General features: G+C 55.7%; 13 protein-coding genes and 2 long non-coding RNA genes across 30 annotated transcripts; 6 read left to right on the top strand and 9 right to left on the bottom strand.

Annotated features, from left to right (window-relative positions):
• Nucleotides 1-481: 481 nt before the first annotated feature.
• Nucleotides 482-14,445, bottom strand: SETDB1 (SET domain bifurcated histone lysine methyltransferase 1). Its single transcript, XM_066337943.1, has 22 exons — nucleotides 14,397-14,445; nucleotides 13,891-14,104; nucleotides 13,498-13,667; nucleotides 13,139-13,176; nucleotides 12,923-13,022; nucleotides 12,434-12,604; nucleotides 11,949-12,150; nucleotides 10,981-11,054; nucleotides 10,516-10,706; nucleotides 9,998-10,175; nucleotides 9,418-9,544; nucleotides 7,109-7,267; nucleotides 6,163-6,753; nucleotides 5,667-5,783; nucleotides 5,210-5,379; nucleotides 3,635-4,254; nucleotides 3,120-3,148; nucleotides 2,886-3,018; nucleotides 2,214-2,370; nucleotides 1,651-1,865; nucleotides 1,207-1,295; nucleotides 482-735 (listed from the first exon to the last, which is right to left on the bottom strand). Exons 2-22 carry the CDS (start codon nucleotides 14,100-14,102, stop codon nucleotides 618-620), a joined length of 3,861 nt encoding a protein of 1,286 aa, XP_066194040.1. The 5' UTR covers nucleotides 14,103-14,104; nucleotides 14,397-14,445; the 3' UTR covers nucleotides 482-617.
• Nucleotides 14,446-14,968: 523 nt separating this feature from the next.
• On the bottom strand, nucleotides 14,969-15,330 carry CTXND2 (cortexin domain containing 2). The gene has a single exon (XM_066337826.1). It carries the CDS (start codon nucleotides 15,140-15,142, stop codon nucleotides 14,969-14,971), a length of 174 nt encoding a protein of 57 aa, XP_066193923.1. The 5' UTR covers nucleotides 15,143-15,330.
• Nucleotides 15,331-16,307: 977 nt separating this feature from the next.
• ARNT (aryl hydrocarbon receptor nuclear translocator) lies at nucleotides 16,308-35,373 on the top strand. 8 transcript variants are annotated; one of them, XM_066337820.1, is made up of 23 exons: nucleotides 16,308-16,444; nucleotides 20,824-20,935; nucleotides 22,074-22,118; nucleotides 22,899-22,943; nucleotides 23,836-23,880; nucleotides 26,224-26,437; nucleotides 26,655-26,868; nucleotides 26,952-27,017; nucleotides 27,134-27,233; nucleotides 27,576-27,641; nucleotides 27,749-27,834; nucleotides 28,234-28,310; nucleotides 28,471-28,605; nucleotides 29,038-29,112; nucleotides 29,899-30,050; nucleotides 30,919-31,029; nucleotides 31,217-31,292; nucleotides 31,684-31,807; nucleotides 32,098-32,188; nucleotides 32,574-32,673; nucleotides 32,934-33,093; nucleotides 33,521-33,675; nucleotides 34,246-35,373. In XM_066337820.1, exons 1-23 carry the CDS (start codon nucleotides 16,420-16,422, stop codon nucleotides 34,333-34,335), a joined length of 2,364 nt encoding a protein of 787 aa, XP_066193917.1. In that variant the 5' UTR covers nucleotides 16,308-16,419; the 3' UTR covers nucleotides 34,336-35,373. The 8 variants fall into 8 exon arrangements, with proteins under 8 accessions (XP_066193917.1, XP_066193915.1, XP_066193914.1 ...); XM_066337818.1 differs by having other exon boundaries at nucleotides 32,574-32,724; nucleotides 33,524-33,675; XM_066337817.1 differs by having other exon boundaries at nucleotides 32,574-32,724.
• Nucleotides 18,709-19,696, top strand: LOC136372889 (uncharacterized). Its single transcript, XR_010745539.1, has 2 exons — nucleotides 18,709-18,929; nucleotides 19,578-19,696. It is a non-coding gene; the product is annotated as an uncharacterized lncRNA (long non-coding RNA).
• A 1,520-nt stretch (nucleotides 35,374-36,893) lies between the features above and the next one.
• On the top strand, nucleotides 36,894-40,224 carry CTSK (cathepsin K). Its single transcript, XM_066337825.1, has 8 exons — nucleotides 36,894-37,675; nucleotides 38,248-38,392; nucleotides 38,517-38,639; nucleotides 38,728-38,883; nucleotides 38,955-39,173; nucleotides 39,257-39,422; nucleotides 39,506-39,611; nucleotides 39,695-40,224. The coding sequence occupies exons 1-8, from the start codon at nucleotides 37,182-37,184 to the stop codon at nucleotides 39,792-39,794; spliced, it is 1,509 nt and encodes a 502-aa protein (XP_066193922.1). The 5' UTR covers nucleotides 36,894-37,181; the 3' UTR covers nucleotides 39,795-40,224.
• A 626-nt stretch (nucleotides 40,225-40,850) lies between these two features.
• ECM1 (extracellular matrix protein 1) lies at nucleotides 40,851-44,257 on the bottom strand. The gene is made up of 7 exons (XM_066337947.1): nucleotides 44,006-44,257; nucleotides 43,387-43,451; nucleotides 42,742-43,040; nucleotides 42,136-42,495; nucleotides 41,467-41,687; nucleotides 41,152-41,239; nucleotides 40,851-41,075 (listed from the first exon to the last, which is right to left on the bottom strand). Exons 1-7 carry the CDS (start codon nucleotides 44,050-44,052, stop codon nucleotides 40,902-40,904), a joined length of 1,254 nt encoding a protein of 417 aa, XP_066194044.1. The 5' UTR covers nucleotides 44,053-44,257; the 3' UTR covers nucleotides 40,851-40,901.
• Nucleotides 44,258-44,973: 716 nt separating this feature from the next.
• Nucleotides 44,974-50,096, bottom strand: TARS2 (threonyl-tRNA synthetase 2, mitochondrial). Of its 3 annotated transcripts, XM_066337863.1 has the most exons (18): nucleotides 50,004-50,095; nucleotides 49,644-49,858; nucleotides 49,243-49,366; nucleotides 49,021-49,142; nucleotides 48,827-48,944; nucleotides 48,527-48,588; nucleotides 48,377-48,455; nucleotides 48,155-48,298; nucleotides 47,982-48,080; nucleotides 47,553-47,719; nucleotides 47,315-47,477; nucleotides 47,106-47,243; nucleotides 46,954-47,031; nucleotides 46,770-46,870; nucleotides 46,348-46,449; nucleotides 45,939-46,011; nucleotides 45,678-45,792; nucleotides 44,974-45,186 (listed from the first exon to the last, which is right to left on the bottom strand). In XM_066337863.1, the coding sequence occupies exons 1-18, from the start codon at nucleotides 50,058-50,060 to the stop codon at nucleotides 45,038-45,040; spliced, it is 2,106 nt and encodes a 701-aa protein (XP_066193960.1). In that variant the 5' UTR covers nucleotides 50,061-50,095; the 3' UTR covers nucleotides 44,974-45,037. The 3 variants fall into 3 exon arrangements, with proteins under 3 accessions (XP_066193960.1, XP_066193961.1, XP_066193959.1); XM_066337864.1 differs by lacking the exon at nucleotides 50,004-50,095 and having other exon boundaries at nucleotides 48,527-48,670; nucleotides 49,644-49,772; XM_066337862.1 differs by having other exon boundaries at nucleotides 48,527-48,670; nucleotides 48,827-49,366; nucleotides 50,004-50,096.
• Nucleotides 50,097-50,108: 12 nt separating this feature from the next.
• LOC136372962 (uncharacterized) lies at nucleotides 50,109-50,988 on the top strand. Its single transcript, XR_010745553.1, has 2 exons — nucleotides 50,109-50,385; nucleotides 50,791-50,988. It is a non-coding gene; the product is annotated as an uncharacterized lncRNA (long non-coding RNA).
• On the bottom strand, nucleotides 50,333-64,818 carry RPRD2 (regulation of nuclear pre-mRNA domain containing 2). Of its 2 annotated transcripts, XM_066337860.1 has the most exons (11): nucleotides 64,246-64,818; nucleotides 60,299-60,428; nucleotides 59,931-60,031; nucleotides 58,797-58,871; nucleotides 57,508-57,560; nucleotides 56,895-57,021; nucleotides 56,375-56,550; nucleotides 55,451-55,736; nucleotides 54,919-55,188; nucleotides 54,475-54,678; nucleotides 50,333-53,847 (listed from the first exon to the last, which is right to left on the bottom strand). In XM_066337860.1, exons 1-11 carry the CDS (start codon nucleotides 64,466-64,468, stop codon nucleotides 51,200-51,202), a joined length of 4,293 nt encoding a protein of 1,430 aa, XP_066193957.1. In that variant the 5' UTR covers nucleotides 64,469-64,818; the 3' UTR covers nucleotides 50,333-51,199. The 2 variants fall into 2 exon arrangements, with proteins under 2 accessions (XP_066193957.1, XP_066193958.1); XM_066337861.1 differs by lacking the exon at nucleotides 58,797-58,871.
• Nucleotides 64,819-65,288: 470 nt separating this feature from the next.
• On the bottom strand, nucleotides 65,289-74,490 carry PRPF3 (pre-mRNA processing factor 3). Of its 4 annotated transcripts, none has more exons than XM_066337874.1 (16): nucleotides 74,368-74,486; nucleotides 72,857-73,037; nucleotides 72,270-72,400; nucleotides 69,704-69,850; nucleotides 69,505-69,588; nucleotides 69,164-69,384; nucleotides 68,574-68,880; nucleotides 67,830-67,996; nucleotides 67,306-67,388; nucleotides 67,017-67,160; nucleotides 66,705-66,804; nucleotides 66,486-66,599; nucleotides 66,224-66,342; nucleotides 65,870-65,953; nucleotides 65,715-65,776; nucleotides 65,289-65,532 (listed from the first exon to the last, which is right to left on the bottom strand). In XM_066337874.1, the coding sequence occupies exons 2-16, from the start codon at nucleotides 72,999-73,001 to the stop codon at nucleotides 65,386-65,388; spliced, it is 2,055 nt and encodes a 684-aa protein (XP_066193971.1). In that variant the 5' UTR covers nucleotides 73,002-73,037; nucleotides 74,368-74,486; the 3' UTR covers nucleotides 65,289-65,385. The 4 variants fall into 4 exon arrangements, with proteins under 4 accessions (XP_066193971.1, XP_066193972.1, XP_066193974.1 ...); XM_066337875.1 differs by lacking the exon at nucleotides 74,368-74,486 and adding an exon at nucleotides 74,050-74,073; XM_066337877.1 differs by lacking the exons at nucleotides 72,857-73,037; nucleotides 74,368-74,486 and adding an exon at nucleotides 70,636-70,729 and having other exon boundaries at nucleotides 72,270-72,397.
• A 148-nt stretch (nucleotides 74,491-74,638) lies between these two features.
• MRPS21 (mitochondrial ribosomal protein S21) lies at nucleotides 74,639-75,832 on the bottom strand. Of its 2 annotated transcripts, XM_066337882.1 has the most exons (3): nucleotides 75,786-75,832; nucleotides 75,380-75,472; nucleotides 74,639-74,855 (listed from the first exon to the last, which is right to left on the bottom strand). In XM_066337882.1, exons 2-3 carry the CDS (start codon nucleotides 75,460-75,462, stop codon nucleotides 74,675-74,677), a joined length of 264 nt encoding a protein of 87 aa, XP_066193979.1. In that variant the 5' UTR covers nucleotides 75,463-75,472; nucleotides 75,786-75,832; the 3' UTR covers nucleotides 74,639-74,674. The 2 variants fall into 2 exon arrangements, with proteins under 2 accessions (XP_066193979.1, XP_066193978.1); XM_066337881.1 differs by lacking the exon at nucleotides 75,786-75,832 and having other exon boundaries at nucleotides 75,380-75,513.
• CA14 (carbonic anhydrase 14) lies at nucleotides 75,461-82,304 on the top strand. The gene is made up of 10 exons (XM_066337878.1): nucleotides 75,461-75,566; nucleotides 80,262-80,441; nucleotides 80,508-80,650; nucleotides 81,095-81,190; nucleotides 81,270-81,336; nucleotides 81,403-81,560; nucleotides 81,635-81,764; nucleotides 81,867-81,887; nucleotides 81,963-82,047; nucleotides 82,142-82,304. The coding sequence occupies exons 1-10, from the start codon at nucleotides 75,461-75,463 to the stop codon at nucleotides 82,221-82,223; spliced, it is 1,068 nt and encodes a 355-aa protein (XP_066193975.1). The 3' UTR covers nucleotides 82,224-82,304.
• CIART (circadian associated repressor of transcription) lies at nucleotides 76,122-78,279 on the bottom strand. The gene is given in 6 exon segments (XM_066337880.1): nucleotides 76,122-76,805; nucleotides 76,901-76,979; nucleotides 77,065-77,140; nucleotides 77,388-77,498; nucleotides 77,500-77,693; nucleotides 78,183-78,279. Coding segments are annotated over 5 exon segments (675 nt in total). The 5' UTR covers nucleotides 77,623-77,693; nucleotides 78,183-78,279; the 3' UTR covers nucleotides 76,122-76,519.
• Nucleotides 82,305-82,482: 178 nt separating the features above from the next.
• APH1A (aph-1 homolog A, gamma-secretase subunit) lies at nucleotides 82,483-84,812 on the bottom strand. Its single transcript, XM_066337879.1, has 7 exons — nucleotides 84,700-84,812; nucleotides 84,248-84,406; nucleotides 83,949-84,022; nucleotides 83,711-83,833; nucleotides 83,513-83,640; nucleotides 83,127-83,250; nucleotides 82,483-83,001 (listed from the first exon to the last, which is right to left on the bottom strand). The coding sequence occupies exons 1-7, from the start codon at nucleotides 84,810-84,812 to the stop codon at nucleotides 82,937-82,939; spliced, it is 786 nt and encodes a 261-aa protein (XP_066193976.1). The 3' UTR covers nucleotides 82,483-82,936.
• A 9,633-nt stretch (nucleotides 84,813-94,445) lies between these two features.
• Nucleotides 94,446-103,190, top strand: ANP32E (acidic nuclear phosphoprotein 32 family member E). 2 transcript variants are annotated; one of them, XM_066337888.1, is made up of 7 exons: nucleotides 94,446-94,708; nucleotides 96,226-96,375; nucleotides 96,891-97,013; nucleotides 97,689-97,851; nucleotides 98,605-98,759; nucleotides 99,613-99,664; nucleotides 100,529-103,190. In XM_066337888.1, the coding sequence occupies exons 1-7, from the start codon at nucleotides 94,655-94,657 to the stop codon at nucleotides 100,594-100,596; spliced, it is 765 nt and encodes a 254-aa protein (XP_066193985.1). In that variant the 5' UTR covers nucleotides 94,446-94,654; the 3' UTR covers nucleotides 100,597-103,190. The 2 variants fall into 2 exon arrangements, with proteins under 2 accessions (XP_066193985.1, XP_066193984.1); XM_066337887.1 differs by having other exon boundaries at nucleotides 94,513-94,708; nucleotides 100,532-103,190.
• Nucleotides 103,191-104,980: the final 1,790 nt, after the last annotated feature.

Below are 104,980 nucleotides of genomic sequence, written 5' to 3'. Positions count from 1 at the left end.
CAAATCCCACAGACACAAGGATAATGGCAGTGGTTCAACCCTCCTTTTTCAGGGTTCTTTGCTGTGTCTCAAGATCAGGGTAGGTTGTTTTTAATAGAAAAAACGCACTTTTATTGCTTTTTAGCCACTAAAAGATTCTTTACAACAGCTCACAGATGAAGATAGATACTTACTTTTTGTCTTTTTTCACTTGAGTTCTATAAATCCTGATTGGTCCAGTCTTCCACAGATTGTTTCCACCATCCTCCCTCCCACTTTCAAGGCCTCAGTCTCAACTGGGAAGCACTTCCTGGGAATACTGAGGAAGTGCCTGCTGCTGGAAAAACAAGGCTTGTGCCTTAAATTTGGTGGAAAGCTGGAAGAGAGCAGGAAAAGTTCTTTCCTTTGAGGGAGCCTGTTGCCTTGTGGGATAACTGGAACTTCTGGAAGGTGGGAGAAGCCCAGGGGCTGGGAATCACCCGCCAGCACAGCCCGAGTCTGTTTCTGCTCCATGTCCATCTGTGATTTTCCAGGTGAATAACAGAACTGAGAACGTCTTGAGAAGAAACTTTACCCTCACTGAGGGAAAGTGAGCACCAGGCATCTGGAGGAGGGGGATCTGCTGGGAGCAGGGGGGCTCAGAGCAGCCGGCCCCTGCAGTCGATGGCCCCGCAGCAGCACAGCAGCTCCTTGCCCTCCACACTGCCAACCTCGTAGTTGTAATCCCAGGTCAGCTCCGTGCCAGCTCGGATCCTCCTGGGAAGGGAAAAAACCACACGGGATAGGTGAGGAGACTATTCCAGAAAAGAGGAGAAACTGGATGATAGAAGGAAGCTGCACTTCCATGGGAGTGCTCCAGGATGAGACTGAAGCAGCCAGGGAGAAAGGGACAAAGTTCCCTGAGGAATCATTCCCATGAGGATTCCTGGAGGAGCAGAGGCAACATGGCAGGGATTCACACCTCAAAGACTTGGGACTAAAACAAGAAGGGAAATCGGCTGCTCCATGCCTCACTCTGCCCTTTGGGAAGGTCTAAAACTGGTGAAAATCACACCAGGATCTCCAGCACAAGAGGATTTCACCTGACACCAAGGTTTTCTCTGCACGGGAATGACGGGAAGCTGGGAATGGGGTTTCCAGGAGCAGGGAACACCCAGCCCTGGCCATGGAGCCAGGTCCCACCAAAGCCCAGGAACCCTCATCCCCTCCCAGTGCCCCAGGACTCACTTGCTGGCAAAGAAGGCGACCCAGGGGAACCGAAGGTCGTGGGTGTCCACAAAGACGTTCTGCACGAAGAGGTTTGGGGTGCAGCTGTGCTGTAATCACAACAGGGAAGAGCCTGAGCTGCTGCCCAGGCAGGGAGGCCGAGCTGCCAGCACTGAGCACAGCCTTTATAAACAAGCAGCATTCCTGGTTTGCCCGCCGCATCCAGCGGAATCCTGCTGGAACAGGCTGCACGCCCGGGGTGAGTCATAAGATCCACACTCTAAGGTAACGGGCTCTGGAAGGACTGACAGGGCCCTTCCTGCTCCCACCAGGCCGGAGCAGCTGCTGTTCCACTCAGGAAAAGTCCATCCTCCTCCCAAACCCGCTCTTTCCCCGTTTTCAGCCGGTCCTGAGGAGGAACAGCCCCAGCGAGCAGCCGGCTCACCCCCGAGGTGCCCCACTCACGTTGAGGTAGCGGCCCAGGTTCCCCTCGAGCTTGGCGTCGATGATGTAGCAGTTCTCCTCGCCGTCGTAGAACTGCCGCGTGCTGCGGCGCACGGGCCCCGCGCTCTCGCCCTTGTCGGCCGCCGCCAGCGGCGTGGACTTGATGGCGATGCCGTGAGTGGACTTGAGGGCGAAGCCCCGAGTGGATTTCACAGCCACCTGCCTCTTCACGGGACCTGCCGTGAGATGGAGCCTTCCAGCAGAGGAGCCCGGGGCGGTGCTGTCCCCGAGCCTGCTGTCCCCACGCTGAGGTGACGAACCCCTCAGAGCCAAAACGCCGCTCCAGGATGGCTCCTGGCATCGACCCAGCCCAGCCTGCAGACCTCACTGTTGCTCTTTCTTACAATTCCCAAAAATAGCTGGTTTTGAGGGGCGTATTTTGTGGTTTTGTCTTGCCAAACACATGGGGAAGGTTCCAACCTCAGCTGTGGGACACAGCAGGAGCAGCTGCTATGGCCTCACGAGCCCTTCCTGGTGCTTTCCAACCAGAACTTCTCACCCTCAGCCTGCGTCTTCCCCCTCACCTGACCCAGATGACTGATTTTTCTTGTCCTCCCCTTCCTCCTCCTCGGATCCTGAGGAAATGGTCTGGATGTCGTCGCTGTCGTTGGCGGTGCCTGGGGCTTGCCCTGCCCTGTGCTCCCCATCGCTGTCGGTGCTGCTCGACAGTGTCAGCACATCCTGGGGACAGGAACAGCTCCTGGAGTGCATCCAAGCCTCCCTTTTCCTCAGGAACGTGGTGCTCTCCTCCAGCTCACCCCCTCTGCTCCAGGAAACCCTTTGGAAGGGGATCCCCCCTCTGGACACCACATCTCACAGGTCAATGTTTGAAATACCTGTGGGATTTCGGGGGGCTTCTGAGTTCTGCTTGAGATCCTGGAGCATTAGGCGCTCAAAAGGAAGGGAGAGGACCCCAAAGAACAAGGATTGTTCCCCCAGATGGCTCTGCCAAACAATGGGTCTCAGGTGTGCAAACCAAGGAGCCAAATCCAACCCAAATTCCACACTCTTTTCTTGGTTGTTCAGATCCACGAAAGACCCCCCAAAACCCAAAAGAAATCAGCTGCCCTCCAGGAAATCACAGCTACGACCACAAACCCTGCGCTCAGCTGAGAACCAAAAGCAGAGAATAACCCAAAATAAGGCTGAAGGAAGTGGTTTGGGGGAGGCCCCTCCCAGCCCGGGGTCCCACTCACCTCCAGGGGCGGCGGCAGGGGCAGGGAGCGCCGGCGGCTCTGCAGCAGCGCCGTGCCGCTGACGGGTCTGCGGATCCCATCCAGCTTCGGGGGACAGGGGTTGTAGCCATACCTCCTCCCCAGGCCGCTCAGCCTGTGGGGTTGGGATAAGCACAGGTCACACCTGGATTCCCCGGGAAATTGTCCACAGGCCAGGCACCACGGGACGGGAAAACACGATTTAAGGAATCTTACCCAGAAACTGTGGTTGGTTCTTCAGGTTCCTGCAGAGAGGAGAAGCACGGAAGATTGGAATCTCTCTCTTCTCGAGCACCCTCCAGCCCTTCTATGGAATTGCTCCCCAAAATACCAGCTCGGGAGTGAGATGCTGCCTGTCCCCATGGTAAGTGTGACACCCAGCACGGAGATGTCCCTCCCTGGGAGACTCCCAAGTGCCCTCCCTGGAGCAGGGGGTGGACAGGGACCACCTCCATGTCCCTGCTCTCCCCAGCCGTGTCCCTCAGGTCCCCAGGTAGGGGGATGTACAGCTCTGCTTGCATCAAGTGACTTCTGTAGCCTCTTGTGCCACAAACTCCCTCCCTGGCAAGGGAAAAGCTTCTCCCTGTCCCACCAGAGAAGCCAGGGGAGCTGAGCACAGGGGCAATCCAAGAGTCCCACAGTCCCCCTGGATGTGCTGTATAGGGGGAAAAGCCACTGAGCAGTAGCACATCCCTGCCTTTAAGTCTTCCCTTCCCTCATCTCTCCCTCACCTCATTTTTGGTTGGCTTTGCCTCTCCGTTGAGATCTCCTGGCGTGGGAGCAGAACCCTTCTCCCTCTCCGCAGGGATCACCATTTTCACAGCTTTGGCTTCTCCCCCTTCGCCTGTCCTTAAGGACGAGGCGCTGTCACTGTCCTGGAAGCTCTCGGCTATGCTGTTGGAGCTCAGCCACGAGGCCACTTTGTTCTTGGAGGTCTCCTCGGACACGGGCAGCTTGCAGGGAGGGGCCGTGGTGGGCTCGTCGTGGCCGAGGGGCCGCGCCAGCCCCGAGTCCTTGGAGGCCGTCTCCAGGAGGCCGTGGTCGCGCTGGCCGCGCGTCTGCCGGCGCGTTGCGTAGCTGCGCAGCACCGAGCTCGTGCTGAAGTTCTCGTCCTTGCAGAAGTTGTCGTCGGAGCTGTCCTCGTTGGATTCCTCCAGCTCCTCCGTGCCCGTGTTCTCGTTGTCGTCGTCGTCCTTGAGGTCCACGCCGCTGTTGTCCGAGGAGCACTTGGCGTCGCTCTCGTAGCCCTCCTTGAAGTTCTCCACGCTCTCGATGTGGTCCAGGTTGGCAAAGTACTCGTCACCCATCTCCAGCCCCTCTTTGTCAGCAAAGTCATCCGTGAGGATTTTCCCTGGGGGTGGGGAAGAAAACCAAGGGTGAGTTTTCTGGGATGACATTCAATTTTATCCTCTCCAGAGGTCACTGACGACAAAACAGGGGTGACACCACTTTATTCCAAAGCTGGGCTGGGAAAAGGACAACCTAACCTAACCCTGCCTCTTGATGTAACAAAACCCTGAAGCTTGTGGTTGAGCTAAAATCAAGATTTTCAGCCCAGAAATCTCTCCAGAGCAGCTCAAGCAGAGCCTTGGAAGGGCTGGAAGAGCACAGAGGCAGCAGCTCTGGCTGTGCCTGGGGGCGGCTCCGTTCCAGAGCCAACGCAACCCCAGTGCAACTTCTGCATCTCGTGGGCTGTGCCAGTTTGCTGAGCAGAGGAAGCAGGGCTGGGGGTGGGGTGACCTCAAGGACAGCCTGGGGGACGTCTTGTGACACTGGCACTGCCACCATGAGGGTTCTGCAGCGTCCTGTGCCAGCGTTGGGCAAGTTCATCGGTTCAGCTTTCACCCTCCAGTCCTCAGAACAGTCACAGCAAGAGCCTCACACCCCTTCTGCTGCACTTTGGAGTCATGGAATCATTGAGGTTGGAAGAGTTTCTGAGTCCAAGTGTTCGCCCCAGCACTGCCAAGGCCACCACTGAGCCATGTCGCCAAGTGCCACCCCCACATGCTTTTGAGCACTTTCAGTGACAGTGACTCTACCACCTCCCTGGGCAGCCTGTGCCAGCACCTGACCACCCTTCCCAGGAAGAAATTTTCCTGAATGTCCAACTTAAACCTCTCCAGGACATTGGAGAAAGCCAAAAGGTCCTCCCTGAGCCTCCTTTTCTCCAGGATGAGCCCCTCCAGCTTCCTAAGGAGTTCTCCAGACCCTTCTCCCCGTGTTCCAACCCCTTCCCCAGCTCCATTCCCATCTCTGGCTCCCTCCTTTCCACAGAAGAGGTTTCTACGTGCCAGGTGAGCTCCCACCTGCGTAGATGCAGACAAAGGACCCCTTGGCAATGTCGTCGAGGCAGCGAATGCCCCAGCCTTTGTTCTGGGTCTTGAAGAGCTGCAGCCGCACCTGGAGGCCGTGCTGCACCAGGCGGTTGGTGCACATGTTCACGTTGCACTTGCACCTCTTGTTGCATTCATAAACGCTGCAAGAAAGGAGAAGGGTGACAACTTCCAGGATAAAGAGACATCCCAAAGGCTGTGGCTGTTGGCAGTGCTGGGGTTTTGCACAGAGAGCCCAGAGGACCAGGCTTGGAGCAGCCCTGTCTCATGGATGGTGCCTCTGCTCATGCTCTGGACGATCCTCAAGGCCCCATCCAAACCAAACCATTCCAAAAAGACCAGAGGTAGGTGGTCATATCTGCACTGGGTTACCCAGAATCAATTCCCTCTCCATGGATCTGGGGCTGGTGCTTGTGAGGGCTCTGCTCACCCTGTTGGGAGACATTCCTCCAGCCGCTTGTGCTGGTAGCCTGAGTTGGGGTTGATTTGCCCTCCAGGAGTGCAGCCACTGGCCTGGATGGTCAGCTGGTGACAGGCACACTTGGATCTGCAGAAAGACACAGGAAAACCCACGAGTTACACTTCTCACATCAGTCTGGAGACAAGAAAAAAAATCACATGTTTACACAGAGATGAGCACAAAGGGTTTGACTCGGAATCAAATCAAGAGAAGCTGTGGATTTCTCATCCCTAGATGTGTCCAAGGCCAGGCTGGACGGGGCTTGGAGAAACCTGGGATCATAGAAGGTGTCCCTGCCCATGTCAGGAGTTGGAACTGGGTGATTTTTAATGTCCCTTCCAACCCCAACCATGAAACAGACTGAGATGCCAGGGGTTTAAATCCCAGAGCAGATCCACCTTGGGGCATTCCCTGGGCACCTCACACAGCCCCAGCACCGTCCCCTCACTCAGGAGCGGTCACCTACTTGTCTCTGCAGCCGTCCTTGCAGTCACAGCCCACGAGGAACTCCCAGCTGGTGTTGATGTAGACCCCTTTCCCGGGGATCCTCTCCTTGCTGTAGGCCACCTGCGGCGGCGGCGTGTTGTCGATCTCGTTGACGCACGACAGGGGCACGTCCTCCTTGCCCTTGGTGATGTCGGCGATGTAGTAGTACGGCTTGTAGGGCTGGAACTTGCGATCCACCAGCACGTAGGGGTCCAGGCAGAACATCTCCAGGAAGAGGAAGTCGCAGTCCGTCTCGAAGAGGTAGCGCTCGATCTCGTGCATGGAGCGCAGGCACAGCCCGCAGGGCGTCTTGTAGAGCACGTGGAAGCCCATCTTGCGGTTGACGCGGCGCCGCGCCGTCATGCGGCGGAAGTCGTAGAGCAGCGGGATGAGCAGCGGGTTGCGGCTGCGGTACTGGTCGCTGCGCACGGGCCGCACCCGCGACAGGCAGGTGTAGCTGCACACGTGGGGCAGGTAGAAGAGTTTCTCCAGAGGGGCGCGGTAGGACGGCTCGTTGGGAACGCGGTCCATCATGCCGTGGAAGGGCTGGGAGGGGCTGCTGCTGGGGACGCTGCAGGGAGAGGAGATGGGGTTCAGGAAGAGCTGTGCAGGTGGGCAACAGCACCTGGCTTAGGTGTGAGCAGTGTGACCAGCAGGATGTGGGTGGTTCAGGCATTGGAAGGCGGTGAAGTCGCCATCCCTCTAAGTGCTCAAAACACAAGTGGATGTGGCACTTGGGGACATGGCTCAGTGGTGGCCTTGGCAGTGCTGGAGGTGGCTCCATGAACTCAAGCTTTTCCAGACTCATTGATTCTACCACTCCGTGATTTGAGCTGCTGAGTGCCCACCAGAAACCCACCAGCACACACACAGGTCCCAAATGTGTCCCAACATCAGGAATGTGTCCCAACCAGAGCTCTGCTCACCGGTGCTGCGGGGCTGGAAGGGCCCTCCCTGCTGCCGGGGTGTCCCCGAGGACAGGGGAGGATGGGGACGAGTGCCCGGAGCCCACGGAGCCAGGGCGGAAGGAAGTGCTTTTCTTGGCCACCTGCTTTCTGCCCTGGGCCAGCTGCGTGTCGGAGGATCTGCAGGAGGGAAGAAGAAGCTGATTTGTAACATGGAAAAGCAACTGGTGGGAATCAAAGTAACGCTGCCCCATGGAATTCAGACACCCAGAAGAATCCCAGCAGTGGCTTTTTTTCTAATCAGTGTGAAAATCAGCCCATTTCTGGTTAATTCTGCTACAGCAATCCCACAACTACTCTGAATTTCAGAACTCAGCTGCAGCTCCAAGTGAGATTTTCTGATTTTGAAACGAGGCAAGTGTAACAAGGATGCCCAAGGCCTTAATCCCAGAAAGCTGGACAAACCAGGCCATGAAGAAACCCCTGGATTAGCAGAAACCAGAGTTTCCAGAGGCTCAACCATGCCTGAGTGGGAGGAACAAGTCCAGAGCATTCTCCTGCAAGGACTAAGAAACAAGGTAAGATTGTGCAAGGGAATGTAACAACATCCCTGATGAAAGAGTTAGTAGGGGTTCCAAAAGCACAGGTTCTCAACCCATTTCAAGAGTTTTCAATCAACTGCAGGCTTCCAAACTATTCCAGGAGGTTTTCAACCCATTTACATCAATAAAACAGAAAATCATCCCAAACCAGCTGCTGAAGAGGAAAAACAGTGAAGTTACTGGGGAGAAAGGGAGAGGACAAAGAGAGCAGGAAGAGATGAAGGTTTCTGCCAACAGCTTCCTGAAAGCAAAGTGTTCAAATGCATCTCAAAAAGAGCAAGAGGAGAAATGGGCTTAAATCAATCAGAAGTGGTGACAACACCGAGAAGAACTTGAAAGAGGGGGAAGAGACCCAGGCTTTCCTCAGAGGAAACAAAACACCAGAGTGAGGAGACTGTTCTTAGTTTTAATAATCTAAAATCCAAGTGTTTGAACTCCGCAGAATCCCTATGACACGGGAGGCCTGCACTGCCTCCTGCCCCTGTTCAGGGGCTGCTTGGATTTCAGGGCAGGGAAGCAGCTGCACAAAAACTACATCCTAAAGCCAAGCCCTCTGTGAGGAGAGGGAAAAATCTCCTTGTGAGCACTGCAAGGCCTGTACAAAAAAGGATTCAGTGAGGACAGATGGGGCGGCAGGTCCAGCTTGGTTGTCTTTGTGTTGTGACACTGCCCATGGTCCTGGGCTGTCCCAGTCCCAGCCCAGCTTTTCCCTGCACGTGGGGGACCTGCAGTGGGGAGCCCAGCTGTGCATTCCAGGACCTCCTTCAGCATCCAGGATCTCTCTGGCATTATGGAAAAGGTAATGTTCTTGTGGCTTCCACTCCCAAATCCTGGTCAGACCAGCACAGAGGGAGAAAGGGTTTCCCGGGGTAAATTGGGTTATATTGCACTGCTGCTTGGAGAGGAGCCCCCAAGACCCCTGGCTTGTGGGGCAGGTGGGGTTTGAGCTGCTGCCACTCCTGGAGAGCCTGTGGGGAGTAAAGATTGGCCTCCTGCACAGGCTGCTCACACTTGGGACAGATCCTGCCTCCCTTGTGCCCCACCAGCAGGGCATAGTCACAGCAGAAGACGTGCTGGCACGGGGCCAGGCAGCCATAAATCCAGGTTGGAAATCCACAGTGCTGGCCAAAATGAACTGGGAGAGAGCCTCTCCCTCCCCTAAAGAGTCACTGAGCACATTCCCAGGTTCCCCTGGTGTCCTCCAACACGCTCCCTTCATCACCAAGCCGAGTTCCTCCTTCCTCCAGGCCTCCTTCAGCCTGCAGCTCCGGGAGTGTCCCCCTTGGGCCCCTGGCAGTGGCTTGGCCGTGGATTGCTCCGTGCCCACCAGGACCGACCACTGATCCCGAATTCCCAGCGAGGACAGCGAGCAGGTCAGTCCAAGTGGAGGGACACAAGGCAGCCGGGGGCCAGTGCCTGGATCGTGACACGAGGGAGCAATTCAGATTTTGGGAACAGAGGGAGCAAAGGTCTCATTTGGAAAGGTAAGTGCGAAGCTTTAGCCCTGAGGAGGAATGTTTGGCTCCGGGAGTGTTGGCTCTCAGCTCCCGCCCCCAGTTATTCATCCAGCAGCTTTAGGTAAGAGTATTCCCCCAAAATTGTGACTAAAGCCACGGAGGAAACCTGCACCTGAGGATTCCTCTGCACAGAAAAGGTGGTGCCTGAGAGAGCTGAGAGCTGGAGAGAAGCAAAGAGGTGGAAGGTGCTGGAAGAGGCTCTGGTACTTACTCCATCTCTGCAGGCTGAGGAGATGCAGGACGTGCAGCTGGCTGCTGCTCTGGAGTCTTGTACTGGGGACCAGCTCCTGCTAAATCCTGGGTGTACTGCACCACAGGGCCCTTGCTCCTCACAGCACCTGGTGGGGAAGGTGGAAAACCAAAGAGTCAACAGAAGAAATCCCTAATGTTATCCCAAATCGGCTGTAAGGGCCTGGAAAGACTGACTTGTGCCTGGAAGGAACCAAAACAGAGGGATTTGGGATTAATGGTGGGTCATTGCTGAGCTCAGAGCACAGCATCTCGCTCAGGAATTCTGGTCACTTCACCCAAGTGCAGTTTGGTTTTGTGGCATGATTCCAGGAGAAAAGTCCCACTGGATATCTAAATCTCCTATGCCAGAGGAGAAAAACCCTGGAAATCTAAATCTTCTGTGCCAGGTGAAGAGACTCGCTGGCAATCTAAAATCTCCTGTCAGAAGAAAGAAAAAACCCAAAACCTGGAAACTTGAAATCTCCAAGAGTTCTGCTAAAAACCCCCACCAAACCCAGTTAAATCCCAGGATCTTAATGAAACCAAAAGATGCCACCAACCAACGTTGGGACGAGTCCTGGTCTGCCCACTTTGCTTCTTTTCCTGAGTGGAAGCTGTGGAAGTTTTCATGCTGAACATGGGCTCGAGGCGTGTGGAACCTCGATAAATCCACTCACAACGTTTGTCCTCTTGTGGGTACGAGAAGGAAACACTCACAGTTCCCATGGGAAGAGCTTCCTGGAGTGAAACACAGAGAGAGCACAAGGAGACAACAGTGAGTATTGACAAACAGCAGAACCAGGCAATTATTTATGTTGAAATCTCTAATCGAGTATTAGGGAACATTTCTTCCTGGAAAGGGTGTTCATGCCCTGACAGGCTGACCAGGGCAGTCACTATCCCTGGAACTGTCCAAAATCCCTGTGGATGTGGCACTTTGGCACATGGTGCAGGGCTTCAGCCTCCAAGATCTCAGAAGTTCTTCCAACCTCAATCTTTTCATGATTAGCAAGGAAAACAGAGCTGATCAGATCCCCAGCCTCAAATTTAATCCTAACAGGATAAGGGAAATTCCTACCAGGAAAAGGATTTTCACCAGACTTCCATCCACTTCCTCCACTCTGGATTTCCACCAGGTCCCTTCCCACTCTGTTTTGATCAGCTGCCCACTCTTCAGCAGCACCATGGGCCGGTTGGGGTAGGCAGTAATGTATTCCTCAATGAAATCCCGACAGGAAACATCCTCAATGTCTTCCCAGGCTTTTTTCACTGTTTGGAAAGGAACACGTGGCGGAAGAGACAAAACAGAGAGAACATTTAAATCCTTGTTTTTTAGGATACCCCGGGTGTATTTTTAGTAAGGTCAATCAAGGGGTGATCCCCAGGGCTGGAATGTTGGTGGTGAGGCATCCTGGCCCTGCCCTGGCAATAAACCGAGATTTTGGATGTCTTCAGCCTCAGCACCAAAAGGGACACACCCCATTTTTGGACCCAGGCTCTCCCAAAGACCCAAAAGCTCTGCAGGCCAGGAGGGATCACTCACGTGGCCGGCACACTGGGTACAGCTCCCACTCCTTCACGTAGGACGCGTAGCCATCGTCGAAGAAGATCAGGAACCTGGAGAACAAACGGGAATTAGGAATGGGAGCTGAGGAGGACACTATGGAATGGAAGTGGAGAACCCCTCCTGCTCCTCCTGGAGTCATCCCAATCCTGGATGAGGACAGAATAAAGAGTTCCAAATGCTCCCTGCGCTCCCCGTGGCTGCTCAGACAGCACAATTCCCAGCCAGGCCCTTTCCCTCCAGCCCCAGGAAATGGAGATAAAGGAAGAGAAAATGATTAATTGCTCCTGGTTTCTGCAGGGAAGATGGATAAGGAACCCACTTAGTGCTGCTGAGTAATGACTCCAGGCCCTGGAGCTGTACAAAAGCTGCAGGATTTGGGATCAGCATCACAACCAGGAGAAAAGTTGAATTTGAGTATCAAATTGAGCTCATTTTCAGTTCTTAAACACGGATCAATTAAACTCCAACACAATTTACATCAGATCCAGTGGGATTAAATCCTTTATCAATCTCTTCAGGAAGACCAAAAGCCTCTATTTTAATAGATCAGAGCAACCCTGCCCCATCTTTATTCCCTAAAAAGCTGCTCCAAAGCTGCTTTCTCCTCCTGAAAAGCTTTGGCAACATCATTGCTGCTCTACCCTCCAAGGGCTCCTGTTTTCTCCCACTGTTTCACGCCTCAAGGAGTCCAGACTCAACATCTGGGTAATAATTTGAATAAATTAGCAGATCTAATTCCTGACTCAGTGCCATGAGCAAGAGTGGAAGATCCACCCCGAGCTTCAGAGATAAGAAAGATGAAGAAAGTCAGAACCACATTCCTGGGAAGTGCTCAATTCAGCACCTGAAGGGTATTCAAATGAGCCTTTTTTTTTTTTTTTTCAGCCTAAAACCAAAAAAAAACCCAGATATGGGGGCACCTGACCACGGGAAAAAAGGAATACCTGTCTTTATTCTTGAGGTTGGGGGTCTCAGCTACGATCCCAGCATAGAGCCACATCTGGTTGCCATCCTTGTACCTGGCCACCACCCTCCTGCCCACGTGGTGCCTCTCAGCAGACGGGTGGTAATCGTAGGCAATGTGGTTGCCCGAGAGCAAACTCTTTCCTTTGTTATCAAACTTCACTTTGTATTTCTTGCCAGCACCTGGAAAAACATTTTAAGGCAAACAGAAGATAAATAAAGGAGAAGATAAACAAAAGCCGCGTGATTTCACACCAGAATTCCAACGCTCTGGGTCGCGCTGAGATCGTTTGTTCAGGATTAACTCAGAATTCATTTAAAAGCCTTTCAGGATTTAATTTGGAAGACGAAGCAGTGGAGGTGTCTTACTCCCAGGATCCCTTCCAGGTGACATCAGGTGCTCTGACACCTTTTACTCCAGGTTTCCCACCCAAATTCCCGGGAAAACCCCATGCACGGCACATACCGACCGTCTGGATGGCAATCAATGTCCCCTTGTGCCACGTCTTGGTTCTTTTTTTCCCCAAAATCCTCATGCCCACTTTGAGGTCCCCATCAGTGTTGAGATCATCGCCAGGGACTGCAGGGACAGTGACAGGCTGGGCAGTGTCAGGAGATTCCTGAGGGGGTTGTGCATCTACCAAGGAATATCAGCAGAAAGTCAGTTCTAAATCACCCAGAGCTCCCTTCTTGGCACACAGCTGGAAGCACAATTCTGGAAGAAAAATTCCTGCTTTCTTTCCCCTCAGCCAGCCCAAGTACCTCCTTTTTACTGAATGGAAACATTTTGAAAAAAAAAAAAAAAGCAGGAATTCAATATACCCTAAATTAAAATATCAGTTTGGGAGCAATAAAATTAATAGAGATTTCCAGCAGGGAAAGCGCATCATTGTTCTCCCATTTTGGGAAGCAAAGGCCCAGGCCCAGGGCACAGAGCCCCTGGAAGCTCCCACACCTTTCTGTGCTTCCTGCAAGTTCGTTTTCTTGTTTACAGCATCCATGAATTTCGCAACATCCCGGGCAGATTTCCTCATGGCAGCCATTGCTTCCCGCAGCTGGAGGAAAGAGAAGGGAAACATGGAGAAACTTTTGGTTTCTTGCACCTAACACAACACTGTCTCAGGAAAACCCCACAGGAGGAAACACCTCTAGCCAGAGGCTCCCCACTCACCAGACTCTGATCCCTGGAGATTCTGGGACTGCCGCTGCCTGTGAGTGAAGAGAAAACAATGGTTTAAAACCCTTCTTGTGGAAAAAATCCATCCTAATTAAATCACAGAAGGAGGAAGAGACCAGGAAAAAGTGCCCATCCCAAATCCCTGCCAGGAAATCCACCCAAACAAGGCTCGTCCTCAGCCACCTTCCCTTATGTGGGATCATTTGATGGGGACAACAGCGAGGCAGGTGGGAAAAGGGTGAAATCCCAGTCAGGGACTCCATGAACGGAACACAAACAGGGCCTGGCAGATGCTCCCCGTGAGCTAAGAGCATTCCCTCATCCCTCCCCTGGCACTGCTGGGGACACTGAACTGTGCTTCCAGCCCGAGTCCACGCTCATGACGTCGTCGTCCTCCTCCTCGTCCGCGATCTCGATCACTTCCGCGGCCGCCGGCGCCTCGTCCTCCGAGCTGCTGTCCCGGTACTGCCGGCCCATCATGGAGTACAGCTCCTTGGCCTGTGCCTCGCACTTGTTGACGGCCCTGGGGGAGGGAAACCAGCTGTGCCTCACCAATTCCACAGGGATAACTCCTGTGGGATAGCCCTGGCCACAGGCAGCTGAGGGAAGTGTCCACAGGAAGGGTCCGAAGCCTTGGGGGAAAAGTTGACAATGTCCCTCATGAAGCACCCCCACGAGGGTTTTGCCCTGAAGGGAATGGGAACGTGCCCCTCCTCACAATTCCAGCTCACTCCAGGCCCACGCACCTCATGACTTCGTCAATGAGCTGGTCAACGTGGGCCACCTCCTCCTCCTTGTGCCTAATGCACTGCTTCAGCTCCTCCAGCTGCTGCTTCCGCTGCTTCACCCACTCGGAATTCTCCACTTCTTTTTCGATGATTTCCTGGAGCTCCTCCATGGAGATTCCCAGCTCCTCCATCACCTCCTGCTGCAGCTCTTTGATGTCCGGGGAATCCATCTCTGCCGCACCTGAGGGTACAACAGGTGAGAGGAGGCAGGGGATGAAGGGACGCTGCTGAGGGAAGGGAGGAAGGGCATGAGTGTTCCTTCACCCTTTCCCACTTTCCCCTCATCGTGCCCCAGTGTCCCCTCACAGCCCCCAACGATCCCCTCAGAGCCCGCCATGTCCCCGCAGTACCTTACACCGGCTCCCCCTCATCCTCTCCCAGCCCGGTCCGTCCCGCCCCCCGCTCACAGACCCTCAGAGCCCTCTCCTTCCCCTTCCCCTTCCCCTTCCCCTCAGATCACTCACCGCCGCCGGTGCCGGGGAACCGGAGCGGAACCGGAGCAGCACCGGCTCACAACGGCAGCCGAACCTATCGCGCCCTCCCGGAAGCTGCGTGACGTCACTTCCTGCGCGCGCCGCCCGCGCTGCTGCCCCCTGGCGGAGGGGAGGAATCCCCGAAATTCGGGAATAAATTCCTCTGGGATCGGGAACCGGGAACTGACCGCTGGCCCCGGGCGCAGGCGGGAGGCTGCCCCCGCTGTGCACTCCCTACCCCGGAGGGAGCGCGTCGTTACGAAGCAGGGATGCAGAGAGCGGTAGAGCCGCGGTTTGTGCCCGGGGCGGCCTCGGGGCCCCGGACGGTTCGGGGCCGATGGAGCCGTAACGGGGCCCGCAGCTCCCGCCCCAGAACCATCCCTTAACCGCCCCTCGGAGGGTTTGCAGCACGGGGGGCGATGGGGGAAATGGGGGTCCCGGGGGAAGGGGGCCCCGCGGAGGATGGAGGGCGCTGGGGCTGCCCGCAGCTCTGAGGTAACGAGGCCTGGGTGGTTTGGGGGGTTCCGCTGGGGTTTGAGGGTACCGGGGGGGTTTTTGGGGGGTCAGTTGATGGGTTCCTCCTCCCAGGTGGAGGTGGGAATGGCGCTGTAGGGATCCACCACGAGGCGGGCGCAGCGCACGGTCATGGCCAGGAGGAAGAGCCCCAGCAGCACCACGAAGGCCGTGGCCACGGCTTTGTCCACGTCCAGGGCGGGCAGCACTGTGGGGGTCTCCATACAGGACCCTCAGGTGTCTCTTCTGCAGCTGCAGAGGCCCCTCAGGTGGGTGTCTCTCGGATCCTGACACCACTCAAGTGTCTCTTTCCCAGCTCCAGCAAACACTCAGGTGTCTCTTCCTGCCTCCAGGGATCTTCCAGTGTCCCTCAGCACTCTACTCCCAGTGAGATCCCTGAGGGCCAGAACCGAGGGGAATTAATGGATTTCAGGGGTCAGAAACACCCCAAAAAAGGGAAAATGTGGCTTTGAGTCCCCTCTGCTTCTTTCTTACCTGCCTGCAGCCAGCGCTGGGTCTCTGTCCCGGCCCTGCCGGCTCCAGGCCTTCATGAATTCTGCAGGAATGTACCAGTATCACCTTTCAGACACTACCCAGAGGATTAAATTCCCACCCCGCACCCCCCTCTCCCATCAGGAGAAGGCTCTGGGTCCCTTCATGCGTCTTCCTGGTGGCTTGGGGTGATTTGGGAACTGTTAAGGAAGATTCATGCCCAAAATCCAAAAACCTTGCTTGTGAGAGGATTTCCAGGGAGTTCTTTGTTTATATTGGAATAGACTTGGAAAATACATTGAACTGAGCTGCCCATTTGGATCTTGCAAGACAGCTTCAGGAAAACCCCAGAACACCCAAAATATGCAAAAAGTCTCCTTCAAGTTTCTTTATTTTTCCCCTCAGAGAGAAAAAAAAGGATCACTTTGGGAACACAGTGAAACTTTGACACCCCATGAGTTGGACTGTAGGGGTTTTCCAGAGATTTTTTAGCAAAGGATGAGTTTTGGGGTCCTGTTGGTGGTCCCAAATCCCAGTCCTGACTCAAAGACCTGTTCCAATCCCAGTTCCAGCCCAAATCACATGGATGATATGGATCCGACTCTTCATTCCCTGGATTTTAGAGCCCCAACCTCACCCCAGTCCCGAAACCAATCCCGATCCCAATCCCAGTCCCACTATTACGTGACGTCATTAGCACCACCCACTATAGCCACACCCTTCAAAAAGCCCCGCCTCCTCCCCGGTGTGGGCGGGGCTCTGCGGTGTTCGCCCCGCCCCCTGGCCGTGCCCTCCGGTTGTCCCGCCCCCAGCCCTCCGTTTGGGCCAATAGTAGTGCTGCGTTTCCCCGTGTCCCTCCCGCCACCCCCCGGTTGAACCAATAGGAGCCCGGCGTGGCGCTGGCCCCGCCCCCGTACCGGCGGGGCTGTGAGGCCGGCGGAGGTTTTCCTGCGCCGCCATCTTGGATCAGCGGAGCGGAGACAGGAGGGGGCGGCCCGGGACCCCCGCCATGGCCGCCACCGCCGCCAGCGCGGGTGAGCCCCGGCGCGGCGGCACAAACGGGGCTGGGGAGCGGGCTGAGGGGTCAGCGGGAGCTCGGGGAGGGCTGCGGGGGGCTCTGCGGGGTGAGGGTGGGCTGAGGGAGGCCTGAGGGGGCCCCGGAAGGCTGAGGGCGACGCTCAGGGGCGGGGGCCGTCATGTGTGGCTCTGGGAGGGACCCTCAGGGGTCCCTGAAGGGCCGAAGGGGCCCTGGAGGGGCTGACAGCGGCGTGAGGGGCCCTGACAGGGGCGTGAGGAGCCGCTGAGGGGCTGAGGGACAGCCCTGTGGGGATTGTAGCGGCGGGAAGCGGGATAATGGAATGGGAGCAGCCTGGAGGAGTCAGGGCTGTGTTCCCTGGCTTTGGGGCGCTCGGGGCCGCGTGTCTGTGGACAGCCGGTGCTTCGGGGAGACACTCGAGGTGAGGGTCCGTGGGTTTGGGGTCCCTGGGCTGAGTTCCCATCATCACTCGTCTGCGTTTCTTTTCCTTGACGGCTTCTGTCGGTTTTAGCCCGTTTTTCAGCTGTGTTTCACTGAGGTTTTCTTAATTCTTAACAAAATCTGCTGCCCGGGTTTGAAGATTTTGCAGGAATCTGTGTCTGAGCTCTGTGAAGGCGGGGGGAGCCCGGAGCACAATGTTCCCTCAGGTTGGTCCCCAGAGCCCACAGCTAACTCCCTGTGCACAGGAAACTGGGAGCTGCTGATCCCTGATTCCTGCCAAAAAAAGCCCCAAGTATGTGATTTTATCAATTTTCTGGCTAAACTGCTCTGAAGTGAGCTTGTATCCAGGGTAGTTCAGCATCTGTGAAGTCGTAATGGATTTACAACGTAGTGGCTGAGGTCAGAATTCGAGCTTGTTTGTGTTTGGGGTGGGTTTTTTGGGGTGTTTTTTTTTGGCGTTAGCTTGTGCTTTGTGGCTCCTCGTGTGGCTTGAGGGTCGTGTGACACGCTCAGGTTTACCCAGGAGTGTTCACTGACACCGCTGAAGGATTCTGGGGTTTTATTTTAACATTTTAGGAAGGTTTTGTGGCTTTTAATGGGGGACGTTAGGGACTCAGACATCCAGTTTAGGAGGAAGGAAGATACTCATGGGTTTAAACTGTGCTTCCAAGCATTTGTGGAATTGGGGTCTTCAGGGTTCCATGTTTTTTAAGAAAGCTTTAAATTCTGAAGGAAAAGAGAAAGAATTTTCACCATCTGTGTTTAATATTTATAATCATGGGCAGGGTGACCAATATTCACTCAATGCTTTTACACACAGGGAGGGAAATACACAAACAGTAAACGTGGAGATTATTAGGAGAATAAATTCTGAAGAATTCTTCCAAATAGTGTGGGTCTTCTTTTCCTTGATGTTAAAAAACAGACTTCGGGGCTCCAGTGAATGCTGGGTAATGCCCCAAAATACACAGAATGTTTTCATTTCAACCTCTTAGCAATGGAAGAAACATTCTTTTCTTAATTTCTATATTTCTTCTTGGAGAAAGTTCTCGTGGGGATGAAAGTGCTGAGCTGGCATTGCATGGGAAACTCAAACAAGCTAAAAACCCCTGCTTCAAAAAATGAATTTAATGTACCCCAGACACAGAAATTGAGATGTTTTGTAAATAAAAAGCCTTAAAAGCAGAAATATCAAAGCACTATAGTTATGAGTGAAATGTAAAGCAGTTTTAAGGCTGGTTTATCTGCTCCCAAAACTGCTTCAAACTTTTTTGGGGGGGCTCACAAATGGGTAAATCTAAAGCAAATATTGTGAGATTTGATTTCCAAATGTGAGCTTGGCAAAGCTTTAGCACAGCCTTGCTAAAACTTCTTCAGCAAAAAGCACCAGTTTTGTACAATAAAAATATAATTTTTAGCTGCAGCATAAACCTCTCATAAATCACAGCTGGGAATATTTGCTGTAATTTTATTTTGGAGCCTTTTTTCCCCGTTGGGATGCCAGTGGTTGCAGCAGAGCCTTTCCCAGGAGAGCTGGGCTGGGAGCCTGGAGCAGTGGGGAGGGTTGGGAGTTACAATCCTTACAAACGTTTCTCTTCTGGCCTTAATTAGCTCCAGCACATGGTGTAGGGAAGCAGGGATGGGTTCTGGGAGGGGCTGGGACACAGATCCAGCCAGGAGGCTGGAAACCCACCTGGGACTTCTTGGAAGTGTTGAGTGGACGCCTCCAGGAGTGGTGAGTGCAGCAGTGCCCAGGAATTCGTGTGCTTCAGGAATTCGCCTCAGCGTGGACGTGCTCGTGTTTGGACTGGGGAGGAGACAGAATTTGGGAGGGAATCTTTGTGTTCCTGTTTCCCAGGAATCCCAAAGGGTGAAGAAGCCCTTCCTGTGCCATCTCCCTGCCCGTGTTGTCCCTGTTTTTGGGAGGTGTGGCAGAGCAGGGCCAGGTCCTGGTGCCCAACCTCGGGGCCTGTCCTGGGCTTACACTGGAGCCACGGGAGGGAAATGTTTCTCAGTGGGAAGCTGAACCTGGAGTGAAGCAGGTTAATCATGGGATGCTGATCCCTGTGTTGGGCTCCTGGGAAATCTTGGAGGCTTGAAAAGCCATTCCCTCTGTCCCCCTCAGCCCTGTGTGGAGCAGAGAACAGCACAGTATCACTTCCTTCCCCTGCCCAGAGCGGAAATTCCTTCCCCTCAAGAAAGGGATTCTCCTCTGTGCTCCAGAAACTTCATTTCTGTTCCCACTGTGTTCAGATGCAGCTGGGGAAAAGGAGGAACCCTCCTGACCTGCTTTGTTCCCACTTGAAACTTCATTTTGTTAAACAAAATCCTTCTGTGTCACCTTGGGACTTCTCTTGGGCGTAAGGCGTGGGGCACAGTGGCATCTGAGTGATCCAAAATCAGTCAGAAAAGAGATGGGAAAGAGTTTCCACCTCTGGTTTTTTTTTGTTCTCCAGATGTTGGATGGGCTGTGCTCGCTCCTGCTGTTGGTTGGGATTGTTGTTGTTGGCTCCTTCAGCTGCCAAGCCTTGAGCTGGATGCTTATTCCATACTGTAGTCACCCCTGGGAAATACTATGGATTGGCAGGGAAAAAGCTTCCTCAGCAACGCCAGCTGCTTGGAGGAAAACAAACCAGGCAGGCAGAGAGGCTGGGAACACTGATGTGGTAAAATATGTTTGATTTTGGCAGAAATACCAAAAATTTGGGAGCGTGTTTGCTGTGAGGTCCAGGCACACCGTGAAGGTGATCATACAGCTCCACTTTTAGCTCTAAATAAACCAATATCCGACTCTGGAAGTGAAATTAAACTATTGTTGGACTGAAATCTGGCTTTGGGGAATGGAGAAGAACTTGGTAACACCAGCTAAAGCCCATTTTTTTCCCCAATTCATTAAACCTGACCTGAGTTCTTCACTTTGTCCCCCCAGTTGTGGCTGTTTCCTGCCTGAGCTGTTCTCGGTGCTGCTGGGGGTGGTTTGGGAAGCCCAATGATGGGTTTTGGGGGGTTTCTGGGTGGCTTTGGGGTCCTTCTGCTTTGATAAAGCAGAAGTGGTTTGGGGGCTGCATCAGGCTCATTTTGCAAAGGTTGTGGTGGAGATTTTCGGGCTGGAGTGACTCTTTTGGGGCAGTTTTCCAGCACATTTACAAACCCACAACTGTTAAAATAAGCACAGAGCTATTTATTTCAGTAATAGGAAAAAAAATTGTGTATAATGGATTTAAAAACTAATTTTCTGATGTGGAACAAACTGAATGTAGAGGAACATTGGCTGGGCTCTGATGGTGATGCTGAGATGTAGATTCAGCATAAGCTATACTGAGTGAGCTCTAAACAACTGCAGGCCCCGTTACCCGTGCTCCTGAACAATCAGGATTAGGGGAAAACACGGGAAAACGGAATGCTGGAGTCCCAGCAGACTGGTTTGGGGTGGAAGGGACCGTAGAGGTCACCTGAGACACCTCACACTCATCCAGGGTGCTCCAGGCACTTGTGGAAGAGCACAGGCAGGCCAGTCACGGTGCCCGGGGTGCCCACTGCTCTGTCCTGGTGAAGACCAGAGGTGATCAGCTGAACAATGATGGGTTTTGAGGTGCTTTACCAGCGTTTGGGTTCGTCCTTTGTCTCAGATTAGGAAATGAACCCTCTGCGGATTGGTGTCATCAGGGAAACTCGCAGCTCTGCTCCTCCTCCCTCCTTCACCGTGCAGCCTCAGCCCCTTCCCTGCTCCCACCAGGCTCCTCCTCTCTTCAAAGGAGAGACCACATCTTTGAATTTGGCAGGCTCAGCTCTCCAGCTGAGGGAGCAGCAGATGAAAGGACACACATCGCCCCAGATGCTGACACACAACTGCTCCTACTGGGGAGTGTTCCTCTGAACCGGAGGGGCTTGGGCATAATCCTGGTTGATTTCCCTGATTTTTCCACTCCTGTTTAGAGATGGCCTCCGATGTTTCCTCGCTGGGTGCAGCCGTGGGCTCCGGGAGCTCGGGGTCGGGAGCTCAGGCTGGAGGAGCCGCTGCTCAGAGGCCCAGCAAGAGACGGCCCGGGTGAGTGAGTGAGTGAGTGACTGAGTGAGTGAGGGCTGGGGCTGTGCTCTCCGGGGAGGGCTGTGGGAAAAGGGCCTTTTTGAGGAAGTTTTGTTCTCCAGAAAGAGCCCTCAGCCTCCTCTGCGGCTGCTTCGAGAAGTTTCCTGGTTCCTTCAGGTGGGCTCTGTCCAGTCCTTTCCCTCTGTGGTCGTGTCTTTGTGCCAGCTACACCCCTTGAAGAGGGGGTTAAGTGACACGTTCAGAGGGGATTCAAAGTTTTGCACCTCACAGAAGGAGCAAATGCTCACCAAGGATTGAGAGCAAGACAGGAGCTGCTGCAAGATCTGGGGGAACAGAGAATCTGGGGTTTGGGGCCTTGCTCCAACCTTTGCAGCTGTGCTGTCCCTGGGAGGGGTAGGGGGAAGCCACAATGTGCTTGTGGGAGGCTTTTTGTTTCCTAAAAATGCCTTTGCAAATTCAAAGGGAGTTGAGTGGCTGTTCCCAGATTTCTGGCAAGGGAAATTGCCTCGTAATTTTCGAGCCAACTGAAATCTGTCTCTGCGCCCCTCCCAGTCACTCAAACCCTTTCCTTCAGCCCCATTTGCTGATTCTCCCACTCCCCTGCAGCTCCTCCCGTGCTGCCTACTCTGCTGCATCCACAGTTTTCCATCCCAGAAGGAAAGGTGAAACATCTTCTGTCCTCCCACATGAGCTGGTCAGAAGTGGGATTTCACCCTGTGTGAGCAAACACTGCACAAGCAGAACTTTAACTCCAGCCATATTTTACCCTCCTCTCTCTTTTTAATTTATATGCACCCAATCCAGGCTTTTGAGCTGAGAATGCTCCATCTGTAGGCTGTTGAGGGTGCCTGATTCTCCTAGGAGATCCAGGCCTTTGGAATAGAAGGTTTGGATGCAGTGAATGCTCCAAGTGGGTTTTCTTCCTTTGGAACTGTTTTTCCTTGCTCTGTTCCTGATAGACACCTAAGAGATGCCCCTTTCCAAACTTTATTGGTTGTTTCACATTAGGATCACTAAGTTGCATTGGGATTACTGAATTTTTCTTTCCAGGAATCATCTGCATTCATGGGAACAGACAGAAGAGTAATTTAAAGGGGAAGCCACTTGGTTGACAGTTATCTTTTTTTCTGTTTTTCAGGCTCGATTTTGATGACGATGGAGAAGGGAACAGTAAATTCCTCAGGTGAGGGAGAACATGGCATCCAAGAGTTTCTGTCCCATGGTCTAGCTGTGTCTGTGTTTTTCCTGGAGCAAGATCTTTCTGCTCCTGTGACTTTTCCTCTCTGGATGCAGTGGGAATTGCTCCAGTTCCTCAAACTCTTCCCTTTCTCCCAGTCAGCAATATTCCTCCATCTCTGTGACTTTTGTTACTGCCTCAGACGTGGTTAATTGAGCCTCATCTGTTGTAAGGATGCTTCAGTTGCAGAGACATCCTTATTCCTGAGGAGTTGGCAAGGCTGCAGGGATCTCCTGGTGATCCATATGGAACACAGAAGAGTTGGAATATCTTGTGTCATTTGTTTGTAGCCTCACTACACAGTTTAGGGTTGAGTAACTGCAGTGATACTGAAATTCCCTGCATTCCCATGCTTTAAGGATGGCTATGGAATGGTTTCAGGATGAGGAATGTAGGATTTACCAAGAGAAACACTTGGATGGGGTGTCAGATTTGGGCCACCTTTGTCTTCCAAGTGCATTTTAATCTGTTTATTGGTGCGGGATTAAACTGAGTGTGATCCCACCATCCTTGATTGGAATGTGGAGTGGAAAACCCCGTGGAGGTGATTCCAGTAGTTCACCCACAGTGTTTGGAGTGATCAGTGACTTGTCCTGCCCACCCACAGCCACCTTGGCCTTTTTAACCCTAGGCATTTTTTTGTGGAAGTTCTTGAACCATGTTTTCTCAGTGGTTTTTTTGGGAAAGAAGGAAGTGTAAACACTTTAACCTCTCCCCTTTTCCTAGATGTGATGATGACCCAATGCCAAACGATAAAGAGAGATTTGCCAGGTAAGAATTTAATTATTTTAAAGCTTTTTGTGCCAAAAAACCTTAACATTAGAGGGATCATGCAGCACCCTTCTCACAATCGTCTCTCTTTGAAGGTGTTTCACAGGATCCACAGATACTCCTTGATTTTTTGGGGCCAGTTAATTGAGTGTGACAATGACATTGCTCTTTTTCACCATTCCTTTCAGCTCTGGCCTTGGACCCTCATTCTTTTCTCCTGCTCAAGAAACTTGCAGAGATTCAAGTTTCCTGCTTAGTACAAGTTTTCCTTGGACAGGGTTTCCTGGCACACGTTGTGATTTGTGTGTTTTGTGGGGAATTGCACATGAGGCATTGTCTGGAGATTGTAGGCAATACTGTGATCAGTTTTTGGTGTCTGACAGTATCTCTGAGTGTTGGGATTGAGCCCAACATTGGCATTTTTACAGCTGTTTGGATCTCTGTTCCCTTCTCTGGACATGGTCCAGCCCATCCATGTCCCTCTTGCCAGGAGGGGCCCAAAACTGCACCCAGGATTTGGGGGTCACTGTCCTGCTGCTACCTGCCAAAGGACTACAGGGAATTCCAAGCTGGGATTCTCCAGCTTTTTAAGTGGTTTGAGTCCTTCTGAAGTCAAGCAAATCAAAAATACGTTAGAAACATCAGAATACTTCTAATATTGGAAATAAGCAAATTAGGTAATAGCCTCAGAAAATGTTTTAAAACTCCAACACATCAGGCACCAATTTAATGTGGAATGTTGCAAACTAGTGACTGTTTTATTTTATGGCATTGCTCCTCTGCAAAACAGACCTGTCCCTAGGCTGGGTTTCCTAGTCCATCTTTCCATTTTTTTTCCATTTCTTTCAACTTTTTTTCCATTTTTAGCTTAGCTGGCTGATTTTATTTTTAGGTCTGATGATGAGCAGAGCTCAGCGGATAAGGAGAGACTTGCCAGGTAGGAGAATGGAGATTTCAAGCATGGACAAGCAGAGTTTTTCCTTTCCTTAATGTTTCTCTAGGCATCCCTTCTTTTTTTTTTTTTTTTTTTTTTTTTTTTTTTTTTTTTTTTTTTCCCTTCCTTCCCTCATCTGCTGCAGAGGATTATCAGACTCCTGGAAATGGCTGTGGAATTGGGATTAGGAGGGGAAAGGCATTGAGGAAAGGCACACCTTATCCTTGGAAGAACATTTTTAGGGAATACATGAAAGGATTTATTTAGCAAAGGCCACAGGGTTGGGCTCCTGCTTTCTCCTGTAGCTTTGCTAACCTGTGCTAAATACAGTTCCTCTTGTCCTGGGTCGAGGTGCCAAGTTATCCATCTGGGAATGGTGTTGGACTCTCAGAAGAGGCAGGAAAAGGTGTGTTAGCTCAGGTGTTTTCCTTCCAAGAAAGGTGGTGTCACTGGAAACAGGACTTTCATTTTTCCATAAGTTTCTATTAATTTTTAGTAATTAATGAGAGACTGCCTGAAACCACCAGAATAGTCCCCTGGAATGCTGCACCAGGAATCCAGGAATGGGCCCTGAGGACACCTGTGCCCTTCATTTTCCACCTTGCAGACTTGAGCCAGTTTTGTCTCTAAACCAAAACCTGCCCCCCAAAGTGCCTTTGCTGGCTGCACTGAGCTGTGCTGAGATATTTGAGATCAGGGAGGCAGAGAGGTGAGGCCTGGGAATACAGGGACCAGCAAAGCCTTCCAAGGGTTTGTTCCCAGGAGCCTGTAGTAAGGAGCATTTCAGAGAACCATGGAGTGGTTTGGGTTGGAAGGGACCTTAGAGCTCATCTCTTTCATGGCAGGGCCACATTCCCAGTCTGCTGTTCCTCTATCCCAGGCTGCTCCAAGCCCCGTCCCGTCCAGCCTCGGACACTTCCAGGGATGGGGCACCCACAGCTTCTCTGGGCAGCCCGTGCCAGGGCCTCCCCACCCTCACAGGGAAAAATTCCTTCCTAGAATCCCATCTAGCCCTGCCCTGTGTCAGTGGAAAGCCATTCCCCCTTGTTCTGTCCCTCCAGGCCTTGTCCCAAGTCCCCCTCCAGCTCTCTTGGAGCCCCTTTAGGCACTGGGCAGGCTCCAAGGTTTCCTTGGAGTCTTCTCGTCCCCCAGGATGGACAATCCCAGTTCTCCCATCCTTTCCTCATGGCAGAGTGACAGTGGGCAAGTAAAATGTAAACGTCTGGTGATTCTCCAGTATCTTTTGCAGTTGAAGGATCTTTGTTTTTCACACCTGAGCTTGTGAGTTTAGAAAAGCTGCCTGACTCAAGGGCGAGGTCACTAAATATCTGCACACACCCTCCTAGTGATAAGTGCTCCATTTTTGTATTTATCCTGTTTACTCACCTGCCTGTCCTTGCTCCTTCCAACACTTCCATCTCATTTCACTTCCCACCATGTGCTTCCTTGCACCTGATCCATCCTTTTGTATAGGAAACCTGGCTTTTAAGCTCTGTTTTGGAAAACCCACCTTAGGAACCCAGTTAAATTATGTATCAATGAGCAAAAAGAACCAAGCTCTGGTCTGTGGAACTGGTGGGAACTGTGCCAAAGGGGTGCCAGGAGCCTCTTTAGGTGGCAGCAATGGTTGCAGTGCCTCTTTAGAGTTCAGTGCCACCACCCAGGTGTTGCCTGGTCCTGGTCTGCCCAGGTTGGTTGGCCTTAATCGTCTCTGCAGAAATGAGGTGTAACCTGCTTGGAACCTTTCCCTGCTGTGATAGTGAAAGGGCTCTTGGTGTCACTGAGAAGTGGCTTCCCAAAGCACTGTGAGGTGAGACCCAGCTAATTCAGGTCACTCAGAGTCCTGAGGTGGCTGGGGTTGGAAGGAGCCTTAGAGCTTGTTCTGTCCACACCTCCCTCTAGCCCAGGTTGCCCAGAAGAGCAGGAACCCAAGTTTCAGCTGCAGACCTGGTGGATCTGATGGTGTAGGTGGTCTCATCCACTCTTGGATGGACAGGGCTGAGGTCACCTGCAGTGAGGTGACTGCACTTTGGGATCAGAGGAGCAGTTCCTTTGGCTTCCTGCAGCGCTGTGTGGTGGATGGGGCAGGTTAGCCCAGCTCTCGTGTCCCCAGGCTCCGGGGAGCTGCTGTGACTTTGAGGAAGGTCCAGGTGTATCCTCTCCTCCTCGCCCCTGTCTCCACGTCCCCTGTGCACGCCCAGCATGTGAGGCTTGACTCCTAATCCTGACGGCCCCGATGCATCTCTGTGTGTCACACCCCTGCCAGCACTGACGTGGGGACATGTCTGAGCCTCCCACCCCTGGTAACTCGACCTTCCTCCTCTTCTCCTCCTCGCCTTGTCGCAGGGAGAACCACAGCGAGATCGAGCGCAGGAGGAGGAACAAGATGACCGCCTACATCACGGAGCTGTCGGACATGGTGCCCACGTGCAGCGCCCTGGCCCGCAAGCCGGACAAGCTGACCATCCTGCGCATGGCCGTGTCCCACATGAAATCCCTGCGTGGCACTGGCAACACCTCCACAGATGGCACCTACAAACCCTCCTTCCTCACCGACCAGGTCTCTGCCCCTATAAAAAAATCCCTCTTTTTATTAAGACTCTTTAAGGTTCTGGAAGGCCGCAGTGAGGTCACCGTGAAGCCTTCTGATCTTAGCCTGATGCTGCTTTGTGGGAATTACAGCAGAAGGGAAAACGAAACGATGGCTAGGGAGGAAAAAGTCCAAACTCAGGGTTGTGTTTTGGCTGTGGAGCTGAGAGGTGTCTGTGTGTCTGCAGGAGCTCAAACACCTGATCCTGGAGGCAGCTGATGGCTTCCTGTTCATCGTGTCGTGCGAGACGGGCCGCGTGGTCTACGTGTCGGACTCGGTGACGCCGGTGCTGAACCAGCCCCAGTCCGAGTGGTTTGGCAGCACCTTGTACGAGCAGGTGCACCCCGACGACGTGGGCAAGCTGAGGGAGCAGCTCTCCACCTCTGAGAACGCCCTCACAGGTACGGCAGCCCGGGCAGGGCGGTGGGGGGCTGGCAGGTGGGACAGCCTGCAGAGGACTTGGATTAAACCCTTCCCTTTGTAGAGGGAACCAAGCCCTGGTGCCTTTCTACCAAGGATGCTGCAGCCCCCCCCGAGAATGCATCTAAAGGTACCACCAGTGACACTCGTGTCCTGCCAGTTCCCAGTACGTTACCTGGTGCCACACCTGTCTTGGTGGGAGGACTCCCAGTGCAGCAGCATCTCTTTTCTCTTCCTGTTTCGTAGGTCGTATTCTCGATTTGAAGACGGGGACTGTGAAGAAGGAAGGGCAGCAGTCCATGAGGATGTGCATGGGCTCCCGGAGATCTTTCATCTGCCGAATGAGGTAGGAAGGAATTCCCTGAGGAAATCTCTGAGCCTAAAGCGGAACTTGCTCCCTAACCCTGGCCCTTCCATGCTTTTGTTTCAGCTTTTTTTGGGCTCATTTTGATGTAGGCATGATAGAACACAGCTGAGCTTTCCCTACAGTCAAGTTCTTGAGATATTTGTTTGCCCTCTTGTTGTAGAGGATCAATTTAAAGTAACAATTCGTTTTAGCCCCAAAGTGTCACTCCCTTGAGTTCTGCAGAACGAGGGGTTTGCGTGATGGAAATTCCTCTTATTCAGGATATCCAAATTATGTTCACGTTGATCGAGAAAGATTAAATCCTTTCTAACCCTGGCGCAGGTGTGGCAACAGCTCTGTGGATCCAGTTGCTGTCAATCGTCTCAGCTTCATGAGGAATCGCTGCAGGTAAATGATACATAAATAGCATATATACACACAACACAGAAATAACACTGCTAAACACCTTGCCTCACCTTCCCCCACTGCAGCACGACCTGTTTCTCTCTCCCAAGGAATGGTTTAGGTGCAGCCAAGGATGGAGAACCTCACTACGTCGTTGTACACTGCACGGGCTACATCAAAGCCTGGCCCCCAGCAGGTAATGATTCACCTGTGTTCAGGTGGGCTGGATTTAAGAGCACATGGTCTAAAGTTGCCATTCCAGGAGCTGAATGTGCCAGGAAGTGCTTTGCAAACGTATCTATGGCTTTTATTTTAAGATTGACCTAATTTTTACAGGTGAAACAGCAGAGATCTCTCTCAGTAGAGGATGAAAATAATATTGAACTGTCTGATGTGCAGCTTTTGCTGAAATTCAGAGATTTTCATTACTTCTGGTGAAAAAAGGAGGGAGGAGCACCTTAATTTACAAAATCCCTTCATGGGGAAGGGTATTGAGTTACAAACCAGGGCAGAGAGGTGTCTTGGAGTCCGTTTATCTGAAATGAGCCACTTTTCTATACTAACCCCACTGGAATTTTTGGCCCTCCCCTCCTAGGTGTTTCCTTGCCTGACGATGACCCCGACGCTGGCCAGGGCAGCAAGTTCTGCCTCGTGGCCATTGGCAGGCTCCAGGTGAGTGCCCTATTTCCCTTTTCCAACACTGCCTTGTCCTGGGAGCCCCCAGATTTAAAATGCTCTGTCTGAAAACATTCCCCGGTCACCGCAAATCCCAGTGCAGGGCTGGCAGCTCAGGGACAGCGAGAGTTGATGGCTGTCCCTGTGTTCCTGACAGGTGACCAGCTCCCCCAACTGCACAGACATGAACAATGTGTGCCAGCCCACAGAGTTCATCTCCCGACACAACACCGAAGGAATTTTCACCTTCATCGACCACCGGTGCGTGGCCACCGTGGGTTACCAGCCCCAGGTGAGGACCTGTAGGAGCTTTTTAAGAAAAAAAGTGCTCTTTGAACTTACTTTTCCTTCTACATCATGGCTCTGCTTGTCCAACAGAGCTGATAAACCATGCCCAGGGCTTAACCCAGACATGTGTTTCTTCTCCACTGGTTGCTTTTCCATGTGTTTTTCCGAGTCCTTTGATCGTGGGAAGGCTGGGTGTCTCTGGATTATGTCAAGTGTCAATTAAAGCAGCTTTTGCTTCAAATTGAGTTAAAGATCAAACATTAATCAAGAGCTGTTGTGCTTTTCTTCTTAAAAACAGCACAGCAGCTCTTGTGCTTGGGTTTTGTAACAGGGATTTGGGGGGAAGGAGCAGGAACTACCTGTCCAAAGAGGATTAATTATGGAATCTGCCTGCCAGATGAACTGACTCAATCTCTCACAATTCCTTGAAAAATAGGAACTTTTGGGGAAAGACATTGTGGATTTCTGCCATCCAGAAGACCAGCAGCTTTTACGGGACAGTTTTCAGCAGGTAAAGCATTGTAGCTGCCCTTTGCATGCAGGGTGCCATTCAAATCGGAGTTCATTCCAAGACTGGAACGTCTTGGTGCTTGCGAAGCAACGAAATTGACTGGAAAACCAAGAAGGAAAACAAAGCTTAGATAATCCTCCTGTGCAAACAGTTGCAGATTTAGTCATATCATTAAATGCAAAATAAAACAGAAGTATCTGATGTCTTAACTCCTGAATCCAGCCTTAACTCCAGCTCTGGCTGCTGGTCCAGTTGGCGTTTAGGGCCAGGGATGTGGCTCCCAAGTGCGTGCTTGACTTGGCTGAAACCCTGGTTCATCTCTAGGGCCCAGCCCAGTGCTGCAGAACCCGCAGTGGAGGTGGTTTTCTTGCCCTGTTGTCGTTACTGTTATTTCTGAGGGCCTTGGACTGGTGGCAGGGCAGGTAAGGCTGCCCCTGTGCTTTCATGACTCCAAAAACCAGCTGCTCATATCCATTGCTCCAAACCGTTGGAATGGGAAGCGACAGCATGTGTTTCATTTCTTGGAGGCTTTTTCATACATCTCACCAGTGCAAAGAGATAAGAGAAGTGAAGCCAAAAAGGGGATTTTAGATTCCCCTCCTGTATCCTTTAGAGGAATCAAGCTATCCCAAGGGAATAATGCCATTTAGTTTGGGAAGACTGAGATGTAGTGGTCCAGGTGTGAGGCAAAGGGCCATTGCAGGGGTCTGTGGGGGGAACTCGTGCTCAGGTTGCTCTTCCCCACCCTTGATCAGGTGCTACTGATGTAATTCCATTTTTTTTTAGGTGGTGAAGTTAAAAGGTCAGGTTCTGTCAGTCATGTTCCGCTTCCGATCCAAAAACCGGGAATGGCTGTGGATGAGAACCAGCTCCTTCACCTTCCAGAACCCCTACTCGGATGAGATCGAATACATCATCTGCACCAACACCAACGTCAAGTGAGTTCCTGCAGAAGGGCTCTCAGGCCAGAACAGCCCAGAGCTGGGGAGCATCAGCCTCTCCCCCTTACAGGCTTCCCATCAGTTTCCACAACTCTGGAGCAGATCCTGAGTCCCTCCAGCTCCCATTCTCTGCTGAGCTGGGCCAGGCACTGGAGGACTACAAAGTGCAGAAATTGTAATGCCTTTGGCTGTTGTGTGGCTTAACAAGCTGCCAAAATTCAGCTCCAGCAGTGCCTGAAATTAGTGAAATCTGCCTTAGAATGCTTTTGGATCCCGGTGACAGCCCAGAGGGTCCCAGCTTTGGGAATGGTCAGAGCTGCTCTCTCTTTCCATGAGGGAGCTCCACACCTCTTGCAAGGACCAAGAACTTGTGTGTGATCTAGAGCTGCAGGCTTGGCAAGGGCAGCTCCAGCAGGCAAACAGAAGGCTGGATTGCCTGGGAAAAGGATTTTTTTTGCCATGAGGCAAAGGAGCACTGCTTCCCTGCAGGGCTGAAATCTGCTGCAGGCCTCGCTTCCTGCCCCATGTCAGAGCTCTCTCTTTGAACTTCTTCATTCCAGACACAGCCATTCCCACATCCAGAATCCCGAAATCCCTGTGGAAGTTCAGAGCAGAGCAGCAGTGTCTGTGTGTTTGTGTTTGAGGTGTGCAGGGACTGAGTATGGAGGAGGGAGGCGCAGCCTGGAACATCCTATTCCATGGCACCATGTTTCAAGGAAACCAAGTGGAAACTCACTCAAAAACCCCTTGACTCAAACAGGGTTTTGCATCTTTGTCCCAGACAGCCACGCGCTGCTACACACAGGACCCAGCTTTGCTACCTGTTGGGACTTTTAAAACTCTTTTTTCTGTATTTGCTTTGAAGGAACTCGAGCCAAGAGTCCCGGCCTGCCCTGGCAAACTCCATGCCAAGGCCTCAGCTGGGGCAGAGCGTCAGCCTTCCCCTGGACATGGGCACGGCCCCACTGCCCTCAAGGTCAGGAGGAGCTCAGCTCCTTTTCCCATTTCCGCCTTGCTCTCACACACCTTTGATTCCCAAATTCCCCTCTCTGCAGCCAGGAGCTCGAGGCTGACAAATCCCTGGTGTAAGCACCCAGAGCTGTTCCCTTGGGAATTATCTTTAGCAGCCTGTGTTCCCTTATTACAGACACTTTCTATTTTAGGCAGCAGCAACCACCCCAGGCAGAGCTGGAAGTGGGCCCAGGAAGGGAGAGCTTGGCTGGCTACGAGCACTCACAGGTGAGTACAGAGGGATTTGGGCACTCCCTGTTTGTTGTGTTGCACTGTTTAAGTCACTCTTTTGCTGGGGGTTTAAAGGTGCTGGCCCCAGGTTGAGGTGGGGTTTTAGGGGAGGGTGTTTCTGCCTTGGTGTTGCTCAATTCCAGTATTTATCATGTGGAATCAGAATAATTTGGGTTGAAAGGAACCTTAAAGCCCTTCCACTTCCACCCCCTGCCATTGGCAGGAACACCTTCCACTAGACCAGGTTGCTCCAAGCCCTGTCCAGCCTGGCCTTGAAGACTTCCAGGGATGTGACTGGGCATCCCACTATCCCAAAAAAGCACATCAGGGAGCTGTGCTCACCTCCCCTGTGCCGAGGTGAGAGCAGCTGCGCCGTGTCCCTCTGCAGGTGCCCGTCCAGCCCGTGAGCGCTGCCGGCCCCGAGCACAGCAAGCCCCTGGAGAAGGCTGAGAGCCTCTTCAGCCAGGAGCGGGACCCACGCTTCGGGGACATCTTCCCTGGCATCAGCACAGGTGGGTCAGCACACGGCTCTGCTCCTCCTGCCCGCTCTGGTCACATCCTTCCTGCTTGTCCCTGTGGAGCGTTGCTCCCTGCTCCCAGTCTGCGGCGGATGCTCTGACCCCAGAGAACCTCCATGGGAGTTTAGTAGAAAATGGAGAGGGAATCAGATTAAACGGGATTTAACAAAATCATCTGGAGTCTGTGTCTGGAGAAGGAACAAAGGAGTCTTCTTTCACACAGACGCATGTTTTTCAACTGATTCTCTGTCCCAGCCCAAAAATCACTAATGCTCTCTCCACAGACCAGAGCAAAGCCAGCACCATGCCAGCCAACCCTCCCCTCTTCGCCCAGGGAAACACCTTCACTGCTGCACGGCCCACTGAGAACTTCAGGTGAGGCTCCACCTGCCCAGCTCCTGCTCCCATTCTGTTTTCTCTGCTGTGCCTTGGACATGCTCAGAATGTAGGTGCCCACAACCCCAGCAGCTCCTCTTAGTTGTTTCCCAGTATAGAATCACGGAATCATTTAGATTGGAAAGGCCCTCTGAGATTGTCAAGTCTGACTGTAAACCCGTGTTTACCACTAACCCCTGTCCCCAGGTGCCACAGGGACATTGTTGGGACACTTCAGGGATGACCACTCCACCCTTCCCAGATGGGCAGAGTTACCCCAATGGTTGGGCTCGTTTCCCTCCACCAATAACTTAAGCAGAAGGGTTTGGTGCCTCTTCCTCCTGTAAGTGCTGTTCCGTGGCCTCAGACTCCTCTTCTGTTCCAGGAGCAGCAGCATGGTCCCTCCAGTGAACATCATCCAGCAGCAGTCCTCCCCCGCCGGCCGGATCTTATCCCAGATTTCCCGGCACTCCACGCCAGCTCAGGTCAGCGGGACCACCTGGGCTCCAGGGACACGGCCGGTGTTCACACCCCAGGTAGCACAGCCCAAACCCTCAGGTGTAGGCCCTGGGTCCCCGCTGCCTTCCAGACCCTGCTCTCCATGGGGAACCATCCTGCTTCCACTCTCCGGCGCTGTGTGTCCGTGTGCTTCCTCCTTTGGGACTAACCTGGCAACTCCTGCCTGAGCTGAGGGTTGGGGTGAATCCGTGCCTCCTCTTCCTCTCATGTTTTTCCTCTCTTACAGCAAGTGGCATCGCAGACAGTGAAGACCCGGCCGCCTTCCTTCGGCATGGGGACATTCCAGGGCACGCCGTCCTCCTTCAGCTCCATGGCAGCGCCGGGATCCACGGCTTCTCCCACCACGGTGCCGTACCCGGCCCTGGCCAGCCGTGGCACAGGCTTCAGTGAGTGCAGCCTGGGGGGCAGAAAAACCCTGGGAGCATCCAGCTGTGGTGGGATGTGCTCTCCATCATTTTTCGTGGGTTTTGAGAGTGCCTAAATGTGGGGAGCAGAGTTGAATCTGTGCTGGCGCTGATCCCCTTCAGTCATCCTCCAACCACAGAGTTGGACTTGGTGGTCCTTGTGGACCCCTTCCAGCTGGGGATAATCTGGGATCATCCCAGCAGATGAATTTTGAACCATTTTAAGTCTGACTGGGAGGAAACAAACCCCTCTGAGAGTCCTTCTGTTCTATCCCATGGCAAACACCTGCGGCAGGAATTCCTGGAGGGCAACCCTGTCCTGTCAGCAGCCTTTCCCCATCCCACGAGAGCGCTGGGGAAAGCACATTCCCAAAGGAGGAGTGGTTCAGTGCCTGTGTTCTCTGTCCAGCAGCCGCGGAGGCAGCGCAGACCCCGGCCCCGTTCCAGCCCCGCGCCGCCGACGCCGTGGGGATGTGGCCACAGTGGCAGGGACAGCACCACGGGCCAGGATCCGGGGAGCAGCACGTGCAGCAGCCCCAGCCCAGCCAGCCTGAGGTCTTCCCAGTAAGATGGGGCTTTGTAACCTCCCGATCTCATGGGATCCACTGGTCTCGAAGTACCCAGAGCTTTTCCTGCTGGTTTACATCAGCCAGAGATGTCCCAAACTCCTGGATAACCTGATGGAGCTGAGTGGGGAGGGCAGGACTGGCTTTGTGTCTTGGTCTGTTGCAGGATCAGTGTGAAATTCCAGTTGGATTAACCCTTCTAATTAATTAAAAAAAAAAAAAGCTACAGTCCAATGAAATTAGGATAATTCCTGAGAATTCATAATCATCTCACCCCAGCTTTCCCAGCAGTTGGTGATTATAGCTTAAATTTGCTGCTGTCCTTATATTTTCCTTGGACAAAGACCCTGTGTTCCTTTGGGAAAGGGACCAGTTTGGACCAGTTTGGTCCATTCCAGCAAACCCATGGCTAAATTGAAACCATGGAATTGTTGAGGTTGGAAAAGCCTCTGAGATGGAGTCCAACTGTTCCCCCTGATTTCCATCTAAACCACCCTGGCACAATTTGAGATTGTTGAACACATGATATTCCAGTTTGGATCCTGACTCTCTGCTTGTATCCCCACAGGACATGCTGACCATGTTGGGGGACCAAGGGCCCAACTACAACAATGAAGAATTCCCAGAGTTGAATATATTCCCTTCTTTCTCCGAATAAAACAAGCCTTAGTGGAAACAACATAAAGCTCTCTACACTATCCACATGTAAAGGAAAACAGACAAGTCTTTTTTCTCAAGGAACTGTCTAAACACTTCCCACCTTCTGGAAGCGGAGCTCCAAGGAGGGATGGCCGTGGAGGAGGAGGTGGTTTGGACACCTCCTCCATGTGGGATTGTTCTGGAAGCTTCAGGACTTGAGTGCCACGAGGCCGAAGGCCCCGTGTTCCCAGAGCCGCTCCCAAGTGGATTTCTTCGGGAGGGATTCCTGTCTGCATCACAGACAGCCCTTCCAAACTTTTAAGGTGGCTTTGACTGTTTTTATTTCATTCTCTGCCGTGACTTTTTCTATAAAACACAAACTATTGGAATTTTTAAATACTGGAAGAAACTCTTCCAAGTGTTATCCCTGTAAACACAATCCTGGAGGATGCTTGAGTAAGAATCCGTGTCCTGAGCCAGTGTTTTCCTCCTTTTTGGAGGGATTTTGGCTGTTTTTGGAGGGTTGTTACGGCGTCTCCAGTCCAGGGTGCTCGATGTGGAGATTCCTGTGTTTGTTTGGAATCTTCTCTCTCCTGTGAACTGTGCAATGAAATCAGTGTGCCCCATGACCCCCTGTTACCCTGGGATAATTAACAAGCCATAAAAATATTACCCATGTAGCTTTCTTCTGGATGAATCAATTTTCCAGCTGATGGTTTCTGTGCTGCCACAAATTGATGTTTTAACAGGTTTTTTGGGATAAAACCTGCTCCACGCTGTCCATGGAATTTTATCACATGTAGATGAGTTCCTTGTCCTCGTTTTGGAGCTGGATGTAGGAGAATCCCTGGATTTCATCAAGGTATTGCCAAGGAACTGTGTATTTTCACTACATTTGCTCACTCACCATCTCCTTAAAGAAGAATTCCTGCCATGGGATGATCCTGTTGCCAAATAACAAACTGTAAGAGGAGAGCTGGAAAAGTAGGGAACAGAATGAATTTTTTTATATATATATATATCTATATATATAAAATTTTTAATTTTTAAACATTGAGTTGGAATCTTCTGGCTTTTTCCATGAGAAAAAAAACCAACTTGTGGCCATCCCTGCTCTCCTCAGGGGCTGGAAGAACCATTTGATTCCCTCTTGCTTCAATTCCAACAGGAAGATGAATTGCAGAGTTGGACTTGGAAGGAAACTTGGCACAACGGCAGCTGGGGAAGAATCCCAAGTTTTTCTGGAAGCCTGGTTTTGTTTTGAGTGGAATGTGGGTGCTCCCCCCTTTCCCCTGCATGTTGGGAGGGCTCTGAGACCCCCAGACTGGTTGTGAGTGTTCTCTCTGCTGGTTGAGGCCAAAGAATGGGGAGACCCTCCCTTTCCAAGAGCTGATTCCAGAGCTGTCATTCCTGAGTAATACCTACGTAGGAAGCTTTGAAACCTTTGTGTCACCAGCCCAGAGAGATTCCTCTTGTAAGTGGAGCAGGAAGCTTTATTTTCCTCTCTGGAAAATTAATACTTGAAGGTTTTGGTTTAGTTGTTTTTTTGGTTTTTTCTTTTGTGGGTAATTTTTGGAGGGTTGGTTTTTGTTTGTTGTTTTTTGTTTGGGGTTTTTTTATTCCAAATTTCTTTGTGGATAAGTGGGAACATCCCATTTGGAGACATCCTGTGATCCACCCTCTCCCGTTATCCAGGGAGTCCTTTCCCAGTTAATGGCCTCCTCACCAGCATCCTATCACATCCTGGGCCCTTCCCCTTCAGCTCCTAAAGGAGGAGGAAAACTCCCATTTCCCCGAGCCCTTGCAGGTCCCATGGTTCTAATCCCCCCCTGCCCCAAATTTTCCAGATCCTGGGAGAACGAATCCAGCTGGAGCAGCCAAATCTCCTGGGAAGGAGGGTGGGGAGTGGCTGACAGGGTTCCCAGGGGCTGCTGCATGGGGACAGGGACAGGCTGGGCCCTTCTCCCCTCTTTGGGAGCTCCACTGTTTTTCCTGGGGGGAATTTTATCCTCCACTCTCTGGGGGGCCAGGAGCTGAACCCCCCTCGGGTGTGTCCCAGCCCCAGGGCCCTCGGCCCAGGGAATTCTGGTCAGCAGAGATTTTCCAACAAGAGATCTTCCCTTTTTCAAATCTTTGTCTCATTTCTGCATCTCTCTGTCCCCGTCTTGGATGAATGTCCCCAAATCCCCAACCCCAGACTCCTGTTCCCTCCCTGTTTTGTCCCTCAGATCCCCTGACCCCCAGTTTGACCCCCAAGCCCCCATCCCACTGTTTCCCCCCTCCATAAGCTTCCTCCTCCCATTTTGCCCCCCAAAACCCTCGTTCTCCCCCATTTCCCCCTGCTGGTCCCCTCAGTTCCTGGTCACTCTCTGCCACGTCAGGGCCTCGTGCTCCAGGCGATGATTCTGCCCTGGAGCCCCAGGGTGACTCAGCCCCCCATCCCTACAGAGGAGCCTCAGGTCACAGGGGGGGTGACCCCTCTCTTGGGGACCCCCGTGGGGAAGGGGTGACAGGGATGGACCCCCACTTCGGTGCTGCTCCATTCCCCTCGCCCCTCTCCCCTCCTTGAGGGGTGATCCATCCTTGTTCCCACGGCTGGAGGATGACGGTGATGGTGTGTGATGATGATGTTGATGTCCCCAGTGTGGCATGTCTGGGACAGGGCACTGGTGCCACCGCGACGTTCCGCCTTGTCCCGGCGGGAGCCGCGTGACGAGGTGACAGTCACTGCAGAAAGCCCCGTCCGGCCCCGCTCCCCCCGGCCGGGCACCGGCCTGGGACCCCCAAACCGGGAACGGGAGGGGCAGCCCTGGGCTGGGACACTGGGGACAGAGGTAGGCTCCTGTTCTCCGTTCCCGCTGGCACATGGTGTCCCCGTGTCCTGGTGTCCTGCGGCTCCTGAAGGAACTCTGTGCCCAGCCCCATCCATTTCGGCCACGGGGAGGACTTGGGGACAAGGTGGGTGTTCCCCGGGGCAGCAGGATGTCCCCAGGGCGGGATATCAGGTCAAGAAAGTGTCCCTGGGGCCGGGATCCTTGGGACAGGAGGGTGTCCGCAGGGCAGGATGCTGGGGTGGGAGGACATCCCAGGGACAAGAGAAGGTCCCAGGGACGGGAGGATGTCCCGGACCGGACCCGCGCCGGGGCTGACTCAGCTCGTCCCGCAGCACCACGTGAAGTCGGGGGCAGCCCCCGCGTCCCCCCTCCTTGTCCCCTCCTTCCCTCCAGCCTATCCAAACCCGATGCCTGCCAAAATTTTCCGGCTGCCTCCAAACTTCCTCAATCCAGCAGCATAAAAGCGCAGCGGCCGAGGCTCCCGCAGGCCCCGTCCCGGCGCTCCCACCGACGGCTCCGTGCTCGGTAAGCGGCGGGGAGGGTTCCCCGCGGGGCGGTGGGTGCCTTTTTCCCCAGGGAAATGGATCCCAGTGGGGATGGGAGGGAACCGGATTCCGTGTGGGACCCTCGGAGGCACGGAAAGGGAAACTGAGGCACTGAACGTCGAGCTGGCCTGGGGGCCCCGACTCGGGGAAGGGTCCCCGTTCCTGCTCCGCTACGAGGGGCTGGGGGCCGCTGGGTGAAGCCAGGGAGGGGCAGGACGGCTGGGACCTTCCCCCGCCTGCACCGTCCGCATCCCGAATCTCCCCCCGGCTCCGGGCTGCGGAACAACGCCGGAGCGGTAACGGGAACCAGCTGTCCCGGCTCATGTGATGCCGGCGCCTGGCCAGCGCTGCCCGCGGGGGTGTCCTGGCCCAAAATCGGGGCAGGAAAGGATCCCAGACCCCAGCCAGGCTTGGCAGGGGGTCCCAGCCCCAAATCAGGGTGTGCAGGGAGTCCCGGCCCCGAGGCAGGGGAGGGTCCTAGTCCTACAGCAGGATGGGCACAGGGTCCTGCCCCCGCCGGGCCCTCTGGCTCAGTCTCTGCCCCATCCCCAGTGTTCAGCTGGTCCCCAGGATGTGGTGGCCCGTGCTGCTGGCCCTGCTGCTCCCTGCTGTGCTGGCCCAATTGCACCCGGAGCGGGAACTGGACACGCAGTGGGAGCTGTGGAAAAAGACCCACCGCAAGCAGTACAATGGGCAGGTACGGGGGGCCGCTGCTTGAGACCCCCAGTGACGTCCCCAGGGTGGGCTGCTGGGGCACAAGGATGTCCCGAGGGCGGGGGGCACAGGCAGGAGCCCTGTCCCAGCACTATGTCACCCCACAGGCAGACGAGGTGACACGGAGGCTGATCTGGGAGAAGAACCTCAAATACATCAACACCCACAATCTGGAGCACGCCCTGGGTGTCCACACCTTCGAGCTGGCCATGAACCACCTAGGTGACATGGTGGGTGTCCCTGGGAGGGGAGAGAGTGGGGCTGAGCACCTGTGGGTGCTCCCACCCACCTGCTCACCCACCACGGCTCCTTCCCCAGACCAGTGAGGAGGTGGTGAGGACAATGACGGGGCTGAAGGTGCCCCGTGGTCACCAACGCCACAACGAGACACTCTTTGTCCCCGACTGGACCGAGAGAGCCCCGGCTGCCATGGACTGGCGCAAGAAGGGTTACGTGACCCCTGTCAAGAATCAGGTAAGATGGGCGTGCCTGGAGCAGGGTGTCACCCCAGTGTCACTCTGGTGTCACCCATTGTGTCCCCACAGGGCCAGTGTGGCTCGTGCTGGGCTTTCAGCTCAGTGGGTGCCCTGGAGGGGCAGCTGAAGAGGAAAACAGGGAAACTGCTGTCCCTCAGCCCCCAAAACCTGGTGGACTGTGTGGCCAACAACGACGGCTGCGGGGGCGGGTACATGACCAACGCCTTCGAGTACGTCCGGCAGAACCGTGGCATCGACTCCGAGGACTCCTATCCCTACATCGGCCAGGTGTGAGGGGGGAACAGCCCCAAATCCCCCTCCAGCCCTGCCATCCCCATCTCACCTCCACCTTCCTGGCCTTCCTTACGCAGGATGAGAGCTGCATGTACAGCCCCACTGGGAAGGCGGCCAAGTGCCGCGGCTACCGCGAGATTCCCGAAGGGAATGAGAAGGCTTTGAAGAGGGCGGTGGCCCGGATTGGCCCCATCTCGGTGGGCATCGACGCCAGCCTGCCCTCCTTCCAGTTCTACAGCCGGGGTGAGGAGCTGGGGGGACATGGGGGGCTGTGGGGCTGCTCAGGGGCCTGAGGCACGCCCGGTGACACCGGCTGTGTCCCCAAGGCGTGTACTATGACGAGAACTGCAACGCCGAGAACATCAACCACGCCGTGCTGGCCGTGGGCTATGGGGCACAGAAGGGCACCAAACACTGGATCATCAAGAACAGGTACAGTGGCATCGGGATGGCTTGGGAATTGCAGGTGGCTGGGGCTCTTCCAGAGGCTCAGGCTCTGCTTTTCCACTTTCCAGCTGGGGCGAGGAATGGGGCAACAAGGGCTATGTCCTCCTAGCCCGCAACATGAACAACGCCTGTGGTGTGGCCAACCTGGCCAGCTTCCCCAAGATGTGACGAGCCCGCCCAGCCCTTCCCTACCCACTGCCCTGCCCTCCAGCTTGGCCTCTTCCCTCCCAAAGCTGATGGTGCTCCCAGGGGGAATTCTTTGTCTCCGTAAGGAATTTTCCCTGGGAAGGGGAGAGACACCCCCTCTTCCGCCTGCAGGGAATGGGGGATGAGCCCCCCTCAACTCTGTTTTCCACATTGTGTCATACTGGCTTCTGCCTTCCCATGGCCTGTGCTTGGCCAGATCCCTGAAGGCCAATGCACCCAGACATGCTTCAGGAAACAGGTTCCACACCAGCCGCTGCCTCAGGCACACTGGGGTAGAGGTGGGATATTCCCAGTGAAGAACACAGACCCCTCTCCCTCCACCTGTATCCCAGTGGAGGCTGCTGAGAATGATGTGACTGTCTTACAACTAAAATTGGGAATAAGGCTTGGACTGGTTTGCTTTGTGCTGGGAAAGGGCCACAGGGATGGGAAAAATTCTTTTTCCTGAAGCGGTGAGGAACCCCGTGTGAGGCAGAACAGGGAGAGGAAGAAGCTACTAGGGAATTTTGGGACGGATGGATGGAGTATTTGGGGAGTAGGGGGTTCTAGGAAGGACAGAGGGAAGGACGGATGGATGGATGGATCCATAGGATGCCTCCAGCCCCATCAGAGTCCCCCAAACTTTCCCCAGGGACCAGTAACTCTTCCCAAGGACTGTCAGCCACGGCTGGGGGGTGCACCATGGGGGATACAGGGATTTGGGGACCTCCTGGGATTGTGGCCATGGTGGGGCACACAAGTGGCAGTGACACTGTGAGGCCACAAGAATTCAGGGAAGAGGTGCACAGAGACCCCTGGGGGGCACGAGGCCCTGAGTGCCCTGGTGTAGGTGAGCATGGTGACCACAGCACACCCCGAAACCAAACACAGGTATCACAGCAGGCCTGGCACACCCCAACAGTGCAAACACCCCACCATCCACCCACACCCCGGCACACCCTGCAATGGGGGCCCCCGGAAACAATGGAGACAGCGAGGCGTAAGGAAGTCCCCCCCAAAGGAAAAAACAGGGAACACTCAGAGGTGACACCGCAGCATCTTTATTGTTCCCTCATGCTGTGGGGGGGTTCACTCCTCGTGGCCGAGGGGCGGGGGGGGCACGGCCGCCCCCAGGGTCACCTGGCTCAGGTAGGCGTTGTCGAAGCAGCGGCGCCGCTCGGGCTCCTCCCACGAGCAGCAGTCCTGGGGGTCCCGCCAGGCGTCCTGGGGGCTGGCACAGAGCGTGGCGATGCCCTGGGACAGCTGTGGGCAATGGGGACAGGGGGGTCAGGGTGGCTGTGGGGGTCCCCCAGCACCCGAGACCCCCTCGATCACTCACCTGTTCCTGGGCACAGACACCACGTTCCTGGGGGGGCAGCGGGCAGCACGCCGCCGTCATGGCCCCCAGCAGCTCCGGCACCGGCCGCCTGCAGACACGGACACGGACACGGACACGGGTGTGAACGCGGCACTCACCTCCAAGGGGGGTCTAAGGCCGGGGGTGAGCACTGCCGCGTCCCCTCCCTGAACGGGGCTCCTGAGCAATAGGGAGTCCCAGACCCCCCGGGATGGGGAAGGGGAATCCTGCAAAGCTGGGTCCCTCCTACAGGAGGGCCTGTGGTGTGCCCCCGGGGCCGTTCTGGGGGTCACCCACCTCTGTGTGAGGAGCCGTGTGGGGCCGCAGAGGGAGCGCAGCAGGGCCGGGCCGGGCCGGGCCAGGCTCACGTTGTGCAGCTCCCGGTCGTATTCAGGGTGCGGGGCGGCGGCGGCGAAGCAGCGGCCCCGGTCCTGGGGACCCCTGTGCTGGCAGCACCGGTGCTGCCCCGTCTTCACCTGTGACTCCTCCCGGCAGAACCGATTCAGCCCTTTCAGCCACTGCGGTGGAGAAACTGGGCTTAGGGGGGCGCCCGGACACGACCCCCCCTAACCCCTGAACACCTGGCTCACCCCTGGGACACTTCCGTCCCCTCCCCGGATGCCGGGGTCCCTCCCTGACACGTTCGTCACCTTCCCGGATACCTGGGAGCCTTCCCGGCCTCTGAGTGTCTGGGTCACGCTCCGGGCACATGGGGTCATTCCAGGGACACCGCGGCCCCTCCCCGGATGCCCGGGGCGCTCCCAAACACGTGGATCGCCTCCCCGGATACCAACCCAAACACCTTGGCAGTGCCAGCCCAAACACCTCGGTCCCTTTCCCGGATCCCTGCGCCCTCCCAGCCCTTCGACACCTGAAACCCTCCCAAACGCCCGGGGGTCCCCCGAGTCCTTCAGCACTGGGACCCTCCCTGCCCGCCTCGTGTCCCCGGCCCGTGTCCGCACTCACGGCGCCGTGGGCGCAGCTCAGGCTCTCGTTGCGGCAGCAGCGGCCGTACTCCCGCTCCAGGCGGACGCGCAGCCCGACGCGGGGCCCGGAGCGGGCGCCGGGGGGCCCGAGGCGCAGCGTCCGCAGCCCGCAGATGTTGCCCAGGTTTGAGGCCGTGGGCTCGCCGGGGGGAAAGGGGGGCTCGGTGACCAGGTCCCAGGCGACGTCGGGGTGCCAGGCGGGGGCGGGTTCCCAGGTGGGGGCCGGGGTCTCCCGGGTGAAGCAGTGGCGCCGCGCGGCCCCGTGCTGGCGGCAGCAGTGGAACTGCCGCGTCTTCACCCCGAACTCATCGGTGCAGAACCCGTCCAGCACGTCCTTCCACTGCGGGGCGGCGGGGACAGAGCCCCCTCGGTGTCACCCCGTGTCCTTCCCTGCACGGGGTCCCCCCGTTCCCCCTCCCGGTGTTGTCTCCCGCCCCACCCCGCGTTGTCCCCACCTTACACCCGCCCCAGTGTTTCCGTGTCTGCCCTCGCGGCAGTGTCCCCGTGTCCCTCACGGTGTCTCCCCGTGTCCCCACAGCCCCTCCCTTCGATGTCCCCTCGATGTCCCCGCGGTGTCCCCACTCACGGCGCGGCGGGCGCAGGGCAGGGGGCTGTGGTGGCGGCAGCAGGCGTTCATCCGGGGCCGCAGCGCGGCCAGCGCGGCCGCCTGACGGCGCAGGTGGGCGAAGGCGGTCGGGGGCAGCAGCAGCGGCGGCGGCAGCGTTGGGGGGTCGCGGCAGTGCCGGGTGACGGCGTCGCGCACGGGCCAGGCCGGGGGGAACCCGTCCAGGGCGCTGCCCCAGAGCGGGGGGCTGCGCGGAGGGCCCATGGCCCCCCCAACCAGGATGTCGGGGGGCACCTCCAGGTTCTCCTCCTGCTGCAGCACTGAAAAGGGGAGGGGGTGGGTGTCCCCCCTGCGCTGGTCCCCCTGCGCTTGTCCCTATGTGACCTCCTCTCCCCATTTGGTCCTTGTGTCCTTGTCCCACATTGGGGTGTCCCACTCCGGTGCCCAACCCTCGCTGTCTGTCCCCATGTCACTCCCACCCGGTGTCCCCACCATCCACGCCCCCCTTCTCCTGCATCACCATGTCCCCGTGTCCCTCCCTCCCCGAACCTGAGCCCCCGTGTCGCCTCCATCCATCCCCCCACCCACCAGCATCTCCCTGTCCCCAGTCCTGGGTGTCCCCCTCTGTCCCCCCACCCCCGGGGGTGTCCCCATCTCTCCCCTCACCTTGTTTGATGTTGGGGGGCGGCAGGTCCAGACTCTCCTGCTGCAGAGGCCACCGCTGGCCACCGCTGGCCACCGAGGCCACCGCTGTCACCGGAGGACACAGGGGGTCAGCAGGGTCACCCCCTCCATCCCCCCACCCATGGAACAGCAAACAGGGACCCCCCAGACCTGTGGGCTTGGAGCCCCAATAACGGGGAGGGAGCCCAGACGACCAGGAGGGGCCCCAGGTGCTTGTGGACACAGGCACCCACGAGTGGATGCAGGTGTTTGGGACAGGGACCTCCAGGCATTTGGGAGGGATCCAGGTGTGTGGGCAGTGGCCCGACATCCGGGGTGCGGAGCCCTGACAGGCGGGTGGGGCCCCAGGTGTCCGTGGAGATGTCCCGGGTCCCTGGGCAGGAGCCCAGGTGTCCCAGGTGGGACCCAGGAGCTCGGGAAGCAGATCCGAGTGGCTGGGGAAGGTACCCAGGAGCTCTGGCAGGGACCCTAAGCCTCTGTGGGGATCTCAGGTGTTTAGGAAGGGGATCCAGGTGTCCGGGGAGGGGACCCAGGAGTTCGGGAAGGGGCCCCAGGCTTTCGGGGGACCCCCGGCCGTGCAGGGGGCCCTGGGTGGGGCCACGGGGACTCACCGGCGGCGCTGAGGAGGAAGAGGCCGAAGGCCGCCATGGCGTCGGGAGCTGTAGGGTCACCGCCGGCTCCGCCGCCTTATGAAGGGCCGGGTCGGGCGTGGGGCCACATCCCGCGGGGCTGAGTCACGGCCTGACGTCGCGGCAGAGCCGGGAGGGGGACCCCGGGGGGACGGGGGCTGTGCCGCATTCTGCACCCCCAAACGGGGGCGGGCTGGTAACCCGGACCCCAGCCGGGCTGGGGACACCGCGGCGCCCCTTGTCCCCATCCTGGTAATCCTGTCCCCACCCTGGTGGCCCCAGATCCCCCTCTGGCGCCCCCCCACCACCAGCCCGGCCCCTACGTCACGGCAGGGGGAAGCGGTCAGACCACATTTTTGTGGGTTTTGCCCCGTTTTGGGGCCCCCGCCCACTGAGTCACCCCCGGTGCTGGGGGGGCTGGAGGGCCACCAAGAGAGGGACCCCCGGAGAGGGGGGATCACTCGGTTCATGTCCCCAGGGGTCACGGCCTTGGTCACCTATGGACAGGGGGATCCCGGGGCGGGGGGGCTCCTGTCCTATCCCGGGATAATCCAATCCCGCCCGGGGCTGAGCGCACACGCCCGGGCAGGTGTTTGGGGGGGGCGGGTGGAAACAGCCCCGGTGCCCCCCCGCCGATTGCCCAACGGAGTCTGCGGCTCCCTGACTCGGTGTTTGCTCAACCCCCCCACTTTCCCCCACGCGTGGGCGGGGGGAAATCCCGGCGGGAAGGACCCAGAAGTGCCGCAGGGAATTCGAGAATGGGAACGTGGGAACGGAAACCTGGGAATGAGAGCCCGGGAATCGGAACCCGGGAATGCCAAGCCGTGTGGTGCGTGTATACAGGTGTTTTGGGGGGTCCCCAGGGTCCTGCCCCCCCCCAGCACCGAGAGCTCCGTGAGGTGCCCCGAGCTGCCCCAGTCTCAGCTCCCACAACCTCCAGCACGTTTCCCAGCAGTTTATTGAGTTGGGGGGCTCCGGGCCCCCTGGGAAGGTGCAAAGGGTGGTCAGAAGCGCTGCTCGGCGTCGGGGACGCGGCTGTCCCTCAGCTCTCGCAGCCGCTGCAGCACCCGGGGCAGCTCCAGCTCCCCGAGCTGCCGGTTCTCCCGGGTCCGGACGCTGACGGTGCCGTGCTCCCGCTCCCGCCGCCCCACCACTGCGGGGACACGGCTGTCGGGGTGGGGCACGGGGTCCCCGGCCCGCACAGAAACCCCCCAAACACGGCACCCCCGGCTCTGAGCAGCGCCCACTGCCCCGGGGGGTCCAGGACAGGGATCCAGGAGTGTCTCGGGTGGGTCTCAGGACAGTCCCGGGGAGGTCCCAAAGGGGGTCTCAGAGTGGCCCTGGGTGGGGAGGTCCCTAAAACCCTCCTGGGGAGTTCCTGAGTGGATCTCAGGTGGGTCTCGAGTGGGGTGCTGGTGAATTCCCATGGGGAGACTGAGCTCCTGGAATTCCAGGGCGTGTCTCAGGAGGGGCTTCAGCAGATTATTCCTGAGGGGATCTCCTAGGGGTCCTGGGGGGCTCCCAGGGGATGGTCTCAGCTTTTCTCCCCAGTTGCACCCAGGATGGGGATGGGGGTGTCCATCCAGTCCCAGGGGGGTCCTGGGGGGGGGTCCTGGTGGTCTGTGGGCCACGCCCCACCCTTACCCAGCTGAAAGTTGTAGTGGGCGAGTTGGGCCCGGCGGATCTTCCGTCCCAGGGTGGTCCCGGGGTCCCCGTCCAGGTCGGCCAGGAGGCCCCCCCTCCTCAGCACTGCCTGCACCTGTACCCCCAAGTGTCAGTGGGGCACTAGGGGGCACAGGGGCAGGGGGACATGGAGGTATGGTGTGAGGGGTTTGGGGGGGGTCACAGGGGATGGGAGTACATGATGGGGGTCCTGGGGGAGCACAGGGGGGGTCACATACTCACCTCCCGGGCGTAGTCCTCGACCTCAGTGGTCTGTGGGATGACCATGGCCTGCAGTGGGGACAGCCAGAACGGCCTGGGGGGCACCAGGGGTCACTGGGGGTCACTGGGGAGCATGGGGAGCACAGGGGGGAACACACAAGGAGGGGGTGCCCCAAGGGCTGCAGGGGTGACCCTAGGATGGAGGTGCCCCAAAGATGGAGGTATCTCAGGCATCCAGAGTATCCTGGGGATTGAGTGTCCCCAAAACTGGGGAGTGGCTGTCCCAAGATGTGGCACCCTGGGACAGAGGTGACACGGGGGATGAGGGGGGCCCAGACAACTGGGGGTGTTTCTGAGAACTGGGGGCGTCCCTGGGGGCTGTCTGAAGGACTGGGGGTGAGGTGTGGGGTGATTTGGGGACTGCCCTCACCATCGGCCGCCGCAGCTCTCGGCCAGCACAGCCACCATGCGCTCCACGGAGCCCAGCACGGCGCGATGGACCAGCACCGGCCGCGCCGGGCCCCCGCTCGGGCTGGGGGGAAACGGGGGTCAGGGGACCCTTGCCCCAGTCCCAACACCCCCCAGATTCCCAATTCCGCCTTCCCCATCCCAGTCCGGACACTCCTCAGTCCCATGTCTGCCCCCCCAAATCCTGACCCCTCCAAGCGCCATTTCTGTCCCTCCCCCCAATCCTGAGCCCCCTCCCAACCCCCAGTTCTACCCTCCCAATCCTGACATTCCTCAATCCTAATCCTGCTCCCTCAGCCCCAATCCTGATTCCTCCACAAGAATCCTGAGCTCCAGCCCAATCCTGGCCCCCACAAATCCCCAGTCCTGCCCCCCTCCCAACACCTGGCATATTCCAGCTCGAATCTCTCAGGCATCTGGAAATCCAGCTGGATGGTGCCGCACTGATGGTGCCGCCCCAAAGCATCCTGGATCTGGATATCGATCTGTTGGGAATAAACGGGAGGGGAGGCTCCAGAAGGGTCCTGGTTTGCCCCTTCAGGGATCCCCCCTCCCCAAAATGTCTCACCTTGGGCCCATAAAAAGCGCCGTCGCCCGGACTCAGCTCCCAGGGCTGCCCAAAATTCCGCAGGCTCTGCTCCAACTGCTGCAGGGGCAGGTTGGGAGGGTCAGGGGGGGCACAGTGAAGGTAGGACAAGGACACAGGGGGCATGATCCAACCTGCTCAGCACGATCCCAAGTTTTGGGGTCCCCCAGGAATCCATCGGGCCGGGTGGCCAGGGCCAGGCGGAAGGAAAAGCCCAGGACAGCATAAACAGTCCGGATGAAATCCAGGGAGGAATCAATCTCGCTCTCCAGCTGGGAAAGGGGTGTCAGGGGTGCCAGTGATAGACTCTAGGGGCACAGGGAGGGGTCAGGGGGACAGACACCTGCTCCAGGGTGCAGAAAATGTGGGCATCATCCTGCTGGAAGCGCCGGACCCGCGTCAGCCCTGTCAGGGTCCCGGGGGGCTCGTTACGGTGCAGGACCCCAAAATCTGCCAGGCGCAGGGGCAGCTCCCGCCAGGAACGCGGCCGATGGGCGAACATCAGGCTGAGAACAGACAGACAGACAGACAGACAGCGTCCCCAGGAGCACCCCCAGGCACCCCAGGGCCACCGGACTCACCAGTGGGCCGGGCAGTTCATGGGTTTGAGGGAGAGGTTCTCAGGGGTGGCAGGGACGGAGAAGATGTTGGGGCTGTAGTGCTGCCAGTGCCCCGAGAGCTCCCAGAGCTGGGGGCTGAACAGGTTGGGGGTCACCACCTCGCTGAAGCCTCTTGCCCGGTACTCGCTCTGCAGGGACAGGGACAGGGACAGGGACAGGGACAGGGACAGGGACAGGGCAGGACATCAGCTCAGCCCTACAGCATTGGCCATGGGGGGCTGGAAGGGGAGAGAGCTGTGGCTATCAGGGCATGGCAGGAACTGGGGGGGCAACTGTGTGCAAGGGATGGGGTGCAGAGAAGGGAGAGGGGTCCGGGTGTGAGGGGATGGGGTGCAGTGGGGACTGGGGCATGTGGTGACAGGGACATGATGGGGTCAGGGAATGCCGCACCCGGATAAACTCCACGAGGGTGTTGTAGACGTGAGCGCCACGGGGCAGGAAGAAGCAGCTGCCAGGGCTGAACTTGTGGAAGAAGAAGAGCTCCTGATCCTGCAGCAGGGAAAGCGTTGCTGGGGGGATCCCCATGGCTGTGAGGGACCCCCCCAGCCCCTGCCAGGCCTCACCTTCCCGATGCGGCGGTGGTCCCGCTGAGCCGCCTCGTCCTGTGCCCGCTCCCACTGCTCCAGGTCCTGGGGGCTTGGGAAAGCCACAGCGGCCACACGCTGCAGTGACTGACCCCCAGCCCCGCCCCACAGCGCGGCCGAGCTCTGTGGGCACAGGGGGACATCAGTGGGGCCAGACACCGGGGGCCACACCCGGCACCGGGGGCCACACCCGACACCCACCGTGAGCACACGCAGGGCTCCAATCAGCCCCGTGTGCCGGAGCAGGGGCCCGCGGCAGAGCTGCAGCAGGGGGCCGCACCTGGAGGATGAACAGACAGATGTGGGGACAGCTGTGGTGACCCACGGCACCCCCGTGTCCCCTGTGCTCACCTATAGACCGTGGCCATAGGGGAGGTCACCTCCTCGAGCTGCTGCAGCTGGAAGGTGTTGTGCTGAGGAGGGACAACAGTGAGGTGGGTGGTGGTGGGCTCGGTGACATTAGAGGGGTGACACCGAGGGGGAAGTGACGCTGTGCTGGGGTGAAGGACCAAGGCGGTGACAGCGGTACAGGTTACACTAAGGGGGGGTGACACTGGTCCCGATGAGCATCACCCTGGCTGATGATCCCAACCAGTAGGGTCCCAGTGTCCCCAGGCTGGCGATGGGGACACTCTGGGGACAGGGTCGCACCTGGAGCAGCTCAGCCAGCTGCTGGCGGGTGGCCTCCAGGCGCTCGAAGCGGTGCCGGGCACGGGCAAATGTGGCACAGGCCTCCTCCAGCGCCGGCAGCTCCGCACTCTGCACCGTCCTGGGGGCACGGGACGTGCTGGGGACACCCAGGGGACACCCCGGGCACCCCGTGGCACACGTGTGCCTCGCCCTACCTGCTGCCCATGTGCACGTCGCAGAAAAATCCGTCCTCGGTGGCCCGAGTGCTGCAAAGCGTCGCCCCGAAAAACTCCTCTGCCACCGCCCCCAGGACGCAGGCGCTGGAGCGCCAGAAAGCCTGGAGGGACACGGGGACACAGAGGACACAGGGGACACAGGGGACGGGGGCTGTGAGAGGAGCAGGGCATGGGATCGGCAGCCCAGGGCCCCGGGCTCACCTCCCGCCCCTCAGGCGTGGAGAAGTCGAGCAGCTCCAAGTCAGTGTCACATTCCAGTGGCCGGTCCAAGTCCTGGAGAGTCCCATTCACCCGGGCCACCAGCGCCGCCTCGGCCAGGCCAGCCCTGCAGGGACACCAGGGACCCGTGGAGATACTGCGGGGACCCCATAAACCCTGTGGGAAGCTTCTGGGGACCATGGGGACACAGCAGGGGCCCCAGGAAACTTGTGAGAATCATAGGGACATTGTGGCGACGCCCTAAACCTCGTGGGGACTCTGTGGGGATCACGGGGGCACCATGCGGACATTGCAGACCTTGTGGGGACACCCTGAGGGGCCCGGAACCTTGACAGGACACTGCGGGGACCCTGGGGACACCCCGGGAACCCCTTGGGCCGTACCCGAGCTCCGTGGCCACCTGGAAGGGGGTGGTTTGCAGGGCCCGGCCGGGCAGGCGGCGCCCGCCGGGCAGCGCGATGCGGATCGGAGTCCCCGGAGGGAGGCGGCCGCCGCCGGCCCCATCCCCGGGCCCGTCCCCGGGCCCGTCCCGCTGCTCCGCCGCCGCCGCCCGCAGCCGCTGGAAGAGCCGGAGGCGCTCGGGGTCCGGCCCGGACACCTGGGGACGGGGACCAGCAGGGAGTCACCGGGTCGCCCTCGGTGCCACGCGGCCAGCGGCGCTTAGGGACCGGAGGGAGGGGACAGGGGCGGCGCGGGGGTCCCCCCGGGGCGGTGGATGGGGGTCCCGGGGGTCCCGAGCGCACCCGGTGTCGCCGCGGGGCTCCCGCCAGCAGCAGCCGCCAAGCGGCACGCGCGGACATGGCCGAGGCTCCGCCCCTTCCGCCGCCGCCGCCGGAAGCGGGGACACGAGCGGGGCGGGGTCACCCCGCGCTCCTCCAGCCCCGCCTCCCCCGGCCGAGGCCGCGTTGGACTCGCCCGCCCGGGCGGAGCGCCGCAGCCCGGACGGAACCATGGAGGGGGTGGGGGGGAGGAAGCCGCAGGGAGCAAGGGCTCGGCCCGGGGGTCGTGGCTGGGGCTCCCCCCAGACCAGGGGTGTCCGGAGCGCACGCGAGAAAGAACGGACCCGCCAACGGCTGGTTTGGTACTTTTTATGCAGATCCTGAAGCCCACACCGGTATCAAACAGGTACGATGGAGGCAACTAAAAACCAACAAAAAATAATTAAAATAAATCAAGTTAAAATCCCAACTTCATATAAAAGCCGCGGGGCGGCCCTGGGTGTGGCGGGGGACCGTTCTGAGCCCCCCGCCGGGCTCCGGCTGCGTGTGGTGAACGATCCCAGAGGGAATTAAAAAGTGATTGCTATATACACACACGTAGAAAGTCAACAGTGATCCCGGGGGAAAAACAAAACAAAACAAAAAATCAAAAGATCCCCAAATTAACCCAAACCCAACCGACAGTCTTCTCAAGCAGGGGGAACAGGCTTGGGCCTTCTTGCTGCCAGAGTCCCCTGTCCCATGGAGCTCCAAGGTGGGTTCGGGTGGGTTCCTTGACCCTTTTTTTGCCTTGTTTTGGTGCTTTTGGCAGACAGGAGGAAGAAGGGGGTCTCCCCCTCCCTGCAGCAGCAATTTGGGGATCGGCTGGAAACCAACACCCCAACACCACTCAGCGCTCCTCTCGAAGCTTTCAGAGTTTTTCCTTTTTTTTAATTTTTTTTTCTTTAACTTTTTCAACTACTACTGAAGGTTTTATTTAACAGCAACGTGGCTTCTTCTCGTTAAAACATTGGTTTGTGTCTGTTTTCTTGTCTCACCCAATGCTGGGGGTAGAACCAACCAAAAAGTACAGAACATTTAATTTAGGAGAAGGTTACAGGGGTCTCGAGGGGAAAAGAAAAAAAAAATGAAAAAGAAAAAAAAAAGAAAAAAAATTAAAGAAAACAGAAGGAAAAAAAAAAAAAAAAAAAATGGGCAGCCCCGGGAGCTCGGCAGCCGCTTCAGTACCGGGGAGGAAAGAAGGGGCGCTTAGGGGTGAAGAAGGGGGCCCCTCCCCTGCCGAAGGGTGGCCGCGGCCGCTTCAGGCTCTGGAAGGGGTCTCTGCCGCCGAAGGGCTCCCGCGGGCGGAACTCGGCGCGGGGCGTGCGGAGCAGCACGGAGCCGCGGCCGCCGGGGTCCCGGTGTCCCGGGGGGCCCAGCCCACGTGCGGCCCCCAGCTGCTCCCGGGGCAGGGGCCCGGGCCCCGCGGGGTCTCGCGAGCGGGGCAGGGGGTCCCGCGGCTGCGCCCCCCCGAAGTGCTCCTTCAGTGTCCCTTGCATCGTACCGTGCTCCTTGGGGAAGGCGCCGGCGCCGTGCTCCAGGGGCGGTGGCGCGGGGAAGGGGACCCCGCCGTGCTCCCCGGCCGGCGGTGGCTGCGCTGGAAAGGGGACCCCGGCGTGCTCCCCGGGCACCGGGGGCGGCGGGGGCGTGGGGAACGGGACCCCCGCGTGCTCCACCGAGGGGGGCGGGGGGACGCCGTGGGGCAGCGGCAGAGGCGCAGGCGTTTCCTTGGAGAAGGGGTTGGCGTGATCCACCGACGGCATGCGGGGAGGGACCGAGTGATCCCTCGGGAAGAGGCTGCCGTGGTCCTTGGTGGGCGCGGGCGGGGGCACGGCGGGTGGCCCCACCGTATCCCGCGGGAAGGGGTTCCCGTGCTCCAGGGGAGGCGGTGCGATGGGCGGCGGCGGCAGGTGGTGCTCGAAGGCGGAGCTGAAGTTGTTCGTTCGGAAGTTGTTGACGCTCTCCGGGAAGGGTGGCACGTGCTCCTTGTAGGGTGTCGAGAAGCCGCCCAGGCCGGGCAGCTCCGAGGAGCCCGAGGGCCCGTTGTCAAAGGCGCTCCCGCCGCTGCTCAGCTCGAACCAGCCCGCCCGGCTCCCCTCGCGCCCGTGGCCCCGGCTGCCCTTGCCCAGCACCCGGATGGACTCCACAGTCTGGATCGGCTCCCCCGACATGCCCCGGCTCGAGGCGTTGTGGTAGCCCAGCGTCTCTATGGGGGCCCCCTTCTCTTCGGTGCTGTCGGGCAGGTCCAGGCAGGAGGAGGAGACGCGGGTCTCGATGCGGTAGTGCTCCTCTGGCGGTTGCGGCTCACCCTTCACAGCCCCGGACAAGCTCCCCACCTCACCGGAGCTGCTTTTGGGAATCTGCCCAAAATGCTTCTCCTCAGAGGGCTTCCGGGAAGCATTTTTGAGCATGTTCTTGAACTCGATGGTGGAGGTGGCAGAGATGGAGGAACCCAGAGGTTTGTCCCCGCCCGCCGCGGGTGCTCGGCTGGCGGGGCTGGGGAGGGCGTTTTGGGGAGAGAAGATCGAGCGATGGGGAAGAGCATGGGGCGAGTCCGAGTATTGCTTCTGCGGGAGGCCGGGTTTGGGCAGGGTGCTGTGGTTGGAGTCCGGCGTGAAGAACACATCGTTCTTGCTGGGCGACGGGGACCCGTCCGAGGCAGAGTCCTTCCCCCTGCGGCCGTAGCTCCCAAACATCCCTGGGGATGAGGCCAGCGGGTCGCAGCTGTCGCTCTGATCCAGGATAGACCTCATGGCCGGGGGGAAGGATGGCTTCACGCCAAACTCCTGCGACCGCTGCCCGTAGCTGGACAGCACCGGCTGGTACTCAGCAGAATCTGGGAGTTTACTCGATTTCAGGATAGACTTGACTGGCTTCTTCTCCAGGTTCAGCATGGCCGAGGGCGGTGGCCCGGAGTAGTCAAAGTCACGGTAATCCTCATCTTCTTGGAAAGATGTATCTGGGTAAAACTTCTCCTGGGAGGAGTCCATCAAGGAGGAGGGCATCTCCCTGCTGTCTGCAGGCGGCTTGTACAGGCTGGCTGGGGACTCTCTGCCAAGGCTGAAGGGCCGGTAGCCGTGAACAGAACTGGGAAGTTCTTGGGAATATCCATCATCCCGGCCCTGCAGAGGCGACCTGGTACTGCTGGGAGTTGAAGAACCGGGGCTCATGATTTTCGACAGCAGGGAGATCGTGTCAACGCTGCTCGACGTTGGCTTGTCCATCATCTCATCCTGGGTGGGAGTTCCACTGCGCTCGTCACGCACTGGTGTCCCGTCCACATTGTCCATGGAAGTGCTGGTGGGACCACGCTGGAAGTCAGAGGTGTGACTCTCTGTTGCCATGCTGGACCCCAAGCTGCTGAGAATGGGAATATTCAAGTTCAGGCCACTGAAGCCAGGATTTCCCTTCAGGAAATTGTGTATCTTCATTTCCAAGCTGGGAGAAGGGGGTTCTGACTCCAGCTTGGCTTTTGAAATTTCGGAGGACTGACCCAGTGAGGTTTCTGTTGGCAAAAGGGAGGAAGGACTGGTAGGGTGAGAACTGGAAAATCCCAGGGAATTAGTTGGTGGCTTAAAACCAGAGCTTGACAGTGCTGGGGTATGTCCAACGGGAGCCTTATTGACTGATGTGGAGGAAACCTCTGCCGTGGTTGAGTTTGGAGAATAACCAAAACTTTTGGCTATAAAAGACTGTGGATTGGAAGGAACACTCCTCCCCTTCATGCACGGCACAGTCGTGTTGGCTGGCGACGCTGAGGTGCTCTGTGAGGCAGGTTCTCCCGACTGAACTGTGTTTCCAGCCACGCTCTGCAGCAAGGACGACAGCCCTGGAAAACAGAACTGCAGCATCAGCTACTGAGGGCAGAGGCAAATCACCCCAAGCCACTGCCATGGGAAAGGCTCCTATATTTGCACTGCAGACACTGTTCCTTTACACCCCTCAGTCTCCACAAAGAGGACTGGATTTTGCTACACTGACATTAGCACCCAGTGAGGTGCAACCTTCCGTCTGAGGCTTGGATTGATCTACAAATGTAAATTACACCATTGAGTCAGTTGGGTAAGAACTCATCCTGGTCTGCAGCCAGGACTGAGAAACCCTGCCCTGCTGGCCAGGTAACCCTGGCAAGCTGCCAGAGTGGGAGCAGAACCTCTGGGCAGCTTTCTGCACACAGGAAACAGAGACCTCTTGGTCTCCTGTCCTGTTCAGGGGATGTTTCAGATACGTGCACTTGGGCCACAGCACAAGCAGGAAGTACAGGGAGTGACAGATCTCACTGGTCCGTGACACCTGTGCTACCTGAGAAAGAACATCCACACGTGCCAGAGACGTAAAACATTCCAATGAAGTTTTTCTTCCTCTGTTCTCACTTTAGGACAAGCAGAGCAGCACGTTTCAGCACGGCCACTGCCCTGAGACACTGCCAGCCCTCCTCCAACACCCACCCCAGTACCTTGCAGCGCTGGCGCCGTCTGAGTCTGGGTTTTGGAGAGAGCTGACAAAATGCTTTCCGGAGTTATCTCAACTTTGGAGAGAATATTTGCTAATGGATTCGAAGGAGCAGAGGTGGTTCCCAGGACAGGAGTCTTCAGGCCACTGGTGAGAGCTGTGGGGCTGGTCGGCGTCCCTGGCGAAGGTCTCGAAGCAGGACTCACACCTGGGGCAGGAGCAGACACCACTCACCTGCGCTGCTCTGGCAACGCATGTGCTTTTGACTCAGCTTTCCCACAGCCACAATGAAGCACGAGCAAGGAGAGGCTCAGGAACTGACACCATGTGCCAGAGACTGAACCAGACCTCTGAGAGCAGTAACTCACTCACGTTTGAGAAATTAAAAGCTTTAAAAGATCACCCAGCTCCATTAGTCCTGGTACCCACAGCCCGGCTCAGCACCCACCTGTGCTCTTCATCACCGATGTCAAACTGCTCAGGATGGAGCTGATCTTGGCCAGGTCCACGTTGGCCAGGTTGGGTAAGGCGAGTGTCGGTGCCAGGGGGATGGGAGCTGTGCTCACCACCTTCGGAGCCGGGGGCGTTGGAGGGGCTGGGGCTGGCGTCGCCACTGTCCCCGAGGCTGTGGCAGCTGCAGCAGCTGATGGCACCACTTTGGGGACACTCTCGGTCTTGGTGGGGGCTGGAGCAGCCTGTTTGTCCTTCCTCTCCTCCACTGCAATGGAGAGGGGGGAACAAGAGCAGAAAGGTCACTCAATCCCCCCAAACAGTCTCAGGGAACATCAGTTCTGATTCCCACAGATGTAAAAACACCTTGGATAAAGTGTCTTGGGAGATGGAAATCATGACAGTGGGACTGGGACTTCCCTGCCAGGAGATTCAAACCCAACAGCCATAGGCTTTGTGCCTCCTCCACATCCCAAATGAGGCTGGAAATGACTGGTTTGTCCTATAATTCCCACAGGACAATTGCCTACCAATGATTTTAGACGTATCGTCCTCCACATCAGAGAGCTCCATGTCTTCCACATCCCGATTATCTGTGGCAGGCTCTGGAGAAACCATCTTACGGCCTCCAGCTGCTGGAGACCGGGTGCTGTTCTCCTCCCCCATCCCCTGGAAAGGGGACTCGGAGCCTGTTGGAGATGGAGCATCCATGCTGGGAGAAGGGACAGGAGACTCCTCGGGATCAGGAAGAGTTGCTTTCAGCTGGTCCAGCTTTTTCTTCAGATTGCTCACTCGGTTAGCAAATGTTTTATAGGCCTAAGGAAGGAAGGACACTGGACTGGGGATATTTCATGCCTCAGTCACTTCCTTAAGGAAGCAACACAGTCTGAGAAAACCAATTCCAAATCCCTGGATCCTGCTGTGCTAAGAACCTGACTTCTCCATGGGACTCACAGGGCAACAGCCACTAAAAGTGGAGAGGATAAAACCTTTATCCACTTGTTTCATCCACTGACTTGGAACAATTTTCATAACCTCCCCTTAATTTTAAGAAATGCATTCTGCCCATTTGAGGCTTTTGGTAGGGTCTGGAGGGTGTTGGTTGTTTTTATTATACTTTACTACCGTCCTTTCTTTGCTCATCTAGCTCTTACATAAATCCCAAGTTTCCAGAATTTAGGATTTGTAACACTAACTGTAATTTTGCCCTGTTTAAGAATCCAGAGGGGATCCAACATTCCAGCAACACACACAAACTGAGCTTCCAACTGCTGGATTTTGAGAGCATATCCTTGTCTTGCCATTCTGCTCTCTTTGAAAACCACCCTTACACCAATCCCACAAACTTTTTAATTCGGAAATAGAGAGATGAGGCATTTTCCAGCCTGGAGGTGTCCAGTGAACACAGGCAGATGCTGTTCCACCTGTGGAGGATCCAGAAAAGGCACACTTACATTTGCCACCACCTTGACTTCTTTGTACTGTGCCTCGTAGAATATCCCAGCGTTTTCCAGGGCCTCGGTGAGCGACGGCCCGTTCTTCACTTGCTTGTCCAAGCCATTGACAAATTCCTCCAGCTTTGAACTTGCTTCTTCAAACTCCTTGGAGAACTTCTTCCCTCCTGTTTTATCTGCAGGGAGATGAACACCATGGAAATGAGCTGCCACGTGCCAAAGCACAGAAGTGTGGCCTCAATGGCAGCACCCAGGATACAGGGACAGTAGAGCTGCACACTCCCAGACCACCCAGGTCATCCACTTGGATCTGGCAAGAAGGAGGCCTGGTTGCTGGCAGAGTGTTGGTTTTCAGACAGTCATTTGCTTGATCTGAGATCTGCACCTGATAGTTTCCATAGAAATTCAAACTAACCAAGATTTTTGGCTCCTGACTGCTGGTTCTTAACCCCACTCTGAAATTCTGGCATTTCCCATTTTGACAGCTCCCACACCACCTTTGGTGCCCTCGGGGCTTTACCTTTCAAGCACTTGAGTGTCTCAGTGCTGCAGACATCCACCCTCATAGTGGAAAGCTGCTTCTCCTTCAGCTCTATCTGATCTTCCGAGCGCTTGTACAACAGCAATTCATCAATGAGGGATTGGGGCTGGAAAAAGGCAAACAGGAAAAGCCTCCTTATCACATTCCAGGGCAGAGAAGCCCTGCCTCCTCTCTGTTTCAGACTGCTCCCAAGCAAGAGCTAACCCAGGAACCATGTGGATCCCAGGATTTCTAATCTCAAATCTCACAATGAGCAAACCTGGGCTCAGGCAGGAGCTGCAATTTCACAAATCTCTCGGTTAAGAACAGGGACAAGTCTTTTTTATTTACTCCCCATTTCACTCTACAGGTGCCTGTGCATTTCATGAACGTCCCACTCTGTCAGGGGACTGAATTTAGACCAATTTCTTGCCACCAACTCTTCAGCCACCCCAAACTCCTCTTCACAAGGATGTCCTGAGCCTGCCCAGACCCCACCCCATGGGTGCCACAACCTCCACGTCACAGGTGGCTCTTGGGCCTAGGGTCACCCCACATGCAAACCCCCAATGTGGGGGTCAGTGCCATAGGTCACTTCCATGCACAGACTTACTCGGAATTCGGCAACAATCTTGGACTTCAGAGCAGCTTTTGGGTTGGTGGAGGCTGTGGGGAAAAAGGAAAATTGTGAAGAAATTAAGGAACCGTATCCTGATGGAAAGTCAGTCACAAAAGGCAGCCGAATAAAAGATATTTTTAGATAACTTTATGTGTTACCCATCACATCCTCCCCTCCATGCATGTGTCCCTCAGTGCTCCGGGCTCCTGGCAGCTCATGGGGACATGGACACACACAGCTGGACTGGAACCGAGCTCAACAAGTGACACTGCTGCTTTTTAACACGCTCTGAGCATTTCCTGGGCACACCTCTTCCTCAGGAAGACAAGTCTCTGCAATGGTTCATCTAAGAGCCTTCTCCAAGGAGTCACACCTCTCTACGAGGAAGGGAATGTTATTCCCAAAGTGCCAGACCTGGAGCTGACATGGAGCCCAGGTTTCCTGTGGGCAGGGTCTCCCTTGGGCACTTCCTAGGTCTGACCATGCTCAGAGCTTGAACAACTGTCACACCTGGTTACAGGGTGGGGGAATGAGTCCTGCTGGCAAGAGACTGAATCCATCAGATTCTGGAGTAAACAGGAGAAAAAGGAAAGAAGAAACGAGCTGATGAGAAGCAAAGCACTAAACCCTCCATCCATGCTGGACACAGCCCAGTTCTGTCTGGAAAAACAGCTTCTGGTATTAAGCCCAGTAATAAACACTCCCCAACGCTTTTAACCTGATGTCACCCTGTGCCACTCATACACCTGATGTCCCATGGTCATACCTGATGTCCCACACGTCACACCTGACATCTCACCACCTCTGTGGAGACCACTCAGGGTGTTGGTGCAAAATGAGATCGTTAAGGTCACTCTGTTATAACACATTCTCTCCTGCTGGTCTGGGTTCTGGACTGTTGGACTGTCACATCCTGTCCCTGAACTCCCAGCTCCAGGTTCCTCCTCCCAGCCCAGCCTGCTGGGGGCAGGAGTGTTCCTGAGCATGAAAGGAATGTCCATCTCCTGCTCCTCTCTGTCTTCTCTCCATCTCTGACCAGTCTAGGAGCAGTTTCCAAGAGGTTCCACCAGCTCTTTCCTCTCCTGTCCACAGCCTCTGCTCTCATATCCTATTTGTGCCTCACTACTTTTCTTTACAAAATTGTTTTCTATCAACATCTCCTTGGTGTGCACATCTTGGGGCCCTTCTGAGCCTGCAGGCTCAGCCCATGCTGGGCTCAGCCCTTCTGCTCCTCGAGCAGCCAATTTCTGCATTAGTGCACAGAGTTCACAGTGGTTCCTTACTTTGTGATTTCTTCCACGGCTTATTCGGTTTGTTCAGAGACTCTTTCAGCTGCTTCTGAGTTTTGAAAGTGGTACCTGGAAAACATTTCATTTTTGGCAGTCTGGCATTATGGGATTCCTGTCAAAATCTGGTTTTTGGTGCCATACAGTTGCACGGTGAAAGAGTGAACAGAAATTTGTTTTAAAATACCTCGACCAACTTCCTTAGAGGAGCTGCTGGATGCCCAAGAGAACCTCAGTTTACTCAGGAATGCAGCAACCTGGGGGTGGTCTGCCATTTTTAAATCAAGTTTCTGTTTGCCCTTACACTAAGGCAGTTCAAAAATTACAGTAAAAAGGGAAAACACAAAGAAATCTAAAAATGAAACTCTTTAGGGAGGCTGTAATGGAATCAGCATTGAACAGACAAGTGCTGCCCATTGGGAAAGCAGCCACAATACCTGATTTACCTGAAACCTCACAGACCTGTTTTCAAGGTACAGAATTCAGTGATTTCAGAGGAAAAGCACAAATGTCACTTCTCAGCATGCAACACCCAGCTCAAGCCTGTCCTTGTGCCACAGCCCGACCCGAGACACCACGTTCCCCCTGCTGTGATGGCCACCAACCATCAGACCACACCTGAGGGCTTCCTGAGCACCTTCAGCTCTTCAATGTGTGAGTAAAGCCAAAACCTGGACTGATTTCCTTCAAGTACTGCACTGCTAATTCCTGGTTTTAACCAACTTTGCGTGTTTCTTCTCTAAGGACTTGAGGACTCTTCACCCTCCAGCTTTGCTTGTGCTTCTTCCTACCCCACAAATATGAGCAACCTATCACTGAAGAGGACTTGGAGGTAGAGCCAGAGCACCCTGGTCAGGACGTGTAGGACCATTTCAGCCTCGTGTTCTGTTTGCTCTCAGCTGGAGCAGTTCCAGCTCACGTGAAAGAATTCACAGCTGCCTTAAGAAAGGTACAAAAGAGGTGAAGCAGGAGAATCCAGCGCTGCTCACGTCCCCACACCTGGCTACGTTACAGCCTGTGCCAGGTGCAAATGCCCCTCATTCCCCTCAGTGACCCCAGACTATTTCTACAACTTCAGTGAGCTCACGTGGCAGTTTGTAAGGTGAGAAATGCAAAGGGTAAGTAACTTACTCAGTGCTTCTTTCAGTGCCAAAATGGTTTCCTCAGGGTACACATTTCTGTCCTCCCAGATTTTGAAGATTCTTTCGATGGATTTGGAAACGGATGGATCCCTGGAAGAGAAGAGTTCTTCACCCTGACTGCAGGACATTGGTGCGAGGCTTCCTTGGCTCCACAGGATAATTTGACCCAAACCACCCCCCTGCACAAATTAAAACCCAGCTCATGCCTGCTCTGGCCCACTCTGCAAACACACGGCTGTTCCAACAGAATCCTTTAAGTTCTGCTGATTATTCTAGAGAATTTGAGATGTCAGAAGAAAAAAAATCCCCCTTTTTGAGACACTCAGCCTCCCAACAGCCCATTAGTTCATTACTCACTTCACTAACGAAGCAGCCTCAGGAAGCACCTCTGCAAAGGTGTCCCGAAAGACAATGGCATTTTTCCTCTTGCAGTTCTGTATGACATCATTGGCCAAGTAAAAAAGGTTCAGCCGATGAGGAAAAGCAGCTGAGGACAAAAGAAAATTTAGAGTCAGCATCACACAGAAGCACCACAACAGCCACACCTTGACCCCAATACTTCAGTGCTGCTTTCAGCAAAGTTTCAGAGTTTCCAAGGTCCAGCAGGCAAACCCTGGGGACTAGAGAGGACATCTTCCATTTACAAATGACTTTCAGACTCCCCCAGCTGTGCTTGCTCCTCTGACCCTGCTCATGTTCAAAAGCTCCAAACTGAGTTACTTCATCAAACCCCTTCCTTGGAGGGGTAAACTTGGGAAGCTCATCCACATGCTAATGAACCTAATGAGCTCCTTCACTTCACTAAAGGGCATTCCCAAGGATTAAACTAGAGGAGCAGTGCCAAGAGATGGTGTTACTCCACATGCCCCTGTGTTGTCACCTCTCACCTGCCTGTGTCACCCCCGGCTGCAGCCAGAATCAGATTTTATCTATAGATTCTTCAGTTCTCTATCCTGCTTCATTTTCCAGTTGTCCCTCCATTGGTAGAGCCACTTCCCACAGCATGGCTGCACCTTGTAGCTCTCCTGGTCTCCAGTATTCCTCTCAGGAAGCTCAACATCCTTCCTGGTCCAGAGCCCTGGGTGAGAGCTCACCCCTCACTCACAACCTGAAGAAGCTCCCAGCAGAAACATTTCACCCATGCTGCCCTCCCAGCATCAGGGCGAGTTCACAACTGAACACAGGCTCAAAAGGAAGATCCTGCACAGAAGATCCTCCTCTGAGTGGAAGCAGAGCTGAGGACACAAGAAAAGGCTTAGCTCAGATGGGTCCTCAAATCCCCATGGGTCGATGTGCTTAAGCCTCCCTGAGCCCCTGCCAGCAGCACCAGTTCTCCTGGCACTGCGCCCTTGAGCATCACCCCAGACTCAAGCAAGAGAAGGGCACAGGGACAGAACCCTCGGGAAGTTCCTGCTCCTGAAGCCCTGTCCTGACACTGTCCCTGCTCCAGGACACACAGCAAAGGCCTGAGAGCCAAGCCAGGAGTCACTGCCAGCAGCTGCTCACCCCCACCCTGCATGGAGCCCCAGCTCCCACATCCCAGGACAAGCTTTTATCCCTAACCCTGCTCCTCTGGCCACTGCCACCTCTCAGAGCCCCAGCTCCCACATCCCAGGACAAGCTTTTCCAGCACAGACTCAGTGAGCCAAGGACTTATGACCAGAACCTGTTGCTCACAACCTGTGCCCTGAACATGCTGACAGGGCAAGCTGAGGTGGGTTTTCTGGAGCACAGAGTGCACTGCTGTGCCCAGAGGGCTGGGAATTCAACTGCAGCCAGCTTTCCTCAAAACACCAGCCTCGATAATCTCTCAGATCATCATCCCATTGGAATGGGGCTTCTGTGATTTAGTAAAACCCAGTGCTCAAAGTGCCAATTCTCCTGCTGCTCGCCGGATGTTCCCTCCATCCCAGAGACATTTCACCAGCAGAGAGCAGTGATTCCAGATCTTAATAACGTAAAATAGGTTTCAAAGAACTATAAAGCTTTGACTGAAACGATCCAGCATCTCCACAGCAGAAAGAAATCCGGAGCGGGGCTCCAGCCTGATGCTGGTGACACAAAGCACCACTCACCCAGAGCAAAGTCAGAGCCACAGGTTATAAACCAAGATACACCATACAGGAGGGAAGATCCATAATGGGTCCATAGGAAGGCTATGATCCTCAAAGAAAACCAAATGTCTCTGGATCCAAGATGCAACAGGCTGTATCCAATGGGTGAATGGCTCCTCTCAGCTTAAACCAGCGAGGAAATGTGGGCAAACAAGAAACTTCCGAGCTGAGCCCACCCAAGCCCTGCCACCTGCTCCAAACCAGGCACAATGGCACCAACAAAAATGGCATTTCAGAGCCTACAGATAGCTCAAGTTTAACTCACACCTAAACACTGACCAAACCCTCCTGCAGGGACACTCAGATTCCCACCAGGAGCTTCCCAAAGGTGAAGATACAGAAGAATGTCCTTGCAGGAACATTCCTGGCTGTGACCAGCGTGGCTTGGAAGCAAGACACCAAACCAACAACACGTCAAATACCAGCACCCCTGTTTTTTCCTGAAAGGATGCAATTCTGTGCCCCAGGAGGGCCAGCCCCACCACATTCCCCCTTGCCAAGAGCTCCCTGGGAAGAGCAGGTTTGATGTGTTCATAGGAGCTTTGGAGTTAAAACATTTAAACATTCAGAAAGGAACCCAGAGCCACCTGCACTTGCTATGGGACCACCACTGAGCTCCTCTGGCTGGGACAGGGACTTCCCACAGCATGACAACTGTGAGGTCCTTGGGGAGAGGATGAAGTGTACAACGAAGGTAAAAGCAGGGGGGAAAAAAATGGAAGCAGGGAGTAACCAAAACACCAGTGGTCAGGGCACGGCAGCTGTTGTCAGGGATTGGTTGAGTAGGATAAGATGGTTAAGGAGGGACCTGGATAAAAGGAGAGGTGTGGAGGAGAGATCCTCACAAGGGCTGTGAAGGGAAACCTTGAAAGAATCCCACAAAATCCAACAAGAATTCCAGGCTGGTGCCAAGGGCTCAGGGCAGGAGCCAACAGCCAGCTGCAGACGGGTGCTGGGGCAGAAACAGGGCATCAAGGACCTGCAGGTGGGAACAGTTCAATGGCTTTTGATGAGCTTGGGAAGGGTGAAGGAGTGATGGAAGAACACTGAGGGTCTCGATAACAGCCAGGACACTGTGAGACAGCCACATCCAGAGGAGCTGGCACATCCCAAGGAAAGATGGGCTGGATTTTCTTCAGGGGGCATGTGCTTGGAGCAGAAGGGGAAGAGCCCCAAGGATGATGCCACAGTGCCAAGGGGTGTCCAAGGGAGGAGGATGTCCAAAAGAGGTGGCAGTGACAGCAAGGCAGGACCTAGGCTACTTCCTCCAAGGTTCACACCTTCCTCAAGGAATTCCATGGAGTACAAACAAAACAGATCAAACTTAGGGGAAAGAAGATCTTCTGCATTCTGCAGTAGTGCCTTGATAGAGAAACCAAACTCTCCCAAATTTTCCAAAAGGTTCAGCACACAACAGATCAACACTTTGGGGTGGGAATGTTATGTCCACGTTCCTCCCAAGCAAAGCTTCCTTGAACTCTTACAAGAAGAGTCAAACCTTCCCACAGCAGCAGAGACAACACTGCTGTGCTGAGCATCCTGCCAACACCAACCTTCTCCCTCCAGGTCAGGGACACATCCTGATGAGCACTGCAAATCCCAGCACTGGCACCCAGACTGTCTGTGCCCACCCCCAGCTGCTCTGGCCAGGCAGGGCACAGAAACAGACCCTGGTCCTTGAGCCCCCAAAGAGCTGCTTTGGGACATCATGGATTCTGGAGGACAAAGGTGCCACCACCGAGGTGCAGGCAAGCACGCTGTGTTCCTCCAAGCATGACAAGGTGATGCACACGGAACAAGAGGGAACGTTTTCTAAGTAAAAGGGACAGATTTAGATTAGGTGTCAGGAAGGAATTCTTCCCTGTTAGGGTGTTAAGGCCCTGGCACAGGTAGCCCAGAGCAACAGTGGCTTCCCTACCTCTGGAAGTGTCCAAGGCCGGGCTCGGAACAACCTGGTCTAGTGGAAGGTGTCCGTGCCCATGGCAGGGGTTGGGACTGGAAGCTTTAAAGTGCTTTCCAACTCAAGCCTGTCTACGAGGATAACCCGACCCTGCGTGGCGGCCGCCTACACCGGCCGGTTCCCGAGCGCTCGGTGCGGGCTCGCCCCCGGCGGCGAGGCCGAAGCCTCCGGCGCGGCCGCGCTCGCTGCGCCCCGTTCTGCCCCCGGCCGCCCCCCGGGCCCGCACTCACAGCGGCGCAGCCACTTCATCCAGTGGTACACGATGGTGCTGTGGTGCCGCTTGTTCTCCAGGCACCACGAGGAGAGGCCCTGGATCGACTCCATCGTGTTGGTCACCGCCTGCAGCTTCCTGTCGAGCGAGGCCTCGAGCGCGCCGGCCGCGGACGAGGCGGCGGCGGCCGAGGAAGAGGAGGACGAGGAGGCCCGGCCGCCGCCTCCGCCGCCCGCCGCCATCTTCCCGCGCTGCTCGCGGCCGGGCCGCGCGGGGGGCGGCGGGGCGGCGCCTCACGGGGCGGCGGGGCCCGGGAGCGGGGCCGGGCGGCGGGCACGGCCCGGGGGATCGAGGGGGCGCGGGGGGTGCTCGGGCGGTGCCAGAGGCGGCGGGAGGCGGTCCCCGCCGGGGAGAATCGCTCGGCCCGGGCGGTGCCAAAGGCGGTCCCGGCCCGGAGGGATCACGGGGGCCCCGGGAGCGCCCGGGTGGTGCCGGAGGCGGCGCCGGCCCGAGGCGGTGCCGGTACCGGAGGCGGTCACGGCCCGGCCCCCCCCGCGCGCGCCGCCCGCCCCCCCGCCGCCATTTTGTGACTCCCGCACACGGGCGGGACGCGCACGCGCACGCCCCGCCCCCGCCGCGCCTGCGCGCGCGCCCGCCCCGCCCGCAAGATGGCGGCGCCCCCCAACTGTTTGCTCCCCCCCCGTTCCCGGCCGTGAGGGAGGCGGAGAGCGCGGGCACGGCGCGGGCATGAAAACGGTGTTTATGCCGCGAATCCCGGAATCACTGAGGTTGGAAAAGACTTCTGAGTCCAACCTGTGACCTTGTCCCAGAGCACTGTGTGCCACTTCCAGTCGTTCTTGGACAGAGCCAGGGATGGGGATTCGAAGAAAACCCCCCGAAATCAAACCTGGACCTCCCCCAGCACAGTTGGGGCCCCGTCCTTAGAAAAGAGGTAGTGGCGTCTGACCCCCAGCCCCCTCACAGGTCACTGGTCCCTTCCCTCAATAAAGTCAAGCACTGTTTTCCTTTGCCCTCTTTACCCAAAAACACACTACAGCGATGTGTTTTAAAAAATATGTCTTTAATGGGGGTGCTGAGGAGAGTGAAGGGAGCTGTCTGGCTCAGGGGCTGTGGGGCAGGAGCGGGGCCGTGGCCGGGCTCAGTCTGTGGACTCGAGCACGGACTCGCTGAGCGCCAGGTCCCAGTAGTGCTCGGCGCTGTGCTTCTTGAAGTGCTCCCGCGCCATGTTCTCCGTGGGGCACTGCTTGAACTTCATCTCGCCAAAGCTGCGATCCTTCGCCGTGCCCTGGAGGGAGACGAGCGGTGACACCCCAATTCCCACCCTCTGCGCAGAAAATGCAGCTCCAGGGGATGTGGGGAACACGGCAATATTCCACGTTTTTTCAGGCTACAGCTCAAGGAATGTGATAGAGAGTTGGATCCCACCTCAGAGCCACATCCTGGTATGGAACCACCACCATGACTCACCTCCCAAACCAGAGAGCATTTGTTTGTTTTCTTAACGGACTCCTCATCAGACTCATCATCATCTGGAAAAACCCCACCAATAAAAGCCCATTTAGTCCCGGAGGTAGAGCAGGAGCAGGACTCCCCACCTCTCACACCAGCACAGCATTGCTCACCCTCTCCCTTTGTGTTTGATGTCTGCTCATCCCACTTTATTCGATGGAGCATAAGACGTTTGAATTTCTTCTGTGCTTTCGGGCCTGTGGAAGAATCAAAACATTTTCAGAAAATCTCTTAACCTGCAGCTGGCAGAGACTCCCTTCCTCATAGAATGATCCAGGTTTTCTGACTGGATTACTGCACTCTGCAGTCATTGCTAACCCCATTAATGATGTAATTAAGGGAGTTTGTAATTGCCTCCTTACTTCCTTGTCCTTCCCTATCCCTGTCACCAATTTCCATAGCAATTCCTGCTGGAGGCAAGCTCTGGAATGCTCTGTGGTGACCCAAGCCTGCCTAGAGGGCCTCACCTCCTTCTACCACCACCACGTTGACATCTTTGTGCAGGACCACCACACCCGTGAGGTACAGCTGCCCAGCATTTGCTTCAATTTTGAATTTTTTTGCTGGATTGCTCAAGTTTCGGACCCTAAGGATAAGATGAAAAAAATAATCAAGTATTTGTGGAAAACCAGAACTGTTATCCCAGCCCTCAGAGGTCCCTCTGTCCCAACCAGGCCCAGCAACAGAGCTCACCTGCGAGCTCTCTCTGAACTCCTGGAGCTCACTCACCTGTACACAGCTATGTGAACTCCCTGTGAAACATCTTCCTTGAGCTTTTTCACCTTCTTGGCTTTCCTCTGCTCTGCTGTGAGCTTCCTTGCTGCATTTGCTTCCTCGTGAGCCCTGGAAACAAACAGGTACCACTGAAAAGACTGCCCCTAAACAAAACACCAGAACTAAACCTAGCCAAAAGTGTCCCAAAATGTCACAGTACAAGGTGCCACCTACTTCTGTCTCTTGGCCATCTGCGCTCGGACGTGAGCTTCCACCTTGGTTGGGTCCTGGACAGCTTCCGTGCCCAGCACCCGCATCAGGTTGGAAATCCTCACTGCAAAGGAATGAAAGAGGTGCTGGGAGGGCTCCTGTTGGACATGGCAATGGGAGAGGCTCCCACTGGAGCCTTTTTCCACCAGAGCACTTGCACACACATAAAAACCCACTGTCTGTGTGGATTTCAGATCCGTGCAATCCCACCAAGGCTGTGCTGCTGTCAGCATTCCCAACACATCCCTGTCTGGCCAGGGCCTAGCTGTCACTCACCTTTGGGTTCTGGTGGTGGCATCAGGCCCAGCCTGACCTTCTCCTGCAGCTCCTTCTGGGCTTCTCGCCGTGTCTGGCGCCGTAATTTCTTCTGCTCTTTCTTTGTTAAATACACACCGAGGGTCACCGGCGTGTCACTGTCCACTGGCAAGGAAATGAGACCATCAGGAATGTGCCCTGGAGGATCCAGGGGACACAGGGCTCCACCAGGACCAGAAGAACACTGGCAGTGCTCCGTGGAAGGGTTGGGGCTGCCTGAACAGCCAAAGCCCCCAAGCCAGGACCATACCTGGGGGGCTGAGCTGGGCCGGGTGCTCCACCAGGTTCGTGATCCCAAAGTACTCGTCTTTCTTTGAGGTCGCCCCGCCTTTTCTAGAAAGGAAAGAGTTGGAATTCATGGCAGAATTCCCAGCACAAATACGAGCACAAATCCCAACCCAGAGCTCGATGGGATCAAGGAGACCCCCAGAGCCATGGTGTTAATGTACAGGTGTCCTCCTCCATTTTGGGGTTCAGAGGCAAGGCCTCACATCCATCATGAACACAACTTGTGTGGAATGCTCCAGCTTGGAAACAAAAGCAAACCTCCCCAAGTCTGGGCTAAAATATCCTCCCAACTCCACAACAGCTGCCTATTACAACCCCCAGAGAAACTTTGGGAGCAAACCCAGTGCCTGTATCTTGAAGGTGAGAGATGGAATTTGATGCTCAAGCACAAACATCTGGCATGATTTCCCCATGTGCTTCCCAGACACACCATGCAGCTCCTGAATTCCTGCAGTGGCAGACCCATCGGTACCCGGAAATACTCACAAATCCAGGCCATTGGGGATGATGTAGGAGTCCCACCACTCAATCTCGGGGATCTCCCCCTCCTTCAGCTCCTTCTTAGGGGTGATCAGAGCCAATTTGGTGGAAGTGTGAATCCCAGTTTTCCTGGCAGCCTGGGAAATCTCTGCCTGCAGCTTTTCTAGCTGAGCCTGAGAAGAAAAATGGAACAGAAAGGTCATTCCAAAACAACAGAACCCCTGTGAAGACCTGATTTATCTGGGTTCTTAAACAATCTGAAGCAGACTGCAAGAGAAACTACACAGCACATGATGGTGAGGGGAAGCTCCCAAGCCTGCCAAAACTCTGCTCTTATTCCTGGGACATTCCCAAAGGAAGATCTCCCTCTTGGGACCATATCCCTGGACTTTTTCTCTCCCCTTCTCCCCAAGAACTTGGAGCATTTTAACAAAATTCCTTTAAATCTCCATTTCTGAGTTGATCACTCAGCCAGAGAAAAATCTGTTCTCTTGGGAATTTTCAATGTCTTGTCAAAAAAGGAGATTTTGCCTTTCAACAGGTGGAGAAACTGGTGAGAAAACCCATTACACACAAAAGTGCTGACTTGGGCACATGCCATCCCAACAAAAATAGGGTTTTTAAGGAAAAGTTTCAGGTGATTTGACTGGAAAATTCTGAATCAAAGCCACCCTGGGTCCCTTCCCAGCCCAGGAGAGGAGAAACCCCCTCCTACCCATGCTCTCATCAGCAGGATGAGGCCTCTGATACCTTTGTTCGCAACCTCTGGGCAATTTTCTCAAATTTGCCTTTTTCGTGGAACTTAAAGGTGCGTTTCTGCCGCTGGGCTGGGGTTATGGAGACCCGGGGGTCAAAGTACGTGTTTGACTCCATGTCCTCCGAGGGCTTTTCCTTGAGCTGCTGTTTGAACTGCTCTCTCTTCACTGCTCGGATGTTGGCCTTTAGGGTGGGCATGCGGTGGGTCAGCTCAATCTCCTTCCCACTGGCATCCACTGTCCGGCCCTGCTCATCCAGGATCAGAGGCGTTGGCTTGGTCTGATCCTTCAGCTCCACTTTCCTGGGGGCAGGACAAGATGTGTTGCATTCATATGTGAATACAGCACTAACTCAAAGGAAACCTGAGCTTATTCCCACGATTTTCATGGCTCATTTGTACTGCCAGAAGAGATTCCAACCTTGTGTGCACAATTAGGGAACCTTGGCTAAGGAAGGAGGAACTTCCATTTCACCTCTTTTAATATAAAATCTGTTCCTTCAGCAACAATTAAAGCCATTGAATGGGAACCAAGAGCACCAGAGAAGCCTCTGGCCAGCCCGTGCCTGGCGCTGGGGGTACTCACGGCGGCGCGATGCCCATGGCGTGCAGGTTGGCCAACCCAACCATGTTGGCATTCCCAATGAGCCCTGGTTTCAAGGCCAGCTGAGCCTGGATCCGGGCCTGCAGCTCTGCAGCTTTCCTGGCCTTCTCAATGGCATCATTCATGAACGTGGCTGCTTGCGAGGGCTGGATTGTGTTGCCGATGGGGAGCCGTTCCGATTGGGATGAAGAAGAAATTTTGGGCTGTTGACAGAGAAGGAAGTTTTGTTCCGTGCCTGTTCCAGCAGACCCAGGCCAACATGTATCACAGCTGAAACAGTGGCCAGAGATGTGCAGGATTTGCCCGCTGCCTGCAGTAGATACCTGTGGTGTCGGAGGACTGATGAAACTCAGCTGCTTTTTCCTCTCTTCAATCTGCCGGGTGGCTGCCTCCATCATCTGTTTGATCTGTGGGAAAACAGACAGTGAGTTTTTCTTTGCCACTGGGATATGAATCTTCCATCTGGGATACAACTTAGGATAAACTCTACACTGTGTTGGGACATGGCGCAGCTGGACTGACCTGGAGCTTAGTCAGCATCCCTGGGCTCTCCGATGGTGGGCCTGGAATAACTTCAGGCTCATCCTCAACCTCCTCAAACCGTGGGATGCGCCGCTTCTTGACGCCAGAGGATTCTTTGGAGACCTCAGAGTCATCACCAAACACATCCTAATGTAAAGATCAGAAAGCTGTGGTTAGAACAGAGCGTTTTCCTCCCAGACCAGGATTTGAGATGAGAAACCACCAGCACGTCTCAGCTCCGGCTCCATAAGGCAGAATTCCGAGGCAGCACGAGCAGACTGAGCCCGTGCCGAGCCTGGGCCCTGGCCCCCCACCAGAGAAACACCAGGGACGTCCATGCAAGAGCGTGAAGGACAGGAGACATCGCAGGGATGCACCTGCCTAACAGCCACCACCACTCCCTCAGGTGCTTGGAGTAGGGGACTGGCACAGAGTAGATTGAAGGTCTCGGCAACATGAAAACATAGAAAAAGCCTGCCCAGAGCTGATCTGGCTGGGATAAAAACATATCCATGTCTTCCACCAACTTGGAGGATTTGGTGAAGGAATCTGCGCTGTCACACTGTCCTAACCATGCAGTCCTCCCAAAAGGAGGATTCGGCCCTGGACCCAGGGATGGTTGGGACACCTACATAGTTCCCTCACACTCCACCCCAGACCACTCCAGCTCAGATCCAAGGCTGGAGCCACTCCAGAGAAGCACAGCTCAGGGAGCACGTGGAGCAATGGCCCCGCTGATGGGCTTTCAGCAGCGTCAGGTCACCCAACAAAAGGCACGGTACATTTTCCACAGAGCTCTGGTCAGGCCCAGCCCAGCGGCCGTGGATTCCATCATCAGTGTCTGGTGTGTGTACAGAAACCTGGATCTCTCCGTGCGGTGGGTGACTGTAGTGTGTGTGTCAAGGTGTTATTTGAAAAGAAAATATACACACCGGTTGGGAGCGTTAGTTGCAATCCCTTCTTCACTACAACGGTTCATATCCTATAAGGACACTTCCTCAGCCACACAGGTACTTCTTGGAAAACCTACAAGTTCAAGAGAAAGGACTTGCCCATAGTATAAAGTGTGGAAACTTCACGTTCAGTTCCTGACCTTCCCAAGCCATGACCTACCCCAGAGTGAACCGAGGAGCGGGAAGCTGTACGGCATGTGGCCCTGGGAGTCATCACTGCCCGACACTAGGGGATCTACAGGTGCCAAGACAAATTCCTCTCCATTGTCTGCACTGTGGCAGGGTCAGTCACTCTGCAAGTGCTGCCATGACCTGACCACCTCAGAGACCTTTGTGTTCCTGTAAGGTCCAGACAGACCCAGAGCGTGGTGGAAAAATTCCAAGAAACATGATTCCAGAGAGAAGAGTGAGGATTTGGTAGGAGGAACACCTCTCTCCATGCCACAAGCCAAGAGAAGAAGGATCAGTTTCTGCTGTTGCTGCCTAGCCCAATTTCTGGCTCAGCCAAGAGCCAGGAACACCAGCAGTGCTCAGGCCAGACACACCTGTGTCTTCACTGGGGAAGGGTCCCCTGCTGCACCCCCAGCCCTGCTCCTGCTGCCATCACCAGATCCCTCTGCCAGCACTTGCTCTCCAGCCTCCCCAGCAGGCTGTCACCACACTCCTGCCATCATCAAGTGATGGTACTGCCAGTTTCCCCACCTCTGCCATGCCCCTGACTAGGCCCAGGTCAGCAGTTGGGACCTCCAGCCCCACTCAATCCTCACATTCCCACAGCCCTGGGGACCAGCCCAGCACCCACTGCCATGGAGGGAAGAAAACAAGTTCCTAGGAGAAAACAGGGAGTGGAGGAGGCACCTTGTCCCAACACTCCCAAAGAGATTCAGATCCTGAACAGGATTATTCTGTCTCACCAAGGTTCAGTGCTGACTGCAAGTGCTGGGGAAACCCAGACTGCCATGAAATAGGAACCTCAGGAAGAGTGAGAGGAAAATCACTGTGAATAGGAGCAGCACAGAGAGGGCCTGTCACACTTGGCAGAATGCAATGCAATTCTACAGGATGGTGAGAAAAGTCCTCAAGAGAAGAAAAGAAGTGAAAACAACTTTGGATGCACAAGCCTTCCACCAACCTAGGCAAGAGAGAAACACCAGAGCAATGGAATCCCAGCTGGAATCAATCCTGTGCAAGGACAGGAGTTGCCAAAAACCACCTATTGATTCTAGGTGGACAAAGGGAATGAAAACCCACCAGATCATCCACAACAGAGCCCCATGTGCTGTGTCAGGGCACAGGGAGCAATGTGAAGTCACAGGGAGCAGCTCTCCCAGGCTCCAAATGAAAATACAAGCACAAGGAGCACTGAGGAGAAAGAGGATGGATCCACATGGATTCACTCCACCAGCCTAACAGAAAGGCAAAGCCAGGCTTCCACCTTGGCTTTGGGAAAGAGAACCACAAGGCAAAGGCTCTCACACTTCATCATGGAAAGGAGTCATTTCTCTTGAACGTTCCAAGCTGTACCTCTCTGGAAGAGGAGAGTGTGCCAGAGCACCAGTGCTGCCTCCGGGCCACCCAACCACAAGAAAAACCAATCAATAATCAATAATCACCTTTAGCTCCCGCTTCCTGTTCCGGTCGCTGTTGGATTTGGAGTGCCGGGAGCTTCGTCCTTCCTCCACTGCCTCAAAGAGCTTGTCTACAAATCGTAGGGTAGAATCGTCCAGGAAGGGTTTAAGGTGGTCTGGAAAAGAGGAAAATCCTATCAGTGCAGAACTCTGAACTTGAGGCAAGCAGGAGAATGGAGAATCCTGGGAAGATATAAACCACTTAAATTTAAGTGTGATTCAGCTCTACAAATGCAGGGAGGCTTTTGAGGCTCTGAAACTCTGAGATCTGTGGATCGTGTTGTCAGGAGCTTTAAACTAAGGGATTAAGGGAGTCTAGGCTGCACACAGAAACAAACTAAGGTGTAATAGGCAAAAAAAGCACCCTACTTAAATTACCATTTCCAGCTCCTTGACTAAGAAATTAGATTTTACTTATCTGATTTTCTAATGTATTGCAAAGTTTCCCACTGTATCTGGTCTGATGGATTTGCCTGTACTCACCTCACAGAGACTGAGAGAATTGCCCTGTGCCCCTGCCCCTCCACCCTGGGGAGGTGTGGGCTGTTTTAGGAGCCCAGCCCTGGACGTACCGGCCGCTTTCTTCTTGTCCATGCCCTTGCCAACACAGTTGAGCGCCGCGGTGACCACGGTGGGCTCTGAGAAGCCCAGCACACGCTTCACTGTCTTCTCGATCCATGGCTTCAGTTCATCCAGCTCCCGCTTGGACAGCGACATTCCCGCTCGGGCTGAGCGCAGCCACCCCCCTCAGGGCTGGAAGGAGACACAGGACATAAAGCAACATCCTGGGGCGTTGTCACCTCCGTGCCCTTCTCCCTCAGGATCAGGGTGGGAAAAGCTCTTGGAGACAATTTGTGCTCCCTTGTGTTTAAACCTTGAGCTAAAATGAGCCAAACCCCATGAGGAGGAAGGTGCTGACCCCACAGGGGACCCTGGGGTTGCTGCGTTCCACACGTGTTCCCTCAGGGATCCCAGAGGGATGCAGTGTAGTACTGCTGTGCTTCCAAAAACACACCGGGAACGTCTGTTCCCAGGACAGCTCCTCCTGTCCTGGATCCTCCCTGAGCTCCCCAGGTCTCTCCGTACTGCCAGCCCAGTGACAAGGGCTCCAAATTCCCCCAGATCCCTCCACGGGGTTGCTCCACGGTTTGGGAGGGGAGATGCAGGGCCAGTGGAACACATGGGACAGGAGAACCACTCCCACTGACCACATGTCAGGGGCACAAACCAATCCGAACCCCTTCCCCAAGGTGCAGCCCCAAATCTGGGCTGTTTCCTGACAGTCACATCCCCTCAGATCCTGCAGAACTCACAGCCAGGGCTGTGGCTGCAACTGCTTTTAACTGGCTCCAGGCCCTAAGCGGATCTGGGAGCCGTGGAGAAAATCTCCTTAGGGATGAGATCGACCACGGCATTCCCTCTCACAGGAGCCCTGCGGGGCCACGGCACCAACGCGAGGCTGTGGGAATGGACAACTGGCACGGCTGTTCTTCCTGGAACTAGGAATGGAACCCGGGGATTCAGCTGTCCTTCCTGGAGCCGGGAATGGGGCCCCGGGGCTCAGTCCTAACACAGGAGCCGGTTCAGGCTCCATTCGACCTGAGCTCCAGCAAGAGCTGCAGGGGAAGCAGCAGCTTTACGGGTGTTTCCCCGTAACACCGGGAGAGCAGAGCCAGCGTGGAGAGCAGCTCCACCAGCCGCAGCGCTCCGAGAGCCCGGCGGGACACAACCCTCGTAACCCACATCAGGACCAATGAATGTGTACCCGAGCACCACCCGACCGCGCCGGGGTCCCGCCGCCTCGTTCGGCCTTACACGGGCGGACGGAGGGACGGACGGACAGAACTCGGTCCCGCCACAGACACGGGGCTTCCGCCGACCCCGGCCCCGCGCACCGAAGCGGCCCCGCAGAGCCCGGCCTCCCCCGCTGCTGCGCGGCCCGGGGCTCGGCCCGGCCCCCTCAGCGCGGCGCGCCGGGAGAGCGGCTCCGCGCGGGCCGGGCCCACCTCCGCCACCGCCTCCCTCCCTCCGGGCAGCCCGCTCGTTCCCCTCACGCCCTCCGGGGCGGGCCTGTTTTCCTCACCGGCCCCGTTCCTTCACACCGGTCCCGGTCCCGGCCCGGCGGCCCCTGACGGTGACGGCGCGTCGGGGCGGAAGCGGAAACGAGCGCGGGGCGCGTGCGCGGCAAGGCGCGCGGGGGGTGCCGGGAAGAAGCGGTCCCGGGGTGCGCGCTCGGAGGGGCGAGCCCCGGTGCGGGGCGGGGCTCGGAACGCGCTCAGTCCCGCCCACTGACCCCGCCCACTGACCCCGCCCCTTCTCTCGCGCCGTCATTAACCGAACTCAATTAACGGAGATCAGAGCGAGAGGGTTTTTATTGGGGCTGGGGCCCCTCAGCAGCCCAGCCAGGGGTCCTGCCGGCTGCTCCGCGCCAGGAAGGCGATCCTGCGCGCCATCTCGGCGCTGTACACCCGCCGGCACGCCTCGAACGCCCGCCGCCGCCGCGCCCGCCACGGCTTCTCGTAGTACCGGGAGCGCCGCACGGCTTCGGCCACGCCGTCCTGCGCCAGGATCCTGCGGGACGGGAGAGAACGGTGACAGCGGCAGGAAAAGCTCTGGGATGTGCGAGGAGGGAGGAACAACCACCCCACTCTGCAAACCCTGGACACAGCTCGGTCCCCACGGGGACCCTCAGCTCATTCTCCTCGCAATCCATCCATGAAGAGAGTGAGGAGAGGGAGGAATCCCGCCCGAGTTTCCTTTAAGGTGGGGCCAGCGAAAGTGTGTGCTGAGCACACAGCTTAGCGATGGCACGGTCTCCTCCTCCGCTTTCCAAGGAACAGCGCTGCCCTCGCCTGGTTCTATGCTCAGCTATTCCTTTATTTCACTCTATTTACACCCGCATCCCAGAGGGCAGCGGGACGTGGAGCTGGTGAGAAGAGCCCAGCATCAACCTCCCGTCACCTTCTGCTCAAGAAATTCCGGTTCTGAACCCAGTACGTGAAGGAATTGGGGCCCCTCCAGGCCCAAACCCCGCCCGGCTCTGATTCTCGGCCGGGCTGTGAGGCCCTGGGCCCGCGAGTCCCCCCGATCCTCACCTGTTCAGGACTCCGTACGCCGCGTCCACGTTTCCGTTCTGCACCATCACCGTGCGACCCACGAAGCGCAGGTGGCTCGCCATGGCCGCACTGCTGCGGGACGGAGCGGCTGGGACCGGGCAGCCTCGGGGCTCGGAGGAGCCAGTCCCTCCTGTCCCCCGCCCCGGGACACGGCAGGGAACCCCAGGTACAGAGAGGGGCCGGTGCTTCCCGCCCCGCTCCCGGGGACACGGTCCTTCCCGCAAGGCGCCAAGGGAACACGGCAGGGAACCCCCGTCCCACGAACGGTTCTGGCGGGACGCTGTCCCTGCCCCGAGCCACTCCCCGCTCCCTGCTTGCCCTGCTCAGGCCGCTCCCGGTAGGGCCCTGGCCGAAGGATCCCGGTCCGGTCCTCTCCCCAACTGACCCCAGTGAAGCCGCCGCCGCTCAGCCCCCGGACCGGAAGTGACTGATGGCGGCACTTCCGCTGGGAGGGACTTCCGGTGCCATGGACTTCCGGCGGGGCAGAGCCGACGCCGGGTTCGGGGCAGCGGGACCGGGGGGAACACGCGGGGCCTGTGCGGGTCTCGGGCCGCTCCCTCCCGCCGGTCCTGCGCGTAGCCCGGACTGGAGGCACCGTGGGCGCTCGAGGTCCCACAGCGGAGGGGATGAAGGGGCACCACGGGCCGGGGGCGGCTCTCCGCCCCCTGGGGACAGGAGCCCATTCCCTGCCCTCCCAACGGAAAGAGCACACGACTCCGGGTGGCCCCGGCCGCTCGCGCGGCGTTTATTGCTTCCAGCAGGGCCGGCTGTGGGACATCCCTACTCGAGGGATCCACACTCCACCGACAACCCCCCCAGGGGGGTCTACACCCCTCAGCCGCCTACCACGGCTCTGAGGGGCCGTGCTCACCCCCAACCACCCCACGCCACGGGGGAAGGCACAAGCCCGGGAGGGCCTGGCCCCCGCGGGGTGGGGGCTCCGCTCTGGTCAAGGCACGCGGCCGCCCCGGGGTCGGGGCTTCTGGGGGGCTTCGGGGCCCCCCAGGTCAGTCCCGCCCGCCCGCGGGTCTCACTGACCACAGGTAAAAAAGAACAATCAAAAAAGGCAAAACCAAGAAATGCAGACGAGATCTAACCCCCCCCGAGCCGGGGGGGGCGTCACACATCCGGCGCCGGAGGGGACTCGGGGATCCTGGCCTGGCACTGGGGGGACCCGTGCTGCTGTAATGTTCCTTCCGTCCCTGCGGGGCTGGTGAGGGCAACGTCCCCGGGGATGTCCCCGGGAAGGCGGCGGCACCGGGGAGCCCCGGGGGGACCAGCGGGGGGGCGGCGACGTGGGGGAGCCGCGGGTGGGGCTGGGTCCAGCGAGGGTTTGGGGGCGACGTGGGGGAACCAGAGCCTCAGCATGGCCTCCACCTGCAGCAGCGTCCTCAGGTACCGGGCACTGCGGGGAGAGAGCTCCTGTCAGCCTTTGCGGAGAGAGGGCACCCGCGGGGGTGTCCCTGTGCCCGCCCCCCGGGGACGTCTGGGGACACTTACCCCATTTCTGGCTTCTGCAGGACCCCGATGATCCGCTGGAGCCGGTCCATGGCCACGCTCTGTTGGAAGCTGCTCAGCCCTAGGGGGTCCCGAAAATGTGTGAATTCTCCATAGGGGGAAAAAGGGGCCGGGGCGGGGGGGGAGAGGGTGCGAGGGGCACCCACCTCTGTCGTAGCGGCCCTGCCGCAGCCCTTCCAGCAGCTCCGCCAGTGGCCGGATGAAGCCTCGGAGCTCCTGGCACTGTGAGGACGGGGAGGAGGACATGACTGGGCTGCATCCAGACTGGGGAGGGGATCTCGTGCATCACCCCCAACTCCCTCCCCTCTTCAAACCCCACTTAACACCCTCCCAGCCCCCGAATCCTGCTCAGCCCCTCCCAGCAGTTCCAAGTGGGGAAACTAATGCAGACCCAGGTATTTTAGGGGACCAAGCCTTCCCCCACCTCCCGTCTTTAGGGGTGCCCCTTCGTTTTCTGCCCCAAACTCACCTTTTGGGCAAAGAGGCGATCGCCATCGCTGGGGGGGACATCCCCCCCCTCCCCTTTCCGTGGGCGCTTTCCCTCGCGGGGTGACGGCAGAGATTCGGGGGATGCTCGGTCCAGCCCCCCCCGGGCGCTTGCGGCTGCGCTCAGGTTTGGGGGGGCTCCGGATGGAGCTGCCAGCCTCGACCTCACTGTCAGACACAGGGGAGCCGCAGGAGCAGGCGCGGGCGGGGGGCTCCATGGCGGGGGTGGCCCCCCCAGGGGAGCCTCTCCCTGGGTTCAGTTCCAGCAGGGTCACCCAGACGAGGCTGTCTGCGGCAGGGAGTGAAACACTGAGGAAAAAAAAGGGGGATATCGGACAAAAATGGAAGGCGGGGAACTGCCTTGTTCTCCCATGGGGGTGTCACCCCACATCCCCAGTGTCACCTCACATGCCCCGAGGGAACACATTTGGCATCTCCTCAGACAGGGTGAGGGGTGTAGGGACCCACCTGGCACTGGGGCCCTTCACCCAGAACCATCTCCAGTGCCAGGACACCCCCAGCCACAGGACACACTCCTCCCCCTCGGTACATCAACCTGCCCCAGCCCCGGGACACTCCGGCCCTGGCACTGCCCAGGGACCCCCCCAGCAGCTCCCTTCACTCCATCACCTGCCGTCCCCTCCCCAGGACTGAGATCACCCTGCAGGAGCCTCGCCCGTGCTGGGGACCCTTCCCTCCGCACTGGGACCCCCAGAACCACGACGAGGACCCCTCCATCTCGCCCCGGATCCCTGGTCCCGGTCACCCCGGATTCCACCTGCTCTCGGCTGCAGCTCCGGTGGTGGCGGTGTCTCGGTACCGGTGTCGCTGTTCCTGTCCCTGACCTAGTGCCGGTATCACTGTTCCAGTATCACCGTCCCCGTTCTTGTCCCGGTATCAGTGTCCCGATGCCGTTGCTGGTACCGCTGTCCCCGTTTCCCGTGCCGGTGTCAATGTCCCTGAGCAGGTTACACTGTCGGCGTACCAGTATCCCGGTGCTGGTACCACTGTTCCGGTGTCCCGATCTCTCTGTCCCCGGTCCCGGTGCCGGTCCCGCCCCGCCCGCGGCGGCCCCACGCGGACACGTGCGCGGCCGCACGTGCCTCCAGCCGGGCCCCGCCCCGCCGCACTCCCATTGGCCTCTCCGCCCAAGGAGGCCCCGCCCCCTCGCTCCCATTGGCTCGTGCCACCGCCCCGCGCTGATTGGCTGGGGGGCGGTGCTCTGACCACGCCCCCCTCATGGCGATTCGTGGCACGCGGCGTTGGGCAGCGCCTCCTGGCGGGCAGCGGGGGACGCGTTCTGCGGGGTTCCAGGCCACGCCCCCGCCCCCGCCGGCACCGCCCCCGTGCCCCCAGCCAATGAACGGCGGCCCCGGGGGCGCGTCCCGGCCACTGGGCGGGGCGGCCCCGCCCCCTCCATTACATAACAGCGGCCGGGTGGCGCGTGGGCCCCCACGTGGGGGCGGAGCATTGATGGCGTCACGATTGTGCGTGGTGGACCGCCCAAGGGGCGGGGCTTCTCGCGGAGGGGCGGGGCCGGGGAGCGCCTGCAGGGTCTGCCTGGGGCTCCCCCCCGAGTGCCCCCGACCCCCCCCCCCCCACTCCCTCATCTTCCTCCTAAAATCCCCCCAGGGCCCAGAACCTCCAGCCCAGTTCTTCTCCCCACGAGGCACAGGGTGACCCCCAGGCCGCCCCAAGACCCCACCCGACTACCCTCCGCAAGGGGACCCTCTTGAGGGGGACCCCCCCTTTAAGAGGGGGCCCCTCTTCAGGCCCCCCCAAACCCTCAGAGCCCCCCAGAGCTCCACAAACCTCAGTCCTACAAACCCCTCACCCCAAAACCCCAGAGCTCGCTCCTACAAACCCCTCACCCCAAAACCCCAGAGCTCGCAGCCCCACAGCCCCTGTAAAGCCCACAGCGTCATCTCCACCCTCCCGACACCCCGGGCATGGCCCCTCCATCCCTCCCCGTCCTCCCGGGGGGGCCTGTCCCCCTGGGTGGGTATTTAGGGCCGGGCCGGTGTCACCCGGTCCCCCTTGCCCCCCGCCATGCTGAGTGTGCTGCTGCTCTTGGGGGGCCTGGCCCCTGCCCTGCCCGCTGGTGAGTCCCCCCGGGGTGCCCCGGCAGATCCCGCTCTGGGATGCAGCCCTGACCCCCTCAGGTGCCCCCATGTTGGGCCAGGGGGCTCAGCCGAGCCCCCACCCAAATGTTCCGCTCTCCTCAACAGGTCCTCACTGGACGTACGAGGGTGAGTCTGGTCCTACCCAGGGAGCCCCCATTTATCTTCCCCCCCTGAAACCAGCCCCCACACCCGCTGAGCTGGGGGGCTTACATGGGTCTCCCCAGAGGGTAGGGAGGTGGATGGGTGACAGCCCCCCTTGATCGTGGACATCTGGGCACCCCAAATGGGAAGAAGATGGGTGCATGACAGCCGCCCCTCGCTCCCCTCTAGACACCTGGGTCCCCTAGGACAGGCGGGAGGGAATGGGTGCAGCCCCCCATTTTCCCCCTCCTGTCCCCCCTTGCCCCCTCGCTCCAATGGTCCCTTTGTGCTCCTTTACATAAGGCTCATGCTGCCAAATCCAATTAGGATCCGGCCTTGGCCAAATCCTACTAAGCCCCATCCTGCCGGGCCCAGGGGACCCATGGGTGCCCCCCCGGCCCTGCGGGCTCGGCTTTGTCTCCGCTCCCCCGGCCGGAAAAAATGTCCTCAGCAGATTAACGAAGCCCTTGGGAATGTCACCCGTGTCCCGGTTTGGGGGACACTGAGGGCGTTTTGGGTCACAGGGCTCTGCTGGGTGAAGCAGCCCCCGGGGTGAGGTGGGGGGGTCCCACCTGGTCTCTGGTTGCCCCCAGGTCCCCACGGGCAGCAGCACTGGCATGAGGGACACCCGGAGTGCGGAGGCCGGGCACAGTCACCCATCGACATCGCAACGGCGCGGGCACAGCCGGACCTGTCCCTGCCACCCCTCCAGCCCGAGGGCTACGAGCACCCCGAGAGCCCCGAGCTAAGCCTCGCCAACAACGGCCACACCGGTGAGCGCCAGGGGGAGAGCCGGGGAGCCCCCGGTGTCCCAGCCCTGCTGACTCCCTGTCCCGCAGTCGTGCTGGCACTGCCACCCTCCCTGCGACTCCGGGGGCTGCCCCACACCTTCACCGCCGTACAGCTCCACTTCCACTGGGGCCGGCCCGGCCACGCCGCTGGCGCTGAGCACCTGCTGGACGGGCACCGCGCCCCCGCCGAGGTACCGGGGGACGCTGGGGGCCGGACGGGGAACAGCTCCAAAAATGGGTCTGGAGCGGGAAATGGATGAGGAATGGGGTAGGAAAAGACGGCGGGAACAGGTCTGGGGTCAGGAAATGGCATGGGAACTGTGTGGGAAGTGGTTGTGGGAAGGGGTGTCAGTGTGGGAAGCAACATGAGAACAGTGTGGAAAATGGGTTTGCATTGCAGGAATTTGCTGCAGGGAACGGAAAAGGGGTCCTGGTGAGGGAAACGGGTTCAGGGATGTGAAATGAGTGCAGGAAGGGGATGGGGCGCAGGAAAAAAAAAAAAAAAGGGTGTAAAACGGAGTGGGAGCAGGTCCAGGAGCGGGCAGCAGGCCTGGGCACTGCAGGAGATGCGGGGATGGGAGCTGGGGCAGGGGATGGCAGGGCGGGGGGTTGAGGGGGTCCTCAATGTGCCGCAGATGCACGTGGTGCACTTCGATGCCGAGCGTTTCGCCGACGCCAGCGTGGCGCAGCAGCACCCCGGTGGGCTGGCCGTGCTCGGCGTCCTCCTGGAGGTACAGACCCCACACCCATGCCCCCCACCCACCCACGCTTCCTCAGCCCCTCACTGATCCCCCCCCCCCCCTCCTCCAGGTGGGAGATGACCCCCACCCCGCCTATGATAACATCCTGAGGCATCTGGGCAGCATCCGCTACGCAGGTGAGGAGAGGGAGGGGGAAACCCCCAATCCCCTTCCCAGCACCCCCCAACTGCTCCCCCCCACAGGGCAGACGGTGGCCATCCCCTCCTTCAGCATCCAGGACCTGCTGCCCGCGCACCTCGACCGCTACTACCGGTACAATGGGTCCCTGACCACCCCACCCTGCTTCCAGAGCGTCCTCTGGACCCTCTTCCCGCAGCCCGTCCGCATCAGCCAGGCCCAGGTAGGACCCGCTCTGCGGGGAGTCCCCCGGATTTGGCAAACACATTCCCCAGCGCACTCCCCTTCCCCTTCCAGCTGGAGCAGCTACAGGGAAGCCTTTACTCCACGGAGGAGGCCGAGCCAGAAGAGCCCCAGCTCCTGGTGGACAATTTCCGAGCCCCGCAGGAGCTGAACCAGCGCCTGGTGCTCTCGTCCTTCCGCAGGGGTGAGCGGAGGGGTGGGAAGGGTCCCCTGCGCCCCTCACGGGGCTCCTGGAGCCCCAGCTGGGCACAAGGTGCTGGCCCTGACCCCAGCCTTTCCCTTGCAGAGCCAGAGGGATATTCCACAGGTAGGGCCAGGCTGAGAGGCCGGGCTGGGGGGGTCACCCCTGGAGCCCTCTGACCCCTCCCCCGGCGTCACACAGGTGAGGTCATTGCCATCATCTTCGGCGCCGTTGCCGGCTGCGTTGGCCTCTTCCTCGCCGTCCACTTTGGGGCCAAGCGGATGCGGTGAGACGCCCCCAGACCCCTCAGAGGGACCTCCACAGCGGGGGCCCCAAGCTCCACGCAGACTCCCCTCTCACCCTGGTCTCTGTCCCGGCAGCGCGAGGCGGGCGCAGGCACAGGACGTCGTGTTCAAGGCTTCCTCCCGCCGCTCCCCCCTGGACACTGGACACTCCCGCTGACCCCGAGGCCGGGCTGGGAGGGGTCCACACTGTGCCCCAGCCCCGCACCCACAGCCCCACTGCAAATAAAGCCCTTTCCCCCTCCTGGTGGCTTTTTGTGAGGAGGGAACAGTGTCTTTGAGGAGCTTTGGGGCTGAATCCCACCATCCCCAAGAAACCAGGACCCCCCAGGTGCCCCCCAGGGCTGGAGCAGAGCACAACAGGAGGAGAAACCCCTCTCCCCCCTCCCCTTCTCCCCAGCAGCCACAGTGTCCCATGCTCTTGTAAAAGGGTTTTACTCTTAATAAAAAAATTATTCCCGGTGCACCTCCAACCCCCTAGGGGCTGAACAGGAGTGACAATGGCAGCATATCCCAGTCCCGATGCCCCCCACCCCCAGAGCATCACCCCCAGCACCAGTGGCTGCACCAGGAGTAGGGACTGCCCCCAGGGTGACAAACATGAGGGAATAGGGGGTCCTGACCTGAGTTTCCCAGGCCTGGACTTCCCCAGAGCCTCAAACTGCAGGAAAGGTGTTAACATAATCTGGGAACAAAGCGAAAGGGGTGGTGGTCAGACCCCAAATTCCCCAGGAGCAGACCTCCAAATTCTCCCAGGAGTATTGGTCAGACTCCAAAGGCCCCCCAGGAACACTGGTCAGACACAAATTCCCCCAGCCCAGGAGGGGCGAAGGCACTGGCAGAAGCGTCCAGCTGTGGGGCTATGGGGCTCCCTCACTCCTCAGGAGGCACCTGCAGCGCTGAGTAGAGCATGACCTGGCCCTCAGGCTCCTGCTTACCTGGGAGGCAAAGAGTATTTATGAAGGTGGGGGTCATCTGGGGGTTCGTGGAGGTACCCAGGTATGCGGCCCCCATTCAACAAGACACATCCACCCCCATCCCAGCAGCTCTGGCCCCTCCTTACAGGAGAGGCACTTCAGGACATTGCGGAAGGAGCCACCAGCGGTGCCAAAGGCCCAGAGGCCGGTGCAGAGCGTGAGGATGAAGATGGGGCCCAAGGTGGCCTCGTACCACGGGTTCAGGAAGGTCTGGGAACACAGAGAGGCAGGTCACACCTTTCTGACCGCTCCAAACAGCCACGGCTGGAAAAGGAGTGCCTAGCCCTGTGGAAACCTGGCTTGAACCCCCGCTGAGCTGCATGCCCCCAAATCCCCTAGTGACCTCCCTCAGCCTGGGCACCCCAAGAGGCTGGGGGTGCTTGGGGGTGTAACTCACCCCATGGCCCTAGGCAGGGAGTGAGGGGGGCCAAAGCAGTGCTGGGTGGGGGTTCCAGTGGCCCCCTGGACTCACCAGCCCTGAGGTAAGCAGGTGGCTGCCCACCACCAGCCCCAGGCCCCCAGCACGGCGCCGCTCACAGGCATCGAAGAAGATGATGCCCCAAAAGGTGTGGAGCAGTACCAGGGCCATGGTGAGGAAGGCTGTGGGGAGAGACATGGAGCCTCAGAGCCAGAGCCTTCCTCCTCCTCCTCTCCATGGCCCTGGCCTCACCAGAGGTGATGAAGTAGTAAGGGGAGTCCCCGTGGATCCCGACGGTGCCTGGCCCAGCAGAGTCCGCCAGGATGTTGATGATGGAGAAGACACCACTGATGATCCCGAAGGAGAGCCCAGACACTGTGGGGGAGCCAGGGTCAGGGGAGCCACCGTGGCCTCCACAGCCCTGGGCTCGGTGGGCTCAAGGAAGGGCAGGAGAGTTGGATGCAGCACCCAGCGCCCAGGGTCTGCTCACCGTAAGCCATTTGTTGCAGGGAGATCGGGGACTGCCCATCCTTGCTGAAGGTCGCCAGCCCTTCATTCGCCTTCCTGCCCCCGCCAGAGAGAGAGCATGAGCCCCATCCCATGGGAGAGGGGAAGGGAGAGCCAGGGCGGGGTGAGAGGAGACAGCCCGGCTCGTTCCCAGGGTTTAACAAGGAAGAGACTCCGTGGGGCTCCTCGGACACAGAGCCCCAACATCTGCTCTGGTTTCCGCCACCACTGGGACCCCCCCACCACCGGCACAGCTCCCCAGGCCCCCGGGCGGCCTCTTACTTGAGCAATTTGAAGCAGGCGAACCTGCTGAGCTCCTGCAGCAGGACGGCAGCGGCGGCTCCGAGCAGCAGGAGCGCCGCGTCCTCCCGCCCGCTGAGCTGCACCGCCACGAACCAGAGCAGCGAGGCCGCGAGCAGCGACAGCAGCCAGAAAAACGCCCTGTGGGGACACACGGACGGCGCTCCAGACACCCGCGTCAGGCAGAGCGGCTCGGTACAGCCGGGCTGGGAGCCCCAGCGCTGCTCAGTGCTCTCAGCAGCCCCTGAGCTGCCCCCTCAGGGCTCCTCACTCCGAGAACAGCCGCTCCCTCAGCCGCGCCCGGCGCCACCAGTGCCCCCCGACCCGCCAAAGGCCGCTCCGAGCAGCCCACAGGGGCCTCCCACACGGCCCGCCACGGCCTCCCAGGCTCGCCGCTGGCCCCTCAGCCGCGCTGCCGGACCGCCCCGGCTCACCCCGCCACCAGCACGAGGACGCGGAGCGGCTCCGCCGCCACCGTGAGCAGCAGGAGCGCGGCCGCGGGCCCGAAAGCGATGGCTGCGCAGCCCAAGAGCACGGCGGCGCCCATGGCGGCCGGCAGTGCGCCCCCTGCCGGCCCGGAGGTCCTCATGGGGGGGTAGGACCAGTCCCGGGGACAGGGGACGCTGGGGACAGCGTCGGCACTGGGGGACACAGCGGGGACACCGGACACAGTCTGTTCCCAGCACCACCTGTCGGCAGGCTCACCTGTCCCCAGTATCTCCTCTCCTCTCCTCTCCTCTCCTCTCCTCTCCTCTCCTCTCCTCTCCTCTCCTCTCCTCTCCTCTCCTCTCCTCTCCTCTCCTCTCCTCTCCTCTCCTCTCCTCTCCTCTCCTCTCCTCTCCTCTCCTCTCCTCTCCTCTCCTCTCCTCTCCTCTCCTCTCCTCTCCTCTCTCCTCTCCTCTCCTCTCATTTTCAAGGAACTCCTCTTTAAAACATGCATTCTTTCTCTATTCAAAGCCCCTCACATCTCCCATTCTGATTCTGCCCCCCATGTTGCCACTGTTTACAGAGGAGCAGGAAAACTTTATTTAGACTAAGAAATTCCGTCAGCCAGCAAGAACAGCCTGGACGGCTCCAAAGTCCCTCCCTCCGGATTCCCATGGGATGGGCAGCTCATTCCTCCTCCCTCTGGACTGACGGTGCCGCAGGGAGTGCTGGACACTGGTGCCATGAAGGCTTGGATTTTTCATTCATCTTCACATCTTCTGCAAGGAAAATTCCAAACAATGTCCCTTCCAGCCTCTTCCGCAGGAATCTTGTGAATGCCACCTCCTGGACACAGGGCATTGTTCAGGGAAGAATCGGAGTTACCAGCTGCGTTGTTAATTTCCCTTCTTGTTTCGCTTCCGCCTATTAAAGCTGGGAAATGACATAACGCATCTGAGCACCACCGACTTCAGCTGCACCTTCCTCCTCGGACTGAACCCCCTGACACAGCACCAGGGTCTGGATGCCCAGAGCACCCCTGGGATGTAGCCCCCTCAGCACGGAAAGAACCAAGAGCCTCCTTCTTCCTTTTTTTCTCCTTTTCCTTCCCTCTGTTTTCCTTTTCCTTCTGTTTGGGTTCACGTGTTGAGTTTTTCCTCAGGAAAGGAGTCCCTGCCTTGCTGCTCTATTATTGTGGCAGATTTTACTGTTGGATTTTGGAAAAAAAACTTTAATAATAATTAAAAACTAAAGACATAGAAGTAGAAAGATAGAGCAAAATAGGGATTTGGGGAACAGGAAGCAAAGTTTTGAGATGGCAGATGGAAAAGCCCTTGGTCTGCCTCCTTCCTGTGGCTGCAATGGCTTGCTCCATGTTACCAGATGTGAAGAATCAGTAAGAAAAAAGATAAAAAAAGGAAAAAAAAAAAGAAAGAAAAAGAAAAACGAAAGGAAGAAAAAAAAAAAAAAAAAAAAAAAAAGGAAAAAAACCCCACCCCAAACCACAAAAAAAACCACCAGAACAAAACCAGAGTGGTTTCCTTTTCCATCCAGAAACGCAATTCGAGATCTGCACCTGGGATGCAGGATGCTGCTGGGATGTTCCAGCTGGTCACAGCCAGGGAAAAGGAACTGTTTCCCCCTTTTACCATCTTATGACACATTTTATCCAGGTCCCTTAGCAGATTCTCCAAGTTTTCCCAATTTTTGCAAGTCTTACCCCATCACATCCAGTTCTGAAGAGTCATTCCCAGCCCCAAGCCTGCAAATCCCACTGAATTCTGACTCCCAGCTCCCACACCAAGGGTTTGTCCATTCAACCCCACCCACTCATCTGATAAGCCATAACCATCCTCAGGGACCTTCCTCGCCTCTTCCCTCCCCATTCCTTTAATCCCAGGATATTTTAACCCTTCCGTGCTCCCCCAGTGCCTCCTGGCTGAACTGATGGCTCAGGAGAATCCAGCCCTGCTGGGATTCTCCACAAGTTCAGATTTCTGCTTGGATTGGCATTTTTGTTTTTCAGTGTTATTTTTGTGGAGGAGGGAGACAGATCTTGTGCAGAGGAGGATTTTAAAAGATTCACTTCCTGCTCGGCATTCCTGGGCACTTAACCCTTTGCCAAACATCTCTCTACAGACAGGGGAAGCTCCTTCGGCAAAGCACAGAGAACCCTAGAGAGGCTGGGATTTGCCTTTGGGATGTGCTGGAAAACTTCTTCAGTTGGGTCCACTCTTGGTAGGAAAAAAGTCTGCTTCAGGGAATTTTTTGCTTAAAATTGATTAGAATCCTTAAAATCTACAAAAATCTTTGGTTTAAATTCAACTGGAGATGAGATGAGATGAGCTTTGAGGCCACTGCCAACCTCTTCAATGATTCCATGGCCTTGCACTCCAAGACAGAGCTCCTCTTGTACTATGCAATACTCATGTTGCTCTTTCCTGGTTTTCTAACCTCCCTGTTCAAAAGTCACCAAAATACTGATTTTACACCACCTGATTCACCTGTCTTCTTCTCTTGCCCTTTTCCTTCCCTCTCCAATCTGTGCCCATTCCCACCTGGATCCTGCCAGCTCCCTGCAGGAACCCCGCTATCGCCTCCTCCCTCAGAGTGTTTTTACTCACTATAAAAATAAATCCTTGACCGTTCATGTTTCTTCCTCCTGATAGAGATACTAAGGCACAGGAAGGGGAAATGAAGTTAAGACAAAAGAATCCCCCAAAATTTTACGGGAAGTCAAGACTGACTCTGGCTCCAGTCAGCATCGTCAGCATCTCTGCCTTGTCTCCCAGAAGAATTTGCTATTTATAGCTCTGCTTTGCTCCGTTAGAACATAATCAAAACCATCCTCCCTCCATATGAGAACTCATCCAGCGCGCTAACCCTCCCTGGGGAAAACTTCCCAAGATTTGCAATTCAGCCATCCGAAACGCCTCTGCAAGGAGAAACTCTTCCACCGCCGGAGCGGCAGCGCGGCCACCACACGGGACACGCTCAGCCCCGCACTGCTCCGGTCCCGGGCACAACTCGGGCTTCCTCCCGCGCTACCGGGGAGGCTGCTCGGCTCAACCCCCTCGAGTCATTTCCTGCCCCCGCGGGGACGGCTCGGGAAGGTCCCGCCGAACAGGAGCGGAGCCGCTCCGGCAGCCGACAGCCAACGGAGGACGATGAAATTCTGCATCGCCGTGCTCCTGGTTCTACATTCTTTGACGGGTAAATACATTCCCCGGGTTTTTCAGGGTTTTCTAAGGGCAATTTGATTTTAGCTCGCTGCTGTGATTATTTCCCACACTCTTGAGATACCGCGGGGCAGTTGGGAGGGTGTGGAGGCTGAAAGATCTTGGAGGGATTGTCTTAGAAAAAGGGTGCTGCAGGGAAAAAAACATCGGGAATTTACGGTGTAAATTACTGAAAGCTTCATAAAGTCTGTGCTAGGAGAACAGTGGGACAGTGAGTGTTTCCCGCATTATGGTTAAAATAATTTGCGAATTCCAGCTGGGAGCTATTAGGAGACGCAGAGAAAAAACCCCAACAGGATTTCGTGAGAGTTACGTGGGCAGTTTGAGGTGGGGAAGAGTGGAATCAGGGTATTGAGGGAGGAAAACCCCAACCTAGAGCTGCTTAGGGAGGAGCATGGTATTCCCCCATCTCTGGGAAGGTGGGATACGGAGAAGCACCAGCTGAGGGGAACTGGAAACTGCAGCTCCCATGCCAAAAGCCTCTCTCTTCTTCTTTCTCTTCTTGCTCTTCTTCAAAGGAACTGACCAAATACGAAACATTAGGTGAGGGCACTCCCAGCTGAGAGCTATTTTCAGGATATGGTTGCCCTGTTATTCTTAGCGTGACTCCAGTGCAAACACAAGAGCCAGCTCGGAGTGACTTTCTGGGAAAGCTCTGTGCAGAGGATAATATGCCCAAGCCAGAGTTCAAGGCTGCCAGAGCACTGTCAGAGGATGAGCATGGGAAGGAGTGGGAGTGGTGGGGCAGGTCCCAATTTCAGTCCAAAATTCCCCAAAAGCTCAGGATGGGAGTGGGACAGGTCAAGGTGTTCAACACCACGATGGGTGAGGCTGTGCTCTGTCCCTCCAGCAGAGCCCCAATTCCACTCTGGAATCTTCAGCCTCAGCCACTGATTTCAGAGAATTCCCTAATGGTAATTTTGGGACCTGGGCTTCTCTCCCAGGCTTTGCCGGTGCTGAGAAAGTCAGAGATATTTTAGGAAGAAGTGGGAGGATTTGGAGAGGGACCTGGAGCTACACCTGGCCCTGGGCATGACTGAAAGCATCATTCCAGCTATTAATGGTGTAACTTCTAATGACAATATTATAATTATCTTATTTATCACTATAAATGAGTATCAAACTATAAAAATATCTTATTATTCCATATCTTCCATTCTCATGAGTATCTTAGCATCTGAATCTGTGACTACTAGAACATTAATATTCCAAATTAATTTGATTTAAAAATTCCCCCCCAAAACCAAGAAAACATACAGAACCTTATGTTTGGAATAGGAGCCACTCTCTCCAACTGTGACAATGTCACGTGGGTCAGAACTTATTTATAGTGGCTCAGCCCTGAGGAAACATGAGGGTCCCTTTCGAGCCCTTGGCAGCTCTACAGCCAAAGGCACTGGAGCAGCTGGATCTTGGATGAGCAGTTCATCCCAGGGGAGATCCAGCCCAGCTCTGGGTCTGGGGTGCAGGAGCACAGCCAGAGGCTCCTTCCCCACCACTGCATCTCTTGCTTCCGGCACATCCACAGGCCAAAAAGGAAAACCCCAGCCCTGGTCTGACCTCTCACACCTTTAGTTGGGATCTAATCATGGGTCAGGTTGTAAATCCATCAGTCCCGCAGGAAACGGGTTTTGCCCAAAGCACCAATAAATCAATGGAACTTCACGTGACCCTGTGCCCACGGCTTGGCCCAAAGCTCCGCACGATGATCCGCACGTTGTTCCTTTACTTTCAGGGAAGGCCGAGGTTGAAGATGACATGGAGGAGATCGCACCGGATTTATACGACTACATGGCTCATTTAAGTGAGAAATGCCTTTTTTTAAAGCATTTTTACCGTTTTCCACAAGCCACAGGAGCGAGTTGGGATAACCGGGGCTGGGAAGGGATTTATCAGAGTTGCCCAGGTTAATTTGAGTTACACTGGCTGCTCAGGGGGAAAAGCTGGGTGATCACAACTGAGGACATGGGGGAGGGACTCATCTTACCCCATGCTAGACAGGTGTCCCCAACCCTCACAGTGCCCCCTCACCTGGAGCTGTTTCCATTCCAGGCAATTACTATTATTCCACAGAAGATTATTACTATGACAACATCACGGCAACCCCCGCCACGTACATATACGAGTTGGATTCATATGAGGTGAGTTGGGTTTCTCTTGGTATTCCCCTAAAAAGCAGGTTTTCCTCACCCAAATCCCTGCTACAAGGAAAAACGAAACTGCTGATTTTTAGACCGCAGAACAAGTCAAGTGAGTTTGACTAGAGTGTCCATGAACAGCAATCATGGAATGGTTTGTGTTGGGATTTATTTTTTTGAGTTTGCACAGAAACAGTGGGAAATTCATTGTTTTCCCAATTAAATACTATCAAAGACATCCTAAGGAGGGATCTCTCTGCATATGAGTTAATCCTGTGCTGTGACACACCAGATTATTTATTTTTCTCCACATCTAGACAAGCACCACTGGAGAGATCGACTTGGAGAAGTGGCTTCTAGAAGAGAATGCCACCACCAACATTTCAGGATTACCAGATACAAAAGCTTCAGGGGACTCCAGGGATGCTGAGGACAGTCAGGTGAGTGCTCGTCAGTTCAGGAGCTCTGCTACAGGCTTTTAGCACAATAAACATAGGACTTTCTGGCTGATTTATTTTCCTTGACTCACCAGGATTCCCAGGAGTCATTGGGATCATCCCTGCAGAGCCAACTCATCCTCATCATCCTCCTCAGCTTCCTGGGTCTCCTGCTATGACCCCCAGACTCCTCCTCCAAAGGTACTCTGGGATTTCAACACTCACTCAAAGTGTGTCCTTTAACGCAGGGAAATCCAATTGTTTCTGAAGCAGCAACTTTCCAAAACAATGGAAAGATAACAAAGCAGCTTCCAGGCATCCAGCTGTGATGCCAGGGAACTCACCCAGCTCTGACTCCACTGATGGCCTGGAGTGGCTTTCCAGGGCATTTTCCCAATGATCTATTGGCATTCAGTGGGACCTTCATAGGTGAGAGCAACTAGGCACCTCCCACTGCTCATCCACCTAAATACCCTGTTCCACAAAACCCTGGACTGGTTTGGGTTGGGATGAACCTCACAGGCCAGTGGTTCCACCCTCCTGCCCAGGTTCCTACAAAGCTCCATTCCACCTGGCCAACCTTTTCCTCAGCCGGAGCTCTCCAACATCCCAGGAATATACCAAGTCCCATCTCACCACACTCTGGAACCTGCTCACCTTTTTCCCTCGTTCCAGACACAGTGGCTGGGATGGTGACCAGGACACTGTCAGGTGTTGACAACAACATTCTCTCCATGAGGCGTTGTCTCTGTTCCGGAACTGCCGAGACTTTGTGTCTGAAGCTTTTGTGGAGGAACGGTGCCGCCCCATGGCACGAGCACAGAGAGCTCTGCAAGGCTCCAGTCCTTTCCTGTTTCCTTGGATTCTGCTGTAAATAAGAACCCCTGCCAATAAAATTCCCAACACCTGGTACATGGTCTGTCATGGTAAATAATCCGCAACAACCACCAGAATTGGAGTAACAAATACAAACAACGCGTGCAGTGCTTGTCCCATCAGAAGGATCTTCTTGAGCCTCTAAACCCAGCCAGGAGCTTCCAACTTCATTTCTTCCAGAACCACACAGTTTATTTTCCAGAAATACCCACAGTATCTGGGTATGATGAAAAGGTGGACCAGAAAACCTCCCACCACCCCAACCTCCCCATGCAGGGCAAGCTGTTGCAGAAATGGGTGGGTTTGGTCAAGAAATCAGAATTAAATTCTTTTTTTGGGGGAAAAAACTGCAATTTCACACTCGGAATCTATGTTGCCTTTCCTTGAGAGTTAACAAGAAGGAGGGAAAACTGGCCCAGGTGTACCCAGGTAACCCTACAGGACAAAAGAGGCTGAGTCATGCCAAGGGATGTTGAGTTAAACCAATAGGAGACTTATGGTGGTCACAGTCCCCAGAGCCCTCGGCTCCCTCCAGACATCTCCCAGACCCCCGGAGAATCTCCTGAGCTGCCTGAGCAGGTACGACCCATCCTGCCCACCTCCTCTGCACCCACGGAGCAGCAGGGCCAGCCCCGGCCTGTCCCACCATTCCCAGGTTATCTAGACCCCTAGCCTTGGAAAGAAGCAGACTTTTGTTTCCTACGGAAGCTAAAAGGCTCGAAATAGGTTCAGACGCAGCCAGAGGAGCGAGACCAGATGTGCTGCCTGGCAGTGCCACCTCCTGGCTCTGTGCTGCCACAAGGCGGATTGAAAAAAACCAAGAATGCCCCGGAAAATTATTCAGGATCACACAGCAGTGAGATTTCCCACCCAGGAGTGGAGTAAAAAGCAATTAAAGGAAAATAAAAGATGTGGATGAAGGTTATGAGCTTATTTCTAAAAATCATCCCTCTAAATGCAGACAGAGAAGATAAACCAGTTTGCTGTAACCTGGCCTAACTACAAATTGAATCGTTCCCTTCCAGAGCAAATCCTCCAGTTACAAACCCTCCTGATCAAATCCTCCCCTTCCAGTCCTGTTTTGGGACAGTGATGTCCTGACACAAACACAAAACAGATGGACAGCTGGACACACCTCCCCTGCTCCCAAAGCTGGGAATATTCACCCAAACCTCTTTTGTCCCAAAATGACAGCATCCTCCCAGCTCTTTCACGAGTTCCTTTCCCAGATTTACCCTTTTTCCCCTACTCCGAGGAGCAGTGGTGGCTCCACGGCCACTATCTCCATGAGCAGCCACCCAGCTCTCCCGGCAAACCCTCGGGATAAGCAGCTTTAACACAAAGAGGATTTTCCCTGTAGTTGTGACAACCTTTCCCAGTTACCTCCCAGCAGGAAGCAAGCAGAAGGCTCAGGTCTCTGGCATTTTCCAGCAGCTCCTTATCAAACCATCCCAGGGCCAAATCCTGCTGCACCTGCTCCCAGCAGCACTCCCACAGTCCAGGGTCTATGTTCTGGGGCAGCCAAAGCCCACAGGGGCTATTTTTGGGTTTCAGCCCCAAAAGCACCAGTGAGGGACACAAACACAGGCAGGGAAGAGCCACCCAGAGCCAGTAGTGAGGAGAGAACCGGCTCCAGGGTTGAAAACACACTGTTTAGTGACCTGTGAAGGTGATTTTGTGCAGATTTAGGCAATTATGGATGGGGGCTGGGGCTGCTCTCCTGCCTTTTATATTCCCAAGTTCTTGTCTTTCCTCAGTGAATTCCCAACTCCTTGTCCTCATGACAGACCACTGTCCATCAACATGAACCTTAAGTCAGCCCTTCAAGCTCCAATTTGGGGAACATGAACTGTTTCCATCCACATCCCATAGATCTGAAAAAAAGGAAATAATCCCTCACCTGTTTTTCCTTATTTCTCCCATTTTTCCTCCATTCCTGAACCCACAATATCCAGCCTTTCCAACCCTATTTTAACCCTTTCCTACAAGACAAGACAAACTCCTTGGCTGACTTCTCCCTATTTGATCCTGAAACAGGAAATATTTTCTCCATCGAGTTTACACAAAGCTGGAACAAACCTGAGATTCCCATGTTGAAAGGCTGGTTTTTGTTGTTTTTTTTTTTCAGTTCTGTCACCAAGTTGCCAAAATGTCTCCAGTTATTTGTGTCTCCAAAGTTAAGAGTCAACACGTAAATATTTGGAACTGCTTGTCCTAGAATTGTTCTGCCTGGGAATGAGGAATGTTGGCTGCTTAGGCTCTTTTCAAGGATCATTTTTCAGGAGAAAAACTTCAATAGAGAAACATTGATTAATTATTAATTACCGATTTTAAATAGTAAAAGAATTTCCATAGGGATATAAATCCCGTCTATCCACCCAGAGAGATCTAAATTACACATATCCAACCAGAGTGGAATACAAATCCCATGTATCCACTCAGAGTGGGATATGAGCCTCATCTATACCCCCGCGAGTGACTCGGATTTTAGGAAGCGGACTAATCTCCAGCCTGTGTGAACCTGTCTCCTCTCCTCGACGCGTTGGCAGTGCTGCCGTCGCGCAAATTAACCAAAAAATAACACAAACCCGCAAAAGCTGATGTACTCTATGACCAGTGAGACCGCCGCACGCTCCTGGACCCCGACTGGTGACACGGGGCGTGCGACCCCCGGCCCGGCCCCGCCAGATCCGCGACCCCCAGCCCGGCCCCGCCAGATCCGCGACCTCCGGCCCAGCCCCGCCAGATCCGCGACCCCCGGCCCGGCCCCCGCCAGATCCGCGACCCCCGGCCCGGCCCCCGCCAGATCCGCGACCCCCGGCCCGGCCCCGCCAGATCCGCGACCCCCGGCCCCCGCCACAGCCGCGACCCCCGGCCCCTCAGGGCCGCCCCCGGCCCCGCCCCGCCCGCTCAGGGCGCGCGCACCGCCGGCCCCCGCGCGCGAGCACAAACCCCGCCCCCCGCGCGCCCAGACGGGCAGCGCGCTCGGCCAATGGCGCAATTCCGCCAGCGCCAATGACGGCGAGCGCGGGGAAGCTCCGCCCCGGGGCGTGGCGTGGCCGGGGGGGGCGCCATGCGCCGTGTCATGGAGGCGCAGTGTGCGGGCGGCCATTGACGGTGCCGGAGCTGCGGCGGAGCGGCGCGGCCGGGGCGGCCCCGGCGACCCCCGACCCACTCCCGGCGCACTCTCGGCGCCCGCCGCAGCCGCAGCGACCCTCGCGGCCGCTCTCGGCCACCCTCCCTCGCCAGTGCGGAACCGCGGGAGGGGGGGCGATGGAGATGAAGAAGCGCATCAACCTGGAGTTGCGGAACCGGGCCCCCGAGAAGGTGAGGGGCGGCGGGGCCGGTGGGGCGCGCTCCCCCCGCCCCGTGGGGCCGTCGCTGCCGCCTCGGGCCGCGCGGGCCCGGCGGCACCGCTGCCGAATCTGGGTCAGCCGTGGCGCAGGGCCCGGCGGGGCGCGGGCGGCGCTTCCGGCGCGGCCCCGGGACCCGCGGCCCCCCCGCATTCCCCCTCCGCCGCCTCTCTCGGGGTGCCCCGAAGTTCCCGGGGGGCGCGGCGGCCTCGGCTTTCCCCGACGTTAATCCGCCGCTTCCCCTGGCCGCAGTAAACAGGTCACGGCGGCGGCCCTGGCCGCGGCCCGTCGCTCATCCTGGCGCCTTTAATTAATATAATTAACATTGTTTCCCGCGCACGCCGCCCCGCCGGGCGTGCCGTGGGGTCCCCATACTCCTCCCGCGTCCCTCCGCGCTTCCAACTCTACATTTTTTTGGAAGGAGACATTTATAAAAAAAAAAAAAAAAAGAAAAAAAAAGAAAAAAAAAAAAAAGCCCCGAACCCCTGGAAACGCGGGAGCGCACGTGCGCGGGCCCCCGCCGCCTCCCGGCCCCACGCGTGGCTCCGGAGCGTCGCTTCCCCGTGTCCCACCGCGGAAACCGGTGCCTCATTCGCCCCAAGAGTAAAGTCCTGAGACGTTCGCTTTCCCTGACCTGGCGCACGTGCGTTTTGGGGGAAAAAACTGCCCCAAACTGTTGATTTAACTCACCCAGTCGTGTTTGCAGGTGGCAGGCACCGGGTGAGGCCTCCTCTCGCTGCCGGCGTGCAGCTGCCGGGGACGGAGCTGGGAACCTCCCTCTCTCGCCAGCAGCTTGCCTTAAAATTCGGTGTCTGTTTAGAATAATGGTAGTCTTTCAATGAAAAAATAAAGTAACATTGGGAAGCTGGCCTCATGCTGCTTGGGGTCTCCCAAAATTTTGTCAGTGTGTGAGGAAAGGGAAAAGTCACCTTGTGCCTGTCCTTTACCAAGTGGATGTTCCACTCTAGATAAAATAATTTAAAATTAATTGACTGCTTCTTCTGCTTCTCCAAGTATGCAACCTGTATTGATTATCGAGTGGCTTGGGCACAAGGAAATTATTTATTTGCGCGTAATTAACCTCCAGGACTCTAGGGGAAAATAATCTGGAGTCAGATGGTTTTAGGTTCAGAGAGAAACTGGTTTTATGAGTTTGGTTATGCACAGTTAAATGATGAGACCTGAGGAGAAGTTGGCAGCTGGCTGCGTACAGGGCAGCTGATGCATCCTGCTACAGTGGTTCTGTGGGCAGCCGTAGCAGTGTACTTCATCAATGAAGTTTTGGGGTCAAGTGGCAGTTTTTTCAGAGTTCAGTGTGTGCTTAGAGGAAGAGAAACTGCTGCATAATTTTTAAATTAGGCGGGCAGAAGTCTGATATGATTTTAAATGAAGCCCCAAAGCAGCAGCCACTGCCCAGTCCCTGGGGTGGGGTTCAGGGGAGTGCGGGATTGCTGCTGTGACACCCACACATGCCTCGCTGCCTGTCTGCAGGTGACAGAGTTGGTGCTCGATAACTGCCGGTCCAGCAACGGGGAAATCGAAGGGCTCAATGACTCATTTAAGGAGCTCCAGTTTCTCAGCATGGCCAACGTTGAGCTGACGTCACTGGCCAAACTCCCCACGTTGAGTAAGCTCCGGAAGGTTTGTATCTCCTGGCTGCTAGTGCTTTGGGATGGCAGAGTCAGGGGTGATGAGCTGTGGTCGCACCTTTCAGCACTCGTGGTTGGACTTGTGTGGTGCTGCAGGTGCTTCGTGGGTCTCTGAAATGTATTTTTAAGGACTGAAATTGTTTGGGGTGTCTCCAGTTCATTATGGCAAGTTTGGTCAGCGGCTCTTGGAGCAGTGACTGCTTGGCTGTGGGCATTGTGAAGGTCCAGCTGTGCCTTGCTGAGCAGGGCGCCTTGGTAGGAGGCCCTTGGATCACTCATTGCTGGCAGTGAACTCCAGTCCTGGTAACTTAAAACTGAGGTGCCCAAACCCATGAGACTTCAAGTTTATAATTCTCAACTTAAAGGGACTTTTTGACAGCGAAAGCTTGTTACCTTGGGGGAGTCTTCAAAAGTGATTACGCTCTTTAAGGGAGAACAGTTAACAATGATGCAGCTGAATCTAATGCTGAAAATCTAATTGTTAATTCCTTTTTTTCTGTACAATAGCTGGAGTTGAGCGACAATGTAATTTCTGGAGGCCTGGAGGTCCTTGCAGAGAGATGTCCTAATCTCACATATCTAAATCTAAGTGGCAACAAAATCAAAGATCTTGGCACTGTGGAAGCTCTTGTGAGTATGAAGTGGGAGGGGCTCTGGGGAGCTGTAATAAGCACTATTTTTTATCAAGAACCCTTAATATTTTTGCAGTGGATTGGTACAAATATTCATCAGTCTCGTGGCTGGTCTGGTTTGATAGACTCAGTACGTGGTTATAGGACAGCATGTGTAACCCCACTGCTGGAAAATGTGTCAGCAATGGGATGTCCCAAATCAGAGATGGTTTGGCTTGTTTTTTCTTTGAAGAAAAAGTGGCTAAGGTGTGTCCTGCTGATTCCCTTGTGCTTGTTAAGGTGTTTTTGTCTGATAAGTTTTCATTAAACTGTGAAGTGACTCAGGTGCAGCCAGGAGTGGGACAGTGAAGCAGAGGAGGGGGCTGCCAGTGGTGATCGATTCACACATTTTTCTGGATGATTTGGGTTTCTGTCCAAAACTGGGCTCTGTGCTCTTAACCCAACCCCCGAGGTGTGGGGGAGTCTGGGACTTTGGGAGCTGCGTGGGAGTTATTATAAACTAGTGCCTTCGTTGGGGATCTGGCCACTGCCAGCAACTTGGACTGAACTTTGAGGGAGAAAAATTCTGACTAGAAATGAGGGATGAGGACAGAGTAAATTCTATTATACTTGGGCTGTACCATTCTGTATCTGGGAGCGCCACTGGGAAAAAATCCTTTTCATTTATTTTCAGCAAAATCTGAAGAATTTGAAGAGCCTTGACCTGTTCAACTGTGAGATTACAAACCTTGAGGACTACAGGGACAGCATCTTTGAGCTGCTCCAGCAGATCACATACCTGGATGGGTTTGATCAGGAGGACAACGAGGCACCAGACTCAGAAGACGATGATGATGGTAACTTCCTGAAACAAACTGGGGGCTTGGAATGGGAGGCTGCAATAAAGGTCTCCATGTAGCACGGGTTCTTCCTGAGCACACAAGTGCAATTCTACTTGTGCTCCTGAAGAGCAGAGTCCAGAATGTTTTGTATTAATGCACTGATACAGAGCAAAAGCTCCCTTCAGAGGGTTCCAGCCCTGCAGAAGCTGCCTGGGCTTAAGGGAATTGGACTAAAGATACTTTTGCAAAGACACAAATATTCTTGAAGTTGTTGCCAGCAGTAAAGCCCTTTGTGCCATTGAGTGATACAGAGCAAGGGGACATGTACAGTATTTTAAACAAAAAATTACAGTTTTACAGGGTTTGGTAATGGCTTCAGCCCCCTGCTTCAGTATAATACAAATTTTACTTCCAAAAGCATACCTAGTTCCTTTTGGTCCCAACTTGGTTGCAGTCCTTAAGGGGGCTGTTACAGCTCTCAGTCCCTTCTGCTGGCAGGGGTTTGCATTTGTAGTTGCTTCAGACATTGAGAGTTTTCCCTGAAGCTTGTGATGGAAAAACACTGGGAATCTTTCTTAGAGGAAAAAATGGTAAAATTTAATGTGGTTACGGTTATGGTCATTTCCCATGTGTTGCCTGGATTTACAAAAAAATAAAAATCCCCAAATCCTTCAGGAAAAAAACTATTAGAGCCAGCGCATCCTGCTATACACAGAGAGGAGTGAATGGAACTGAACTTCTGGTCTATTTGTGTGTCCTTCACTGCAGAAGGGGATGAAGATGATGATGATGATGAGAATGAAGCTGGGCCTCCAGGAGAATATGAAGAAGAAGATGATGAAGATGATGGAGCTTCAGATTTGGGGGAAGGTGAAGAGGAGGAGGAAGTTGGTCTTTCATACCTGATGAAAGAAGAAATTCAGGTAAAGTTTGTAAATTCTGCCAAATGCAGGAAGCAAAGAGAAGCTCCTGTGGGGTTCTGTGGTTACAGAAAACAGTTCTGGTACAGTTCCCAGAGTATGGAAAACAGCCAGCTTTCAGAAGGTGATGAGTAGAGTTCTTGTAGCTATAAACTGGTCACACAAATTACAGGACAGCAGTAAAGCCCTGGGTCCTGGTCAGGTCCTCCCCTCTGATGGCTGCAGGGAGAACGTGCCTGGTGTGGGGTTTGTGTGTGAGGCTGTGCCAGCAGCATCCCTCTTTGGGACTGAAGGCCCCTGTGGCCAGCCAGTACTGGTTCTTTGATAAGAGTTTGCTTCAGTCGGGGAGTTAATGTGCAGCGAGTTTAATTCCAACATTCCAAAGGCCAGCATCAGAGGGCTGTTGGCTCATTTTGACTTCTCGCACTCGCCTGTGTACAAAATTCCACCAAGCAGAGGGATATAAAAACAAGACTCTGGAGCTGGTTGTTAATTCGTTTACATTCCTCATCTATCAGCTTTAGAACAAGACAAAAAAACCAACACAACAACTTACTCATTTTCGCAGTATTTTGGGAAGAGGATACTGTTGTGCACCTTTTACTCCAGGCCCTTACTGTCTCGGGGTTCAAAGGCAACCTAGAGCTGCTGGCATCTCTCTCACAGTTAATTTGTCAATAACCTTGAGCTTGCTTAAGGTAGTGAACAGCAAAAAGCAAAGAAATGAGCCTCTGGGGCTGACTGATGCACTGGTGGGGAAAGTGCAGGGAATTCCTGGATTCCTGCTTGGGATTATTCTTGGAAGGAAGACTTCACTAAACAGCACTTGTAAAAATGTCTTCCAATTTTTGTATAGGATGAAGAGGATGATGATGACTATGTTGAAGGAGGTGATGAGGAGGAGGAAGGTAAGTGCTCAAGTATTCAAGTTGTGACTGAAACAGTCAATTCTCTATAATTCTTTGTCTTAGTGGTTTGGGACGTTCATGTTAACACAAAAGCAAAAGTAAAGTAAAAGTGAGGAAGAAACAACAGTTTTCTGAAAGGAAAGACACTGTCTCCTGTGTGGTTGGAAATAGTTGTTCTCCGATGTAGAGAGGAGTGGGGCTCTGCTGTGCATCTTATTATTTACATACATTGAAAATACCCCTCAAGTGCACCAGAGTCCCTGCTGGCAGAACCTGGCAGCCAGGAGCAGCTGGAGCTTTCCCTTTATCCAGCAGGAAGCGGCTTTTCCATGAGCAATTCTGTCCAGTTCTACTGGACAACGTTCTATTTGCAAGAAATGGCTCATTGGAATATTTTTTTAATAAGTTTTTTCATTAAAAAGTCCACATCTCTGTAAAGATAAATCTCGGAATTTCTCCCATCGAGCTCCCATCTCTTCCACATGGTGGGCTCAGTGGAGCAGGTTTGGCAGCTGACTTTTCCACTTGCAATATGGGTATTTCTGAAGGAGCAGTGTGAATTCTTCACTTCGTACGAGTGCAGCCCTGGAGTCAGGAAGGGCCACTGGCCATGGAATGACTGCTGGGGAATTCATGGAGTGGATGGGGCAGCATTGCACTGCGGGCTCCCACCACCAGAGCGCACAGCACACCACCCGAACCCGGCCCTTTGCTGCAGAACTCAGGGATGCTGTGCAGGATCCTGGTGCTGGTCACGCCGGGATGTTCTGTCAGGAACACGTCTGCACTCCCCATTCCCATCCCCTGGCTGTAAGTGCTGTGTGGGCAGAGCATAATGGGCTGTGTGCATCCCTCTTTCCTTAGCAGAGGGCGTCCGAGGGGAGAAGAGGAAACGAGAGCCCGAGGATGAAGGCGAGGAAGAGGAGGATTAATTTGCAGGACCAGACTCTTCAGTTACGGAAGACGCAATAGTGATTATGCAGCTCTGTATGTCCATGTACCATAGATGTCCTGACAGAAATCCTATGTTAACTTTTTATAGCAGAAGTGTGGTTTTACTATTCCTGCCCCTTTTATCATTCCAGATAAGCTCTGATAGCCCATAGGGAACCTTCTGTAGAGAACAATTTTCAGCCCTATAATCACTGAAGCCATTGGCAAATTCCCCCACCAGACTTTTCTTTGGAGCTCTTTAATTTCCTACAGTCTTGTGTGTTGGTCATTGTTAGCCCTGAATCCAATCCCATGCCCCATGGGTTTAATATTGGGAGTTTACATTCAGGATTTTAAAGTTTTTATGCTTAAAAAGCTGAATTGAAAAATGTTTTACAGCAAATTCCCCATTCTCTTAAATCAGTTGACTCTAGGCCAAGTTTTCCATGGATTCAACTGGAAACCCCCAACTAGATGACACCCATGTTTCAGTTTTTTAAAAGGTGACTCCTGTGATTTTTCTTGATGGCTCCTTTCTATTTTGGGTGTTCCAGGGTAAAGCCTCATTGGGTTTCAGAAGATGTTTTTCCTGCTTGCTCCAATGTTCAGTGTTTGGAGTATTCACTAGATTCTTTCAAGGGTGTATTTTGGCCAACTGAAAGAGTTGTGATCCTTAAAGGGTTGCAATCCATAAATTTTCTCCCATGTCCATTGTCACTGCAGGTATTAACAAAGCAATTAATGTGTAGTTTTAAACCTTTTTGCTAGAAATCTTTGTTAAATCTTCACTCACTTTGATCTTGCATTGTCATTCTGGGAATTCTGCACCACTCATGGCTATAAAATGTATAAAATAGATGAAATATGCATTTCTGATGCAAAAGTGAACGGGTAACTCCTCCAAGCGTGTTGTTTTCTACCCCCAGCTTTTCTAGAACTGTTGAAGGGAAGGATGAATCCAAGTTGGCCCTTCTCTGCACGTCACCTCTTAAACTGTTTAAATCTGGCTCTAGACAAAACGCTCAGTTTGTGTGTAACAGTTGGGAATTATCTGGGAGTTTACATGGAGTGGCTGCAGAGGTGTCAGGAGCAAGCATGGGGGATGTGCAGAGAAGCTTTTTTTTCTAGCAGCTTTTATAAATCCTAATCTGACCCAATGTATCATCTTTCCTGTTGGAAAAAAAAATTTGACTTCCAGCATTCCTCCTTCAGGCGTGATCTGGGTTTCACACAGTGTAGTCGTGGTATCACACTGACTGACATTGTCTCACATAGGTCCTGAACCAAATATCACACACAGCTTTATTCCAGAGGCTTATTTTTGTATCTGTCCTGGCTGTCAATAGCTGCCAGAAACTGGGGAGAGCCTGTGGGTGACAGGAGGGAGATTCCTGGGCCTGAGTAAGTCAGTCCCTCATCACCTGGTTCCCTGTGGATGTTCCTTAGGAATTTCACACACTAGTTCAGTGTGACCTCCAGCTCTTCAGTGGAGTTTAGATCATGCAGGGTTGAAGTTCTTCAAAGCCCCACTCTCTGTGTGTGGTTTTTCCCCCCAACTAGAGCCTTAACTCTGGGTTCCTCCTTTAGCTTGTAGCTGGGCTGAACCTGGCCTCCAAGTGGAGTCTGGCAGGCAGTGGTACACTAGGGAACAACTGACTCCTTGGGCTTTGTGATTTTGAAGGAATATCTCTAAAGACACTAGAAAAGCTGTGGTGAAACTTCCTTTGCAGCCACAACCAAGTCCTGTGTTTGTGATGAGTCCTGGGTGAGTCCATGCACGGTTGTCATGTCCTGAAGGCTCTGGGCGAGGCACTCACTCCATGCTCAGCTTTGAGAGAAAGTGTTTTCCCATCCTTTTGCTTATTGTCCTTAGATTGAGACTTGTTATTTATAAGTGTGTATGTTAGAGCACCTCCATGTCAGGGTTTTACTTAACTGTCTGTTACTGATGCAGATAAAATTAGTTTTAAATGGAAAAAAAAGAGTCTATTTTGATGGATTAAAATAATGTGGGTAGTGGGCTTGTTTGGACAAACGAGTCCAGCTCCTGAGACCAGACAGACTGAGCTCTGGGGGGTGACAGCCCTTCCCTAGGCCAGACTTCCCACTTCCCAAACACCCGCAGTGCCGTGTGTCAGCCACCACGTGGAACCTGAGCCCCTCACGAACCCAAGAATCTGTTTGTCCCAGTGTCACCATCCCCGGTCCCGTGTCCTCCGCTCGGCATGCAGCAGCAGCGTTTTTTAATGAGGAATTCAGAGCCTCCAGATAACTTTTGAAACTTTTTTGCTTGGTGGGTGGTCTTTTCATGCAAATACGTCAGGGTGGGTTTTATATTTTGTAGAGGTTTTGTCCTATTTTAATGCTCTTTGTATGGCAGTCTGTATATAGTGTGGTTTGGTTCCTTCTCCAACTCTTTCCTGAAACTTTGGAGTAACTGATTTTGTGCAACTGTGTTTTGAATAAAGCCATGACAGTGTTAAATTAAAGACAACAGCCCTGCAGCACTCTTCTGGTAACTTTTAGTTGTAACAAAACATGTTTCCTCCCCATGTGTGCTGTAAATTTTAAATTAAAAAGTTTTCAAACCGAATTATTTCAAATAAATTGAGACTATTGTATTGGATTACTTCTCGGGGTATGTTCACCTGTGGAGAACAGATCTTTCTCAAGGAATGGAGTAAGGGAATTTTCTTTCCAGTTGTGTTTATGTTTAAATGGGGTGGAAATCTGCAGAATGGTGTGTTTCTGGGGATAGAACTTGGACTTGTGTTACTTTAGTCCATTGGAACAGTCATGGAATGATGTTCTGGAAAACCTGAATCATTCCCTGAGTGTTTCCAGGTGAGTTTAAGACAGATGCCACAGACATCCAGGTCTGGGTGAGTCTTCATCACAGATCCTGCCTTGTGCCCAGCAGCCTGAGCCAAGTCTGGTGCTGAAATACTCCTCACACAAGAACAATGCTTAAAAAAAACCCTGCTGCTCCTCCCAAGCTAGGGAGAGCATTGTTTTATCTTGGGATTAGTCCAGCATTCCTGGCAAAAATCTCTTGGATGCACTTGAGAAAGCCCTTGGCAAACAGGCTTTTCTGCTGCTGGATAAGCAATTAGGCAAGAAATGGGTGGTGATTTTCTGGAATAGTTATTTCATTTTAAAAGGTGGGGAAGAATTGCTGTTCCAGCTGAAGCCCCATACTGAAGCCTCTTATCTCCTACATCCATTTCCCACTGGCTCTGGGGCCAAACAGGGAACCTGAGTTACAGGATGACTTTGAACAGGTTAAATGTTTTTTTTGGGGCTGCAGGTGGGTGAGGTAAAACCAGGCTGTCACGTGGTACTTTGACGGCAAAGGAGAGAGGAGAAAGCCCGAATGGTGTGTGGGCACATTTTCAAAGCCAGGAAAAACCTGCTGTATGGCTGAGGAGTTCCTTAGCTTGTCATCACAACTGTGTGGAACTGGTCCTCCCTGCCCCAACCTCTGGTTTACACAGCTCACCTGCTGCCACAACGCCAGGCACCTGTCGTTCCAGGGGTGTCGCGATGGAACTGGGCAGGGACCGAGGGCTGCGGCCGCTCCCCGCGGTCCAGCTGCCCCCTAGTCTGCGCTCTGTCGCACTGGACATCTCTCCCGCCCTCCATTTTGTGGCAGTGAGGGGAAGCCGTGCAGGCGGGCGGCTTCCTCCGTCCTGTTCCTTCCTCCTCTCCTCCTTCTCCCGGGGCTTTTGTTTTGTGGTGCCCCTTCTTGCTCCCTCCCGGGCCCTTATCTCCCCCTCCCAGTGGGGCTGCTTCCCCTCCTCTTCCTTCATCAGGGGTCGCGGCGCCTTTCCCCGGCCCAGGCACCCGCCTGAGGGGGCGGCCGGACCCCCGAGCGCGGGAAACCGCGACCCACGGGGCTCCCCGGCTGCGGGCAGCAGGGGCCGGGCCCCGACCCCGCCGCTGATTGGCTGAGATTTGCCGCAGTTCCGCCCCTCCGCCTTCCCGCCACCCGCGCGCGCGGCGCCCCGCCCACGGCCCCTCAGGCCCCTCATGGCGGCGGTGAGGTGGAAACTGCGTCCGCATGCCCCATTTACCAGCCCCAAACAGCTTCTGCTCCCCGCCAGCCTTCAGGAGAGGCTTTTCCCCTCAGGCTGTTTGAACTTCATTCCGGTGATGGAAAACAACGTGGTTCAGAGTCCAACCGGAGAAAAACCGAAAATGCAAACCGTGATCCTGAAGGTGGCTATCAATGCCGTGTGAGGAAGGGTAAATTCAGCCAGGCTTTGGTACAAATGTACCGGGTAAAAATGGGAAGAAATTCTTCATAAAATTCTTCAGGCTGCCTAGTTAAGCCTAGCAAGGGAACTCCAAAGTGTGTGTTTTCAGGCAGCTCCTGGTGCCATG

Source organism: Sylvia atricapilla, chromosome 30 (assembly GCF_009819655.1).
Source record: "Sylvia atricapilla isolate bSylAtr1 chromosome 30, bSylAtr1.pri, whole genome shotgun sequence".
NCBI classification, from domain to species: domain Eukaryota; kingdom Metazoa; phylum Chordata; class Aves; order Passeriformes; family Sylviidae; genus Sylvia; species Sylvia atricapilla.
The sequence above is the reverse complement of the archived record's forward strand: the minus strand, read 5'-3'. Positions and strand labels throughout refer to the sequence as shown.

What these genes read in the sequence shown, in the direction of transcription:
- SETDB1 (XM_066337943.1), bottom strand. Translation starts at nt 14,102, where the DNA reads ATGGATTCCCCGGACATCAAAGAGCTGCAGCAGGAGGTGATGGAGGAG. An exon ending in AAGGACGGCTGCAGAGACAA is followed by an intron (nt 5,784 to 6,162) that starts GTAGGTGACCGC and finishes GTCTTTCTGCAG; the next exon opens with ATCCAAGTGTGCCTGTCACC. An exon ending in ACCTGGGCCGCTACCTCAAC is followed by an intron (nt 1,296 to 1,650) that starts GTGAGTGGGGCA and finishes TTGTGATTACAG; the next exon opens with CACAGCTGCACCCCAAACCT.
- CTXND2 (XM_066337826.1), bottom strand. Translation starts at nt 15,142, where the DNA reads ATGGAGACCCCCACAGTGCTGCCCGCCCTGGACGTGGACAAAGCCGTG.
- ARNT (XM_066337817.1), top strand. Translation starts at nt 16,420, where the DNA reads ATGGCCGCCACCGCCGCCAGCGCGG. An exon ending in CAAAGCCTGGCCCCCAGCAG is followed by an intron (nt 27,835 to 28,233) that starts GTAATGATTCAC and finishes CTCCCCTCCTAG; the next exon opens with GTGTTTCCTTGCCTGACGAT. An exon ending in GGCCGGTGTTCACACCCCAG is followed by an intron (nt 32,725 to 32,933) that starts GTAGCACAGCCC and finishes CCTCTCTTACAG; the next exon opens with CAAGTGGCATCGCAGACAGT.
- CTSK (XM_066337825.1), top strand. Translation starts at nt 37,182, where the DNA reads ATGGTGTCCCCGTGTCCTGGTGTCCTGCGGCTCCTGAAGGAACTCTGT. An exon ending in GCAAGCAGTACAATGGGCAG is followed by an intron (nt 38,393 to 38,516) that starts GTACGGGGGGCC and finishes GTCACCCCACAG; the next exon opens with GCAGACGAGGTGACACGGAG. An exon ending in TGAACCACCTAGGTGACATG is followed by an intron (nt 38,640 to 38,727) that starts GTGGGTGTCCCT and finishes CTCCTTCCCCAG; the next exon opens with ACCAGTGAGGAGGTGGTGAG.
- ECM1 (XM_066337947.1), bottom strand. Translation starts at nt 44,052, where the DNA reads ATGGCGGCCTTCGGCCTCTTCCTCCTCAGCGCCGCCGGTGAGTCCCC. An exon ending in TGCCCTGCGCCCGCCGCGCC is followed by an intron (nt 42,496 to 42,741) that starts GTGAGTGGGGAC and finishes GCCGCCCCGCAG; the next exon opens with TGGAAGGACGTGCTGGACGG. An exon ending in ACACGGCTCCTCACACAGAG is followed by an intron (nt 41,240 to 41,466) that starts GTGGGTGACCCC and finishes CCGTGTCTGCAG; the next exon opens with GCGGCCGGTGCCGGAGCTGC.
- TARS2 (XM_066337862.1), bottom strand. Translation starts at nt 50,060, where the DNA reads ATGTCCGCGCGTGCCGCTTGGCGGCTGCTGCTGGCGGGAGCCCCGCGG. An exon ending in TTTTCTGCACCCTGGAGCAG is followed by an intron (nt 47,244 to 47,314) that starts GTGTCTGTCCCC and finishes CCCCTTTCCCAG; the next exon opens with CTGGAGAGCGAGATTGATTC. An exon ending in TTCGAGCTGGAATATGCCAG is followed by an intron (nt 46,450 to 46,769) that starts GTGTTGGGAGGG and finishes GTTTCCCCCCAG; the next exon opens with CCCGAGCGGGGGCCCGGCGC.
- RPRD2 (XM_066337860.1), bottom strand. Translation starts at nt 64,468, where the DNA reads ATGGCGGCGGGCGGCGGAGGCGGCGGCCGGGCCTCCTCGTCCTCCTCT. An exon ending in AGATTGTTGCCGAATTCCGA is followed by an intron (nt 57,022 to 57,507) that starts GTAAGTCTGTGC and finishes GCCTTTTTCCAG; the next exon opens with CCCCAATCCCTCATTGATGA. An exon ending in GACACTCAAGTGCTTGAAAG is followed by an intron (nt 56,551 to 56,894) that starts GTAAAGCCCCGA and finishes ATCTCCCTGCAG; the next exon opens with ATAAAACAGGAGGGAAGAAG.
- PRPF3 (XM_066337874.1), bottom strand. Translation starts at nt 73,001, where the DNA reads ATGTCGCTGTCCAAGCGGGAGCTGGATGAACTGAAGCCATGGATCGAG. An exon ending in ACAGGAAGCGGGAGCTAAAG is followed by an intron (nt 69,851 to 72,269) that starts GTGATTATTGAT and finishes TCTTTACATTAG; the next exon opens with GATGTGTTTGGTGATGACTC. An exon ending in GGATGCTGACTAAGCTCCAG is followed by an intron (nt 69,589 to 69,703) that starts GTCAGTCCAGCT and finishes GTTTTCCCACAG; the next exon opens with ATCAAACAGATGATGGAGGC.
- CA14 (XM_066337878.1), top strand. Translation starts at nt 75,461, where the DNA reads ATGGCCGCACTGCTGCGGGACGGAGCGGCTGGGACCGGGCAGCCTCGG. An exon ending in CGCCAACAACGGCCACACCG is followed by an intron (nt 80,442 to 80,507) that starts GTGAGCGCCAGG and finishes CCTGTCCCGCAG; the next exon opens with TCGTGCTGGCACTGCCACCC. An exon ending in TTTGGGGCCAAGCGGATGCG is followed by an intron (nt 82,048 to 82,141) that starts GTGAGACGCCCC and finishes CTGTCCCGGCAG; the next exon opens with CGCGAGGCGGGCGCAGGCAC.
- MRPS21 (XM_066337882.1), bottom strand. Translation starts at nt 75,462, where the DNA reads ATGGCGAGCCACCTGCGCTTCGTGGGTCGCACGGTGATGGTGCAGAAC. An exon ending in GCGTACGGAGTCCTGAACAG is followed by an intron (nt 74,856 to 75,379) that starts GTGAGGATCGGG and finishes CCCGTCCCGCAG; the next exon opens with GATCCTGGCGCAGGACGGCG.
- APH1A (XM_066337879.1), bottom strand. Translation starts at nt 84,812, where the DNA reads ATGGGCGCCGCCGTGCTCTTGGGCTGCGCAGCCATCGCTTTCGGGCCC. An exon ending in GTCCTCGTGCTGGTGGCGGG is followed by an intron (nt 84,407 to 84,699) that starts GTGAGCCGGGGC and finishes GTGTCCCCACAG; the next exon opens with GGCGTTTTTCTGGCTGCTGT. An exon ending in CCTGCAACAAATGGCTTACG is followed by an intron (nt 83,834 to 83,948) that starts GTGAGCAGACCC and finishes GCTCCCCCACAG; the next exon opens with TGTCTGGGCTCTCCTTCGGG.
- ANP32E (XM_066337888.1), top strand. Translation starts at nt 94,655, where the DNA reads ATGGAGATGAAGAAGCGCATCAACCTGGAGTTGCGGAACCGGGCCCCC. An exon ending in TTGGCACTGTGGAAGCTCTT is followed by an intron (nt 97,014 to 97,688) that starts GTGAGTATGAAG and finishes ATTTATTTTCAG; the next exon opens with CAAAATCTGAAGAATTTGAA. An exon ending in CTCAGAAGACGATGATGATG is followed by an intron (nt 97,852 to 98,604) that starts GTAACTTCCTGA and finishes CCTTCACTGCAG; the next exon opens with AAGGGGATGAAGATGATGAT.